Source organism: Falco cherrug, chromosome Z (assembly GCF_023634085.1).
Source record: "Falco cherrug isolate bFalChe1 chromosome Z, bFalChe1.pri, whole genome shotgun sequence".
NCBI lineage: Eukaryota > Metazoa > Chordata > Aves > Falconiformes > Falconidae > Falco > Falco cherrug.
The window spans coordinates 68,081,724-68,225,902 of record NC_073720.1 but is presented as its reverse complement, the minus strand read 5'-3'; the positions used below and the strand labels follow the sequence as shown (position 1 = coordinate 68,225,902).

The 144,179-nt window shown below is 41.1% G+C and overlaps 4 protein-coding genes and 2 long non-coding RNA genes across 6 annotated transcripts; 2 read left to right on the top strand and 4 right to left on the bottom strand.

Moving 5' to 3' along the window:
* Window positions 1–27,064: 27,064 nt before the first annotated feature.
* Window positions 27,065–35,479, bottom strand: TMED7 (transmembrane p24 trafficking protein 7). The gene is made up of 3 exons (XM_055699388.1): window positions 35,143–35,479; window positions 32,188–32,433; window positions 27,065–29,968 (listed from the first exon to the last, which is right to left on the bottom strand). Exons 1-3 carry the CDS (start codon window positions 35,320–35,322, stop codon window positions 29,732–29,734), a joined length of 663 nt encoding a protein of 220 aa, XP_055555363.1. The 5' UTR covers window positions 35,323–35,479; the 3' UTR covers window positions 27,065–29,731.
* Window positions 35,480–35,707: 228 nt separating this feature from the next.
* Window positions 35,708–57,385, top strand: LOC114017122 (uncharacterized). The gene is made up of 2 exons (XR_008730287.1): window positions 35,708–35,925; window positions 54,181–57,385. It is a non-coding gene; the product is annotated as an uncharacterized LOC114017122 (long non-coding RNA).
* On the bottom strand, window positions 37,282–53,195 carry LOC129734744 (uncharacterized). The gene is made up of 3 exons (XR_008730288.1): window positions 46,525–53,195; window positions 42,154–42,207; window positions 37,282–40,185 (listed from the first exon to the last, which is right to left on the bottom strand). It is a non-coding gene; the product is annotated as an uncharacterized LOC129734744 (long non-coding RNA).
* A 13,525-nt stretch (window positions 57,386–70,910) lies between the features above and the next one.
* Window positions 70,911–81,461, bottom strand: CDO1 (cysteine dioxygenase type 1). The gene is made up of 5 exons (XM_055699416.1): window positions 81,183–81,461; window positions 78,761–78,838; window positions 76,593–76,750; window positions 73,925–74,094; window positions 70,911–71,730 (listed from the first exon to the last, which is right to left on the bottom strand). The coding sequence occupies exons 1-5, from the start codon at window positions 81,377–81,379 to the stop codon at window positions 71,701–71,703; spliced, it is 633 nt and encodes a 210-aa protein (XP_055555391.1). The 5' UTR covers window positions 81,380–81,461; the 3' UTR covers window positions 70,911–71,700.
* A 9,351-nt stretch (window positions 81,462–90,812) lies between these two features.
* Window positions 90,813–95,166, bottom strand: ATG12 (autophagy related 12). Its single transcript, XM_055699415.1, has 4 exons — window positions 94,695–95,166; window positions 94,381–94,517; window positions 92,318–92,380; window positions 90,813–91,949 (listed from the first exon to the last, which is right to left on the bottom strand). Exons 1-4 carry the CDS (start codon window positions 95,161–95,163, stop codon window positions 91,890–91,892), a joined length of 729 nt encoding a protein of 242 aa, XP_055555390.1. The 5' UTR covers window positions 95,164–95,166; the 3' UTR covers window positions 90,813–91,889.
* Window positions 95,100–130,320, top strand: AP3S1 (adaptor related protein complex 3 subunit sigma 1). Its single transcript, XM_055699417.1, has 6 exons — window positions 95,100–95,230; window positions 98,617–98,708; window positions 101,357–101,468; window positions 110,066–110,137; window positions 118,996–119,103; window positions 129,041–130,320. Exons 1-6 carry the CDS (start codon window positions 95,162–95,164, stop codon window positions 129,167–129,169), a joined length of 582 nt encoding a protein of 193 aa, XP_055555392.1. The 5' UTR covers window positions 95,100–95,161; the 3' UTR covers window positions 129,170–130,320.
* Window positions 130,321–144,179: the final 13,859 nt, after the last annotated feature.

The window sequence follows — 144,179 nt, the reverse complement described above, 5'->3', positions numbered from 1 at the left end:
ATAGTAATCAAATTTCTGGTTACTATTAGTAGAAAGAAGGTGTTTTAAAGGACTCTTTCCTATGAAATTTTTTTGTTTCAGTGAGTCAAGTATGATCACTGAATGACTAAAATCAATGACCAGAACACATCCCCAAAGTCCCGATTTTTCACATGAAATTATCTCTCATTAATCTGCAATGATAAAAATTGCAATAATGCAATCCCCTGTTATCTGCACTGGTAAGACTTTATTAGCATTATCTTTTAGGGTTCTGCTACAGGTTCCACTGGTAGACCAGTATATTGGACTGAAATTTGTGTGGGTCTCATGAACACAGAGTTCAGCCCAAAGAGTTAGTCTGAGTTCCAGCCAAAACAAATTACTTTGGAGCAACTCTGAGTTCAGGATACCTGGGGCCACGCGGCTCCCCGACCTGCAGGGTCTGTGGGGACAGTCAGTGTGACACAGCACGTGACGGTGCCCTGCCCTGGAGCTCAGTGCTGGCAGGGGACCAGCATCGCCCCTCAGGTTGTGCAGGGGCTGGACACCAGCAGCACGGGGGATAAAAGGGATATTCTGCTTTGCACCACAGCAGGGACGACCCACAGCAGGGAGTGTTCCTGGGGACACTGAATAAACCCCATGAAGAAAAACACCTTTCTCATAATAAATCAAGATTTTTCTAGTCACCTACATACTATTGCAACTACAGCCCTTGGTAAAGCATTATCAGTGGTAGAGGGGCAGCACTGAGCAGAGCCCACGGGACTTGCCAGGGTGTTGACCTCATGTCAGGAATTCTCTACACAGAAGCAGAACCAGGAGTCCCAGGGCTGCCCTAGCCCTGTCCTGCTGAGTGCTGCATCAGGAGCTTAAAGTGGTGGTGTCCCTTTCTACGAATTTATCATGTTTCCTGTGGCTCATCTAAGCAGGATCCCTCCATGGACACAAAGCCCTCTCCTGCATCTCCCCTACCATGTTCCAGGGTCTTCAGCCTGGGCAAACACACCACAGATGTTGTGGCAGGACCCTCTCCACATTACCCACGATGGTTGGTGAGGATCATCCAACATGCACATGCTTTGAGACTGTCTGTGTGAAATTCCCTGAATGGTAATCTCAGGCTCTAGTAGTCTATTTTAAACACAGTATTTCTTATGAATGGAAAATACAAAGAGGAGGTAAATTCAGAACAGTTTGCACTTTGTACCTGTTCATATGTCTGGCTGGAATTAAGCTAGGAAGGTATGCTGGGATTAGTTCCAGTCTGTGAAAATACCTTGCATTGTCTTACATTTTTCCTTTGGCAATCATCTTGCTGGTCTTTTTCCAACCCCACACAGTGTAGACCAAGCCAGACAGCAGACCACAGAAGGCAGAAAGTAATGGCTGACGATTTTTTCCTCATCTCTTGTCATCTTTACACCTAGACATGGATAAACAGGAGTATTCACAAGTGGGCATACTCTTCTGTTCTGAAAGAAACACGTGCTTCTGCAGAATCTTTTCTTTCTTTTTCCCCCCCTTCCTTCCCAGAAGAAGAATAATTAGAAAATCCAGGTCCCGACTTGGGTGTTATAACATAACAGATGTGCTCTTTTCTTCTACATTTTCCCAGATGACTCCTTGAGGACTTTTTGTTCTCATGTAGCCACCAACGTTGACTTGAAGAGTTAAGTGCTGTGAATCAACCACATAATGAGAAAAAATTAGCATTTAGAGGCATTTGGGAAACCCTGTTTTTAACTGGTATACATCACGAGGTTATGTTCACTGACTTAAGGAAATGTTACAGAGTATTTCATTCCGAGCACTCAACAGAGAATTAACTTCTATTTTATATTTGCAGTACGATTGGTTACACATGCTCTTACAGCTCCTGCCTAATGTGTGGACATTTGAGGGTGAGATTCTGCTTGAATGTTATTCTGAGTAGTATCCTAACAAAACAGCATCTCTCAAACAACAGATAAACTTTGTGAGGGAATTCACGTTTGCTGTTGCTGGATTGAAAACAGCATCCCTTTTGAGGAATACAGAGCCAGCACTGTGTTGACAGACTGCCCAGGAGGCACCTCCTCCTCCTCTTGCCTCCCTCAGAAATGAGCTAAGTCCAGTGCCAGGGACCACAGCCAGGGCAGTCCTGGCTGGCTGGAGCACTGTTACCTGTGGCTGGATACAGCAATGGAAAATCCATCCTCAAGATCCTAGAACCAGTCTTTGAGATCCTGGGCTTTGGCTAATGGGACTAACATTTGTTAAAAATAAAACAAAGGCCTAGTTGCAAACTACAAGTAGATGGAGGGAAACCTCTGAGAACCTGAGCTATTACATGGTGTGATCCTGGCTGCACCTGCGTGTCACGTTCAATCCAGGAGAGCTGTGTACTTTTGAGGAAAACAGAAAAGGCTTTTGTGATTCTCTTAGCTACCCTGTTCTGGTGGTGCTGAAAGGGGCAGATGAAGAGCAGCCTGCCCTTCCCGCATCAACAGTTATGACACAGCTGTTTCAAAAACATTAGACATCCCCTCAGACTGCCATCAGATGACTGCTGATAGTACCTCTTGTTCCTTAGCATTCCCCCTTCTTTTCCATCATGGCAAACTTTTAAGCTGTCTATGTGAAGGTGCTTTACTTTGTACTGCCCTTCTTCTGATCTCCCATTCCAAAATATTCCCAGCCTTGAAAAAACAGTAAGAAGGAAAAACCCAGCTGACATGCAAAGACAGTCAAACTGTTCTTTTATCAATGTTTCTGGTTCAGTAGAAGAAGAGTGGCTCTCTACCCTGTTCAACAACAGACTTGTGAGCCTCAGCCCAAAAAGTGTGGTTGTGTTGTAAACACAGCTTCTCTACAGATGGGAAAACAAAACAGGATGGGCACGCTGAGAAGACACTCACAGACATAAATGAAAGAGGGATTCAAGCCTCTGTGAGCTGCTGTCTGCTGCTTGGCAGAAGACCTGGGAAGGCCAAGCGTGTTTCCTGGCTTGCATTGCAGAGGAAATGAGCTACTTCATTACAAATGTTAAGAGAAGGTAAAAAGGAAAAAAGGAGGCTAATACACAGAGGACAAACCCACAGGGGACCTATTTTCTGTCAGGGCAGGGCTCATAGTATTTGGAAAGTGATTTATCTGGCTTAGCAAATTCAGAAGGGCACTGCAGATCAAAGGCTTCAGCCTTGTGTTCAAGGTAAAAACTGCCAAAATATCGTGAAGCACTGAAATATGCTTCCTAAAGCATGTTGGTAAGCAACATCTTGTGTCTTTGTTGTTCAGAGATCATAGGTGCCTTCAGGTATCTCCCTTAGCATCTGCCAGTTGGTGCCACTCACGCTGCACGCAGGAGCCTGCAGAGGAAGCTGGTCCTGATTTGCACCACGGAGACAAGAGCACTGGGCCTATCGGTACGGACAGTGGCAAGGCCACAGCCACCCTCACTTTTATTGCGTGCCTTGCCCGAGCAGCTGTCTATACACCCTGTGTGCCCCTCACGCCCTGCTGCAGCATGCCGCCTCCTCCCAGACTAGCGGCCAACTCCATAGCACGGCGCGACACCGGCAGGGAAGGGCACAGCCGGGAACGGTCACGGGAAGACGATGCCCGCCTTCCCCGCCGCCTCGCGGGAGCCACCGATCTGTCCCCGCCACCGGGGCCAAGACGACCCACGGTCCGGCACCGCGGGCGCGGTCGGGCGGTACCACGGGCTGCGCCGCCAGCGAGCCGGGGCGAGGGGAAGGGGTTCGCGCCCCCGGGGACCCCGACCCAGACACCCCCGAGGTGCCGGCCTCGCACGGCGCCGCCGAGAGACCCCCCTGCCCGGGGCCGGGTCCCGCCCGCCGCACCACGGCGGGGCAGGGGCAGCGCGGCACCTCCCGGTGGAGGAAGGGCCCCGCCGCGAACGCACCGCACTTACCGCGGCGCTGCCTCCGAGCGCGCCGCTCGCCCCCGCCGGCCCCCGCCGCCCCCCCGCCGCAGCTCCCGCACCCCAGCGCGCCTCGGCTGGCGGAGAGGCGGGGAGGGCAGGAAGGCAGCCGCGTCGCCCCGGCTCCCGCTGCCTCAGCGCCCCCGGCGCCGCGCCGGGCTCCCGCCGCCGGCCCGAGCCCTGCCCCCGGACGCGGTGCCGCACAGGCGGGCCAGGCCGGAGGCGCCGCCGGCCGAGGGCTTCCACCCTCCCCTCGCCGCCCGCCCCGGCCCTCCGCATCTCCGGGGCCGCACGGGCAGCGCCCGCGGCGCCCCCGCGGACCGGCCCGGCTCACCCCGCGGTGCGGCGCGGCAGCCCCGCTACGGGCGGCGGTCTCCATGCGGGCGGGCGGAGAGCGCCCGCCAGCCGGGCATCGTGGTCCGCCCTCCCTCCTCGGCGCGGCGGAGAGGGGCGGGGGCCCGGGACGCCCTCCCTTGTCCTTGTCCTTGTCCTTGTCCTTGTCCTCCTTCTTCTTGCTCGCCCCCTCCCGCCCCCTCGCCGCCCTAGCGATGCCCGGAGGGTGGCCAGCGCGGCAGCGCCTCCATCGCCCGCCTCTCCGCCTCTGCCTCCCCGGGCGCCGTACCCGGCTTCTAGCCCCCCGCCACAGCTGCGGAGTGGAGGGAGGGGACAGGGGCCGGCCGGGGAGGGGCGGGCGGAGGGACGGGGAGGGAAGGTGTCACCTCCGGCACGGCCGCAGCTGACCCCGCCCGGCCCGGCGCTGCCGCGATCCCGGCCGGCCCCGGAGCCCTCCTTCGTGCTGAAGCCACCGGTCCCCAGGGCTTTCCCCTCTGCCAGACGCCGCGGGGCGAGGAGCAACACGCCCCCCCAACCCCGGAGAGGTTTCTACCTGTCATTCGGCAGCTGCCGAGCGGGGGCTGGACGCGGCCCGGCAGCTCCCCCCTGCTCCTCCTCCCCCGCCCCCCGCCCCGCAGAGCACGCAGCCCCAGTGGCTTCCCCCGGCACCGCCGCGGGCTGAACTGCACGCCTTCCCCCGGAAAGGGAGGGAGGAGGAGACTGAAAGCAGGCAGCCAGGCGAACACACGGAGGGGTGAGATCCGGGCTACCTGTGACAGCATCGGTGCCCCTAAACCCCAGGGATGCTCTGGCTTACAGAACCCTCGCAGCCCTGAGCACAGCGCGTGCCGATGGCAGCAGGGTGGGACCCTGCTTAATGCCCCATCATATCCTATCTGGACTAATTTGCACTGCCGCAGCTGGGAAGATTCCCATCCATATGTTTTCCCCTGCCAAACAACTGTTTTGCCGTTCTCGTCACCTTTGGTCTCCTCAGTTGTGCAGATGGAGATGGCAAAGAGTGCGTAAACACTAATGTGACAGCATATGTGTTTGTCAGTTGGTGAGGTGTGCCTTGGACATGTGCCTTAGCACACAGACTGTTCTAAGCAGCAGGCTGCTTGGGTGCAAGTCTTAGATTATCGCTACTACAGACTTTGAAAAATACCAGTGAACATTGAAATGACAGTAAAAGCTACTTGAAGTGTGGGAAGGTAAAAGTAACCCAACCGATATGTTTAGTCCAATTGCCTGTTTTGCCATCAGCTTCACATGCCTTCATCTAAATACTTTGTGACTCCAGCCCAGTGTGCCTGTAACCTATCTAACCACAAGGGCAATCAGGTTCATGAATTGCAAGGTAGAAGACAAGCTCAAGATCCATTAAGGAAAAAAAAAAAAAAAAGAGGATGAAGCTGGGCTTCTTCACATCTTGGGGTACCCCTAACCTCCAAGGTAGAGCATAAGGTTGGAAAGGTGGGGGTACAGGGACTACATTGTGTTTTATTTTGAAAGACAGATGGTCATACAAGCCCTTTTTCTAAAAGGACATTCCAGGTAAGCTCTTTTAGTTTGAGGTGGGAACATCCTGGATCCTGGTGGGAAATCCTCCTGTGAAGCTAGCCCTCACTCAAAGCTAGTAGCCAAGAGTTACTAGAGCCAGTAGCAAAGAACTGGAAGCACCTCAGATAGTGTAGCTGTAAAATCAGTTGCAGAACCCCCATCACCAGCAGGCCCTAATACTTTGGGATAAGCTAAGAGGACTTCTCATAATGTCTGTAGTCTGTAGTAGTCTATAATGCCTAGCAGGACTGGGAGAGCTTTGAATCACATGGGTTACTTTATGTTTTGATCTCTGGGGGCTGGAAGCAGAATACCTGATGCAGTTTGCAGTAACTGCACGAGGACCTGGCACAAGTAACAGTTTCTTGTGTAGAGAGCCCTCATTTAGTGAACATACCTATTTTGTGATGATTTGCACCTGAGGAATACACATAGTGTTTGAACACTGTTGACCTGCAGTGCTGCCCAAAACTGAACAGTCCCAATTCAGTTACTAAGGAGCACGCAGGCAGGCAGACAGGTACGTAGTGCAGGCTGGACGATTCCCCCGTTATAAGGCAGCTTGAAGTAAGAACGGTGTGCGAAGCGGAGCTATTCGTGCTGGCCTCTGGAGGAAAGAAATCTTTAGCTCTGTGATGCATGTAGCACTGGAAGTTGGCAGAGGGACAATTCTTTCCCTCGTGCATAAAAATGCCTCCAAGACCTCAATACAGCTCTGCTACCTTAGATTGCTGGTATCCATTCTTTATCAGCTGTTCGAACAAAACCAGAAATAATAATAAAAAAAGGCCTCTATATCCTTTGCTTAGAAATGTCTGCAACCTCTTCAGCTAAACTGGAATTTCCACTGCTCCTCAGTATGGACCATTTGAAACGTTTTCCTTACTTCCTCTCTGAAAACATAATACGCTTTGGCATGAAGCTGGTCATGCTTTTCAGGATAAGCCTCTCTCACTCTGTTTCTCAAGTAGTAAGTACTTGCTGGCATGGTTTGAAATGTAGGGCTTGCTTCTAAGCCAATAGTTTTGCCTGAGCTGGTTCCTAAAAGTATATCTGAAGAAGATGTAAACTTTAAAATGCTTTGACAGAACTCCTCCCATCCAGCCTCATGGTCAGCTCCTCAGGGATGACGTGCAGGACATGTGAGCCCAGGACCACTTTCTGGGGCTGGCCCACGGCTGCACTTTGGTCAGATGGACATTCAAACCCTTCCTCATATTCTGGTTTGTGTGTAAGGAAGATACTCTAAACAGGCAAGCAAAGAGCCTTGATGGATTCCAGAAGGGCCCATAGCATTGCTGATGCTCCATCAGAGCACTGACTGCACGGAGCAGCACAGCTCCTCTGAGACCTTCTGGAAGGACAGGATGTTGTTTGCTTTTAGCTCTTTTCCTAGCTAATACAGCTAATATCTCTGTATTATACAAACTCTCTATTAAAGTGTTGAAGGAAAAAAAAGTAATCTGTGTATGCTGAGGAACCTTAAGATAGAATGGAAATGCTTATGGCACTGCAAAACAGAATTCCTAGAATCAGAAGACTTTATACCGTAGCAAGGATATATGGAAGAGAAGCTACAAAATAGATGAAGAAGCTCTAGCATGAAACACTTCCCAGCTAGCTACATACCTACTAAGGGTCAGATCTGAGAAGGAAACATTTATTTTTTTATTAGAAGCATGAGGGAAAAGTAATTGACAATGCTAGGTGTTTAAAGGCCCTCCCCAGACTCTTCCCCTTGAACATTCAACATCATTTCTCCAAAGAAAATAAATTCTCCTATCAAATCCCTTTCATCAGCCCACTTGGTGGAAAGCTACCTTCTCAATCATACCCTACTCCACTCTTTGGTTTTCAAAACTCTCTCCCCAAAATAACCTCCTCACAACTCATTATCCTCTCTGGAGGGCTCCCAGGAGGGCTCAGTGATCTTCCCCCCATCGTTTCATTGTTTACCTCAGCTGGAAGAAAAGCAATTATCCCTGGCTGGGCCAAGCCCAGTGGTTCTTCCTGGGACAGTTGTTTTGTGATGGGTTGTGTCTGCAAACACTACAGGGCTTCCTGACTGTGAGATAATCTCAGCTTAGAAAAGGCAGTGGCGGGTATTCGAAGAAGAGATGTGAGACTAAATTGTATGATCCCCAAGCAAAAACAGAGTCTCATTATTAATACAACTGTTCCGTAAGGATAATGCCTTGCAGTTGAAAGGCAGGCAAGAAGTGTAGATGTTGTTTTCATGTGGTATTTGTTTGTTGTTGTCCAATTACAGGTAGAAAACTATTTGTCTTGGCTCTTTCATACATGTCATCACCCTTATGGCAGAACTGCCTTTCTGTTGTCAGTTGGGTGTTTCTGATTTGCTGCAGAGACATTGTCTTACACTTTTTCTGCCTTCATAATTAGATTGTAGCCACAGGCTAGATTAAATAGGGACAGGTTTTGAATGTTTGGCACCTAGACTTGACCCAGCAAACTATCTGAAAATAGGCACCACATAACATTTCTGAGTTGTTCTGAATTAGAGTTAACATGCTATAGTCGAACAAAAATTTCATGCCTTTAATGATACTAAGAATATGCTTCTTCCACTCAGTGTTGATTAGTTTACTCAGGAAGGAAGGTAATGACATGAATGTGACCATTTCCATTCTTCTGTATTTATTAAAGCAAAGATTTTTAGAAGCAGTTGGAGGTTTTGTTTGCAGACCATGATGCAGTGTAAAGGGACCATTTTCTTTATATTTTAATTAAAGAATAAAACACCAGCCTCTGGAAAAGCAGGCCTTTTGCAATGAAAAGACTGATATCATGAATGACTTCTGAGAAAGGTGATCTGACCATGCTAACAATACTAGAGCTGGAATCGCAAGCTGTTTATACCACATTCTTTGCTTTGCTCTGCAGTTCACATTAAGTCCATTTTTATTGACTGCACAATTTGTCAATCAGAAAATGGGATCATTCTATAGTTCCAGACCAGACAAACAGCTCCCTTGTAAATGCATTTATAAAGTACCTTTATATGCAAATACTTATTTCTGCAGACAATCAACAAGAAAATGCCACAGTACTTTAGCAGCTGCCAAGCAGATTGGAAGAGTAGGAGAGAAGATGCTAAGACTGAGAGCAAGGCAGGAATACTCACTTTCAGAGCTGTTTATCTTCCTCTGCTATGTCCCATTGTAAGAGAATATTAAATCTAACTCTATGAGCAGCAAGGATCTCAGATTCACAGTAGAATTGAGGATACTACTGAGCCAAGCTGGGTCTGTAGTGCATTGTCAACCCAGCATAAGTAATTTTAGGATTGCACATGGCAACACAGAAGCTAATGAGTCCTTCCTTCCTTGCTGTGTGAAGGTACCTAGCAACTTAATAGGAGGTAGGAAAAGTGATAAATTACACTGTGGTTTCGAGGGCTGCAGAAGAAGAATGAGGTGACGGGTTGCTTCTGGGTCAGAGTTGGGGCTGAGCATGTATGGGTACAGAATAATAACCATACCATATACTGCCCAATTTCAACGAACATGGCTGACATAATTGCATCTCCTATTGCCATGTTTCAGCGATCCTACTCACGGGTTGCAGTCTATATAAATATACTGTCATGGCTTAACCCCAGCCGGCAACCATGCACCATGCAGCCGCTTGGTCACTCCCCCCCACCTGAAGGGATGGGGAGAAGAATCAGAAAGGAATGTAAAACTCAAGGGTTGAGATAAGAACAGTTTAATAGGTAAAGCAAAAGCTGCACACACAAGCAAAGCAAAGCAAGGAATCCATTCACCACTCCCATGGACAGGCAGGTGTTCGGCCATCCCCAGGGAAGCCGGGCTCCGTCACGTGTAACAGTTACTTGGGAAGACAAATGCCATAATGCTGGATGCCCCCCCCCCTTCCTTCTTCTTCCCCCAGTTTATATACTCAGCATGGCGTCATACGGTAGGGAATAGCTCTTTGGCTAGTTCAGGTCACCTCTCCTGGCTGTGTCCCTTCCCCATGTCCCATGCCCCTCCAACTCTCTTGCTGGCAGGCCCCAAGGAACTGAAAAGTCCTTGATTTAGTATAAACATCACCCAGCAACATCTAAAAACATCAGTGTCCTGTCAACATTGTTTTCACACCAAATCCAAAACACAGCACTGCACCAGCTACTAAGAAGAAAATCAGCTCTATCCCAGCTGAAACAGGACAGCTACAAAAGATCACCACAGGTATAGGTCATACAGTCATAGATCTATTCCTGGCTGGATAACTCCACTGCATGGTTTTCCCCGCTCTAACACTGACCTTGCATTGTTCAAGTTGATATCTCATTATCACTTTGTCATCACCACTGCCAAAGGAGAGGAGCTGGATGACTTTAGCAATTCATCTTTTATCCCCACCCAAAGAGAAGGAAGAAAAATGCATACCTCTTGGGGTTTATTCTCTCACTAGTCTAGAGTTGTGCAATATTCTCCAAGAGCAGGAATAAAGTGGTGAGTCATGAACGTGTCTTAACTGAAGGGATATGGGAGAGAAAACTTAGGGGAGAAGAAGAGGGTGTCATTCCATCATTTCAGGGATCATCTAAGTAGGCAAACATCTATGAAGGTTTGGAGGTAGCAGACAGTGGTGTTAGAAGTATAGGTGGAGTAGAGGGAAAGAAACCTTTTCTATGAAAGGATGTGCAAAGTGCAGCGTTCAGCAGAGTCCTGCAGTAAAATCTTGTATGTTTGCAGCTGAGAGTGTAAGACTATGTTGACAGAGGTATCTGTTTGTGGATAGTTGTGTTAAAAGCTGCAGGCATGAAAGTTCAAAGAGAAGAATGAAGAGTCTTCAGTGCTTCCAATCTCTTCAAATATTTATGGCGCTGTTGTCTCAAAAGTTGCAAAAGCTCCAGTAACAGACATTGTGTACCTACCTGAGGAAGCATTACATAGGTCCTTTTACAGAGGATTTGGATTGTGACTGTACCTGGTATTTGCTGGTGAGATGAGCATCATAATAAGCCATAACTAACTAAACAACTAGATAGCTTATTAATTTAATTTACAACTACTATCACTTTCTCAATCTCAGAACCCATCGTAAAGCAGAAGCAGCTAAACATTTGCCCTAGGAATCGAGCCTTACCAGAACTTTTCCATTGATTATGCTTCAGAGAAAGGCCCAGAAACTGAAGACATATCTCTCTGGGATTGTTTGAACCAGTATTTGGTAACCTTCTCAAACCTGTAATATGAAGTCCCTATTTTTGTTGATACAGCTGTAACTGGGGTTTATGTTTTCTATGCTTCCCTTTGCTTTCACACTAAAGCATACTCAATTTTTCATTAGTTTTCCTGGTTTTCATCTTTTTTGTGCACTGCACATTAGCAAGACATCTAAAACACTTAGCGCTCATGTCTTTTTCCATTTCCCATTGATCTATCTATGACCACACATATTTAGTGTTATTATCAAGGTGCAGAAATGCAGTAGCCTCTGACTTTTTGCATGCTTTTTCTAACCTTTGGCATTGTTTGCTAAGGAGTATTTGTAGATTGGTGATCAGTTAGGTATCCTGGACTACCAATCTGTTAATGTGTACACTCTTTGTTTCTCTCTTAGTATGTTACAACTAACTATTTTTGGAGATGAGACAGAGACGTCATAGAGAAAATTTCTGGTGCCCTCATTTTAATGAATAAACCTGTGTGGCATCCCTGTCACTATAGTGGAAAAGAGATACTGAACTTATATTTGAGTATTAGAGGTGTATTATTTGAATGATACTGTAGTGGATTTGCATGACAAAGTTTTAGTAATGGGGGGGACTACAGGCGTGGCTTCTGTGAGAAGGTGCCAGAATCTTCACCCATATGGAGCCAACGCCAGCTGGCTCCAAGACGGACCCAGCGCTGGCCAAAGCCGAACCCATCAGCAACAGTAGTAGTACCTTTGTGATAGCATATTAAGAAGGGGGAAAAAAAAATTAAAATCTGCACCAGTGGGAGAGAGGGGTGAGACTATGTGAAAGCAACAACTCTGCAGACACAGAGATCCTGCAGAAGGATAGGAGGAGGTACTCCAGGCACTGGAGCAGAGATTCCCCTGCAGCCCATGGAGGTCCACGATGAAGCAGATCCCCACCTGCAGCCTGTGGATGACCCCATGCTGGAGCAAGTGGATGCCCAAAGAAGGCTCTGACCCATGGGAAGCCCATGCTGAAGCAGGTTTGCTGGCAGGACTTGTGGACATGTGGGGCACCCACGCTGGAGCAGTCTGTTCCTGAAGGACTGCACCCCGTGGGAGGGACCCATGCTGGAGCAGTGTGTGAAGAACTGAAGCCTGTGGGAAGGACTCATGCTGGAGAAGTTCATGGAGAACTGACTCCCATGGCTGGAGCAGGGGAAGAGCATGAGGAGGAACAAGTGGCAGAAACAACATGTGATGAACTGACCGTAACCCCCATGGCCTGTCCCCTTTGCTACTCAGGAGGAGGAGGTAGAGAAATTAGGCATTAAGTTAAACCCGGGGGGGGGGGGGGAAGTGTTTTTTCTGATTTGAATGGTCATAAATTCAACTAATTTTCCCAAGTCCAGTCTGTTTTGCCTGTGACAGTAATTGCTGAGTGATCTCCCTGTCCTTGTCTTGACCCATGAGCCTTTCATTATATATTCTCTCCCCTGTCTGGGTGAGGAGGGGAGTGATAGAGCAGCTTTGGTGAGCACCTGGCATTCAGCCAGGGTCAAGCCACTACAGATATCCAAAGAAGAGGTTAATTTAGGTTTCAAATTAAAAAAAAAATAATCAAATTTGTAATAAAAAGTAAAATCTGTTATCTGGTCAGTTGCTGACTCTTTTTATCTGCACTGTATCAGCCAGTTGTGTAACAGCATGGAAGTGTTCCCATGGAAGCAACATGTCTGTGTAGCTCAAGCACATGCCCAGAGGTAAGCAAACAGGTACTGCTTTAGTCCATTTTGGATAGGAATAATCCATCCTCATCCTGCTGAAGTCAGTGAATGACATACCCTTAATTTAAAAATTCAAGTAGCAGCAGAAATGCCTGACAAGTTAGTTGGTATGACAAGACACCTAAGCTCACACTACATGCATTTTCAATGAAAAAATAACCCTTTTGCTGAAACTGTGATTACAGCAACGTGTCAATTTTAACCCACACTTCTTTTCCCAGTTCATTTTGTGATCATTTGTCTATTCTGCTTACCTGTCACTTTCCATCTGATAAACAGATTATCAACTTTCCATCTGATAAACAGATTATCAACTATTTTGAAAGGAAAATGCCCATACCATCTGTCTGATCAACATTCAGCACAGCAAGACCCTGTTTGAGCTGGGAGTCCTGCACACATCTAGACAAATACTTGACCTTAAAACCAAGTGAGAAAAGGGCATTATCAATTAAGCCAGGGATTATATGTACATTTTGAATTAAACAGATGTTAACTTCTGGATTCCCTCAAGAGAATTTAAGGCAGGAGAGAGGTAAAGTGCGGAAGAAATCCATCACTGATGTGATTTTTTCTGTGATGAGGTGAAGTGCCTTATAGTACCTCAGTGTTAAGACCAAAGTTCAGCTGCAATCTGATGTCTGTGCTTCATTAGTAATCATCAGGCCAGCTCTAATCATGCGCCAAACTGGGACAACAAAAGTGCTAAACTGAATGGCTTTTGACCAAGAACTATTCCCCAGCTTAATAAGCTGAATTCCTAACCGCAATATGATTAACTATGGCAAACCACTTACACCTATAGGCGTAGGAAGTGCTAATGAGTGCTACACCAATCCAGGTGGTTGACAATGTAAGTCTGGGTGCTGGTGCACCTGAGAGAAGGAAGCTGTTGCTGTTGATGTGACTTTGTACCTTGCCAGTTGAACAGAACACACTCATAATCAACCAATGACTTTGTTGGACTGTTTTCCCCTTAGCTGAACTTGCCCTGGCAAATAATGTGCATACCAGTCCTGTGAAGGCTTGGTCTTTTCTCTGCTCCTGCTCAGTCCCCTGAAGGGTCAAGGTTGGAAAGTATGGTGTGCGGACACAAAACTGCATCCACATCTCTGTGAAGACAGAAGAGAGACAGCCTCTTCCTGGCTGTCAGACCAAGCTGTAAGCTTGGCTTTGCTTCGTCTGCAAGATATGCTCAGCTAGCTAAATCTTGCTTTGTCTTCAAGATTTTGCTTAGCTAGCGAAAAAGTTCTCTGCCTGTAACACACATTTGCTTCTGCAAGAAAGGCATTTTGTGGTCTAACAACAGACTTTGCTTTTAGGACGGGCTATCTGGACAAACCTGGTATTTAAACATCAGATCTGGTAGTCCCTTCTGGCTTGAAGATCTGAAAGTGGGGCAATGTGTTGTCAGTCTCTTTGGCTGCAGAGTCTGATGTGTGCTGTGGTGGAGAGACCAAGAAAGCTTCTGCACAGGCTGACTCCTGTCAGCTGTACTGGCTGCTGCCACAGCCCAGCTAGGGCCTCATCACTAGGGATCTGGGTTTATACTGGCATATGATTCATGCGATAGAACATGCCTTGATACATGTATGTATTCATGACACAGTATCTGCAATTTGAAGTCTGTCATTCATTTCCAAGAACAGCCAAATAGAGGTTTGGGTTGGGAATTTTTGCCCACGTGGTGGGGCTTCAGGGACTTTCAAAGCAGTCCAGAGCAGACCCATAATAGATGTTGGGTCCTCTGAAAAACTACACTGTCATGGTAGAAGATCCCAGCTGTCTGTGTTGGGAAGAGCAGAGTGACAGAAGAGCTATTAAAGCAGAAAGCTGGGTCCCAGCAGCTGGCAAAATCATTACCTCTTTCAGGAACCTCTTGTTTCAGGAAGGTGCCAGCAGCTTGTGTACATACAAAGAGGTGAACCACCAAAGCACTTAGTCCTTATTATTCTGGCTGCTGTCACACCACACATATAGGATGCGACTTCCAGCTTCATTTCACGACAGCATTGCCTTGGCCAAGCCACCTAGTCATCCCTGAGCATGTTTTGGCTGGAAGAAGGCTGTTGTGTTTATAGGTTAAAAGTGGTTTTTATTTCAAGTACACTTAGATGGAAATGATGTATCTCTTTGGCCTCAATTGTGTGACAAAGGGTCACCCGGGGTGCCCTGAGGGCTGGACCAGAGAAGCCAGTGTCTGGTGGGAAGGGGCTTGTGCTGACCCCACATACAGGTTTCTTGGGCCCTACCAGCAAGAGAGCTGGAGGGGCATGGGACATGGGGAAGGGACACAGCCAGGGCAGGTGGCCCAAGCTAGCCAAAGGGATATTCCATGCCATATGACACCATGCTGAGTATATAAACTGGGGGAAGAAGCAGGAAGGGGGGGACATTTGGTGTTATGGCGTTTGTCTTCCTGAGCAACGTTATGTGTGACGGAGCCCTGTTTCCCTGGGGATGGCCGAACACCTGCCTGTCCATGGGAAGTAATGAATGGATTCCTTGCTTTGCTTTGCTTGCATGCATGGCTTTTCCTTTACCTATTAAATTGTTCAAATTGTTCTTACCTCAACCCTTGAGTTTTACATTCCTTTCCAATTCTCCTCCTCATCCCTCCGGGTGAGGGGGAGTGGGCAAGCAGCTGCGTGGTATTTGGTTGCTGGCTGTGACAATCCTCTGTACTTCTGAAGCAGTGCTTTTCAAGGAACTTGTCTTAAAATAAATTGTATTGGAAAACTAAACCTTCCCAAAGCTATTAATCAATGTAATTTGTTCTCTAAGTGCTGTAACAATATCAAATAGTGCAGTCTAGCTGCTGTTACTGAGGTGCACTTGTTTTTGGAAAAGTGAAAGTGTTCCTGTAGTTGAGGGCAGCCTATGTTTTAGTGGTAACATTATAATAACACCTAAAAGCTCCACACAGAACTCATGGCCCTGGTTTGTTCTGATCTGTGTTGCTCTAAGTAGAATGGGAAATAATTTTTCAAGCTTGTGAACACTGCAGAGAGGACAAATATTTTTCCCAGTTCTGAATCAGGTTGTAATTATTGGCCATTTCCATTAAAAAATGTCCTATGTTTTCATTTAGATCAGACTTTAAGTCCAGAAATCCATTCATTTTACACATTTCTCTGCTCTGTTAGATCAAGGTCAGTATGTGAGAATTATTACTCACAAAGGTACTCTTCCACAGCAATCCTGTCATAGATCAGCCTCCTCTTTGATAAGTGAAATAAGTAGATTCCTTTAAGTATCTCACTTTAAGGGATACTTAAGAAAGTATTACTAGAAAGATTTCTAAGAAGAAAATTAACTCTATCCCAGGTGAAACCAGGACAAGGCCCTAAATGCTGTCTGATGTCAATGGTCAAAATCAACCCCAAATTTTCAGCTGGCCCTTTTCTCATTCTGTTGTTTGTTTTTTTCTTTCCAGATGATCAGTTTGCAATAAACCAAAACTAATCCAAATAAATGAAAAATTTAAGGCTGAATTTTAGACCTGATTTGGAAAGAACATTTCAAATTCTTTAGTTGATAAATGCAATGAACATCACATGTCCAGTTGTAATTGCTGCCCTTCTGTTCTTCCCACATTCCTCCCCTGTGATTTGCAGTATTTCTCATTTGTGCCTTCATCTTACAGCAACTCTATGTCTTCTCACCAGGGGTTGTACTTCCCTGCATTTCTGGTACAACAGAAGCACAAGACTAGCATCCTTCAGACACTTGTTTACCCTTGTGTTGGACAGGTAGCCTGAAGGTGGGGCGATGTGGGCTCATCTCTTTCCTGAGCCACTCAGCCAGTAGTTCAGCCTCTGTGCACAGGGCAGCAGTGATAGGGCCACATGGGTATTAGGCGTACTGCAGTAGAACAGTTAAACTTGCCCATACATATTAGACAAAGGCTGGCAGACAAGGAGGAACAGGGCTCAGTGGGCCTGTCCCTGAAGTCAGTTGCGAATCTTCAGTTAGGTTCAGCAGTTCTCTAAGGACCCCAGGACAGACCCTGTAACATGGATACAGGTATGAAACAAAGGTGACAAGTTACCACCCCAAAATAAAATGGGGACATACCTTCTCAGAATGACACCTCCCATGAGTCAACTGAAGAATACCCTGAGGTCTATGCACAGAGCAGGAGTCGTCCCAGCCATGTAGCACCTTACAGCAACACTGCAGTTTATCACTTTCCCACATCACTTGTAACTTTTCAGTTTCTATGTCCACACAAGCTCTGAGAGTTGCCCTGAGGAAACACAATCCGCAGATGAGTCTCTGAAGGCAAAGGTGGAAAGAACAGATCTCTGGCTATCACCTCAATCTCAACCTAACGCACGTAATCAAAACAGACTCTTGCCGTGCCAGGCTTTTAGAAACTCTGGACATGCTCCAGTCACCAAGATAAACACTGCAAAGTGAGGTTCACAGAAATCTGTCCTTGGTTTGGGCCCTTCTCAGTGAAGTGACCAAGGACTGGTGGCTGCAGCTCCAGTGGGGAAGAAGTCTGCGTGTTCCTCTCCTTATCTCAATGAGTGATTGCATACATACTTGTAATGAATGTCAAACACACACTTTCCCACCCTTGTCTCCTGAAAACACCAATTCTGCAAATGGCAGCATAAGCTTTCCTCCAATTTCTCCTGTTAATTGGTTTAATGGATTTTAGATCAAGGAGAAGAGAATGCTCAGCCAGTGCTGTGTTAAATATATGTAGAACTGCTAGTATAAATGCTTAATAACTCTTTGCCTCTTTTAAACAGCTCTGATTATGGACATGATAAGACAGGAATCAAGAACACTCAGGCTATGAAGTGCTTTAAATTAGTCCTTTGTTTTGAATTAGTAAATATCTCAGTTCTGCATTTAGTGAAATAGGGGAACTAGCACAGAGCCCTTCCAAAACCAGATGTGTCTGTCTGTTCCTTTCACTAATATCATTTAAATCCAGTCAGACATTTGCATATCATGTAGCACATGTTTCTCATTCCAGCTTTGCAGATGAGCAGGTTGGGGTATTTCTTTTTGTACAAGGCTTACTTTTGAACGTGTGTCTAGTTCTGAGGTTTGTCATAAAACAGGTATCAATCTTCTGCAAGCCTCAAGTTGAAGTGGAGATTTTACAGTAGGGAAAGTGACTCTTCCAGGAAGAGCCTTGGGGTTGGAGAGCTGTGTAGTTTGCTGAAAAGCATTGCAGAGTTTCATGGTAACACCTGCAGAATACACTGCATATTACATATCCTGAACATATCGGTTAGAAATTAAGTTCTCTTGGATCATTTGGCCTCCCAAGCCCATCTTGATGCTCATTGATGTCAAACTCAGCTTGATTTCACTGACATAGTTACAGTGCTATGGTAGCAATAAGTGACATCACAGGAGGATGCACCTCCAGAACAGACTGGGGTTCTTCTTCTCATGTGCAGCTGTACCACAGGTTTTCAGGCCATTTGCTGCCAGCAGAATATCTCTGGCAGCATTGTTTACCAAATCCCAAAGAAGCAAATGACGTAACAAAACCCAGCTTCTGGTCTGCTGTGGTTGCTAAAGTTGGCAAATACAAATCTGATAAACATACAGAGCAAGCAGAGCTCTTGAATGAAGCACTGCTCTTTTTTCCTCCTTCGCAGAGTCATAATATTGAGGCAGCATCATATTTCAGTAATTGCCAGTGGGAATATCTATAATGAATCCACAGCCACCTGCTCTGTCCTAAGGCATCCCTGGGGTGTGGCACTGTCCTCAGAAAGGTTTTCCACTGCCATCTGCCGTCCTTTAAACAGTGTTTTAGCTTCTACAATAATGGCTTAAGGCTTGTGCTAGATGCTGTGAAACAGTTTGGACCTCTGCGAGTCACCACAGCCTCTGGGTTGCCAGATGCTCCACATCCCTATAGGTGCTGAGCGAAGTGCTGGGAAGCAATCTACTGCATCTCCCCTCTCCCTCTGCTCTGACCTCTGTTAGCCTTCACTCCCACTTCCAAGTGATCTAATCCATGATACCAGCCATGCAGGCCTGGTTGTGCTAAAAGCATAAACAAGAACAAGATTGAGGGTTATTAATTTTCACAAGTGGGGTAGGAGGCACGCGGTGCTGTCCTGGGGTCTGAAAGTTAAGATGGAGTTGAGACAGCCTTGCTCCATAGCCTGACTCAGGTATGGCCTTGAAGTTCCTTCCCCAAGCTCACTGCAGGACTTGAGTCAGAAGGATTTGCCCTGCTCTGGTTCACTGTATTGTCTGTAAAAGGGGAAAGAGAACTGTTCTTGCTTCAAAATCATGTCCAAGAAGCTAATGTCTGCCATGTGAAATTAAATACCCATCCAAATGCACCTGTTCCCTTTTCCCATCTGATACCACCATCTTGGGCATCAAAGTCTGGGCAATTAATAGATTGTGAAGAGTCTGAAGAACACCCACAAGTGGGTTGAAAGTTTATGGGAAACAATAAGAGACCGAGGCAACAAAGGGAACATTGTGGCTGGTATTTACCACAGGCTGCCCAATCATGGCAAGCCTATTGACAAAGCCTTCTTAATCCAGCTACAGAAGGCATCACACTTGCAGGCCCTCATCCTTCTGGGGGACTTGAACCACTCCAACATTTGCTGGAAAAGTTGCACAGTGAGCTGTAGGCAATCCAGGAGACTCCTGGAGAGCACTGAGGATAACTTCTTAAGCCAGGTGATAGACAGCCTTACGAGAAGGGATTTGATACGGGACCTGCTGGTCGCCACCACAAGTGAGCTAATTGGTGACATGAATATTGGAGGCAGCCTGGGCTGCAGCGATCACACTGTTCACAGAGTTCACAGTCCTGAGGGACAGGGGACAGGCAAAAAGCGAAGTCAGGACCCTGAATTTGAGGAAAGCAAACTTCCATTTTTTCAAGGAGTTAGCCAATGCTTCACTAAGGGCAAGTCTTGCCTGACCAACCTAGTGGCCTTTAACAATGGAAGAAAGAGTTCTGAATGTTAATTGTTTGGATTTCTGTAATGCTTTTGACACCATCCCCCACAAAATTCTTCTCTCTAAATTGGAGAGACATGGATTTCCTGGGTAGACTGGTGGATAAGGATTTGGCAGGATGGTTGCATCCAGAGAGTAGTAGTCAGCAACAAAATGTCTGGATGGAGATCAGTGATGAGTACTGTCCCTCAGAGGTCCATACTAGGACCAGTATTGTTTAATATCTTTATCAATGACATAGACAGTAGGATCAAGTACATCCTCGGCAGGTTTGCAGGCAACGCCAAACTGAGTGGTGCAATTGACTAGCCTGACGGATGGGATGCCACCCAGAGGAACCTGGACAAGCTCGAGAAATGGGCCCATATGAACTTGATGAGGTTCAACAAGGCTGAGTGCAAGGTCCTGCACCTGGGTCAGGGCAACCCTCAGTATCACTACAGGCTGGGGAATGAAGGGATTGAGAGCAGCCCTGTCAAGAAGGACTTTGGGAATACTGGTGGATCAAAAACTGAACATGAACCAACAAAGTGCACTCTCAGGCCAGAAAACCACCTGTTTCCTGGGTTGCATCAAAACAAGAGTGACCAGCAGGTCAAGGGAGGTAATTCTGCCCACCTACTCTGCTCTGGTGAGATCCCATCCAAAGTACTACATTCAGCTCTGGAGTCCTCAGCATAGGAAAGACATAGACCTGTTGGAGTCCAGAAGAGGGCACAAAAATGATCAGAGCAATGCAACACTTCTATGAGGAAAGGCTGAGAGAGTTGGCATTGTTCAGCCTGGAGAAGAGAAGGCTCTGGGTAGACATTATTGTGGCATTTCAGTACTAAAGGGGTCTTATGAGAAAGATGGGGACAGACTTTTTAGTAGGGCCTGTAGTGACAGGACATGGAGTAATGGTTTTAAACTGAAAAGAGGGTAGATTTAGACCAGCTATCAAGAAGAAATTCTTTACTCTGAGGCTGGTGAGGCACTGGCACAGGTTGCCCAGAGAAGTTGTGGCTGCCCCCTCCCTGGAAGAGTTCAAGGCCAGGTTGGATGGGGCTTTGAGCAACGTGATCTTGTTGAAGGTGTCCCAGCTAATTGCAAGGGGTTTGGACTAGGTGACTTTTAAAGGCCCCTTCCAACCCAAACTATTCTATGATTCTGTAATTGCATCAGCCTGCAGACTTGCTACATCATGTGAAAACAGTCCTTCATCTAGAAGATCTTTTTGGTGGATCTTGAGATCTGGGGCTTGTCTTTGCTTTGCCCCATCTCTTGGGAGAGTTTGAGACAATGAACATCACCTGCTACAGAGCTTCTTTGCTTTCAACACAGAACGCTTGTGAGGATAGCCCCAAAACTCCCTTCAAAGCAAGCATGGAGGAGCAAATCTGTGTGCAGAGCTGTGTAGGGTCTGATATTTCCAGTACAGTGCCAGTTACCCAAATAGGCAAGTTTTGGGGGTGTGACAGCTCTAAGCCTTTCAGAATTCCCTTGTTTCCACTTCATCTTCTATCACTGACCTTTGTTTCAGATTTGCTAACAGTTTTCCTGCTAGTGTTGCCCGGGAAAGGTTCATTGAGACTTTGGAGTTTGTATTTTATGACAAGCCATTTATTTGCTATTACAAGTGCTGAAGGCACCCTCTGTAGTGGCTGGAGGATGTTCTTTGGGCCCTTCTAGAATAAATGTTTACTTCATGGTGCATCTGCACAAAATGAGATTCAATGATCCACGTAATCCCTGGTTTTGTCTTGCCACATGCTGAGGCGTTCAGTGGAAGTGAAAGGCTGTGTGTGCCGTGAAAAGCGTAGATGCCCTGGAGGGATCAGGGCTCAAAAAGGAGGAAGCACATCCAGATGGCCCAAGTACTAGGCTAGCCCCAGTCTTCTTTGTTATGACTTAAGAACTACTTTTAGTCCAAGCTTATCAGGAATTTGGGCTATATCATTGTACACCATAGGTATCACAGGGATGGAGGGGTTCATCATTATCATTTGAATAAGCAAAAGCTCTTCTGGGCTTTCTTTCTAAACAGCCCAAGTCAGTGAGAGCTGTCAAGTGACAATTTGCATTCATCAAACATGGATCTCCTGATGACAATGCAGTGTTTGCATTGTTGGTTCCTGTGGTGATTTCAGGCTGTTGAAATTCTCACCTTACAGCAAGGCATCCTGATTTCAGCATTTCTGAATCCCTTCCAATGCAGAACCTGGCTCCTGCCACGCATGGGCATTGGTTTTCTTTATGCGTTAGTAAACAAGGTGTGCTACCAATGCATTTATTAGCACTCCCTGCTCTGAATCAGTCATCCTCACCTGCCAGAAACATTGCCTGTATGATTTTCACAACTTCACTATTTCTATTGATTTCTGTAATTAATTGGATGCTTTTATCATGCATTAGTGTTGGGATTTACAAGAAGAAAATTCAGTCCCACAGAGATGAACTGAAGGTAAGTGGCAGCATCTCTGTCTTGGCATTTATAATCTTATTTATTTAGACTTGCAGACATGTGCCATTCATCCCATTTCTGTATCTCGTTGCATTTAATACACTTCTTCCTTCATACTCTTGTCCAAGCAAGTACATCAGTAAAATCACTGCTTCCGAACAAGTGCTCAAAAGCAATCCTATTTTATAGCAGCCCTGCAGGCACACAAGGTCATGAGAAAATGTTATGGAAACAGATATGCCAGGCCCAACCCTCCAAAGTGCTATGGACTTCCAGGACACCCATAAGTGTTTTCCTTCTTTTGACTGTGGTACGTGTTGGACTTCTGGCTACCTACAGACTCAACTTTCAGCTCTTGGGGTTTTGCAGTATAACTAAGGGAAGCTTTTGGGTTTTGATTATTCTTACCTGTGAGTATAGCAAACTGTAGGATGGCGTTTTCCAAAAGGAAATTCTGGCAAGATAAAACTTCATTTTGAGATGTTGTTTCAGATGTCTTGTCATGTGTTTAGTTCCAGTGTACGGTAAATAATACTAGTCTATAACAGAAAGTAAATTCCAGTATTTTGACTGACAAGTCATATACTTTTCAGTAAAAACATTTTTTCCAGTGTTTTTCAAATATCATGACTACATTTTGAAATGCAGGCAATTTCTTTCTAAGGTGGATTTGCAACAGTTCCCCTTGCTGTGCAACTCCACTTAATGAGGTATAACCCACCTTGGCCCAGGGATTTGTACCAGTGATGAAACAAAGCCTCATTTTCTGCCCTGTGAATTTTCAGGGGTTTGCGGCTTTTGTTCTAGAAATAAGCAAGCATGGTGTGGTACTACATGAGGCCTGTAATGTCTTACACACCTTTGAGAGTGAAAGGTACATACAGAATTGGTGGGCAGCTGACCATCTTATGTCAGTTCAAGATGAGCAATGGCACTGACAGCTGACAAGACATGCTGAGTTTCTACCGGTGGCATGAAAGGCTGGTTTGATGTCAGGCAGAGTATTTCACAGGTGACAGCACCTCCTGGTTGCTACCATACTCTATTATTCTTCCATAAAAGGCTACTGGTCTTCCCACTTCCATTCACCCTTTGACAAAAGTTTCTTCTCATTTCCCTTGAGGCAACTTTCATTGAATCCCTCATTACCAGTGTGCCAGTATGCATTAGAGAGAGTGGCTTCTGGTGTGAATCACAGCTGCAATGTGCAGATTGCACTGCAGACCTGCACTAGGGGCAGCAGCCACCAAAGGCCATCTGCACTCCAGGAGAGGGAGCATCTCTTGTCCATGGGGAGCACACTCCTCAAGCCTCCTCTCTCTGTCCTGTTTTCTCTTCCTTCCTTCCCTTTTCCTCCTTCTCTTCTGCCTTTCCTCCTTCTTTCTGAATTCTGTTGAGATCTTCTGTTGGGATTCTTGCTTGACACCAAATAGTACCTTTGAACATCAGAGGAAAAGGCAGTGTCATGCCAAAAAAGCTCTTATCCTTTCCCAAAGCCTTTTCCCTCATGTTTAATTTCTTCCAGAAAGAAAATGCTGCTCCTCATAACAAAAATATAAATATACTTTCTTTTTGGTAATTTATAAAGGATATTATTTGACAGTAAGGAGTGAATAAGATCTGCTGTCCTTGGCATCAGGAAAATCTGTCTACATAAATGTAGGGAAGAACACCCGAGACATGGATAGGAACCAATCACATCCCTAACAAGAAGGTTCTTGTTTAAACCAGGAATACTGCACCAAGTGGAGACCTCTCAGATATGCATCTGATCACTGACCCCTGTCACACATGCTTAGCAGGAGGTTACAATACCCTTCATGTGGGAGCACACCAACTACAAAACATGTGCCTGAACAATGCAGGCTGTTGAAGCAATGGCATCCTGCGGTATCACATCTCATCTGCTGCACTGCAAGCTGGACAGTGTGAATGGTGAGGGATAGAGGCTATGAAAATATTTAGGCAGTCCTGTTCAACAGCCTCTATTGATAGCCAAACACAGAATTGACAGCAGTGAAATCAAGGAATGTGGTGTTTTGTTCGAGATTGTTTTCTATGCTCTGGTAAAATCACAGCATAAGAGGGTGGGAATATGGGTACAGCATACCCCCTGCGTCACTCCCTTTCTGGTTAGCCCACCAGCAAAACAGCCTTTAATGCTAAGAAACATGAAACATGGGTGCACAAGATGGTTAGTTACTTAAGAACACTGTGTTGCACACCAGTGATGCTGACCAGACTGCTTACATATATACGTCCTGGTTCTTGTCAGCAGGTGGGAGAGAAGATGTGAGCAGGTCAAATCAATCTGCTTATAAGTATCTCAAGTAAAACCACCTTATGCTTACCTAAGATCTTGCCCTGGGGTTCGTAACATGGACTTTTTAATACAAATAACGAAACTTTTGAGAGTTGCTACTGTTGGGTAACCAGAGTATTTCCTAAGCTGAGATGGGTCACCGCTTCCCCTCATGTCTCACAACACCTACTCAGTCAAGATTAGTAGCATCCTCAGTATGCATGCACAACTTTGCTTTTTTGGAGCTTGATTCAACCACCACGGAAATCAAGGGGAGGAATGTGAAAGACAAACTTTGCACCTGTCTCATTCAGTGACCATGTTAAAAGCTTCATTTCATCTTACCCCTGGAGGACCGCTCCTCCACTGAGTTGTACAGAAAAAGGAGTGTAATCTGTTTTTAACAAGAAATCAGGTGATGTTGGAAGATTTTGATCACTTCAAGGAACATGTCCATGGTCTTAGTGACAAGTAGAATTAGCACTCATCAGCTGTAAATGCATAAAGACTACCTCAGTGGCTGAGGAAAATAATTCAGTAATGAACACTACTAAGGATTGCTATACTTAGTTTTAAATAATCCTTGATGTTAGATGACGCTATCCCTACTGGTGGATTTCTCTGTTGGTATCAATAGTTACTTCCTGTGAAGAGCCCCATTGGGCAGAAAGCAAAGGTATGAAAATTTTGCACATCAAGAATCATTAGGAGAGACACTTTGATGGCACCTCCAGTAAATCATAGAATGGTGTGGGTTGGAAGGGACCTACGCTCAAGATCACCTAGCTCCAGCCCCCCTGCCATGGGCAGTGACACCTTGCACTAGACCAGGTTGCTCAAAGGCCCATCCAGCCTGGCCTCGAGCACTGCCAGGGATGGGGCACACACAGCTGCTCTGGGCAGCCTGTGCCAGTGCCTCACCACCCTCAGAGTAAAGAATTTCTTCCTGATAGCTGGTCTAAATCTACCCTCTTTCAGTTTAAAATCATTAGTCCTTGCCCTATCACTACAAGCCCTACTAAAAAGTCAATCCCCATCTTTCTCATAACCCCCCTTTAAGTGTTGAAAAGCCACAAGGCCTCCCTGGAGCCTTCTCACCTCCAGGCCAAACAACCCCAACTCTCTCAGTCTGTCTTTGTAGAAGAGGTGCTCCAGCCTCCTGGTCATCTTTGTGGCCCTCCTCTGGACTTGCTCTGACAGGTCCGTGTTCTTCTTATACTGGGAGCCCCAGAGCTGAACACAGTACTCAGTGGGGTCTCACAACACACAGATCCACAGAAAAACCTCTGAAATCAATAGTAACGACTCCAGAGTTGTATCAGGCAATGTAAAATTCCTGATAATATGCAATAAGCTTGCTTGCTCTCCTTTAGAGATGTGGAATATAAACAGCAAAACCCCACACTGCTGAAGAAACTGGATCCGTGTCACATGATGAATTTCACTTACATACGAAGCACAGAACCTGTCCTAGAATAACCTGGTGCAGTACACCAGCTTTCTGCACAGTGATCTGTTACATGGTAACTCCCCGTTGAACCCCAAGGCCAGGCTTTAAAAATTTCTTTCAGTAATTTTTGCCATTGCGCAAGTCATACAAAATCCAGGTTGCAGTGCCTCTGCTGCAGTTATGCCCTCAGGCAGTCTGAGAAACTTTATAGTGGGTTACAGTGGTCCAGAGCACATTTCTACTTCTTCTTTGATAAAAGCCTTCATCATCACCCAGGTCAGCTGATCCACTGACTCATCTCTTCACCTATTTTTTTTTTTTTTTTTTTTTAAGATTATCAGCTTTCGGTGGAAGAGTGCTTCTGACTGCAACTTACCTTGAGCTACTTTCACATCCTGGGTGCCGAGCACCAAAAAAAGCCCCAGAATAACTACTTGACCATAACAATAACCCTGAAAGAGGAGAACCTGCCCATACTTCTAGAAAAAAGCTTTTTTAATCCAAGTACTGTAAAAATTCTTGAAAATTTTTAATGTACAACTGACATACGAGAAACAAACAGCAAGAAAAAGCCATTTTGGAAGATGCCCACACAAAGCCACGATGCCTACTCCATCTGGTTTTTAAAAACTGATACATGTTAAGATTCAGCAAGAAAGTACACCAAATATCTCAAGTCAATCATTTAGTTGCTACATAATACATGAAGTTTACATCTCGTCATTAGACAATGCTAATTGGATGCACTTTTCTAGCTCATCCCATATTAACCTTCTATCGACAGAACTTATCAGAAAAGATGCTGTAGGTCTCAAGTCATTCCAGGCATCTGTAGTCACATACTTGGAATTCCACTCCAACAGGAACAGATTTATGAATATTACTGCCTGCACTGCTAATGTTCTGAGCAAGAGCCAGTAACCACACTATCTTGCTGAAACTTGTGACTTTCCAGTGACCTGAAAGCACAGCTAACTATGAATACCAGTGAACTGATACACTTCCTGATGTAAGCAGCAGAAGTAATGATCAAGTGTCAGATGGCAGATCAACTCTGATGTGTTAAGACACAAGCTGACTATTCCAATCATTATTCAAAGCTTTTTTGAAGAATAATGCTCCCACTCCCACATGCAAACAGAACAACCAGACCACATTCATATATTAATTTTTATTTTCCCATACAATGTTCACAGGGTCTGTTTTTTGTCTTATTCAACCTAAAATTTTTGTCCCCCCAAATGAAACTGACGTTCCAGGACATGAAAAGTTCTGTAAACATAAAACATCTGAGGAATAGCTGAAAATTGGGGTCTTTAGCAATTAAAAACACAGTTATATCCCCTTTAACACAGGACATTTACTTGTGTATTTCATCATTAACCAAACTGTTCTCTTCATACGTTAAAAAGGTGCAGCTTTAACCAAAAGTCACAATGCATTTCTCCAACCACTGCATGTTAGCATGTGTTTTATTATATCCTATTCAGTCACTTATTTTAAAAACTATACACAGCTATGTTTAAACATGTGTATTTGTGCTGTGGTTTTAGTAACACAAAAATAAAGGCATTTTTAATCTACTGCTGCATATTATGCAGGAGGATACCAGAGGACTGGTTTGGATACCTAACTTCAATGCAAATGTCAAGTCCACTAAACCTCTGCAGTGGGAGTAATACCGAGCTGAACAGTTCCCACTTCACATATTCAAACATTACAAAAGAATTAAGAAATGTGTATGTCATGGCCGACTTACCTGTTTTACCCCATTGTTTACCACTTTTGACAGCACACAGAACCACTCAGTGGAAAAGGAACCAATACATTTCAATCTTTAAAACAAATGCTGTTGTTGTGATTAAAGCTACACAAGCGATACTCAAATTCCTGAAGGTAACAGTGGACACTATCAAAATTAAATCATGTTTTCATCCAAAATATGCACCCAAAGTGTACCACTTGCTTCATTATTGTATGCAATGCAGCACAAAATGTATCAGTTTCTGAAACACAAGAATAAAGCATACAGGTACAGTCAAGAATATTGTGTGCAGGCACAGATTTGTATTGTAAGAAAGCACTGGGTTTTTTCTGTTTCCTGACCTTTGTGAGTCTATTTCCAAGAAGCTTGCATCCCAAAATGGGACTGCAGTATGCAAAATTCAGTACAGGATAGAAAAACATTACATGCAGTCCAGAATTTTACACACATTAAGCTTTTAAATACCCCTGTAACCTTTTAAATAATTTTTCAGCTGTTTGAGGTTTTTCCTCAGTTTCCAAAGGAGCAGTCATTTGGTTCACAACATTTTAAAATCAAGTCATCTTAGACCAATTCTTCAAACCGCTCAAGTGTCACCTGTACATGCAAATTTGAATTTTTGCTACAAATAATACAGGCAATTAATAAGGGTTTAGCATTCTTTCTCTGCTTGCTGAGAACCTGTTTAAGAAGCATCTTTTGATTCAGCCAGTAATATATAACAGAGTTTTTCACCTTAGTTTACTTTGTGTGCACTTAAGAATTGGTCAGTCTACTCATTCCCCCAGAGTCATGTGAAGGAGTTTAGCCTTATTTTGACCAGCTCAATTCAAGCTACTTATATGTACAAATATTTACTACCTTACACATCAAAATAAAACAAGACTTTACAGTACATAAGCTACTAAAGACATGAGCAGTGGAAACAATTTAACTATAAGTCTACCAAAAAGATAACCTGAAACACATTTCCCAACCACTAGCAAAAAAAGTGGCAATTAGATGCACAAGGCCATCACGTATCAGTGCACCACACACAGAAAAGTAAAATTTACAGCACTTGTGCAATGCAGTATCAATATCAAATTGGCCTCTTAACAGGAAAAGAATTCAGTAAAAAGCTCTGTATGTGCCTAACACATAATATAACCTCATCCAGTGCTGGTGCTGTGCTGCTTAACAAACCAAGCTACTTCTGGTCTTAAATCCAAAAAGCAGCAGCAACATGTATGAGTACAGAAACTGCAGTTTCAGTGACAAAGTTAGAGGATTTCCTATTTTATTGCATGTTTTTTAAATAATCTTGAAGATTTGGGCTTTTGAATACAGAAAGTGGATTTCCTGAGTAGTCTCAGCTTACAATTTGTTCAGTAAAACAAACATTGTAAAAGAGGAAATGCATTTATTTTAATACAGAAGAATGTGTATTTAAGCAAATATACTAAAGTATAAGATTTAGCAAGGTTGGAAGATGGTGACTTACCAGGCTGGTGAAGAATTTGCACCATGATGTAGTGTCAAGCTTGCAACAATTTTACAAATAAACGAGGGGTACCACTGGATTATTTTTTAACAGCAAGTCAAAACAGTGCATTTCATTGCATTTGCTTTTTTATAATGCAATACATTCATCCTGAAAATTAAAAGCCAAATCAAATTTTCATATATATATATATGTATGCATATATATATATAGTCTCTCATATCAGACACTAGACTGTTGGGTTATTTTAGAAGTGTTATACTGCAGATTGTTAATCTTACTGGTCAATTCAAACTCCGTTTGGATTTCAATCAGTAGAAATACAGAGGCTGGCCACTGCCAGATACTTAATACAGGAATCAGGAAACACGTAAAGTTCCAAAGTATTTTAAAGTATTTCAAATCATGTGTTCCTTTCATAACTTTTTGGGTCTGTTTCGTGATTTTTAAGGGATGAGGGGTAGAGACATTTGAATGTTGCATATACTGAGATCTTTTGTAACTACAATTAACTGGAAAACAGTTATTTCTACAGATGAGTAGCACACAATGACCTGAAGCATTACCACTACTAGTTATGATCCAACACGGGTTGTTGTGGTCCTTTTATCTGAGAAGAAGCTTTTGAGGAGAAATACCTGCCCAATACTAACAACAAGAAGAATGATTGCTTCCCCTATGGACCAGTAGGCCACCCTCGTGTTTAAATCCTCTGCTCTGCTGCGGCCCTGTGCTTCCCTCAAACGGAAGTGAGTCTGATAATCGATCACAGACTTCAAAGCTTCATGAATTGAAACACACGCAGACTCCATCTAGAGAAGCAAACAAATACACAGCACTGAATTAAGAATTCTTCTAGTGCTTTTTCTGCAAGATTTGTGGTTTGGTAGTTAAAATTACTATTCATGTAACTCTGCAAGCTAATGATTAACCCTGTCCATTGTCAGATTGAAATACTGTAAATGTAGTAATATTTAACCTACATTGATCAAACTCTACACACAGGAATGCAACAGACTCTTTAACACACAAGCATGTAAAACTAGGTCTAATAAAAAGCAGCAAGCTTTGAGAACTAAATAAATCTTAAATTCATGTATATTTGGCTTCAAAATTAACATTAGAAACACTTTTGAAATGTCAGTGATCTCTCAGTTGTTAATACCATACATACCAGGAAAACAAGTAGTTGCCTATAATATTAAAATGCACACAGTGTATATTAATTTCTCCTGTGTTTCACAAGTATGACATTCTTCATTGCACAATTCTCACTCAAGTTGTACATCCTAAAATCTGTATTACTGAACTCAACTTGCTCTTTGGGCAAGAGAACCTTCTTAATCATGTATGCAAAAAACAACTGAGAAAGGACAATTCTGTTACCTTTCAGTGTTCCTGAATGCTCCGTAACATAATCATATTACAAATACTTAACAAACTGCCCAAATTCATTGCCACTTTTCATTAAAAAAAAGAGGTAGTATTACCAGTTTTCCAAGCCCTAGACCATTTTTTCACATAAACTTCTTGCGCTTTCAATTTATATTCTGTAAGCAAAAGTCAATACTCCTTACTGTGTTTTGATCACCAAGAGATCAATCACAATTTGTTTTACTATTTTATGGCTTAAAATAACTATTTCCTGAAGATTAAACATCACAAACTATTATGAAAGGAAATGCTTAACACTCTGATAGAACCACTCTCAGTTACTTGTATCTGTGCCTGTCTTTCCAAGTCAATGACTTTCAGGACAGGTGTCTGAAGAAGCCCAAGATATTCTCAACAAAATCCAGGAAGAGGTCTTCCAAACTAGCTTCTGCCATTGGTCTCGCTGATAAATTACAGAGCTCTCCTAGTCTGCACAAGGGATTTAAACACAGAGTCACTCTGGTTTTAGGGATTTACCTTTCACTGTCCTACAAAAGGCTGCCCAAATTTGGTCATGATACAAGAACCTCCCCTTTCCCAAATACCTTCTTTGCATTGCATATGCTACAAACCAGTAATAAACTATTTTTTTCATATATCTTCTCCCACAGGCTGCAAGGCGCTGCAGAGATGCTAGAGCCAGGAATTGCACGTTCTGCATTGTCAAAATCCCTCTGTTGATGCCAAGATAGCAAAAGAAAAACCAGATGTAACAGAACACACAGACTGAACAGACTGAAGTCTAAAGTTAGGAGAAGAGATGGAAAGACCCAGGATCAAGAATCAGAATATGAAATAAAGCAAAGCAGAAGAGTGACAAGAAGAAAGAGCTCTAGCTGAATTCACAGCAAGTCATCTACTCATTACAGTTCTCAGCTACTACAGACTTATATGAGATAAATTCAAGTGAGATTGGCATTTGAGAAGTGGTATTCATACTGTTGTGTCCGGACTAGCAAAATAACAATCATATACAGCATTCTTTAACGGTTGTTTAAAGTGAGGTTTTATGATGGTAAGGACATGAGTGGGAATTAATGAAGCAAGCGTTCCAAAGAAAGTTTTGATGGATTTAGATAGGGTAGAAGTACAAAACTGTAAAATCCTGAGAATATAACAATAATGTTCTGATACTTCACAGTGTCCTACAAAGGACAAAGAGCTAGAAGCCAGCTAAATATGGCTGACACTGTTCATTTGTTTATTTTGCTAGAATTTTCTTCTCCATTTCAAAAATGGCTGTTACATGAGAAGTCAATGTAAGTCTGCCCCCAAAAAGACTACTATTTTAAATATAAAAACAATTCTGAAAGTTTCTCTTAAGTTTGGAAATACAATAATAATAAAAAACATAGTAGCCTAGAGTTTAAGTTACTACACTAATTTTCTCTTAAGCAATTGGTGATTCCTTCTCAGCTCTGTTCTGTGTTCTATAAATCTAATCTTCAGAAAGAAAGCTTCTTTGTAGTAATCCAGATTATTTTAAAAGCTCAAATCCATTGATTTTCAGAAATTATATAGATACATAACGCAGCTGAACTTGAAAAAAAACACTGCCTCCACCAAACAGCCACTGTCAAACACAATAGCATTTTACCTGGGTAAGTGCGGTGACTCTGTTCTCACTAGGAAACAGCGGTGGATCTTCTCCAACCTGGAAATCAAAGTACACAGTTTTGTGTGTGAAAGTAGAGAATTCATTGCTGAAGCAGAACTTGTATGTTCCATTTCTGGATGCAGTAAATGTGAAGCTATCGTATTGTTTCTTCATTTCTTTGTACAATACAATGCCATCGGGATCTTCCAGCCGACAGTCAACATCATAGTGACCTCCAGTGATCACCTGAAAACAAAAACCAAAAAATTGCCTTTTTAAAAAAACAGGTATTTATACATTTCTTCTAAGAAGTATCAATTGTCACACGGCACTGCAAAACCTTTTTCTTTAACTAACGTTTTAAAATGTAATTTGAAAATCTTTCAAAGCGAGTCTGCAAATTTTTTTTTTATGGAAGACACAATGTAATTCAAAATACTTTAGGTTCAGCATATATAATGTCAATTATCTTTTCAAATTGTTTAAGAGAGCAATTTTAGTTTGTTATAAATAATTGTACAACAGCAAAGGCTACAGTAGATGAAACTTGATGGGGCAGTGAAGACATTACTGCAACGAAAACAGTTTGCTGTATCCGTGAGTCCTCCGTGGAACTGATTCAGCTGGCTGAAACTGCTAACAAGGAGTAAAACAGCTCCTTTCTGTATGGCCAGAAGAGCGTAACTACCGTATTAGCTCAAGCTGCTTTAGGCTGCTGGAATGGCGTTAGACCAGTAGAACAGGTATTTCAACCTGGGCTTGTGAACCAGCAATGATGGGGAGGGGGGGTGGGGTGTGTCTTGCCACTGCCTCCCTCCTGCACAGTTAGCCACAGCATTTTTCTCGAAACCTGCCCATCTGGGTAATGCCAACTCGCATAATGGTCTCCAGGGCTTTTTAGGCTTTGATTATTGTTGGTGTACAGCATATTGCTCTGTAGACAAGCTATCCCACCTCAACAGACTCATCGGTAGCTTACATATTCATCACTTGGTGTACCAACGACTCTTACACTAGTAGTTCTACACTTAATCCTTGCTCCAAACTTTTTGATTTTAGGATAAAGCACGCTGAAGGAGGAAAATATTTACATCTAAAGGCATGTCCCTTGTATATGTGTGCAGAAGTCACTGAAATACTTTAGTAGGAGTATCTGCACTTCAGTTCACATAGTATTATTTAAACTCACATCAGTTTAAGTATCAAGTTACTAAAACAACAATGTTAATGGTAAAACTGAAATAACAAGAGATCTGAGCAGTAGCTACTCAGCAAAGAAGAAGTTTTAAAAATAGTCAGGTAGCAAGCAGTATCTTCATAGTTTTTCCAAAAGTGTGATGACAGGATAGAAAGAGGAAAAAAACACTTTGGATTTCTGTATCTCTGGATGTCTCTCCCCAGGTATCTGCATGTAGTTGGGTTTTTCATACAGAAATGCTTACCTTGGAAATAAAAAACAAAAATAAGATTTTTCTATAATGAAACGATGGTTCATTTTTGAAGCATCATACCAAATTTGACAGGGTCGTGCTTTTTACCAATTACACAGAAGTCACTCACATTGTTATATCACACACACTGAAAAGGCCAATTTATATGTACATGGTAAAGATCTGCCACAGTTTTAAAGTGCCCCTAGGATTCCTACCCAGAGCTTGCTTGAGCTTCCTCTCAACTCTTAAGACTTACTGCCAAAAGCACAGAGCATTTCAGTCTACCAGCACTTGGTCACATCCAGACTTTCCTTTTGACAGTGCTACTTCTGTTCTGATTACCAACAAAAGTGACAACAGCAGGCTTATCTGTCCAGCAACCTACAATGATATCCACTTCAAAACAGGCAGGAAAGTACTGCACAGAAAAGGCTTTATGAAAGTAACTGGCAGGGACAAGAAACATTTGGGCAGGGATAAGATATCTAAGAAATAGAACATGCAGGACAGAGTAATAAGGACCAATATTTGGTAGCAACATTCCCCAAAATACTAAAAGCAGGACAGCAACTAGAGGAAAAGTCAGAACAGAAGCACATGGACCCTTCAAAAGACTACAAAGATAACTGAATCCCATTGTCAAGGACGATTTCTCTCTCATGCTGCTGCTGTACAGCCAGTGACTTCACCAGCTGAAGCTGCAGACTGAAAGGTTCCAGCCCTGCTGATACACTCATAGGCACCAAAATTGTCAGAGCTATTTGCTCAATACAGCTGAACAGTGTGCTCTATCTATCATGATGGCTGCATGTTCAAACTGTTAGAAACTGCAAAAGGTAAGAAAAACCGTGCAGCCTCAATACATGCCTGTTAACCACAGTCTTCAGTGTCAGTTTGCCTGCATGTTTTATTTTTAGTGAGACTCCCATCTTACTATATGCCCGGGACTCTTCCTGCATACATACTTCATCACCTTCATAACGTTTGCTAAATAACCCCAACCTGAACCATACTCCGAAATAAGAAGCATTAGCTCCTGAAGTTGTATCGTACTCATTATGCAACTACTTCACAAAAAACACAGAAATTCCTTTCCTGGCACCTTGCTGGCAGCACTTTAGGTGTTCTCCAGGCTGTTCAGACAGGGCACCGCATGACAGCGATCAGGGTAAAAGACGCTGCCGGTTTCCAGGGCCAAATTTATGCCTGTTACTTCCCCCTGAACTAAACGCACGCCTCCCCGCCCCTGCCGCAGCGCACACGACTGCCTGCAGTGTCTCCTCAGCTGAGCTGGAAACCGCGCTGGCTTCGGCGGCTGCTCCGTGCCGGGCGCTTCTCCTAACTACTCGGAGCAGCGCGCAGTAAACGAAGGAATCTGCGAGGCTCCCCCACCCCCACAGGCCCCCCGACCACCGCTCGCCGGCACAGGGCCGAGCCCGGGGCTGGGCCCAGCTCCGCCAGCGCGGCGCGCCCGGGCCCGGGGCGGCGCTTCCCCGTGAGTTCGCCCCGTCCGCCTGACTACCTGGAACTCTAGGGTGCACTTGGTGCCCTGGGCGATCTCCTCGTAGAAGCACTGCTTGGCGTTGTCGGGCAGCTCGAAGGTTATCTCGGAGGCCCGCACGGCGCAGGCCGCCAGCGCGACTAGAAGCCACAGCGGCAGCTGCCGCCACGGCCCCGCGGCCTGGGAGCCCCGCAGCAGCATTGGCCCGGCGCGGAGACAGGCGAGGGGGGGACACGGACCGAGATGGGGGCGGGGGGAGCGGGGTGGGCGGAAGGCGAGGGGATAGACGGCGGCTCGGCGGCGGGCGGCGGTGCCGGGCGGGGAAGGGCGCTGCCACCCGGAAGCACACGCGCTGGGCGGGGCCAGCCCCGGGAGCACTTCCGGGTGAGCGCCCCGCCCGCGGGTGGTTTTGCAGACGTGGTGCGAGGCGCGGAAAGGGGCGGGGCCGGGCCGATGTGGCCGGGCGGGGGCGGTGGCGTGCCGGCAGTGCCTGCGGGCGGGCCCTGCAAGGGGCGGGGCGGGCCCTGCAAGGGGCGGGGCGGGGCCCTGCAAGGGGCGGGGCGGGGCGGGGCGGGGCGGGGCGGGTTGGGTTCCCCGTCCCAGCGAGGCTGCCGGCTCTCTGTCCGCTTAAGGCAATTACCCGGGGGTTAATTATCGCCTGGGTCCTGCGAGGCAAGATCTAGACTCCAGATTCTAGAGCTGCAATGGGGGGCTTTCGCCGCCGAACGCACCTCGCTACTCCGCACCGGGAGCGAACCTGGAGATCTGCCGCACGGGCCGTTAAACGTTCGTTGCTCCAGCGAGGTAAAACCCGGTGAAAGTGCTCGCGCTGAGTGCCGGAGTGACAGCTTCCAGTTCTACACTGCTAACTGCTTGGTTATTTTTACAAATTAAAACAGATTCAAAAGAAGAACAGAGATAACCCCCCTCCCCATCCTCGTTGTAAGCTTTGTGGTAGATCAGGCAGAGCAGGAAGAACGAAGCCCGGGCTCCCCCCTTCCAGGCCGCAGCACGATCGGGCAGCGCCCGGTGCGGCCCCAGCCGGCGGAGCGGCCGCGCTGCCGGGCCTGGCGCCCCCCGCCCCAGGAGCCGGCTCCGAGTTGCCCTGCGGGGGCTGCCGGTGCCATCCGCAGCACCGTGTGGCAAGCCTGGCTGTCTGTTAGAGGGCTGTGGATTGCACAGGACAGAGGTACCCCAAATTCGTGTGTTGAAGGCTCTGACGGATTTGCTGGTGTGGATTAAAGTGAGAGATGACCGATGCTTTACCAAGTATCCCCCTCTGCTGCAGACCTTATCCACCTACAATTAACCCTCAGATCTTTGCTGGTTTCATTTAAACACACTGGGTTTATTTCAGATTGCACTTAAATGCTGGGTGATAGCTGAGATAGCTCAAAAGCAAATGATGCATTGTCACAGCACTCTCCAAACTATCAAGCTGCAACAAGGTCTTTTGCCATCACATACCGACACACTTTTACATGCCAGTCCCTCTGCTGCCTTCTCCTCACCTCACCCAGGGCATGTGTTCTCTCCCTTCTCTCTGCTTCTCCCTTCATTGGCTCTCAACCACTTCACTTAACCAGCCATGCCTGCACCTTATCTACACCTGCCAACCTGACACCCTGAAGCCAGCCCACAGTTGTATATTATCAATGCTAAATAACCCAGCTTCATTCCTCTACAATGTATCTTTGCATAGGAAGCAGCTTCAGCCATTTTACTTACAACGGGTGACTTCAGGCTTGTACAACCTGTATGACTGAAGAGCATTCTCCCTCATGTGGCAAGAAAATGCGTTTCAGGAAGACTCAGTGATTTTTCACAGGAAATGGAGTGATCCTGTATAAGCTTGCAGTTTCCTAGTTCACTCTTTCCTGCTGTTTTCTTAAAGCCTCACTAAATACGTAAAATCAAGCTTACCTAAGAAGTGACAATTCAAAACCTATCACCAAATAACCAAACAACAAAACAGATGGGGAAAGATGCCTGGTAAAACCAAGGCAATACTGCAGAACAGGCAAGAAGGTGTCTGGTGGCACCTGCAGAGTAAGCAAAACACTGAACATGCCCTCATCCCCAAAATAAGTCATCAAGAGCAAATGAGATCACTTCCTATTTGTTTGAATCAAGGACAGAGAGTATAAAGCGTTCACTGAGTAAAGAAGAAAGAAGGCAAATAGCTTGCAAGGGGCTCTTAAGCTTGATCGCCTTGGCCCTGGTAACTGAGGACCACCATGGAGTGCAGCCGTCAGCGCTTAAGTAGCTGATGAACACCAGCTCCACTGTGTTGCGTGCTTGCAGTTCATCTGGGGTAGATGTAAGGACTGATTGTTTTGTATATGTAGCAATAGTGATCGATAGTAATTAAGAACTAATTATTAGTAACACGAACTGCTAATGAACATCTGTTTCCTTTGAAGCTTGAAACTGGCTTGATTTGGGCATTTCCTAAACACCCTAGTTGCAGTGATACCCAATTCCCTAAATGATACACAGAACTATGTATTAATTTGTAACACTAAGGATCTGAGCTTTCCTCTGTTTCAGAGGAACATTAAATGTGCCTTTTTACTTGTTGATTTTATTATAATCTTCCTTCAGTTAACCAGTTAATAGTAACTGGTAATCCTTACAAGGAGTAAAAAAATCAAGTGTTCGGTTTTTCGGGTTGCTGGCACTGCTGTTTACTGCAACCATTCTTCCCAGTTGTCATTACTCTACTTCCATGTGTCACCATTCTGTCTGTGAAATAGCAAAATTTCATGTTGTCTTTATTATCTTACTGCACAAATAATATTGGAATGTTAAACCCAAAATAAATACAGTAAATATATTTTTTAGGGAGTCACCTGAAGATTTTTCCTTTCCTACCAGACAATCTATTCAATTAGGGTCAGACTCAGTTTCAGATGCTCCTCAGTGTAGTCCTTGCATGAGAAAAATCTTTATCATTTTTTCTCTGTTATGACAGAACATCTGCAAGCAGAATTCTGAATTATAACCTTCCCCAACATACATGAATAGCTAGATAATTTTATTAATGTACTTTTTTACCATATGTCAAGTTAGAACACATTTCTCAGTCAAAGACTGAAACAAACAAGGACTCATTTTACTGTTAGGTTGGTTTGACTTCAGGTTTCTAAATTTATGTTGTCACTTCCTGTCTGTGGAAAATTAAAATGGTCAAAAAGCAAGCATTTATTTCATGGGCATTAATTAGAATACACTCTCCTGAAAAATGCTAATGAACCACAGTGGTACAAACAATTCAGTTCTTCAGAAACACACATGGAAGCAGTTGCAGAAAGATGAAGAAACCTGCCAAGTAGAGGAAACTCAGGTGTATTTCTTCTTCTCACCTTTGTAGCTGAGACAAGTTTCAGATCGGTAGTTAGAGACCTCTTGCCTGTATTAGAGGCTGTAGATAGGGATGTAATTTCAGACAGATAAAATAAGATCTCATGGCTGAAATAACATTTCCTGTTATTTGAGTAGTAAAACAGAAAAAAACTGTTCTTCACCTTTACAGTCCTTTAATATGCAGTCCTCAATACTGGAGATTTTGGAAGGTGTTTTCATAAAATTCCTTAGTCTGCGTGGCCCTCATACCTTTCCAGATATCTGGTTGCATTTCCCAGTTTAAAAAATGTACTTTGCCTCACTGTCATTTAATTCTCACTTAAAGTGCATTGCCTAGTATGCTTTATTTTGCTACTCAAACTCACCTAACATGGTAAAGTTTCACCACTTTAAGCCCCGCAGCTTTAAAAATCTTTCCTTTGGGCTTGCTTTGACAGGTTTCACATAAATAACAAACCTTGATATCCAAATATGAATTCCTGCTTAATTGCCAGTATAGTGCCCAATTTTTCATAGATTAAAATTGCTAAAACAAGCCAGTCAGATTATAATACAAATTAATCTTCCTTTTCACTGTGCTTCATAATTGAAGAAGCAGCCTTGAACAACTTTGGCACCTGCAAAACACTCAAAAGGCAGTCAAGTATACTAACTACTGACACAGTTTCATCCCACAGTTTCAGTGTAATTTGTGCAATGTCATGCTGTGGAGGAAAAAATCACCAGACCTTAAAACTGCTTGATTTTATCCTTTCTTTTAAGGTTCAGTGCATTTTCTAACCTCTGTTCTCATGTTTTCAGATCTGCAGTGAACAAGAAATGAGCTTGTTTGTGTCTAAAAGGTAGTGGACTACTGTCTAAGCTCCTGGTTGGTTGCATAAAAACCAAAATATAATCCAGGCAGGGCACCCCAAGAAAATAACATGTTTAAGTAAGTGTTTTAGGTGAAAAAGAAATTTAGCTGCACCCAAAATTAAGCATTTACTCTATTTCCACATGTACAGCTTCACAGAGGAAGAGGTTGAGAGCTGCTGCAGTACAAGGAGTTGGCCATCATGGCATCAGAAGAAGGGAGGTTATTGGGAAAGCTGTGACCCTTCTTACCTGGTGAAATGCCCCAAATGCAGTCCTGCAGAGTCTCAGGTTTTATTAACAAGAAGAATTTGTAAGCCTGTATTCATGAAAATACAGTTCTTCGATTTGAAATTTTCTTTGAAAGATCTATGTGCAATTAAGAAGTTCAAGCGGAGAAGAATTTAAGAATGCATTTCAAAATGTCAGTTTCAGGGTGGGGGCGTCTTTTTTTTTTTTTTTTTAGATAAATTAGTGAAATAAAGGTGATTGCAAATGTTGGGAGAAGCATTCACATTACAGAACTGTACTTCCACCACAACTCCGGAGGTGCCGAAGCGGAGCTGAGCGTGAGCTGGGGACGCCGCTGCCGGGGGCTCCTCCGCGGGCGGGCTGGGAGCGGGGACCCCCGCCGCACGATGCCGTTGCTGCACCGGGGCTGTCCCGGTTGCACGTCCCGAAGCCGAGACCCGTGCACACGCGGGCCTTGTGCTCCTCCTGTAACGCACAAGAGGGAGCTCTTGGTCACAACAACAGCTCTCCTTCGCTTGTCGCATTTTTGTTGAAAGTGCATTCCGTGCATAAGCTTTTCATACTTTTAAATTGGCTCTCTCAATTCGGTGATAACTGGATATCGGGGGGGAAAAAAGAAATTACAATCTCGGCCGTACATAACGTAGGCATAGCTCAACGGAATGGGTTGCAGCACCCAAGGCATATGCGCATTCAGGCATACAGTTCAGCACGCATGTTGCTTCAGGCACCAGGATATATGTGTACCTCCCTGTATATAACATACGAGATCTCCAGCAGCGAGGCTTACAAGCACCCATGTCCTGATCAGGCAGCTGCAAAAGCTACTCCATTGGAAATGAGGAAATGTTCCCCCATGGGAAATGTCAGTGTTCTGACATCCATGGCAAAGGTGGCCTGCGCTCGGCAGCGGGCAAGAATTCACCTCTGATTAACACCCACAGCTCCCAGCCCTCTCCGGGGGCAGATGCCCTCAGCAGCCTTGCTGCACCGCAGGTAACGCTGGGGTGAAGCACTAGGAACTATCCCCATTAATTCAATTTCTTTTGGACTTGGAGGGCTCAAGCTGTGCAATAGACCAGTTCCTCTCTGTTCTCTGGCTGAACCTGGACTTCAGTGGGCTCTGTGAAGGGGAGAGATGGGGAAGGGCTGAAAAAAACCTCGGAAAGACACAGAAAATGAAAGGTTGGCTGCACTGCAGTAGATAAGAACCCCAAACAATGCTCTGGTCAGATGTTAAGTGAAGAATATGAAGAATTAGGTCACCCTTCCCACAGCACTCCTCCCAGTGGCTCACCTTTTGTTTTGTTTTGTTTTTTTTCTTGTGGTTATGGCTGAATGTTGGTAATGCTGTTACACTTACCTAACGAAAGAAATACTTGTTCTTTCATATGTGCATTTTTATCCACTCAGATTTAAGGTACTTATAATATGCTATAGCACACTTAATAAGAGTAGTCTACTCTTTACAACTATACATAGTTAATCTTACAATAAAATATATCATTCTCTCTACAGAAACTGTTTCAATTAAAGCATTTTAAGCAATATTGTGGCTTCATAAGTCATGGACAGGTTTTAAAAGACCTTTATGCAAAATAATTCTATAAATTTTTCTTTTATATACCTAAATGGTTCTTCCACATTCATAGTAATCCCAGCCATTCATGGTCAGGCTGTAGTTATGCACTGAAAAAATGAATATGTTGGTCTGTTACCTCCTGTCATGCTGTAATTATTGCTTATAAGTAGCAGCCAATTGAACAAATAAAGCCTTTAGTATGACTGGCTCTCTAATAAATATGCTACTCTTAATATTTCCCCAAGGGACGCACTACAGAATTTCATACAAGTGAGTAATGAAAACTGTCTGGTACACTATCTGGCTACCCAAGTGTAGTCTGTTGATTCAAAAAACATCTGTCTTAATCTTGGGTAAAAGAACACCAGATACTGAATATTTAAAAGATACCAGATAAGCATTAGTATCTTAAGTATCGACAGTATTCTAAGCCAAAGAGAATTTCCTCATTTCATCTTAGACATAGCCAATACAGCAATGGCGTTGATAATATCTTGGAAAGCAAAATAATCAGGTACACTATGAATCAGCTGGCATTTTGTGGCTTTTCTGATATTCTCTGTGCTTTGTTACATTTAAGATATTTGTTATGTTGGTACATTCAGGTATTCTGTCAGGAAAAAGAAACATCTGAAAAAGCAATATATTGTCAAGGTGTTTAAATATAGGAGTCTCAGCCTAGTTGTAGCAACTTCTACCAGATGAAGTCTAGGCAAAGATTATCCATTAGGTAAATCCAGGGGGAAAAACCCACATGTAGCATTGCTACGTGTAGATAACAAAGAAGAGAGAATCAAATGTGTTGCATCAGGTGGAGTAAGAATGGGAAAAACAGGATTAAGGGGAAAAGCAAGCATCTTAGGTTGGATTGAAAATAACAACAACAAAGCTGCAACCCAGGAGCTAGTAGATGTTCTAAAATTGCTTTGCCATTCTGCAGAACAGGATATAGACATGTGAATGTGCATTTTGGAACTTACAGTTAGATGAAGAAACATGGGAACTTGTTATAGTCCTCATTCTTCTCTTTTTAGCTGCAAAAAGAAGTGAAGGGTCTGTAATGTGCGTATGACACCGAAAGTCATGCTTATACAATTTTTATGTGATTCACCAAAGCATTCCACAAAAATAGCTGGCACATGAAGAGTGACTAGAAATGCTCAGAACCTGGGTGACGGGTGGTGAGAACTTTTAATTGATAGACAGGAGATGTTGTCTACCATTGCCACTAGGAAAATGAGAGAGGGAAGCTCTTTGAACAGTTTTGAACAGAAATTGCTTCACAAACATTGCACTGAAATAAACACATCCAAAAAAATCTTGGTGCTAAGAGTGCCTCAGTTTATTGAGATGTACAAGGACACTGGAGACACTGGCTTCTGGAGATCATGACAAGAAAAGTAGAAGGAGGAGCAGGAAAACCCAGAAAATTATTTGGCTTCTTTCGTGTCCACGGAAAGATGAATAACATGCTGTTTCAGAGTACAGAGCCACCTTGGATTTCACATGATGAAATTGTGGACGTGACAGAAAATAAGCTGTTAAATCACATTCCTTTTCAGAAAGAAAGATCTATGCGCACACATAATTTCTTTCATCCATTTATATAGAAAAAAGGATTAATTAATAGGCAAGACACACAAGAATACAGTATGCCTCCCTGATTTGTTCTGCAACTAGTCTGTATAAAGAAATACAGATATAGAAATCTAAGAATGATCTTATCTGCATCTAAATCCAAAGCCTAATTTGGTGGAGATCTCACAGAATATGCTAGGACAAAACTGATAATGAGGATCCTCTGCCCAGAACACAGTCTTTTAGAAAATGGTTCTCTTTACTAGAAATTGGCTCAGACTAGAAGCCTCTGAAAAAAAGCCTTACCGCAGACGCACAGAGCTTTCTCAGTACAGATTGCTCAAGACTTTGGGCTAGGAGCCTGGAGTCAAAACTGAATAAAAGCTTGTCTGCTTAAGAATAATTTATTCTCAGCAGCTTCTGTTCTATAATGGCAAAGCTCTACCAGCCACATGAGGCACAGCAGGAGGAAGGAGAGAATTCAAGAGAAAGCTTGGCTTTGTACCTACTGCAGCCTTAGTCATCCTTTCTGAACAGAATTCATCTGCCAGCCATTTGCCAGACAAACACCTGTGAGGAAGTACAGAAGCAGCTGGTGTTAGAGGTGATAGTGCAACCAGTGTCTGCTGTGCTCTTTACCAAGTCCTGCTCTTCTGCTAGTTGCAAACAGTAATGCAAGTCCTATTATAAAAGCTAATGCATTGGGATGAATGAAGACATCCAACAGGCAACTGGGGATAAATTTTCTTTGGAAGAAAGAAAGAGTGAGGATGATGCTGTGTTTTCATGGATTGATCATTGTTGTTGCAGTTCTTTACTGTGTCTTAGGCACAGGGAAATAGTAGCAGTGATGGATAATAAAACCTGCTCACTCTATTCCTATTAAGGTTTCTGTTCCAGACTCATAGTTTCTGTTTCAGCATCCTGTAATTTCCCTAGTGCTCATCTCATATGGCCCTTGAAAACATATTTCCAAAGTATTTGCTCAGATAATCTACCTAAACTTGAATTGTTTATTGTTTGTCTTTATAAGGGATATGATAAAGTCCATGGGACCTATCACAATGATGTAAAACAGGTAGCTTATCAGAAGGTTAATAGATAATCAGGGTTTATACCAGTACTGACTATGAAACTAGAGAGACCTTCATGCTTGTATTTTGAATTACCTACCACAAGCTTTGATGGTGGCTGAGACATTCACAGACTTGGAAAGATGACATGCTTGTGCCAGTCTGCAAAATTAAATGTATACACATGGCTGCCTTCAAAAAATCCTTCCAGTGACTTCTATTGGCAGTTTTGTGACATACTTTGTGTCCCAGGATTTCACAGGTTCTTTCAGTGCAAAGAATTAATCTGTTTTTTTAGAGAAAGTGCCAAACAGATAATCTGAAAAACTTGGTCTGGTGTCATGCAGGCATTTTAAAGCAGATAGGGGAGAATTTTAAAGTGGCTATGAGTGGGAAGCAAGACCAAGAATATAAGGGTTTGCTTCAACAGTTAGATTTGCTTATGGGCAGAAGAAAGGTTGAGACACTATTGAAGGTGAGTAAGAGGCTGTAGTAAAAGTCAGTCTGCTAGGACAGGTATTTATTCCACCTTCTTGAGTGCTTGTAGATCTTCTGGGTGCTAGGAACAGCAGTTGTTCATTTTTCAACTTCTTTTTACAACTTATGATACTTTTATGCATTTTCAGTACAAAAATAAGATAGACTGAAAGCTGACTATGGTGTAGAAGTATGTAACAAAGTTGTATATAGAAATAAAAAAAGATTCTGTCTTAATGTTGTAGTATGTTTTTGATTTGCTTAATAACTTGTCAAGGTACAGACATGATTCTGACAAGGGCTTTTTTCTACAGGAGATGAAACACAAAGTGACATGAAGAAACACTGCAGAGAAAATAAAGTATTTCATGGGATTCAAGGACTGAATTAGAAAACCAATTCCATTTTTGAAAGAGCCTGCATTTTAATTCCAGAGGATTTTTAAAATTGTACCAGTTGTTACATTGCGAAATATTGATGGTGATAATACCAAACTCTGTAGAAGGAGGCTGTAATGGAGGTTGCAATGAGTTTATGATTTTTTTTTCCTGAAATTTAGGTGCTTAGAGTATACATTCTGCTCATTTGTCTAAACTAGAATTTATGTCTCTGGGTTGACGTTATTACTAAATAGCGAGGACTTTAAATTGTAGGGCTGCACCTGCAAAAAATATAGTAATCATCAACAGTCTGAAAGTCTGGACACCAGACATGTGACTCTGGTGACAAAGAGAACAGATAGTTTCTTTCATTCACAGATACCTTTTGCATTTGTACATTTTTAATATACTAGAGGTTGCAAAAAGTGGGAGAACATGAGAAAATAAAAATACTCTCTTTCCTTCCTGAAATAGTAGGCATGTTGTGTATTTGCATTCTTGAAGAAACTTTGGGCTTGGATAGGTGGTAAAAATAAAACTGAGGCTATGAGCAATACTTCTCATATCACTAAATGTACAAGTTGGAAATGGAACCTTTATAACATTACTGGGGTTTTTCCCCCAGTATATATGTCCTTTTCCTTTTTAAACATATTGCTACATCTCTGCAGATTATCACTAGTCATTGATTGTTCTTAACTTCTGTGTGTGTCAAAGGACACATATGCATTTCTTCCTTGTATTTGTCTATTAAGAATATTAGACATAACCTATGAGGAAGAGAAATCTGGCATGCCTGTCTTCAAAAAGATTTCTTTATTTTATCAGAGGTACATGGAGTGTAGAGGAAACTCTTCAGTCCTGAATTCATTTATCCAAGAAAATAAAGGTATACAGGCCAGGAGAATAAGCATATTATATTTTCTTTCTCTAGGAATAGGTAATTCTTCTACTGTGAGATTTGCTCTTCCCAGTCCAAAAGGCTCACCTGTTTGAGTGTGGAGATATCCAAAGTTTACCATGGATCAATACATAATGCTCCTAATGCAGCCACCTGATTACCTGTGCACCTGCACGTACAGGTCACCCAACTGAGGGCATCACATTCTGTCCTCTGTTACTTCTACAGCAGGACATGAATGTTACAACTCAGCACATTTCTAAGAGAGCAAAAAGGTGAACCAGCTAACTAGGGAGGGTGTCATTACAGGCAAAGAACTATGCACTGAAGTGATATATTCAGCCAGAGAGTAGCAGTGTCTCAGAAATAAAGGTGTTCTCTATCATATTTTCTTATCTCTATGTTTTCCAGTTGCAGATTTATACGATTAGTCATTTGCCACACTGATTAGAACAGGAAAAGTGTGCAGTTACATAATGGGATATATGTGGTTGCAATTGCTAGATCATTTGCACCTGTGTAAAGGGAATGCAAAATGCAGCCAGTTTATGCTTGCTTTGCAAAACAGAAATACTAATAAAATACTGGGAAATAGATGTAATCAGAAATGGTGAGTTTGGGCAAAAGAGGATTCTGCATTACTCGTTTCTAATTTGATCATAGTCTGAAACTAAGTGGCTGGGAGCAGTGATTTTATAGGCTGGTATGCCTAAAGAAGGTCTCACTCTAAATTTGTGCTATAACATACTAGTATGTATGCTTCTAATGTTCCCCCACCAAAAAGAGGAAGATCCACTGTCTTTAAAATAGTATGATTATTTACTTTAATGGAAAAACACTGAGGGTCACTTGTTCTAAGACTCATCTAAGCAAATCAGTTTCCTCTATGAAGAAATGCTTTTCAAAGGAAGATAGATGTCAAAATGTGAGGTTAACACTTACCTTCCTGAAATTCCTCCATAATTTACCTATGTCATTCAGGTACTCTTCCAACATACCAAGTGTAATGCTCATCTTTCTGAAATGATGCTTTTGGTCCTCTTGATATCATTTTTACAATTGTTGCTCCTTACATAGAAAAGATGTACACAGCTCTCTTCCAAAATTTAAAAAACTTTGTTCCCCCCCAAATTTTTAGACCCATTTAGGCAGCTCCACAGAGATGTTTGATTCAGAAACAGCAATAATGCTGAAAATAGACTGTGAAGGTTATCTAGTACCATATAGTTTGGAAAAATCAGTCAAAAAAACCCAACCAAAAACCAACAAAACCCTGAAAACAGTGATTCAACAAACTGTAGATGAAATCCAAGCTTTAAATGGAGACGGTGGCCAAACTCCCACTGACACACTTAGGCCAGATTTTCTCCTTAAATACTCAGCAGGTAACTTGAGACATAATACCTTTAGGTATTCACTGCAGTAACAAAGCAGTTGTTACAGCATTGCAGGGACAGATCGGAGCACAGCACTGAGGCTCAAGTTGGTTAAGAGCCTTAACTCAAACTTTCATCTTACCTGTTTATCAAACAAAGGATGTACTAGAGCTGTATCTCTGCCAGATAATTAAGGTCAAAGAAAAGGAGTTTGTAGTGCTTTAGATTAGGTTGCTTACCTTCTATTTAAGGAAATAGGCAGGTAATATGTATGTAAAATTAAAGAGCTTTTTTCCTTTCTTCTCATTCCTGCTTCTTGACCTTGTAAGTGAAGAGTACTAAGTTCTTGTGTTCTAGAGCACCAGGCTTGAAAGAAGCAGCAAAGTTTGTAAATTAGCCTAATGTCTGCATTATTTCACTTCAGAAATCAGGATCCTCGCTACTTTGTGAGTCCTGAGCATGAAGAACAAAGGAAATAGTGAATCCACAATGGAGAAGAACAAAAATTTATTTAGAAACATAATCTTTGTTATGATATTTAAAATGGGGGTGGGGGGTGGGGTTGTGGGTGGTGGTGGTGTTTGTTTTACTAGTTGCTGTCTGCCTTCAGCAACAAATCCTCATAATGAAAATTTCAGGAGGGAAGGACTTATCAACGTGGTATCTGTACTTAGGAACTCATGGTGATATCCCTTTTTCTTCTGAGTCATTGTTGAGCCAGCTCCCAAGTTCAATGTTTATGTGTTACACTTTTCAGGGTGGAGTAACAAACATCCTTCCATTCTCATTTAAAACCTCCCTAACAATGAATTTTCTGACCCCATCTGCAGCCATATTGATGCAATATCATCCAACAGCCATTGCCTTCTAGTGCTCCCTGTGTACCTAGTATGTTCACACAGAAACAGCCTTCCAAATTGCTGGTGATCTGGACAATATTTTCCCCAGCTGAAGCTGTCCAATCGTTTTCATTGAAACACTGTGCTTTTGCACACAAAGCATGCATCTATGCTAATCAAGCACCATTTTTTATCAGCAGGGTGTGCACAATCAAGTGTATTTGATTCAAATACAGAAACATAGGCTGGTTTACACAGTCGAAAGATTTGGTCTGGCAACTACAGGTATTAGGTAGAGCTAAAGGAGACTGTAGTGCTTATGGATTCTGATTTATTTTTGGCCTCTAAGGCAGAATGTTATTTCTTTAATTTCTTAATTAAAGAAGAATTTCTTATTATTATTAAAGAAGAATTAAAGAAAAGAATTTCTTCACCGGCACTAACTCAATGCTCTCATTGAGTTCCTGAGAGCAAGAGATGTGTTATTCCTCCTAACAACTTTGCTTCTTCGTATGTTCTTCCCTTGCTAATCTGACACAAACAGGCTTCTAAATTATCATCATGCCACACGTTACTACAAAATGTCATGCATTCCTGGCTGCCTCAAGACAAAACACTAGCTGCAAGATGTAGGAGCTTCAGTGAGACATACTCAGAAAAAGAATCCTGCCCTTGTTCAAGGGCATAAAATTTACTTTCAGATTTCATTAATTTCAGTGGATGGATGAAGGCAAAACAGGTAATTATCAAAAAGGGTACATAGATTTTTACAATATTCCTTTAGGATGTGCCTGCCATCCTAAGAATTGAAAATAGCCAAAATACTGTGTTCTGGCCAAAGAACTGCTACAACAGTAATATGCGATTTTTATGACCATTAACTTGAAACCAGTGCTATAATCTTCAAAATTACCAATCAAACTTTTTCCCTAGTCAGCTATTTGCTGTGACATGAAATGAGGAAATAGTTGCTTGAATGAGATAAACAAGCAACTTGCTATTATTGCAAAAATGAAGTGTGCAACTGCACAAGCAAAATAGTTTTTTACATTCTGGTTTTAGAAGTTACTATTTGTCTTATCATTAAACTCCATGTGACTAGTTCTGTACTCCTGCTTCATCTTACCTTAAAAAACCAAAACAGTTATTCTTGCTGCTCACTTTTTTTTTTTTTTTTAAAGCATTTGCCACATTCCCAGCTGTTACAAGAAATTTGAGTATACAGGTTCATTTACTCAGGTGTTTTGGCTAACAAAGGTCAAGAGGATTGGGTTATAAATATGTAAATCATTAATTGTAGCATGTGTTCCTTTTACTGTGTTGCTAAGAATCACACAGAAGAAGAGAGATTAAATACTTCCCTATAGGCTGCAGTTGTTCTCCCTCCAAGCTAGAGTTAACTCTGTCCTGGTGCCAAGAGGTATCTGCTAAGTTGCATTGGTTCCTTCTACCAGCCACTTGAACATCCACAAATAGTACATAGAGTTTTCTGTGATTGGAATCTTTGCTTTTCCTGGAGAACAGAGCCTAGGTTTCAAGTGCAATAATATCAAGTATTTGAAGGGTGCCAATGAGCCATTTTGTCAGATGCTCTGATGCACATACGTGTTTATAACATCAACTCTAAGCAGACCTGGGAGCTCATAGCATCAGGTGACTGATCCCACCCAGAGCACTTAACAGGTGAATAATGCCCTGAGTTCTGTGGGAACATTTCTGAGCTTGAAGTCTGTGATTTATTAGTTGCATAGTGGTGTCTGTCTGAGTACAGGGTAAATAAAAGCCTATGTCCCAAAAATATGCTTGCAAGTTATGGGTCAAACCTACCACTGTTCCAATGTGCTACCCTCTAAGGGTAGATGTTAGTTCAGGGGTAAAGACTAGGGATCTAGGGCAAATCCTAGCTGATGCAGCCTGTGACTTTTCAAATTGTGGTGGTTAGTCACTGAGTGCATTTGTACAGTGTTAACAAGGGTCAGGCTCGGGATATTGCTGACAGGGCCACATTGCACTTAACATGCTCCATTTCTGAGTAGAAATTTGGACATATTTTGGGGCTCTAAGAAAGGGCATGCTGTCCCACTCCAAACACGTCTGTGGAGCTCAGACTGAGACGGCCTCTCAGTAGGGATTTGGGGGTTGTGGTGTGGCTGACTGGCAATCTGGACCAAAGAGCAGCCTCGAACTGCAATGAACTGATACCGCAGATGTATCCAGCGCATGCAACACTTGATGTATATGCTTCCCATTGCAGAAGAAGGACTTCCATCAACAGCTACCACTTAAGAGGAAAGTTCTAGTACGCAAGATGCTTTCTCACCAGCAGCAAGATTAAAGCTGAAGAAAAACCTTGGAAAAGCAAGCAATGAAAGCTTATAAAAAAGGCAAAAATTGCAAAGTACCTAGCTTTGAACAAGGACATGTAAGAGCCAGTAGTGAGAACCATGCTAATGTTTTGGCATCCAAATGCAACTAGCAACCTTTGACTTTATGCCAGTTCAGCACTGGGTGTGAAACTCTTGGCAGTTTGCCCACACTTCACAGCATTTTTAGGTCTGGAGACACAAGGAGAGAGCAGAGAGAGAGAGCTGAGACCCGAGTATTCAGATGATTTTATAAGTCTTGTTTCTGCTTCTCTTTTCTACTTATAAGAAACTATTCATGACTTTTGGGACTACAAAGGATCTAACTTGAAAGGATCAGGTTAGGGAAACAAATCACATCCCCCATTTCTTTAAAAGTGGTCTTTAGATGTATTGAACTATATTTTGTGCTCCCTTTACACAAAAAATATTTTTTGTCAAGGGAAATTATTATCAGATGTGATTTTCAAGAAGTGAGCTGTCTTTCCAACTTGAAACACCAAACTTCCTTATTAAGAGAGAAGATTTTTGTAACATCTTCCAACCTCCCAGAAATATTAGACTGCCTAGATTATCTGGAAACAAATGGCCACAGCTCCTAAAAAATATAAGAATGTTTATGTAATTATTTAGTTTGTGTTTGCACAACAAATATACTACATCATGATGCTTTAACCTGATGCTTCAACTGAAGTAATTTTAGATTCAGTGGTTGCTTTTCCAATTCAGTCCGATAATTTTAATTGTACTTGCAGATGTGACTTTACCTAATTCAGATTAAAATATTATATATGTAGATATAATGTATGGTATAAAATCAGAAGTTCTCTCACTAATCAAATAACTCTGTTTCTAAAATTGTAAGTTAATAGGAGCAAAAGTATCTTTGAAATTCTGATAGTTACAGATTTTGCTCAAAGGTCTTCTGCCCATCTGCTGTTTAAGGCAGCAGTCCTCTCACTCAGAACTGTGCATGGAAGGAGAGGGAGTGCAGGCTGTGCTTCCCAGCATTGCTGCTGCAGACCTTTGCAGCAGCAAGCCCTGTCAGGCAGAGGGGGTGATCTAGAAGCAGCAAGGTTAGCAGAGGCAAACGCAGCTAACCTCAGGTCACCGGCATGTGAAAGGATTCCACTGGCCCTTTCCTTCTTTGCTTGTAACACCATACAGCTATGTATACTGATTTCAGTGCCTGTAGTACCAATTTTTATTGCCATCATCTTCCCCTTATAGGCAGAACAACCCACACATTTGCTGCTTTGGTTTTTCCAACATCACTTTGGGAGCTTCAGTGCCAGGCATGACTGTGCTACTTCAAAGCAGGGATCCTGTAGGAAGGGATTATGGCAACTCTTGCAGGCATTACTGAGGGCATAGTGTATCCCACAGTCTGCCAATACACATGCCTGTTTTTTCCCACACTGTCTTGGAGCGGGATGCAGAGCAGCAGGTACATTCATTTCTCCACACTGGCAAATCCCATATACCCTGTTTTGTACTATTCACACTGTTTTGTTCTCCTGCATGCCCTGAATAGAATTAACAAATAGAGTTTTTCCTTTAAGCTCCGGTGAACTTCACTAAGATACTCAGAAACTGCGTCAGAAGTTTTATGTAGTCTTTCTCACTGGTGTTTCTCTTGGCACCATTATTTCTTGTCTTAATAGAGGCACTGACATTTTGTCAGTGACAGTTCTTGTTCTGTATCACCATCAGAGTGTGTGACACATTAACTTCCAAGCAACCCAGAGGTTTTATTTGCTGTCACAGATCTCTTTAAATATTGACCTCTTTAAACATTAAACATTACAGACAAACACCCCAGATTTGACGATGCAGAGATTGCAAAATAAATTACTGTTTAAACCATGGAATGTGCAACATGACAATTCAGAGCAGCTGTCAGGGCCACCCCCAGCTACCCTCTGGAAAGTGCTCTCACCAGCTGCGATACTGGTGCTAACAGTGGTTTCAGACTTATTTCAGGAAACGTTACCATCAAATAAGCATACTGGTGAATTGCTTTAATGACTCCAAATCAATCTCTTATTGTCTGTCCTCTGGTTTGTGGAGTTATTACTTTGAGAATAATGAAGTGTCACTGGTCATCTGGGCACACCTAAAATGAAAGTATATGACTCAAGAGTTTTAAAACTTCAGTAGTGAGGCTTATATCTCAGCAATTTGTTCTCCAGGTAAAAAATTATTGGTCAGATCTTTGGCTGTTGAAATCACTTTGGCACTTGTGTCTGTATTGCCTTAGGGAGCTTGTTGCCCAGGTCCAGTTTCAAGTTCTTTGAGTCGAACACCTTGCCTGAAGAAGGGAGCGCAGGTTCTAAGCCATTACCATCCCCTGCCTGAGTTTTCCTGCTGGATCTGCCTCCTTTTCACTACACTTGAAAAATAAGAAACAGCTGTTTCTCTGGCAAAGCTCAGAAGAGTGTAAACAGTGCCGTAGTTACATGCTATACACCAGATATGTTTTACTTCAGCTCAGAAATAATCCTTTTGCAAGCAAGCCTACCTCTAATCCAGCAGGAAGACTTTTGACAAGGGCAGAACTCACAAGACCGTACCACGACTGTGCACTTTTTGCAGGACGTACAACTGATGACCTATCTTCAGGACAGAGCGATAAACCCTGTTCCTACATTGCATTTTAGGTGAGGCCAAGAGTGCAACTTGGAAGCAAACCTCCTGATTTTTCCCACATACCACACTGCAAAGGGGTCCTGAAGCGTATTATCTGGATTACCTGCAGATAACACTAACCCAGAAGATGCGCTCTGGAGTCCTGCAATCATTAATGAGTTTTCCATTCACAGGTCAGAACCAACCTGAAGTAAAACCTACTGAAATTAATATATTGTGGAATACCCAATCCTCAGCACAAATCGTTTTACTCTACAGATCCACTCCTACTGTGTTACCCTACTTGTCAATATATGCATAGCTCAAATGATCTTCTGATATTCAGTTACCATCCATCAGGTTTTCAACTGGAGTATCACTTTTGGAAGAGACTGACTAGTTCATAAATAAACAACCACCAGCCAAAGCAAAACAAAAGAAATTGTCTCTGGTTCAAAAGAGAAATGTCATTTCTCTCTAATTCTTCTGCTACTGCAAAGAATGCACGGGAAACGCTAATAGCCAGGGCTTACAGCCACGGGCAGGATTAAGGCTCAGATGATTTAGGTCACTGTTACTTCATTAACTTCAGTGGACAAAACAACTACACATCCCAGATGAAGATCCAGACAAAAAGTATCTTGCAATACGCACAGACTGCAGATTCAAAACTCAGGGATAGATTTTAATAACTACAATAAGGATACTATGCCAGGACAAATAACAAGGGCCATGCAGCTATTTTCTGCTCTTCATTCCAAACCTCTAGTTTTACTACGTTAGCAAGGATCAGCTAGAAGAATCCCTGGTGCCAAGGTAAGAGCCATGGGAAAATGACAGCTCCATCCTACACAGCTCCACAGAACACAAGCCAAACCCCTACAGTTTAGGCTTTCTTTTGGGTGGTAGATGTTTCTGTATGTATCCCTCCACCCATCCACACATATATATTCTCAGCCCAGGCAGTATTTAGAAATTATCTCTGCCTCAGAAGTGTACGTTTGTTTCTTCCTGTTTGAGCAACCTTGCACTGATTTGTTTTAAATTAATAACATGGATTACACCTCATCATTTTAAGGAGGTTTATCCCAGCCTGCATTCTAGCTAGTGGTATTCCCCTCAGCAGAAGCTGCAGGCTAGTTCTCCACCTAAAGGTTCACATTTGTATCTTAAATTTCCAGATCCTATTTCTGAATTAAGATTGATATGCTAAAAAAGAATCAATCTGGAAGAATCTCTTTCTGTTTGAAGAAAAGATTCCCTCTTGGCACCAGGAGTTACAGAGACGCCTTCCCCATTCATTATTTTTCAAAGATACTGGGGTTCAGCCTTCTCCTGCATTTCCAGTGCTGCTAGGTCTTGGTATTTCAGAGAACTTTTTTCTTTTCCCAGTGATCAAAGAACTGCAGGTCTTCCTACTAAGTGCACCTGGAGGTAAGTAAAATGATTACTATAAGGGGTGTGTTCTTGAATGTACATAAACTGGAATTTTACTGGGGCTAGTTGAATTTTAAAATCTAAGCAGAAGGTTACAGTCAGCTGAACTGACCTTAAAAGACCTACAGATAAAAAGACACAGGTTAATTCAGCTGTAAATCTGTGCAGAATGGCATAGCAACAGGATGACTGTCCGAAGGAGAACTGTTGATCTAACTTTAGGTAGCTGCTGAAAATTATTTTCCTGAAAACATAACAATTCTAGAATAGACTTATGCCCTTCCAAAGGGGCTTAAATAGTATGCAAAAGACGCCAGATAACTAAGAAGAAAACCCCCCAAATCGTTGTATATGAGCATGAAGCAGTATATCCTGTAAAAAACCACAACTTTCCCACAAACGCAGGGCCTAGGACACAAAGTCTTGGGTTTAATTTTCATGAGAGAATTTGGATTCCCAGCCACCTCTAAGCAGACTGACACCAGTGGTGTGGCTCTTGAGTCTGCCAGATGTCAGATGTGGTACTAACAATTGTCCTGCCATCACTGATGTAAGTTAAAATCCAAGACAAGTTACAATGAAAGCAGCAAGATATACTGGCAGCTTTAGCCAATGTGCCCTTTAATTGAAACAAATCTGAATATTCAGTTTTTCAAGTGCGATTGTGCAGCTCAAGATAACTACTCCACTTCTGTCCCAATGCTCTTTAGTTAGTCAGTACCTGCAACGTTTTCTGCAATACACGTCATTGAGACCATCTTATACAAGTGACAAAAAAACATACATGCGCAAAATACATTCTTTGTGTATGCAAGGCTCTTCTTTTCACACTGTCTCTTAAAAAACCTGCTTCTCTTCTCTTCCCTCCATCATGGCTATCTGCACGTCGTGCTAAGAAAGACATTGCTGCAGGAATAACAGGCCCAGTGGAGCCACACATGGAGGATAAACAAAACATCTCAGAAGCTGGCCAGCAGTTCAGCATTTTGTTTTTCTTTCTTTCAACCTACAGATACCATCCCTGTATTTAAAGTCAGGGATACGCTTACATGACTTAATTGAATTGGGACATCACACAGAAAAATACTTTATGTAAGCCTGACTTACCTACTGCTTTCTGCTGGTGCTACTGACGAGTCAGGCTGAGCCTGTGACAACAAGAACAATCGGCATTTAAAAAAGGAAACAACACAAACTCAGATCCTGATTCTTCCAGGTAAGGAAATCACTCACCTTGGGGATTTATTTGGCTGAAGTTACCGTGTATCAGATCTGACTGAAGTCTTGCTAATGCCTTTAGAAGGGAAACTCGCTCAAGATCAATACAATGTCAACTGCAAATGATTCATGAGGTGAATAAAAATGCACCCAACCAACTCACACAGCTAGAAACACTTTTCTAAGGCACACAGCTGCACTGTTGAGCTGCCTGATGGTCAAATCTCAGAACACAAGCTTTCCTCCACCTGACAAAGAGCATTCAATTTTAAAGAGTTTATATGGCCAGCTTTCTAGCTGCAAAAGGCTGTTGAAACATTTCAGTTTTGTTTTTCACACACTGTCAAAAGATTTTTTGTTTTGGCTTGTGTGCTTTCAAAGGCATAACAGAAATATTTACAAAGGCACTATTCATGCCAGAATTTAACTGTTGATTGACAACTCTTCTTCTGTGAGCTGGTAAAAGCTTGATGAATTGTAGCTTTGGCTGGAAAGAGCCAACAGTGAAACTGAACACCTCTTCCTCAATCCCAAATATCTGCAAATCTAAAGGTCCTTTTGTTGAAAGAGTACTGACTTTCAGAAAGCCAGGCAAAGAAGGAAAATAATTATTTTTTCAGTCCTTTCCTTGTTCTTATTGCTACAGAGTCCAACTCTGACACCTGAACTCAGAGCAGATATTCCCATCATCCCCATCAGCATGCCATGTGACAAGAGGCTCTTATCTTCTGTCAGGTGTTTTGTTTCCTCCCACATCAGTTCAATGAAAGGACAAAGCCAAAAATGCTGCCTGATCTTATGTTTAAAATATCTATGTTAGAAAAAAAAAAGAAAAGTTGAAGAAAAAGACCTTGTTAAGTGATGAGACTTTGTTTTCTGTACGTCACTGGAAACTGCCTTTTCAAGGCATGAGTTAACTGAAGAAGCAGACGTGTGTTATTTGGTTCACATCTTTCAGGAAAAAGTGATTTCAATATTTTTAAGCAGTATTTAAACAGAATTGTCTACTAAAAGAAATTCAGCAAAGTTTCCATAAAACAGCTGTCACTTTTAACTTATTCTGATATTTTGAGCTTTCATTTTTAAATCTCCCCTTTTAACACGCTCAGTTGGACTTTGTCTTTCAAATACAACGAGACAACTTGGCATTTGCATGGGCCAAGATGCTTAGAAGGGTTTTCATTTCAAAGGTGGACTTTCTGAATTCTCAGACAACAAGTGAGACAGAATCAATGCTAATACTCTGTAGTATAAGAATATACCTGGAATAAGGCATCTACATTAGCATTAGCATTTGAATTGTCTTGCTGGTGTGAGAATTATTTATATAATTTAATATTTCAGAATATTCTGACACATCAAACGATGTGAAATAATTGAATCAATGGAAATATCAATGATTACATGTAAAAAGACAGAAATACAGTAAGAAGGGGAGAAAATCAGCAAAAAGAGAATAGAAAGCTATTCAGAAATGCACATTTCCCGTGCAGCATTTTGACAAAATTTTGAGTGAGATTTTGTTCTCTGGCTGTCCAGTACTTTCACCACACTCATAAGTGTGTGAACTCTGAAAGAGAGACACCTTTGTCTCAAGAATGTTCACCTGTTCAGGTGTTCCTCCATTATCTGACACAGAACACTTTCTTGCTGCTCACTACTTTTAAAAGAGCAGATGACTGTGGCAGTCAGGCAGAGAAGCCTTATGTCAGCTTTTCACATGGTCTGTCCTATCAAAGGACATGCTTCCTCCCATTACTTTAGTAAAGCTGCTCATGTCATCAGCTTTTCAACAGTCAGCATGTCTAGGGATCTCTTTGCAACCCAGCCATCAAGCTTTCATTTGCAACTGCTATTTTATATATTTCTGTCAGCCTTTTATCATGACCTTAAGATCACATTTCTCCAATTATTGATTTCCCTTTTGAAAAAAAAAAAAGAATGATCATTTTCAGACATCTTATGGACAAGATTTTGGGAATGCAATGGTAGAAGAGAACTTTAAGCAGACAGAATAGATTGAAATAGCAATTTGTCTTCCACTTTTAAACTTTTTCTTACATAAACTTAAGCCATCAAATCTTATAAAGGAGAACTATTTTAAAAGCTTTCAGAGGAAAATCAGGAAAATGATACTGACAAAATAAAATCCTTGCCTGAAGCTATGCAGCCATCATTTTGGTAGGGTCTGTGTACATAAAGTACCCCAAGACTTAAAAAAACCAAACCAAAACAAAAAAAGTAAAAATCCACAAAACTTCTTCAGAATTCAGAAATTCAGAAATGAAATTCTTTGCTAGTATATAAAAGGAAGTCTCTTCCAGCCCTACCTCCTTAAAATGATAATTACCTTACAATCCTTTATTTATAATTCATACACATCTAAGTCTTGTGCATACACATCTAAATACCTAGATACATGCATTAGCATTCTTTCAAAATCAGTTTTCCATAACCGTTTCTGAAATTCAGCCTATTCCAAAACCTGACCCCCAGGTTGCTGCAGGAAAGGAATATTTTAACATCAGAAGCACCCTGCCAAATTTAGCACAAGAAAAAATTCATAGTAAACTGCACAAAATGCCTTCAGAAATGCATACTTGTTTTATCAGCATAATGTGGGGTCTGTCACAAGCATCAAAGTATTTTAAATAGACCTATTCTGTGGTGCTTTCACCCCAGCAGTAGCTATGGTCAGGTGAGCAAGGCTGCCTTAGAACTTAATCTAAACCCTCATTGCTTCTTTTTGTCCTTTTCCCCATGCCTATCCCAGTTCTGCTTCTAGAACTACCTAGAAGTTTGATCCAGTTTATCCTTCTGGACAGCTTTTTTTCACCTGCACTATGAGAGACAGAGATACACTACACGTAGATATAAACCATCCGTTGACCTGAACTACTTTGAGTTGTCATGTGTACTTATGCTCTGCCAGGCACAGTGGTAAATATTTCCCTAAGGAGCAAAACGAAGTGGAAGAATACTCCAGTGCCTTGTCCAGGAGCAGTGAGTGGAGTCCCTCAGGACACCACAACCTCTGGGTGCTCAAAGCTACCATATATAATAATTCTTATTTCTCTGACTAAGATTTTTGTCTCAGAAACTTCGTAGTAATTCTTCCTTTCCCAAAAAACTTTTTGTATTTTTATCTTCAGACATCGTAAGCTTCTGGTGCAGGACATTTCTTGCTGCATCTTTGACTGGAAACAGAATGAGAAAACTCTGTCTCACCTTCCATTTTTGTGTACCCTGTTGGAATGACACTAAAAGAAATGCTAAAAATATTTGGCCAGTTCAGTTGAAGCCATTCAAACTAATATTACTTTTGGCTGTTTTCAGTTTTTATTATTGTGCAAGATGGTAATTTAAAATATGTTATTGCTAAATTAGTTTAACAGTTCATGTATAAACATGACTAGTTACCATCTAAACAGCTAAAACATCATTTTTCACAAGGTGCCTGGTTAGGGGAATTTCCAATAAGGACTGACGTAATACTTCTGCTTGTGAAACAGACGGGCAGGGTCACCTGTGTCATCCCTGGGCTGCACTGGAAAGATATGTCTTTGTGTCAACGGAGTGGTGTGACCTGTACTCATCATTGATGCAAAACAAAAGTACTGGCAAGTTTGGAGAACTACAGTTGGCAAAGTCAGAAGTTAGCTTTGTGACTTGGGGAAGATGATGGGAAGAGACACCTCATTTTAAACAAGCAAAAGAAAAGAAAAACAAGTTTAAAATAAACAACATTTTTTATGTATCCTCTGCATCTAGAGAAAAGCAAAAGCTAACATATTCTGACTGAAGGCCAAATGCTGAGCCTTGGCTGCAGGTGCTTGGCTCTCATTGTAATCAGCAGGAATTCTATGTGAGTATATCGAAGGTCAGAACTGAAACCTGTTTGAGCTCAGATCAATATAACCACGTGATTTCACCAGGTCTGCCTAAGTGTAATAAAGTAGAACTTAAGTCATCATATCACTGAATAATGCATTTTGTGTTTAAGTAAAGATACACAACTTTATTTAAATAAACATCAGCCCAAGGAAATGAAAGTTGGTGTGAACTGAATTAATGCTTTGCTATACAAAATGTGAAAAGCCCAGCTGTTTATCAGAGTGTAGCTTAATTACTCTGCGTGCAAGACATCAAATCTGAAGGAATAAAAGATGTGCTAAGAAACCAGATGTTAAAGCTACAGAAGAAGCAACAGATGGGTGCTTAAGTCAAGCATATCACCTCAACTACAGTGCAAGCAATCTTTATCCTGAAGTGCTGATGAGGACTGCACTCTTTCAGTTGGATCCAAGAGAAAAGTACACAAACTGTTCTTCAGTCCTTCTGCCACTGAAGAGAGGAGTATTCTCCCTTTCAAGACTTCAACTGTCTTGAATTAGCTTTGCATTGTCTGCTTCATCTGTGCCAGCTGCCATGGCATCAGACTACAATGAGTCTTCTCCTTCCAGAACACCAGTTTCCATTCCACCCACTGTCTTGGCTGTCCCTTGGAAAGCTGACTGTATGAAGTGCAGGCTCTGACACACAGCACGTGTTAAACCCTCAGGCTGTCTGCTCTTAGCATTGCCAGGTGTGAAGTACAGGGCAGTTCTAACCCCGTTCCAGCAGAAGCCATGCACCTACTGTAGCTCTGGTAACACTTTTTGTGCATCTCATGAAGGCAGCCAGGCACCAATTGCTGTGTAAATTTAGTCCTTGAATAAATAATTCTTATTTCCTTGTTTGTAAACAGGCATCTGTACATACAGCTATAGATACAGTTTAGAGTTGGTTAACTGTATACACATAGATACAGTTGGTTGAGTTTAACCACCTGTCCTAAACTGGCACATCTCTCATTGTAATTATTTCTATTTAAAAAAAACTTTTGGCAAAGATTCTTCCTCATTCATTTGGGATGTACTATTCAATTTACAATCGTAGAACAGGAAAAATTACCCCTCAGAACCCTCCTGCTTTGCTTTTCTGTGAATATTCAGTTTAGCAGAGTTTATATATTTAGAAAGTTGAAAATCAGCCCAGCCAAGAGAAGTATAAAATGTTAAATAAATCTAAAGTGTTTGCATGTTATGAAACAGGTTTTAAGTTTCTGTCTTCTCAAGTGAAAGTGGAGATCGTGTATTATGGTGTGACATAATATGTACACTATTTTAAGTGGTATTATGATTTAAAATATTTTACTACTCAAGGAGAAGCACTCAAATCTTAAACAAGCCAGGCTTAGAGTAAGAGCCAGATGTAGTTGTAATGTGATGTCTTCCAGATGCTACTGTGCAACATACCAGCAGAGCATTTCCTGTTGGCTGCTAGGATTTATGTTGCATTTAACCTTGACCTGTTCTGGTAATTTAGGGCATGGTTCCACTGGTCACAGTCATGTGATGATACATCATCAACATGGCACAGCAATGAAGATGTCTACCAGGGCTCCCCCAGAAGGTACTGAGCACTTCGTGCTGACAGCAAATCTGGCTCTTTAATTCTCTCTTCTTGCTTCCTTTAGCCATATACAAACTTTGACAGTTTGGTCTTAGGCATTGAAAGGACTCCCAAGGAAATATCTTGCAGATTATGGTGACTTTCCATTCTGAAAAAATTATTTCTTTGCCATTTCAACATTCTCCTCCTTCTGTGCCCTAATAATAACCTCAGCATCCTACCTATTTGACTTAAAGCAAGAAGCCTTAATGATAGCAAATATGGGGTCCCTAAGGAAAGAGAAACCTCTAATGCACAGAGGTCTGTTAGCCTCGATGTAACCACCACTGACGAGAAGGGAGAGAGGCAAGACAGAGAATCCTGTCAATTTGGTACATTTATTTAGCAGGTTAAAGCCCTAAGATAAGATACAATTTGAAGGTGTCTGAAAATAATACGGTAGAAGAGTAGAAGAATAATCTATACATCTTCCACGCTAGATATGTTGCTTTGCCTATCCATTTAAACTATCCACTCTGTTTTGCCAGAGCTTCTCCACATAATTATGTTCCCTCTTCTGGCTGTAGACAATGGTGCATACAAAACAAGATGAAGACAGTGGGGGAAAGAAACTAGGGTATAAAGTCAGGAAGAAAAAGGAGGCAAAACAAGATGGAAAGAGGAGAAAAGGAGGAAATAAAAATGGATTGTGAGCTAATACTACATTCCTACAGAACCAAGATAGTGAACAATAAGGTACAAATCACTTCAAGACTGCTCTTTAAAATGCCTGGGTTATTTTCACTGCTTTTACTGCTATGAGATATTACTGGTCCGCATCCAGCAAAGACACCCTCCTAACCTGAGAAAACATTCAGCCACACTGAAAGATACAGCTGCACAGTGTTCTTGGTGAGTAGTAACTTACTGAAGTAATGCAAAAAGTGGGGGAAAAAAAGTGTCTAATCGGAACTTTAGGGGAAAAAAATGTGTCTGTGGAAAAAGGTAATTTCCAAGTTGAAAACTAACCAGGATGGAGGCTTGAAATAGTGGAAAACAGAAAACAAATTCCAATGAGATGAGCTAACGTGCTCTGCAATGAAAAGTAGTTAGAAACTAAAGAAAACAAGGGGTTTGGAGCCAGAACATGACAAAAACCACCACAGTCTCACATCCCAGTTAGCCCACACACTTCTGGTGCTAGGGACCTCTTGGAAGAACAGTCTGTCTCCTGTTTGATTGAGGAGATTTCACTGGAATTTATAAATGACAGCTGCCTCTGCTGAAGGGGACCTAACAGGTACTGCACTGGTGCTTCCCTGTCCAAACCCACAACCACAAAACCTCACCATCAGATCATTAGGATAGGGAGAGATCAACACCACTGAATCCAGTTCTAGCTCTGTGGGAGTGAACAGTAAAACTCCAGATTTACTACAAAAGCACTTGTCTGGAAAGGTTTTCTGAACTTAACCATTGTCTTATTTTGCAAGTTTCCTGTAAATCACATGTTATTGCCTTCTTCTGTTTTTTGGGGGGAGTAGGTTGGGGGTGGTGGGGTGTGTGTGACTGGTATTACTCTTCTATAAAAGAACCCCAGCTCCATCAGAAACCTTCCTGTAAACCAGAAGATTGCCATCTTAGACATAACTTAGACATACATTTCTTCTGAGTTGAAATTCTGTGTGCGCTCATTGTCTCCAGGCACAGAAAGGCTGTATGTGTTTGAAATTTGTCCACCCTTCCTAATTGTGCTAGCTGGTCTAATGATCAGAAGGTAATGATCTCTGGGGTCTCTGGAAGATAATAGGTCTCTGGGGCATTATTCTTACTAATTTATGAATTATAAAAATTAGTTACAAGGCCCATCTTATCTCAAAGACCCCCCATCATGATCATCTGTAAGTTGGTTACCTTCCTTGTGGCTCATTGGGAAATGCAGTGCCAAAGGATGAGTACATGGAAACTACTGACAAATCTGGAAAAGCTAGTGGTAACCTGAGAAGCTACCTGAGGAATAACCTGAAGGAACTTGAGAAGGCAGCTAGCCTGTGAGGTCCTGTGTCTACACACCGGTAGCTAGTAAGAAATCTGTGCTTAGGAGAAATGCCAACAGAGCTGCAGCATCCCAAAAGTATTTAAGAGCCCAGTGCATACCCCAGAACAGTGGTCCAGTGAGTGTGCTGCAGCAGATCTCTATTAATAAGCAAAAAAGAACAAACCTGATATACCCATGATTCATTCAAATGAGATGGCAACGCTGGCTCCTATAACCCATGATGTCCCCACCCTTGTAGACAAGGCCATGTACTTTGGCCCCTAATAGGAACTTCATGTACTTACTAAACAAAAATCTCTTCTCAGCATTATTAATGTTTGGTATAAGCTATTTGCATCACAATAACATGGGTAGTAATAACATTGAGAAATCAGCACTGCTTTTAACTGCTAAGTCATTGCCCTTTCACCAATCAATAATTCCAGATATTTTCCAAGGGAACATTTTCCCCAGAGTCCTCAAGTAAATCTTACATGGGGAGATCTTACGTGATCTTAGGAAGAAGAGACTGTGAATTGATTGAAGACTTCTATAAAAAATTCATTTGAGATCTGGTTTGTGTAGGCAACTCTGGTCTCAGAATCTCATGATTACTGCCACTAGGACTGCTTGGTCCAAGTTCTTTATCTTCCCTTCTTTGCTGCATGATTCCTCAGGCATGGCTATTTAAATTCTGTTTATTTGAACATGGAATCAGTTCCATGAACCCAGAGTGTGGGGTACTATGCAGGTACATCTGTGTGCTAACTTAACGTGCTGCTGCTTTTCACTAGTGCCATGAGAAAGAGCAAGCTGAAACTGCTTCAGGCCACTGTATTTCTTTAACAACAAGGTTAGATCATCCATGTAGAGAGTTAAAGCAACTGCCAGCAGTTCCAAGTTGTCATGTCAGTGAGTAGACTTAGTACAACACCAAAATGTCTTCTTTCTTCCCATCCTAAATCTGAAGGAAGTAGCTGACAGTTGAAGTGGTTGCTGCTTCACTGTTCATTGAATGTGACCTGACTGCCATGTTTTCCACCTTGCACCAAGGACAGCCAAAAGTATGTTTAGCTCCTCATGAACTTGGGATTTACCGCTCCAAATCTAGCAAATCTGGCACACAATTTCAGAGTGTCTTAATATGAAAAGATGCAGGCTGTCGTGGCTCAGAAGCAGCTTCAGCCTGCTATGAGGCTCCAGCCTTTGGAAAATGGATGGGCAGGGAGATAGCTGAGGTAGCAACTGCTTGGCCTGTCCATTTTAAATCACTGGTGTGTCTTGGTCCTCTTTGTTCCCCACTGAACCGTACAGATGTCTTCACGCAGTTAACCCCAGGGAGCTTGAGCCTATGGCAAACCCTGAACTTTGGAATCTATCTGTCATACAGTATAGCTGGCTTTCAACAGAGGTTGCAAGCCCAAGCTAGCGGTACTGTGGGCATGCAGTCATTTGCAATCGCTTGGGTTTTTTTTAAGTGACAGGGAGATATCCCTTACAGCTATTAAAATAATAGAGAGAAGCAACTGTTTCAAAGAAATTACTTTGAACTGAGGTAAGCATTTAACTTTGTAGTGACTCTGTGACTCACTCATTCACTTGGGATCCTCTTACTAGCTGCTCTGCAGATGGAAATAAGGGAATTCCAAAGGCAAGTCAATATTTGGGTATTGTTTTGTTTAGAACTAACTGGTTTCCAAAACCCCACCTTTATTTTAGTACGAGTCTATGGAAACAATTTTCCGCTTGTTTTGAATCATTTTCCGTTCTGTGGAAAAGACCTGCACAAGTGTTTGGGAATTTCTGATTATGAAAGATGCTTTTATGGAATGTTATGATGGTGTCTTCAGAGTCAAAGACTACAACAAAATACCTAGTGTTATTTCCTTTGGGAGTGGGCTTTCCCTGCAAATGAGCATTTGGTATTTCTAGGTCTTAGTTCAACCTTTCAGTCTTACAATAGAAGTGCAGGGTAACTCAATTATAGATGCTCTATATGAACAATTAATGGCCCTATATTTTAGCTCTCCACAGAAGATCATATGTTTTTAGGTAGCAACAGAAATACAGACTACCCAATTGTATTGGGAACTAGCAACAGGTTTGAAATACTTTTGTAGAGCTATCTGCCCTGTCTAACAGAAGGTCACCAATTTCACTGTGCCTAAATTCCCTTGTTATTAAAGAATTTAATGCTATTGACCTGCCATAGGCTTGATACCACAGGAATAAATATTTTTAGGATCTCAGATGCTGCAGCAGTTGAGGCTATACAAGTTACTTAGGCATAATTTATGTCATTTTGTGTATGAGAGTCTAGTTCTCTAATACCTGTAACACACTTCCACAATTCTTGGAGGAATGGCACTAGTGCTATCACATTGCATGTAACAAGGCAACAATAATTTACTTTCTTGTACGTTATGCATTTCATTTTCATTGAGAACCTGGAGTACTTTTCCTGCCTGGTTTAAGAAAAGTTTACAACTGGAATATTACACTGCTCTGCAAAATGTCCTAACCACTGCGCTAACAAAAATTCTAAGTTTGAGGAGTCTTCAGGTGACTTTAGCTGTTTTTTCAAGTGCTTTGTGCCAAGAAAGCAGGGGCCAGAATTCAAACCATACATCTTAACCCGAGGGGTTTATTTTTCCAAGATATCAGAACCCCAAAGTAGGTACAACAGATGAAAGGACCTCCTTAATCTGAGTTTAAGTTGCAATGAAGCAATGAAGCAATGAAGTGCAAAAGCAGAGGTGTGATATTTCTTTTAACTGATGCAACGATGTAGGAAGAGACTCTTCTGCTCACACTTGCCTTTTGTCCAGAGACTAATTCTGAATACTCCTGGCCAACATGAAGCACTAGATGTTAAAGCTTTTCTCAAGCAGTGCCTTTTCACTCATAAGTGACCCTGTTCAGGGAGGGCCACCATCTGAAGTCTCACGTAATAAACGTAACCAGAATTAAGCACGCAGTCCTAGTAAAGGCTTAAAATAAGAACCATTGTTTCAACCAATGTAAAACATTGTAAAAGTCAGTTGACAACAGCATCAATATTCCAACCTATAAAGATCTAGCCCAAAAAGGTGATAAGGCTTCCTCCAGCCACTGAGTTTAAACAGGACTATTTTGCACACTTTGTTTGAAGTAAGCTTTCATAAATGCTATTTTCTTCCCTAAGAATATGTTCAGTAAATACTCGCATACCAGCAATCCCAGGCCCATTCAGAGCCCTAGCTGTAACAGAGGAATACCTATATGCCACAGGTCTGAGTGCCTCCCAGTAGGCTATTCAATGTTCCAGTGAAAGGTTCAGACCATGGCTTCTATAACAGTATGTAACCAGACCTCAAATGAACTTGGTCTTTGCAGTAGCAACAGACCTTCAGCATTTACAGAGTAGTTCTCTAATCTCTAGAGCTATTTCTGCTCCTCAGGATTGACTGTCCTTATGCTTAGGGCATGCACTTCTCAGGGCACATCCTCTAAGTGAGAGATCAACAGGATGTCTCTGCATCTAGCGCCAAGCACTTACACAGCTGTTTTGCAATCCTCTTCAGGGCAAAACTTTGTACCTGCCTGCAGATAGAAACAAGGGAAGAAACATTTTTCAGCATGCTTATTTGATCAGAGTGCTCACTGTAAACATGTCATACGTTGCAGAGGCATCTTTTTCAGCGAGGGAGAGAAGAGGAAGTTCATTTTTCTGGCTACTGCTCTCATGGGTTCCTAAGTCTGTGACTTACAAACAAAATACAACCCTTTGCATTCATGGTGTGATTTGAAAGGCACTCAAAAAGATACTGAGTGTCTAAAAGAAGAGAACAGTATGTAGCTGTCTTTTGGAGCAGAAGTTTTGCTTTCTGGTCAGGGAACATGTTTTTGCTCATGGTAGATTTGCAATTCATGTGGATCTCATGGAAACCAGCCAGATCAGAATAGCATGTGCCACACAATCCTCTTATGTTGTTTCTCTAATTATTATGAATTAAGGAAGCAGGCTAATGAAGTTTCATGCCCTAAGAAATACATTAATTCACATTTTATCATCATGTTTTAAAACGTTCTTCACCACTGCTGGCCATAGGTCAGCCAGTTAGCTAAACTAAACCTGGGAGAGCACAGGGTCCTGAAAGACTATAAATCTAAAACCAAGAGCAGAATGGGCATGAAAAATAAACCAGGGCATGAGCCATTGAACAAATATACACTTTATCTTTGTAGTTCATAAAAGGATTTTTTTTTGCCTGCTGGGAAGTGAAGTGCAAATAGAGTTGCTGTTAACATTACGTGTTCCTCTGAACCTACAATGGGACAGGAAGGAAGCACACCTCAGCTATCAAGAAGTCAGGCTTTAAGAGAAAATAATGTACTCATCTGCCTGTACCAAAGGTTTTTAGTGAATTTTAGAGTAAAAGTGAAGAGGAAACAGGTCTGGAAAAGACATAAGATGTTTCATTATTGATCAAAAAAGCCCAGACATTTCTTGTGTAGCATGCAGGAATGATCGATTAGGTTAGAAGAGTTTGTCTATTCCTATTTTGGGGGCCATTCAACCCTGAAGATATACAGTGTAATGTACCCACTGGATTCAAAGATTCAAAATCTAATTATTGAATAAGGCTTCGTATGAGATACAAGTGTCAAAACTAGTCTTGAAGGCCTGCACAATTAGTCCATGGTGGGTTTGCTTCCTTTACCAGCCAGAAAGGCTGGGGCTACTGTCTATCCCCAGAACACAAGATGCTCTGACATTTAAGGACAGCAATATCTTTCACAAGCTACACCAGCAAGAGCAGAATATATGGTATTGTTCAAAATTACTGAGCTTCATGTTGTTCTGCTTGTCTCTGCAAACCAAGTCACTGTAGGCAGGTCACCTCTTTTAACCTTGGGAAGGCTATATTCTTGCAACACAGCTTTCTCTTAGCCATGATAGGAGTGTGAAAAAATAACCGTAAGGATTAGCTAGTGAATAGCACATCTTGTATCTTTGTGGTCTTGGGAAAAAATCTTTGTAGTGGAAGCAGGGTTACATATAGGGTGGATTTTGATTCTGCTGTGTTCCTCTATACATCAACAACAGAAGAAGATGAATAATGCTCAAACATTACTAAGTGTCACGCAGCATTAAGGAACAAATTGAACTAGTTTGGCTCTGCTAAGATTTTGTAATGAGTTAGACAAAAAGTAACTCTAGGCTCAATTACCCACAAGAACATTAAGAAATTGTGTTTACACAGCAAGAAACCCTGTCTGAGCCACAATTCCTGTTCGTGCCTCCAGAGCTCCCACATCTCAGCATGGGGAGAAAAAGAGCTACTCACCTGCTGGCTAGACATAGGTGAAAACCCTCAGAACATGTCCTGAGTTTCTGTGCATCTAGTCCTCATCAGCCACAGACAGACAGATGTGGATAGCATTTCCATTCCCAGAGAAGTCCCTGTTGTTAGCTTTTCCCTTGCATATGGCATATGCTTTCCCAGCAACTGTTCGCTACAAAGCCTTCCCACGTAAAACGTGTCTTTGATAAAAAACTTCTCTTCTCACAAAATTTCTGGTAATGACTCTCCAAAACAAAACCAAAACCACTAAACTCTTGCAATTTGCTCAATACATGTAAATATTGCACTTCACTCCACTCCTGGCATTAGTTTGCCTCCCGGTGTCTTTCTGTTGAAGCTTCTTCACTGAAATCTTAGTGAATGCACCGAGTCATAGTTAGTCTGAGTTCCTCCTGGTGTTGACAGCCTGAATGATTTATTAGTATTAATGGTTTAGGCAGTATCTCTTACCACTTAAAGACCTTAGCTGTAATGCAAGCAAGTGTTAAACTCTTCAATTTACAGTGGCACTGCTCAATAGCACCTTCCCAGAGGAAAGGATATGAAGCACAAAACATGTTCATTGCCACTGAAAGCTAACTGTCACCCACAGCATATTTCTACCTCACCAGCTGGCCAGTTAGCAGTACTCCAAAGCTCAAGTACTCTTATATGTTAGGTTTAGCCTGTTCAGCCATGATAATGTGCAAATACCATTTTGTTTTCACTGGTTTCTATGTTTTAAACCAGCACAGGTTTTATGAACATATTTGTGTAAGTGAAAAAGTGACTCTATTTCTTGTTATAGTGCTTGGTATTTATTAAATATTCTTTCAGTGGGTATTAGCTATAGGCTTGTGCTGTACAGAGCATAAGACACACAGCTAGTGCTTGGGAAGGAGCAAATGTAGCAGTTGTGGTATGTGTTCTAAGGACTCTGGACCCAATTCATAATTTGTCTTGAGGATTCCTGTATTTGTGGCCTTTTTGTTGTATATGCTACCCCCTTACGTTTCTGGTATGGTGGACGTAAGTACCTGGTAAGTACCTTGTTCTGAAACACTGGAATTCCTGTATTATTCTATGCAATGTATGATACCATGTTTGCTGTGGCTAAACAGTGTTTGGGAAACCTATTTTCTGCTGTATTTGCTCTGCATCACTTGCTAGGCACGTCATGTGCGTGGCTAACTGGAGTACTGCCTGAGTTTCTATACCAATGGATCTGGGTACAGCTAGCTGCTGTCATCACTGCTGTGCTTCTTGGCTGTCTCTCCAATCTTTCCAGTTCCCATGACCTGACAACCTGTCATCTACAAGCTATTGGGTTTGTTCGTTAATTTTACCTGGTAAGCAAAAGTGTGATGAATATGCAACATTTGAAGTTAGTTAAGTAAAACTGCTCATTTCCTGTGAGAAGGGGGAGGAGGGAAAGAGGCAACAGATGCAAGCAGAAATACAAGACATTTTGTTTAAACATGAGGCTTCTTTGCTGTGAGAGTGGTCAAACACTGGAAGAATTTGCCCAGTGTCTGTGGTGCCTCCATCCTTGGAGATAAGCAAAATCTACCTGGATGTAGTCCTGAGCTACCTGCTGTAGGTGACTCTGCATGACTGGGCAGCTGGACTGCCATCCTTAGCTCCTCTTTGGTCCTGTGATACTCTCACCACAACTTGAGCCATGCCAAATTAAGATGCTCAAGCCCAGCATCTAGCTTGACAAGATTTTTCAGGAATTGGTTCATAGTTAATGAGAAAGAGACATACTAAACACTGGGGTATACTGGACCCCAAGAAAAGCACAAGGGATTCTTTATGCCTGCAGTTTCATTGTTCCTAATGCTTCTTCCAGTTTTGGGCTACACACTCGCTTGACCCCTCCTTGGCACAGCCTCTAGGCCCACCTCATGCAGACAGTCCCCACTTAACTGCTGATGCTTATCCCTGTACTTTTGCCTTTAGGCCTGCTTTATCTTTTCATTTTTCTTCTCCTTCCATGCCCCTTTCCCTGCTCCCCACCGCCCCCCCCCAAAAAAAAAAAAAAAAAAAAAAAAGAAAAGAAATATTTGCAAAGCACCCACTGCTTTTGCACTGCCTTTCAAGGAGTAATTGCAGCCCAAGGGCACAGGTTCACTTAAGAACTGCTACACTTCTCAAACATTTTTTGAAAATTTGACACAGCCTCCTTGCAAACAGGATCTCATTAAGTATTTTCTGGGCTTGTCAACACCGGGAGAAGTATGTGACTCATCTAAAAAGGATACTGTTAAAACAAACTGCTGCCTGTCACCTAGGAGAGTAGAAGACTTGCTACACGTAATCTGCTGGGTCTTATGTTACTAGCTGCATTAAATGAATGGGATAAGCTTAGCGCGGCAGCTTTGCAGATTTTGTTATGTTTAATTAGAAGTAACTTTTCTCAAGATGGTTCTTTCCTTGTAACTAAATCTGGAGGATAAAACTAAGCATCAGCGAACTCGATGGCAGAACTCCCACCAACTTAATTGGGATCAGGATTCTTCGCATGTTTCAAATACTTTCAACCTTTTAAAGCCTTTTCTAATAGTGTATTGCTTGGAAAAGACTTAGATGTTCATGAGGAATGTGCATTTTGGTAAAGTGTGATGAATATTTCAGTCACCAGCAGAAAAAGGCTGAAAACTTTGAAATCTGTGCACAAATCCAGTTTTATTTCAGTTACGTTCTTCAGTAGCTATACAGAATACTTTGGAAACTGGACATTAGCTGAATTAAGTATGATTAGTCATATTAAAAACCCAAATCTCTGCCCAATCAGTTTTTAAAATCATTGTGCATGAAGCATTTCACTGCTCCTATGTTAAACAAGATTTGACAAATTAAATTGTAAAAAACAAAAAGTAAAAAAAAAGCACAAAACTATCAAAATGGCCTAGAGCATTAAAACCTAAAAGACTTAATTAGAAAAAAAAAAAAAAAAAAAAAAAAAAAAAAAAAAAAGAAGCCCCTAAAAGACTTAATTGGAAAAAAGAAGAAGTTAGTTGTATCTTTATGTACTACCTATAGGTACAAGTGACTGGAAGCTGAGAAGTTTATATAGTTATTAATTACATTGAAAGCATACATACACATAGGCCTATTAAGTAGTGTCAAATGATGTTTAAAAACCCTATTTCTGATATTCGCAGTGTGGTATCAGAAGTGGAATTAAAAGGAGGCTAGAATCAGAAAACAAACTACTTAATTCTGACAGGAGCCTAAGAAAGGCATCTAACCTCTGAAGTAGTTTATGGCACTGGTTAGCTTAGTGTCCCATAATCGGCATTCACTCAGGGGAACTGTGGGTGGCCTGGAAGCTGCCCTAGTGTACTCCTATGTACAAGGTATAGAAACATAGTTGGCTGTTGGCCTTAGCCATGCACGTCTTCCGTCCCTGGTTAAACATTCAGCAGGTCTTACACAAACACATGCTGGTGCTTCTCAGTTGTTCTCCTGCGGCACTGCTGTTGCCTACAAGGAAAGAGAAGAGGTTGCCGTTTTAAAGAAAGGGACAGTCACCACCTGCTTCATGTTCTCAGCATGGACTTTTATTCCTCGAGTAGCTCAGCACCTTACAAAACTTAGTGCGTTTATTCTCAGTACTCCTTGCCAGGGTTTGATAGAGGGCACGGTGCACCTGACAAAATAACCCTGTCCACTAGCTCTGTGTGACCACGGACAAGCCTGCAGCAGAAGGGACAACTGAGGAGTACTTCCTCTTTCAGCCCATCTTCTCTCCCCAGTACTCTGCTTTACTTCGTTTTGACAGAAATGCTTGAAAGTCCAGCTTGGAAGACAGGTTGCAAAAAGAAACCACTTCTCCCAGCAAAATTCTTGGCAGCAGGAACTGATGACACCCAAGACAAAATTGGTTTTCTTACATCAGTATTCTCATAGTTTGTACCTGAACTGTGTAAATAGTTATTTTGAGTAACTTGGAAGTCCTTGGATATACTACATACTGTTTTACTTATTAGGCCTACTTAACATTATGTATTTACTGGAGAGTTAGTTAATCTAGGCTTAATCATGGCCAGAAGCCACTAGGGATTCAGCTGTGTGTTTTACCTGCAGAAAAAATTAAGAAAAAGAGCTTTGAATGAGCATTGAATGAGCTTTAGCTAGGCAGATCTCCTCACTCACAAAAGATACACAAGTATACTTTACATTACTCTTTTGGTATTTTTAACTTATAGCTTTCTTTCTTCCTACATCCTTTTGAGATCTGGCAAGCAAAAGAAAGATTGATTATCCAGCATGCTTTCCAGAAATCCTCACTAAGACCAGGAGGTTTTTGTGGTGTGAAGTCATTTCAGGCAGCTGGATGGCCCAGGCTTGCTACCACTTTCCCCCTTAGTGGAATTCCATTTACAGGAAATCATGAAAGAGACCCAATGATTGCAATTTACCTCTCTCCTGTAAGCCAGATCCTGTTTCCCACAAAAGGTAGAAACACTGCCAGATGGTTACAGATCAAGAGTAGGAAAACAGTCCACGCTAAAACATTTAGCCTCACTTGTTATCTTACATACTTCATATTCAATAAACACTTAAAACAAAAAGAAAGCAAGCAAACGCTGAACTCTTGTGCAAATTTTTTTCAACATTTTTCCATGTTAATTTTCCTTTAAAAGCTGAACTATAAATTTGAGTTCCCTTTCTCAAGGGCCTTTCAAATCTGGGAAGGTCAAAGTTTGTGTTTCAGCTGTTTGGTAAAGTTGTAATCATGTAATATGACAAGCTTCAAAGAAATAATTTACATGGTACTTGTTGATTATATAAAACTTTAACTAGGTCTTACTAAGGGCTCACTCCAGGAAACCCCTAAGCACTGAATTTCTGGCTTCAGTGAAAGGTGAAAGTGTTCTGTATCTAACAAAACCAAAGTCTTTGAACCTCTGTGGCTGAACATCAAGAATCTGTCTTTTCTCCCTGTATAAGTAGTTATGCTTCCCAATGCATGGACGAGTGCTAAAAGGAATCCTGTTAAAGTCTCCCAGATGTCCTAGCTTGGTTCCCCAAAGCTGATCTTAAGATTTTTTTCCTATTCAAATAAAATCTCATGCCATTGCTCAAGAATGCAGGCATCAGCCAACCAGCCTACTCTCACTCTCGGAGTAAGTCTTTCTGTGTCAAAGTTTTCATTTAAATAATTAAATTTATTGAAAAATTCTTTACAGTAAGCTAGAAGATTTAAAACAACTGACCTGAAACGTGGTGCTTTTGGGCAGAACAGTTTAGGCAGGAAACGTTTTACACATGGCTGAAGTTGGCCAAAACAATGTAGCTGCTTCACAGTTTTCCATTGACTAGGTTGCATTCACCATCATTTGCTGCCTGAACACACCTAGCTAGTAGCAAAATTTTCTTTAATCCTCCTCTCTACTCGGAACTGATCTCCTACTGATGAAGGGTAGGCAAGCTACAAAGCAAGGAACTCCATGCAAGGGAAGTGTGAATTGACAGCTCAAGCAGTATTTGGAAACAGGTTTGATGCTGGTCCTAGACAGGGATGACCTGGGGGAGGCAGGGCTGCTGGACCATGCACCCGTCCCAGGGCACTGGTGCTCTGCCCAGAACAGGCAAGAGGGCAGCACCTTGTACCTGTCCCCGCAGGGGCTCAGAGCCTGGGGCCAGGAGGGGAAGCGTGCCATCTTGTACTTACACAGAGAGTCCTTTCTCCAAACTGGCTGTAGAAGGTCATCTTGACTTTGTGCTTGTGTCCAGTCCGCTGATCAAAGGTGTTACAGCTGTCGAAGGGTGGGCTGTACAAATGCAGGCTAACAGCAGATTCTGTGTGGCTTATGTTCTCCACACGGTGCAGGCCAATGGAGTCTACACCACCAAGGGCATGAAATGAGAGGTTGCATTAGCGGGAAGATTTAATGATATTTCAGATGCCTGGAAAAATGCTTTCTAAACTAAAACTCATGAGCAAGGCGGTTAGGCACACCCGCACTGTTACGGGCAACAAGGAACCTGATACAAGGAATGTGACTGCTGATCTCTAGCACAGATTCCTACATACACTAGAAATTCAAAATATGTTATTGCCTTCCACACTTCATGTAACTTCTGGATTATCTGCCACAGGATGAAGGACAATATAAATCCAAAGAAACTTAAGGAAGCCTCTGCTGTCAGTAATTTTCTAGCCATCATTCCCAAGAGATTTCAAGGTTATTTACTTTCCTAGGAGATGCTGTTGTAATTGATGCTCCAGAAGCAGGAAGATTTCTGTTTCTAAAAATTAGAAAGATATTTTTCAGGGAAAAAGTTTCTGTATTGCTAATTCTTAGCCCAGTACACAAGGATATCAGTCACATTAAGTGTCAGCTATGTGTATTTGGGCCATGGACTTACAGACAGAGGTGTAGTTGTCTTCAACTGCAGGCATCCGTCTCCTAATTAATCCTTCCAGTTTATTAGTTTGGAGAACAGGCTTTTCATTTGTCTGCTCGTTTGACTAAGGTGACAAATTAGCAGTGACTGGCATACTTCCAACCTCAACTGAACACTAAGCATAACTGAACATGTAATAAAACAAAGCACTGTCTGTTGTGTGGTTACCAATGAAGTAACGGCATTTTCTGTGGTGATACAGAAATCAAACTCTTATGTGAAAACGTAAGGTATGAAGAATCTAATCCTCAAAACAAACCATTTCCATTCTACACTAAACTGGAGTTTTTGAGTTACTTAAGAGACCTTGAATTTAAATTTATGACCCTGCTGTAAAAACAACTCAGGCCTTTGTACTTGAATAAATATATTATATAATACGTAGGCCTGTATTGTGCAACGTAGGCACGATACCCTCAGAATGATTACACTCTTAACCCTGATACATTTGAAGTGTAAGCCCTAAGCATTGTTAACATAGTTTACCTAGTTGGAGGACATAGGGGAAAACAGTCTTAAATCTGTGCTCATCTAAGGGGAGACTCAAATAAACAGTGTTTATTTAAAAATAAAGTACAAGAGCAACCAAGAAGCATGCAATAGAAAGATGAAAGTCATTCACTATTGAAATAGGGCAATCACACTGTCAGTGTTTTCCTTCTACTTGTTTTATCTGTTTCTTTTAAACAAAAACATCTGTTATGAAACATGGCAGAGATCCAAACTGCCTCACAGAACTGGATACCAAATTCATTTAAGACAATCAAGGAAGCTTCGGACCAGATGCATGCAGGGTGCAATTGCTTGCATCGGAAAGGATCGCATAGGTAGGAAAACCTGACAGAGTCTGCTCCCATGCCAGGGACATGGACTCTCATCAGCAGACATGCCAAGCTCCTTCTTGCACTTCCTGTCATATGAATTTTTTGTTTTTACTTGATGTGGTGTACCTTCAACAGAGAGCTGCAGAGCACTAGTTTTCCTTCCCCAATGCCCTTGCCCTGGCTTCATCCATAACCCAACATGAGGCTCCCTCCAACTGGGGAGCTCCCCAGCTCAGCCTCACAAGGTGTGTGCTCCAGTTTTTAACTCATCACACGAAAGGCAGATGGCCCCCTTCTTTGATGCTTTGCCTTTGTTCTGCTGAACTCATTGCTGTTCACCATGATGTGCAGCGTCTTTCAAAGCATCAGAATACGTTACACCCAGCTGGCCACTCCAGGATGGCCTCCAGTCTAGCACAAGGTGGTGACAGTTACAGATACATGTCATGGCATGGATTTAGGTACCTAGAGAGCCTTACTGGTGGAGACTTAGATGTCTCACAGCATCTATGGAGTTAGACAAGTTTTTTGTAGATTGGGTAGACCTGAGCATCTCAATTCCACTGACACTGCACTTCAGCATGACAGTCTTTTGCTGATGTGGACATGTAGCACTGAGGGTTGGGGCCTCTGCTCCTAGCCGGTCAATTTATTCCATAGACAGCTTTTACATTTTTGACCTAGGTCTTCCATGACTAACCAAAATGATTGTTTCTCTGAAAAAAAAATAATCAAGGTGAGTAAGCTATCTAGACTTTGATTCTCTTGTTTCTCACAAAATACTATTCAAGGTCTATGTTTACAAGCAATTTCAGATAGTCATTAGGGACACGATGCTGAAGGCTGCTTGGTCTAGAGGACATACCCGGCATATTTAAGCATCTAGCAATTGCTGCAATGTCTTAAGGGTGAGTTAAAAGGACTTTTGTATGCTTGTTTGTTTCACTGAATCTAAATACAGATTTATGCACAATCTAGAGAGCCACGTTCTTTAGCTGTGTGTATAGCCATTACTGTTAAAGGTAGGAGACTAGAAAGGCCATGAACTCTTCTGTAAGGAGTAAGACTTATGGATGGGTAGTTGCCAAAACAAGTTTAATAGCTTACCATTAATGTAGGCACATTGATTTTCCCTCAAAACTCGTTCTGATTTCTTAGTCATTTCACCATTCCCCTTTTTCTCAGGCCACTCGAACAGAGTCTCCTTTAGATTTCCCTGGAGGATCTTCATAAAGCAGTGTGAGTCAGTGTGATCATGGATGCTGCTATATATGTAAAAAGAATAACCAAACTCAGTCCGATATACATGTTAACTTCAGTACAGCAAACAGGACAGGTGGCATAGCATATTGTACCTGGACATAGCCACAGAATGAAATGGTATTGCACATGGGTCATGCACAAAAGTCTGTGGAAAAAAACGTTCACAGTGACAAAGGTATGCCTACTTAAAACTGCTACTTTAGAAATGTATTGAGATGAGTTCACATACAGCAGGACTTGGAGAAGAGTCAGATATTGATCAGCCTATGACTTTGCCACAGAGGAATACAAAGGTAGTCTAGAGGAGGACAGAAAAATTCTTCATAATGCAAAAACTCTCGTGGGCTAAGAAACAAAATTACAGCTTCCACAGTGACCCCAGGCAGAGGCTGATAGAAACTTGCAAGTATACCTGATATTTGCAGATCCTCCATGCTCACTCTGGAAACATGGGAGAAATGAGTTACTTCTGCATAATTTCTGCGGTCTCTTTACTGCTGTGGTGCACTGACATTTGTTGAAGAAAAAATGCCATACCTCTCAGTCTGACAGTACTAAGTACAACCAGCTACAGTAAACTGTTAACTTCACTAGTTTGGCAACACATGGACAAAACAGCAGGATCTGGTATGAATTGTCTGCTTGCTTTATCTGTCTCCTTCCTCCAAAGTACATTTTAATTGCTACATTTGGAGACATGTGGGCTAGATATGCAGCTTAGTTTTGGTTTTGGTTTGTTTTAAGTAGAGAACTAACTGTTTTAGAAGCCAATGGGATTAGGACAAAGGGAGAGCTCTCCACACATTGGAGGCAAGGGAGTAGGAGGAATATGACCCCCCCTGGAAATACAGTGCTAATGAGTTTCAATCAAAAACATGGTACTTGTGTGTTACTGTTTTCAGTATTTCAGTAAACAAATGCCAGGGTTTCTTACAAACTGAGATGCCAAGAGCCCAGAGCTTGCTTCAGGCACAGAACAGTTCACAAATGCCACGTTGTCACGCTCCTTCCACAAGCCACGAGAACAATCTGATCCTCCTCATGTAGGAAGCAAAAACAACTTGTGGTCTCAGTCTAGCTCTAGCAAATGCTCATCCAACTCAAACACAGTTTGACATAAATTACAGGCTTTGTGGGAATAGCCTGGAAGGCGCAGAGGTGGTGGGCTCACTTCTTATATCCTTCAGAGGATAACGTCACAGCATCCCCTAGAGACTATTGTAAGTGTTCAATTGCACATTCAATTGAAACAAACAAAACCCCACTTCAACATCTCCTTAGGTTTTCTATTTAAATGAAATAATAATTATTCAAAACCTGCAAGTTTTGTTATTCCATATTTTGTTTTAGCCAACATTTTGTAAAAGACTCTCCAAAGGATAGATCCTGCCCTCACTTTTGTGGGGACTACACAACCCAGTGTTCTGTCTGTGTACAGAATTCAGGAGGTAACATCAGCTGTGAGGTCTGTTTTGAGGGAAGAGATAGGATGCATGAACCTAAAGAAAGACAAGTACTGCTGGGAAGGGGCTCCCTCCTCAGCCTGCAGTCCTAACCCAAACCTAACTATTCTCATCTTGTCACAGAGGCGGGATTTAAACACCATGAGAGAACAAAGACTATTTAAATGGCACCAAGTCCTGCTTCTGCAACACATGTTGCAGGGGTCTGCTATACGGGTCAGGCTGAACAGGGTCTTGTCAGCCTGTCCTGCCCACAGGACTCACTGTATCTCTAGGATTAAAAACCTCCTCTGACAGAAGGGAAGCTTAGATTTGGTAGAAAAACAGCATTTTTAAAAGAGTGCTCTAAAAATGTCCATGAGGTACAAACTTGCAAAAGATAAAGCAAATATTCAGGACTGCTATACCAACAGGAGTTCTGCACTGTTTAGTTTCCAGATACTTTCTGATAGCTCACATAAGGCTGATTATTTTTCTCTTTATGTGTGACAGTGAAAGATACAGTCGCTTTATAGCTGCTTAATAAAACCATAGCCCTTGGATACAAACCTGCCATGCCCTTCACCCCAGCACAAGATCATCAAGTTGAACTTTCCATTTCCATTGTCCACAAGATTTCTTGTATACCTGAAATACAAAGTGTTTTCTTTATACTGTACTGATATGCCTATAAAAGACAAAATTATACAAACATGTTTAAGAAGGAAGCTTGCGACATACAAAAATTATTTTTCTTCTTTTTCTTGAAAGCCAAGTTTTACTTGGGGGACAAAAAAAAAATGTATTTTCAACTTTTTTTGTAAGAGTTATTTTTCTGGGGAAAAAAATTGGATATATTTAATATTTTATAATAATTGCTTTTGAATTATATAGCCTATCAGAGTTTGGAACTGTGAGTCTGAGACCAGAATGGTACACAGGATCAAATCAAAATAGTTGTTGAATGAAATCACTTCAGCAGCTGGCTTATAATTAGAAACAGAGGACTGCAATGAAACAAGAAAAATACATGGTTACATTCTTCTGCAGCTCCTTTTCAGATAGTGTTGGCTTTTCTTCTATTACACAGCACTCATTTGTACAAAGCCAAAGAAACAAAGACTTAAGATGTCAGGCTTTCCATACACGGTCCTCCTCCTCTGTTCCTGAAAGTTCTGTGTCTTGTACTGCAGCATTCGTGTGAGGATAAACCACCTGTGCAGTAATTTCTGTCAGCATCTACTTCTAAACAAAGTTTATCAGAGCAAAATTTCTTAAAAAGATCTTTTCACATGCTAACTTATAGCTGGCACAGAATAAACTTGCTTCTAAAGGCTTTATATCAATATGAATGTTCTAGACTGTGATTTGTTCTCAGGGCTGGAAATAATAGCTCTAATAGCAACATCTTACATTTGTTTCCTGGCACACTCCTGCAAGCATTCCCTGAGCTGCTGATCAAGTCGTTCTATTGAAAAGGTCACTAGAGTGGACTGTGATTTTGCTCTATACGTTTCTTTCCGTGGTGGGGCTCTTCTGATGCGGGGCTGGTGCTTCTAGCTGTTACAGTGCAAGTAACGCAGTGGGACCTTTCCATTTCATTTTAGCTGTAGTCATGACTATTCGCACTTTACTTGGCTAAGTAAAGCAAACACTTACGCCAGTGACAGGATGCCTCACTGGTGCCTAAGAGATGCAAGCAGGGACACACAGAAGGTGCACTGATGTCGACTGAATGTTTTTTAATTAGTTTCCCCATAAGACCACTACTCTGTTTTAGTCAAGATAGGATGCTCATAATAAATAACTTTCAAAGCATCTATATACTGTCTCTCACTGCATTCAAAATTTGTGCGTACATTACGTAGACATATTTTTCCTATGATGACAGAACTTAAGCAATCAATGCTGGCATTTGACTGAACATTTCAATGGCTGTTATTTCTGTACAGCAGGTCTGGCTGGCCAAAAAAAGCTCACCAAAAAAAACAAACCAACGAAAAAGGCTGCCATGCATACTTCCAATGTTAGCACATTTTGTTTTTCCAATTCTTAGTTTCCTATGTTCTGTTACTAATTTTGTGATTTGCTCTGAAAGGGGGGAATAGCCAACGTTAGGTGAAAGGAGGCTAAAAAAAGTCAAGCTGGAATGATGCTTTCATGATAGCAAGGTTAAAAGGAAAACTCCTGGGGTTGGAATTTTTTCTTTGCTCGTTGTTTTAAAGGACGTGCTCAAATAAAATGCATTTATATTGAAATTGAAGGCACGGAAGCCAGAAATGACAGGAATAAATGAGTTGTTAGCGAAGCAGGAGCGACTAAAAGGTATTTTCCTTCCTCCCGGCAAACAGCAAAAAGCCTCGCCCGGCACAACGCCGGGGGAGGAAGGGACCGAAGCGTGGCGGGCAGGCGGCTCCCGACGTGCCGGCGAGGCCGGGCACACCCGCACCAGCCCCGCCGCAGGTTCGCTCCCGCCCGGCACGCCGCGCAGCCCGGCGGAGCGGCTGCTGCTGCCGGCCGCCCTCCCTGGGCGCCCCCGCCACACACGCGTTAAAACGCCGTCCCGGCTGCTGCAGCGCGTCCTGGCCCCTCCGCCGGTTACTCGGGCGGGCCGCAGCGGCGCCCGCCCCGGCGCCCTCCCGGCCGCGCTGCGCGGGGCCGGCCCGAGGGACCGCAGCCGCGGGCAGCGCCGGAGCCCAGCGCGGGGCCGCCGCCCGCCCGTGCCCGCCGGTGCCGCCATTGGCCGCCACCGCCCCGCCTGCTCCCCGCCCCCGCCCGGCCCCGCCGCGGGGCACCGCGGTGTCGCCCCGCGGGCCTTTGCCCTTCGGCTCCCTCGGGGCGCCGCCGGAGGGGCTGCCGGCCGGGGCGGCACGGGGGGGCGTCCGCCCGGCGGTTCCCCCGCTCCCGGTCAGCAGCTCTGCCCCGCCGCCGGCCCCGCTCGCACGGCTGCGGGGCGCAGCGCAGGGGGTCCCCGCTCCGGCTTGCTCGGTACCTGTACTGGTCGAATTTGGCGTACTGCAGCCACTCCTCGGGGTTGCTCTCGTACGACTCCATCAGCGCCTGCACTTCCTCCACGCTGACTTTGTCCTCCGCGAATATCCGATGGAGAATGCGGACCAGCTCCTCCAGGCTCCGCGCCTTCCACGTCTCCGTCTGAGCCGGCTGCTCCGTCATCGCCGGCTGCTCCATCGCCGCCAGCCGCTGCCCCCGGCCGGCCCCCGCCGCCTCCCTTTATGCGCCGGGAGGCACGGCGGGAGCCTACCACCGCCCCGGCGGGCGGAGGGGCCGGGCGGCCGCGGCGGGCGGGCCCGCGGCCAGCCGTGCCCGTCCCCGGGAGCGGGGCCACCGACCCCGGCGGGCGGGGGCAGCGGGGCCGGCTGCGAGGGCGCGCCTCGCACCGCCCGCCCCTGCCAGCCCCGCCGGCGAGCCGCCGCGCTGCGGGGCGGGTCTGGCTCCGGCGCCTCGGGCTGGCAGCCGGCGTTCGGCTCTCCGGTACCCCCGGCGGAGCGAGCACGAGGGGAGCAGCGGCCGCCGCTGCCGGGCGGGAAGCGCCTCTCCCGGCAGCAGTCTCCGCGCAGCTCTCCCCCTCCCTGCCAGGCCTGTGTGCGCATCTCCATCCCCTTCGGACGAGGTCTGCGGCTGTCTCCCTGTCGTCGTGTGCTCGCAGGTGTTACTTTGAGCCTGGCCTTACGAAAACACATCTAGAAGCTCTATTTAAAAGCGACACAGAACACATGGTGTCAAAGGTCACAGAAAATTGCTGCTGGAAGCTGCATTAGGACAGGCTGCCTGTTGAAAGTGATGTTCCTTGAAAACCGTGCTCTCCGGAGTGGCACTTAGGGCTGCTGTGACCATTACTGCTCTGCATGACACCTGGAAATGGAACAAATGGAACAAAGAACAAAACAGGCCAGGCTAAGACGACAGACCATCCTTGCACTCCTGTTTATCAAACCTATATACTGGCTGCAGAGCAAGCAGATGCCATGCCAGCCATCTTCACTTCCAGTTCATCTGTTAACAGGATGGCTATTAGTCATGAATTCTGGCAAATTCACTATATGTCATAGAACTGTGCTTTCAAAAAAACCATACTTTTCTTTCTGAAAAAGAAGTCCAGCTATTTAGGCCTGCCTGATGATTGTGGGGCTGGAAGAAACCAGATCAGAGGTGTGGTCTGCTGTAGCTCTGGAGCTTGATGGTGCTCACAGTACCAGCAGCTTGTGGTTTCCCTTGGAGATGGTGACACTGAGGGTTTTCTACTGTGCCTTCTTTTCCCTCCTCCTGACCTGTGCATCAAGTGGGTGTGAGGAAAAAACCACACTATTGATATGGTAGCTGCAGCTCAAGAGGCTGGATAAATGTCTGGCTCCACTGCAGTCAGGAATACGTTCCCATAAATTTAAGTGGGGCTGGGATCTAGTGCATTGGAATGAAATACAAACAAAGTTACTGAATACATACACTGTCAGGCATCAGTCCAGAACCTCTGCTGGCACTCAGAAAGCAGACTCGGTCTTATCACTCCTTTTTTTACAAGTTGTGTTTGTGTGAAAGAACTGTGATGATTTCAAGCAGGCTTTTTAAGATGTGAAAGGACCCAAAACAATCCCAAATCTCTGAAACACAACCAGGATACCCCAGCACTGATATCAACAGCCATTGTGTGGTTAAAGAAGAAAACATCAGTCTTCCTGGGAGAACCGCAGGTAATGAGCAAACACATCACCTCCCTTGGTAACTTGATCAAACTCATGGGTAACAATGAGCACCTTATTCCTTAATGAAATTTTCCTCAAGTCCTTTTTAGATATTGGTTGGTGTCAATAGATTGTATAGGCAAGTAATGCTTTTCTTCAGAACTTGCTTGCGTATCCCATATGGGCATGATTAAAACTGCTGCAGGTTGCACTAGAGTTAGAATTAGTGTGAAACACCTTATGCCATTTATTTCAAAGGCAGAATTCACATTACTTTAGAGGTTGTCAGAAACACTGGCCAAAGGAATAAAATATCCTGCAAGAGCAAGTTGTTGTAACCATCACCAAAATGGGTTCTGAAACAAACCACGAGAGAAGCTTTCAAACATTTTTTTGTTTTATTCCAGTAGTCCCAGAATCTGATTTAAATTCTTCCCCAGGAGTTACAGTATCTCTCTGCTTATCTGTACACCTATGTGCTTGGTAAGGTTCTGGTATTTAAATCCAGAAAAATCTGAATTATGCTTCTGCTGTTAATCCAGAAACTTCAGAACATGGACTCTTTGCCACAATTTGATGGGATCATAAGTGATGTCTTTAAATACTGCTAGCAAAAGCAAAAGGACATTTTATACTTTCTTCTCTTACAACTAAGGAATCAGGCTGGATCTACCTATTGCAGTTTTAAACTGATGTTGTTCATTACAGATCACCTATATTGCTGTACCAAATTGTCAAAGTTTTTTCCTTGATTACCAAAGATTTTAATTTCTCTAGTAGAAATAGAAAATCTTACACTTCCGTTTGCTCCTATTCAAAAGCATTTACACAGTTTTTAATTTTGAATCGTTCAACATTACTTGCTGATCCTGAAAACTTATGGAGGAGTTGATTATCTGATTACATGAAAATCGCTAGGAAGGGTACTTACGACTCTTGAGCTTGTGTTTTTGCTAATACTCTATTGACAGAAATGGCACAAAGGTCTGAGCACATATAGTAGTTAACACACTCTAGCCTCAGACACTGAGGGTATCCATCACTGAAAATTTTAAAAAAGTAAAAGACAGCATTGTAATCCAAATTAGTTGTGGAATACCTAGGAATTGTCACATTCTCAGTTGTGTTTCTTACAAAGGAGCGTACAACATTTCACACATTTATTTTTTATTTCTGAAAATCATGTATTTATGCCATTGTAGAAATTATCTCTTGCACATATTTCTCAACTTTCCTGCTATTACAGAACAATATTCAGTCTGTAGGAAGCTTTTTTCCAGTAAGTATAAGGGATGTTGTAACTTTCAATTTTGTAGCAAAAAGTAAGTGAAGTTGAGGCAAATGACACATGGATTCACATCCAGGTGTCTTACAATGCAGGGTGCAACACAGCAGCTGGTGTTCAGCTCCTCAGGAGCTGGACTGCACACTGGTAATGGTATCATGGAGAGTCACACATCAATGAGGTTGAAACCCACAGAAACAATTTTTGATCAGAACCCTGCTGTACCAACATGCATCACATACTGGATCTCTCACCCTTTGGGTCTTTGGGTACTACCAGTTCTCTCAGTCCTTGGCTTTTCATGATCAGCAGGTACTTAGTAATATATTCCTCATCAAATAATTCCGCAAGGATTAATTTTCTAATTCCTGTAATCAGGGTCTCGTAACCTGTTTTTCTGACAAATGAGCTGTTGAGCTTTGCTTAATGATGGCATACCATGGTGTTTCTTGGAGGAGGTATGTAATGACATTCAGTTCTCCTGAATGTGTGATGCTATGGTATCCATTGGATGACACATGAGTACTTCATACTCGTATGTTCAAATACTGCAGTCCCTGAAGTGGATATATATTCTTTGGTCTACAGGGAGAGCAAGCATTTAGCTTCAGGAAAGAAGCATAAATGTCTAAAGACTCTTCCTATATTTCACATTATGTAACCCTTGTGAAAAGCAGAGAACCTCAGGGGGTTCACACAGAAACTGAATCACTCTTGCATTCTTCATGACACGACTTCATTGACAGGCAGAGAATAGACGAACAAACCATTCTTGCTCATACCCTGAGAGTTAAAACCTTGTCTTGGAAAATGGGAGTTTGGCCTTTAACTGCAGAAGCTTTGCCTTACAAATGCCCAACCACTGAACTATTATCCAAAAGACAGGCGTAAGCACTTCAAACAATCATTGGATGATATATAACTCCAAGAGATTTGCCAGCTGAAGTGCCCAAGCACATACAGGCTCCTCATCTCCTGCTGGGGTGCAGCTCACAGGGTCTTCCTCCTGACTTACTGAGCAAAACCTTCAATTAAGATTGATGGAATTAATGAATTCCAGTGTTAAGACACTTTGCACCATTTGGTGCATTCAGTGTATTTGGCCTGCATATGTAGCTTGGGACTGAAGACTTTATGATGCATCTTGTCATTCCAAACAAAAATTGTGAGCAAGTCAAAAGTTGGATCCAAGGTGTCTGAATCCTCAGTGTTGTGGCAAACAACACCATTCTGTGTCTCTGGGGTCTGTTAGCCTGGACAGATAACAGCACTTCAACCCAATAATAAGCACTACCATCTCGTTCTCCAAAGACTGTAACTTTCACACCTTTACCAATGGTATTAAGTCTCTGCTTATCCAAGTTTCTTTACATTTGTAGAGAGGTTTTTTTCAAGAGAAAATCTGGATCTGCAGCTGTAGTGCAAGTTTTGGGGCTACATGACTCAATGGCAATACCCCTCTGAGGAGGCTTAAAAAACCCTTGTCACAGATCATAATACAGGTAAAAAATTAATAACCTGTGGCAAGGTAATCCACCTTACTGAAACACAACATTGCGTTGCATAGTCCCAAAGCATTTCAAAAGGGTTGCTGCCTTTTCGTTTAACCTTTGTATGATTTAGGGACTGCATCCTGCATCTGAAAACCTGGTGCCTCAGCCTACGATGCCTAGATTTGCATCCCTTTTATTTCACATGCAGGTCTTTGAAATCTTGAACGGATACCAATTCCATAGAAGAGGCTTTTCAGGTTGTAATCAGGAGGAAATGTACGTGTTTGTTACACTCAGTTTGCCATTTAGAAGCAATGCACCATCTAAAGCAGCAGTTCCCAAACTCTGATCTGGAATACCATGCTAAATGATTATGGAGTCCTACCTCCAAGTTGGATGACTCCTGGGACTGTGGAATGGCATGGCAGCTGTTCCTCAGCCAGATAACATGGAAAGCAAGCCTGATCCCTCAGTACACAACAGATTTTGCATGAGAACCTGCTGCTTGCAGCAATTCACAAAAAATTGCCTGAGAACAAATCATATCAAATAGATCACACAGTGAAACTTCATTAGACAAAACGCAGTGAGTGAAACAAGGGTACCACATATTAAGTCCTGCCATACACTGAAAACACTAACAACTACTAAACAGCACGTGTACTGTTGAATGAAAAAGTAAACCACACTGAAGACCTGTGAGGCATTAAACCACATAGCACAAAAAGGACTCTTGGAAGAAATCGGTTCCATCCGCTTTTGGTGGAAGGTTACTAAACAATGCAAGTGTTATAAGTAAAATATTGGCATTTCTCTCTGAGAAAAACACATTAAAGTAAGTTTCCATTTCTTTCAGTTTGTGGTATTTATATAAGAAAGCTAAAATGCTGGCTAGTCTTCTCTGCACGGACAGTATTTACTGTGTAGTTTTCTGTTTGGAACCCTTCTCTTCTTTGAGGTTTACTGTTTCAGAACTGAAGAACTCATGTTTTTTTAGTTCCCGAGATTGCTCAGGTTATTAGTTCTGGTACCAAACTGGGGTTGAGGGAAAGACATTTTTGCCTGCTTTAATATCATATACTTATTTTTGCAATTGGACAATGTAACTCAAACGTCTTCTTTCTCTTTATGCTTAAGCCCTCCATGCAATTATTTTTTAACATTATATTCACTCAGTCCAGTTGGTATGTATTTTTCTCTCTTTCTCAATAATTGTCATGTGGAATTGTTTCATGAGAAGATAGAGAGCAATGACACTGAGACTCCTATACTTTTCCCTAAATCTTACTAAAGTTCATAATCTACTTCTAACAAGGAAAGGTAAGAGTGAATCAAGACATACAAGAAGTACTTTCTCACCATCTAGAATCTGCATCTGTAAAAAAACCCTGCAGAATCTAGCTGCTTGCAGGCATTTAGAGCAAGCATATACGTGATGATTACATGGAGAGAAAGCCAGAGAACCATTTAGAAAAAGTTCTGAGATTGCTCCTGAAGTTCAAAGAGGGACAATGTTTTTTTTTTACCCAATTCTTCTCAATGTACATACAAGGGATCAAATCTCACCTGAAACTGGAGCAGTGTATCTACTAACAAATATCCCAAGGACTGCCCCTGGCACAGAGGCCAGCTTGCAAAGAACAGTTTGCATCCACATTATCTACCTTTTAACCTCCAGAACAGGCTGGTCACATCCAGAGTGCCCACCAGAAATGGTACCTTGCCAACTCCTCAATTGTGCACAGGCCAAAATCTGGGCCAGAAACTGCTGCACCAACCAACTGTACAGATGACTGAATTAAAGTGCCTGAGAAAATTTCCTGCTACTACTGAGTCTAGTGACAGATGTAGTTGACTGGCTTAATATTAAGCTTTTAACATACTTATTTTGGTCTCTCTTTAGTCAATAATGTGATTCTATCAACCTTTCTTAACCATCTATTATAGGATGAAACAACTTCTAAATGACTTTGTGTCTCTCTAGACATTTTGGCATCAAGTCAAAAGTTTTGACTAAAAGACAGTGAGATGCACCTGTGTCATAGCATTATGGGTACTGAAGCAAGTGCAAAGCAGGGGCAAGAAAAATATGTAGAATTTTATCATGTTTAGGGATATATTGGATATACTTGGGAGTATATTAAGTATGATGCTGCTGAAGTGCGGTCTGCAAATAAGAGTAAACGCCTTTAACATGCCTGCTTGTCAAATGCTTTTCTTCTCTTGATGATCCAATACAAAACAAGGCTGAAAACACTTTCTGTTTTTTAAATGCATGTGGAATTCTATACATGCTTGCGATAGATTCAATCATGACAAGCCCAGAGTTAAACATATTTCCCCCCCTTTTTTGGCCCTTCTCCAAGAATGAAGATGTAGTATGATAATGCCTTAAGCAACCTTTGTACAACATCCCTGAAGAGAAATTAAGACTTCAGGATAGTCAATAGCATAAGTCAAAATCTTGTGCAACTAAACGCAGAATTTTATCTGCAAGATGAGCATGAACAACAGCACTGGATAAACAGAAGCTGCTTTATAGCTGAGATGGAGTTTGCAGAATGGATGTGTGAATTTCCACCAGCTCACCCTGAATTTACTGTAGATAGTACACTCCAGATTATGTTGTGGGGGTAATTAACACAGACACATGGTCTGTTAATACCTTAGCAGTAGTTCTTCAAGACTTAAAAGTAAAGACAACATTTGCTCAATACGCACATAAGTTACATGACTATGTATTTTATCCTTTCACTCTCAAGTTAATGTTAGTTTCACTTAGTTCCTTCATGTTTTTAAGACTAGTTCAAGCTACAAATTAAAAAATTATAATTAATGCGAGTCTCTGAACTATTATCTGAATAATAATTAATATAAATAATGCTTTCCAGCTTAGAGGGTTTGAGCTTCATGATTGTTACCTTGGAGACAGGGTAATTTAATTTTGCATAGCACTATTTTTTAGTATCAGGACATTGTGAAGTACCAAGTCTTGCACAAAACCAGTACAATAATTTTCCTTTCCAATTATTTCTAAGTCTTTAAAATTTGGTTTATTTACTGAATTTTTCCAGTTTGCCTAGTCTGTTAATTCAGTTACATAAAAGCAAGTGAATTAAATTATATTACAAATATTGGTAGCTCAGTACTGTAGCATCTTTGGGTGGAATACAATGCTCCAAGCAAATCTGCACTTTTTTTTGTTTTGTTCTGGTCTTTTACAGCTCTCATGGACTTGCCCAAAAGGTCAGCCCTCACTTTCATATCCTTTTTCCTCCTACTGTAGCACCTGAAGTCACTTAAACTATACAGCCAATACTTTTTCTCAAGGTACTGAACAGGGAACATACTTCACGTTCTACTTCAGCTTCTGATATTTCCAATTTACTCAAATTATTCTTTGTAAAAGATAAGTGCATATATTTTAAAGTATTCCAGGATCATTATGATTTTAGATGCTATAACTGTCACTTTTTAAAATATGAGTTTCCATGTCTTTTGCAACCTTTGTCTTTTGGAAATTCTACAAGCAACTACAAGCTGCTAATCATTTATTTGTTCACCCAGTATATTATCTACTTGACATGTTTGCAGTCTAGCCTGTTATTTACAAATACGCACAAGGCAAAGTTTCTGCCACTTAAAACAGTCATACCCTGACTCCTGGCAGAGAGAGTCCATGGTCGTTAAGGAGTTAAGAGATAAACAAGCATTGACTACTCCCTGATGTGAGAAGGTAGAAAACTACAGGTAAAGGTGGCAAAAAGGAGGACTCTGCAAAGAAGGCACAGAAGCTACACTGGCAATTTAGTAGAACTGGAACCGGCAGTCATTAAAAGGAAAGGAACAAATAAAGGCAGCCACTTACAGCATTCGGGAAAGGGAAAGCAAGAGCTAGATCAGGTGAGTCATCACTATATATACACTAGGGGCTGAGGAATAATTGGGGCTGGAGAGAAGAGTTAAGAGCAGAAAAATCCTGGAGCAAACAGAAATAAACAAGTATTGTTCAAGGAACAAGCTGAATCTTAAATAAATGAATAATTAAGATCTGCATGAGTAAGTTACCCAAGTTCAAAAAAAGATCAATAATAGAAATTCAGACAGACCATTACTGGGGGCTTTACGTTATTGGACTATTACCTCTGAAGGGATCAAGCAAACATTTTTTTTGTTCAACTTGATAAAAATTACCTATAGATTCAACATGAAAGACAACCTTCTACCATTAGCTGGCAAGATACAATGACCTACAGTTCTCCTTCACCTCAAGATCCTAGTGGGGTTTTATTTGTTGTTGTTTTTTTTTTTTTTAAAGAACAACATAACCCCCCCAAAAAAAACACCAAAACACCCCCACACACGCAAACCAACCTTCTTGCATCACTTCTGAAGAGCACATTTGCAGTGTATCAGTAGTTTCATTTGTTGAGATCAAATGAGGTAAAAGGCACCAACAGAACATTCTTTAAAGAGAGCCAGACTGGTAGCTTATCTTAGGTAAACACACTGCCACGCAGGAGAACAAACTACTTATGTTTGTGAGGCGGACAAGTGGACATATTACGAAAAAGATTAAAAAAAACATCCAGGAAAAACAAGACAAACGCCTTTGTCCTCGTGTGCCCCCTAGCGGCTGTGCCAGGTTACGCGGGCCCCACGGTAACCGGGCCGGCGACCTCCTCGAGCAGGCCGGATCTGAGCGCTTACCTCTGCAACAGTTCCCTTCAACAGATAATGGTTCATGGGATCAGGGCTCTGAGCAGGCAAAAGTACGGCTTATTTGACGAGTTTAAGTTTACAGCCAATTCTGACTTCTTAGCTTAAACCAATGAATCCAGGTTTTCCAGTTAAGAAGTGACAAAATGTATCAAGCTGTCCAGGTAGGGGGCATTCAGTGCATGTGCCTGTGTTACTGTGCCATACAGGCAGGCTGCATGCAAACTGCAGCAACAACAGCAGATTAAGCTGAGTATTAGTTCTCCAGAAATCCTCTAAGGGTGGACACAAGTTGCAGAGACCACGCAAGAGCTACTCACACATGGAAGAGCAACCAACTGCTCAAGACTATCACACAAGCATGCTTCTAGAATTACATCAGGGACCAAAACTGTCATCCAGCATAAGAACATTCTGCAAGCAAATGACTAATGTTTGATTTAGTCAGCTTAAACAAACATAACAGATTGTACAGCAGGCATTTAAAATAAACTCACAAAAAACCACCCCCACCCCCCCAAGCCCTCCAACAAAAGCAAAGGTCAGCACCATAGTCCAGATACCAAGTCCTCCCAGGATGAGAAAAGAAAAATTCTCATTATGTTATTTATGATTTATCAAAAGGATATAAATGCATTCTACTTTGTTGATGGAACATGCAGCTGGTGAACCTGGAAAATAACAAGGGCCAAAAGGAGAACAGATACCAGTAGCTTTTTAGCACCTCATGTCCACTTCTTCATTAGCTGAAGATGCAATGAGTAGTTGCATCATTCAACTAATGATGCTAGTTATTACAAGAGAAACACTTTGTCAGCTGCTAGCTCAACCTTCAACGAATCACTACACAGCTTGGGCGGGAGGAAAGTATTTCTGAGGCCTACCATTATGGTGAACCGTTTAAATGAGGTACCTAAACTACTGACATGATGAAGGCACAGGGTGGTATATAATCTAATTACTTCAATACCTACATATTAACTATGAGGAAAAAAATGAAAATACTGCCTTGCAATGACATGAGATGGTGCATATTCAAGATGAAGACTTCACAAATAATAGAACGCACATAACAGATGTACAGCATGTCAGAAGTTAAATGAATCCCAGGCTACATGTACAATAAATGTCCCCTTTAAAAGGTAACTGTTATCTTCAGTACAGCATACAGAGTGACAGGACCGTCCAGTCAGTCCTCCAGACAACTGTGAAAGAGTTTCCCTTCAGATACAGCAACCGAGAACTCAGCAGCAAGACAGCTGGCTCACTCTGTAGATGGCAGATGAAGATTTTTTCTGCATCTCAGATGTACATCAGAAAAAAGCTACATGATCGGATAGCATAGGTAACTCTTCTTTTATGGTATTCATCTGCGTAATTTTTATAAATGTACATAAGCAGAAATACAAAATTCCTTCTTTCTGTGTGTTTACAGATTGAGTTTAAGTTATTCCCTTCTCCATTTTTGAAGACAACACCTAAACAACTGTACGGCTTGTCATTCATCCCCATGCCTGAGTTTTGCAGTAATGCAGTACAAGCTTGCCATCACTTCCAAAACACTGCAAGAAAAAAAGAAGCCAAAAACAGAGCCATTAGATTATTCATCAGCTTGCACATACATGAAGCGAAACAAACAAGCCCCCCACCAGGTAATTGTCATGGAATACTGCAAGTGATAACAAAGCTCTTAATCATAATGGGAGACATGACAACATGCTGCCTGTGAAGGAATGCATTTCCAGAGACTGCATGCAGTCATGTCCCTTCAGATCATACTCATACAGATCTGTGAATATCAACTACATTACATTCAATCCAAGATATTACCAGCATAGCTAGGGGCAGTAACAGATTTCAAGTGTTTTCAGAAGTGTACTAACAAATTCTGCTAAGCACATTTGGAAAGGATATGTAAAATGAAAGTCACCTCATAGAGGGTCCCAACTTCTTGGTCTGGAGATGGAGCAAAAGACTGGTTTACATAGATGAACTGCAACAAAAGAAAACAGAAGGACATCTCCCATAAATCTTGTAGACTGCAAAGAATAAACATTCTGCAGGCTCAGGTGAGTAAATCTGTCCTCTGTTCACCATTTATTTTATTATCTTTACGGTCCACACAAAAATACCACAGATTAGTATTTTCACTTCAGTGTGGAGGGACAACATGACTTCCAGGAGACACCTCAGACCGGCTAACCAGACCAAGCCAAAGCAAGCATGCCGACTTCCTTCTCCTGCAAGTTCACCCACTAGTCTTCCATACAGAAGCACGAAGTGAACTCACTGGTTCAGTTCTTGCTCTTATTTTTAGTACCCAAACCATTCCCACTACTCCAAATTTGCTCAATTAGAACAGAAGTCATAGAAATCAGAATTATTTTGTTCTTTTTAAAGTCAGCCTTCTCACCTCCTCCTCCAATTGTGTATATATATATACAGTACTTAGTCCATAATGTTAAAGAGGGCCTTCGGATCTGCAGTACGAGATGGCAATTATAGCAGGGTATCGTGCTATTTCCAAAGAAGAGTTAAAAAATTCTTGGGGCTTTGTTCCTGAACACTAACCCCAGCCGACAACTATAAGTACTATGCAGCTGCCCACTGAACCCTCCCCTACCCCCGAAAGATGGGGAGGAGAACTGGAAAAAATGTAAAACTTAAGGGTTGAGATAAGAACAGTTTAATAATTGCAACAGAATAAAAACAATATTAAGAACAATTGTAATGAAAAGGAGAAAGAAGAAAAGAGGAATGAAATCCAAAGGGAAGGAGAGGAAAGAAACCCTAAGTGATGCACAACACAATTGCTCACCACCCGCTGACTGACTCCCAGCCAGTCCCCCAGCAGTGATCCGCAAGCACTGGCCAACCCCGCCTAGTTTATATACCGACCATGATGTCCTATGGCATGGAATATCCCTTTGGCTAGGTCTGGTCAGCTGTCCTGACTGCGTCCCCTTCCAGCCCTCTCACTGGCAGGGCCTGAGGAACTGAAAAGTCCTTGACTTACTATAGACATTACCCAGCAACAACTAAAACCATCAGTATGTTATCAGCGTTATTCTCACACCACATCCAAAATACAACACTGCACCAGCTACTAATAAAATTAACTCTAAACCAGGACACTGAAGTATAGCCTATAGCTTCACCACACTGGAAGATTCCATGCTCCTGGTTTTTGGTGGGTTTTTTTTAAGACAATGAGATGGCAGTTAATGAATTAAATTGTTGAGAACACCCACAACTAGTAAATAACTGAACTATTACTGTTCTTTGATGTGTTAAGCTTTTGGAAAAAGAAACACTTCATGATTTCCAATGGATGTTAATAGCTCACTGCTAATCGCAAAATCAGTACAATCATATTTCTGAATCTGTTTCAGCTCTTCCAGTGTTATCCGAAGGCCACTTGGGCTTCACAGGGAGAAACACATAACCAATACTAGTAACACACTACCAAACTGTGCACATTTCCAAGCTACTAATTTTAAAAGAGAAATCAGTCCTATTAACAGTAATTAAAATTGTTTGAGAAGTTCTAAAGGAAACAGACACCAATATTCTGAAAGCCAACCCCAAACACTTTACACTTTTCCCCCAAATACTCCTCCTGTGTACTTGACTTCTAGCTACACTGTGCGTATGAACCTTCCACTGAAATGCATTGCCGCACAACATGCGCACAGCTCCGCATGCCCACATCAGGGAAGAAGAAATGGAGACAGTGCAAGAAGCCCACTGGAGCACATCCAAACCCTACGGTCCAGCTCATCTCAACCTCACACCGTGAAGTTTACTTTGAACAGTTTTACTGCAGCCCCTACCGCAGGTTTCCTGCCCAAAGCCACACGGTGTGGGTTCCAGCGGTGCCCCTGCGGGGTGTGCCCGCCCAGACCCCGGCGGTGCGGAGCCCCCTGCCGCGGCTGGCTCCTGGCCTCCCCGCGACGTGCAGTGAGCGCCGAGCGGCCAGGCGCCTGCCCCTACCAGCTGCTCGGAGGTCATCAGCTTGAGGAACTTCTTGATGAAGTCAACGAGGCCCTGGATGGTGCGGGTCCGCTCCACGGCCCACTTCTTGGTCTTCATGATAGGCGTGTCGCCCACGGCCTTCAGCAAGATGTCAACTGCGGGGGAGGGGCGTGCGTTAAAGACACGGGCCGTGGAACCGCCCGCCGCCTCCTCATTGGCCGAAACCAACTGCTCCCACCATCGATTGGCCAGAGCACCCGCCCGTCACCGCACAAGCCCGCCCGCCCGCCCGCCCGCCCGCCCGCTTCGACGGTAACCTGGCACCCCATTACTTTTCTTCTTCGTGTCGCCGGCGGGCTCCTCGGTGCCCGGCGAGCCGGCCGGAGGCGGGGCCGGGTTAGCAGCCGCCGCTGCGGATCCGCCTTCCGGGGTCTCCTCCCCGCGCTCGCTTCGGCCCTCGCTCTGAGGCGAGGCAAGTGACTTCTTCTCCGCTTCCGCCATGCTGCTCCGCGGGCGGCGGAACTGACGCCACACGCGCCCGCTCCTAAAGGTGCTTTGTCCCTTGCGGGCCACCGCCTTCCGGTCAGTTGACAGGGAAGGGCGTGCGGCCAGAGCAGTTGCACCGCTAACGGCTGAGGATCGCCGGCGCCGTGTTGCGCGCGACCCGCTGCCGCCGCCCGGAGAGCGGCGGGGAAGGGCGGGAAGGAGAAGCAGGCGCGGGAGGGGCGCGGGCGCAGCGCAGCGAGCACGGCGGCCGCCGCCGCCCCCCGCTGCCGCCGCCCCCCACCGCCGCCCCACCATGATCAAAGCCATCCTCATCTTCAACAACCACGGCAAGCCGCGGCTGTCCAAGTTCTACCAGCGCTATGTACGGGCCGGCGGGGGCCGCGCGGGGCTGGCTGCCGGGGCGGAGGGCGGGGAAGGGGGGGGCGGCCGGCCGCCATCCTGAGGTGACGGACGCTTCCGCTGTACAGCCCGCGGGTTTCCTTAGGAGCGGCCGTGCCGGGGGGCGGCCGCGGGGGTGGTACGCGGGGCCCCGCCGGCCCGATCCGGCCCCCGCGCCCGCGGCAGGCCCGGCCGCCCGCGGCTCTGCGCTTAGGGCAGCGGCGTGGGCCCAGGGCGCGGGGAGGGAGATGGGAGGTGCTGAGACCTTGGGAGAACCGTCCGTAAGGAAAATGGGATTTCCAGGAAGGCTGTTTCCCCAGCCAGTGTTATTTTCATTGGAAATTGCCTTTTAGCAGTACAGAAGGCGAAGGAAGGGCAGCGGCAAACTCGACTCTGAGCTTGTTTGTGCAAGCGCTACTCCAAACTCCGCCACGATTTTTAGCCTGACTTTCGGCGTCTGCGTGTCTCCATGCTGTGGCAGAGGTGCTGAAGTTGGGGAAGAAGAGGTTGAATGAGCAGATCCTTTTCTTTGGAAACTTTCAGAGCACTGTCAAAACACAGTTGACATGAAAAATAAATTTAATTAAATGGAAAAGTGCATAGGAGAAGACAAGTGGCAGAGCAGCTCTGAAAGTGCAGCACATGCACTTGATCTGAATGAAAGTGTGGCCACAGGGAATTAAGAACCAATGTGGAAACAATTGATTTAATTCAAGGATAGGAGATTTTAAAGTAATGTTTTGATCATGCACTGTATTTCCTAGCAAAGAGGCTAAGCTCTGCTTGGGCTTACTGTGGGCATTAAACAAGAAAACTAGTGATGCTTTCTGGAATTACATAAAGAAAATACTCTTTATTTCAGTAGTGCTATTACTTACTTGGATTTGTCATCACTTACTTGCAATTCTGACTGTTACCGAAGTCATATTTAACTTTGTTGTTGGAAGGGATGTATTATAATTCTACCTCTCAGAGCAGAAGTGGTAACTGTGACACTCCAGTTTGCACTGTCAGGCTTTTAATCAAGAGTGTAACTGATATGGGTCACTCCTACAGGTGACTGAATTTGATCCCTTCTCCTTAGAAAGGCAGTATTTGAAAATTCTAACGTGTTTGTGAATGCATTTTCTTCTCAGTTTTGGGCTATCATGCAGATGTCTTTTGTTTACTATTTCTAATTTAAAAATTGAAATGGAATCTTCTCACCTGCACATATTGATAAGTATTCCCCTTGTGGGAATCCCCACTTGGTCTTGGTAACTTCTATTGCAGAGCTACAGTAACTTACTAAAGAAGTTTCCATTTTATTTTCTTTTTTTCCTGTCATTGTGGAGGTAACAATTAAGTAGGTAAATGAAAGACTTTGGAAATGTATACAAAACTTGCATTAATGTGAAATGATTAACTTCCATTTTGATTTTCCATTCAAATGTAATTAAATTCTTGTGTCTTCCCTTACTGTTGTGTAATCAAAGTCCTGGGAAGGAGAAGAAGCAGGGGAAGGAGAGGAGTGAATGGCAGGAGAAAGCCAGATTTTTCCTGTCAACTTGATTCTGCTCTGCTACTTTCATAACTGGAATAGAACAAATCCTCCGTGCTTAAAGTAGGGTAATATGTCTGTATAAACAAAACACCTTGGAATTTGGAAAACATGAATAGCAAAAGAAACTAAGGAATTGCGTGATTAGGTGATTTCCCTAAAGCTTTGTGGTGCACAGAAACAGGTGCAATTGTCTTGGATATCTTTGCATGTGTGACTTCAGTAAGACAGGTTTATTTATAGATTTTGTGAGACTTGTACGTACTTGAGTATCAATTGAACCAGTACTGGAGGTGAATCTCAGGGTTTTTTTCTCAAGTAGAAGCATCTCCTGCTTTCTACAGAGATGAATTTTGCCAGGTCTTTGAAAGAGATAACTTGTTTGCTTCATGATACCAAAACTTATAAAATGTGTGTAACTTTTTTCCCTGATATATATGAGAATGAAAAGAGTTTCTGCTGCATAAAATGAAGTTAATAATATTTTACAATCACATTTGCAAATTGTAATTTGCAAAATAAATACTTCATGGCAATTCAATAGGAAGACAGATGTGCCATGGTTTTATGTTTCAGAATGGAAGCCTGTGGCTGTAATTTCCAAGTCAAAAATAAGTTTCTGAACAACTTGGTGAATAAGGACAGATTCTGAAAACAGAAGTTGTTTAAAACAGTCAATATCTTGGTTTCTTAAGGGAAGAAGACACATTGTCTTTTGCCTGCCACGCTAGAGAACATGGGGGAAGTAACTGAGAAAACTGCAATGGAGTAAAGCAGGCATAGTTTAAAGAATGCACACACCATAGAAGTAGAGGAGTCTGCACTTTCTTGTTCTGTGTTTTATGGAGCAATTTAATTCTGCTGGAGCTTTTTGCTGATGTCTTTTTAGATTCTAGAGCTTGTTTGCAAAATAACACATGAATTTAAGGTGGTGAATGCAAACCACACCATTGCCAGGCTTTGTATGCTTAGCAGTCGTGCAGGGTACTGCACTGTTCTAGCTGAAATAATTTTTATGATACATGCACCAGTTTTGCTTAGAAGATTTTGTTCATATAATGGTTTTAAATGATGACTTACATGCTTGGGCAGGGATGGGGGCTATCTGTGCTTGATAACTTTAGGGTTCTGTAAAACAAATGCAGGATTTCAGGAACTGTCTAAATTTTTTTTTTTACTATGGAAATACAGACTTGTTAAAAATGAGTCCACTTTTACAGAAGTGTAGCAAAAGCAAGTTTGCAGGAATGATGGAGTCACAATAGGGACTGCTGAAGAGTCAAGCAAATTCAGACTTGGAAGTGATGTTTCTGGTCTGCTAGCCAAGGAGTTAATGGCTTAGGAGAGTCTGTTGCTCATGATGTCATTGTGTTGTAAGCTATTTCTGAAAGAGTTATGTATTCTGGGATTTTTAGCTTCCCCATGACCTTCAAGGTTTTGAAACTGTTATCCCCCTTGTTCATGGGTGAAAGTAGTTTCAAAGCAAGTTCATAGTTGTTCAGGCTATGATGGAGATACAAAAAATTCAGAGTGCTTGGGAAGCCTTCCTTGAAGAAACTATTTTTAGATTCTTCAGGGCTTTTCAGAAGTTTATTAAAAACACTTTTTCACCATTGTTTCTCCATAATGTATTCTTCTGCAGTTAATGTTGTAAAAATTTTTTTGTTAAAATGACAAAACCGATATGCAGCTTGTTAATTGGCAGAGTTGAGGCTTCAGAAGTAGATAGTTTGAGGGTGCTGATACAGCTAATGAAATAGAACATAAAGTGTGTGTTATTATTTTTTAATCCCTTTTAGCTTGATAGCTAAATATGTTTTCTTTCATAGAGTGAAGATACGCAGCAACAAATTATCAGAGAAACTTTCCATTTAGTATCGAAACGTGATGAAAACGTCTGTAATTTCCTGGAAGGAGGGTTGTAAGTATCAAGTTTGAAATAAATGACCAATACTTATTGGCTAGCAAATATTACTGCTGATTATAATATAACTTTTAATGTAAATGCTATGTCACCTGAGATATTTTAATACACAAAGAATGGTATTGTGGTGCACCAGGTATACATATTCTTTACTAGCTGAAGTATACATGTATATATGTATCCAAATGAGTTAGGCAATAAAACTAGTGTGTTTCTAGTGCTGTAACTGACACAGTGGCATATCTAGTGCTATAATTGTTTCAGGCTTAAGATGGGGAAGGAACAAGGAGATGATACCTAACCAGTTTCCCTATACTCAAGCTAAAGATTTCTGATCTCAATTGAAGAGGCATTGGCATTTGCCATACTAATTGCGAAAATTAAAATATTTTGTAGCTGGTGCTTTGGCTTGAGCTCCTAAAATTTGAGCGAATAGCCTCTCATAGTAGGATTCCTCAGCCTTTTTATCAGGGTTCAGGCTTTCTATATAAACTAAAAAGGAACAAAAAAATAGGTTTTGAATGTGCTAATTAATGCAGTGCCAACCAAGATTTTTTATTAATGTGGGTGGAACAACCTATGAGAAAAGCTAGAGTTAGATCTTCTGTCTCTAGAAGACACACACAAAATACCCTTTCTTGAATCATCTTGGTTGTTTTTTTCATAGAATCATAGAATTTTTTAGGTTGGAAAAGACCTTTAAGAACATTGAGTCCAACCGTTAGCTTAACAATGCCAAGACCGCCACTATACTGTGCCCCTAAGCACCACATCTACACAACTTTTAAATACCTCTAGGGATTCTGATGTGGTCTTGCTTTAGTTGAAGAGAAGGAATTCTGAAATGGAAAAGAGGTTTAGAGGTATTAGTCGTCAAGAATAGTTACAAAGCCACCTTCTAGGAAAAAGTGTCACAACTGATGGAGTAAGCTCATGATCTCCATTCTAAACATAGAGGTTGTCATAGCCTGTTAAATACTGTAATTGTGGAAATTTCTGATTACTGAAAGTTACTATGCTAATGGCTAAATTTTCTGTGTGCAGAGTCAGTTAAAATGCTTAGCTGTACCATGTCAGCTGTGATGTCTTTTTCCTGATAAAGATGATTCCTGATTTTCTTTAATTTTTTTTTTAATTAAAATTATTCTCTTCCAACTACCCAACTGGTGATTCTGTCATTAGGTTCTTGGAGATTATTTCAAGCTGGAAACATGCTGGCTTGAATTCTGTAAGTGAAAGACAGAAGCTATTTGGAGCCTTTTAAAAAAAGTCACAGCTGTGCAACAAAAAGAAACTAAGACAAAGGGGACAATTCTAGCTTTCCTCCTACTGCTCAATTCTGGAGTTACTATTTCAACGTTTGGGTTTTTTTCAGGACAGGGATCACTTTATACTTTGCAGTTTACCCAAAAGCCTCAACAGTTTATATATAGTAACTAAATTTATATATACTAACTCTGTGTACTGAAGTATTTGAAAAATGTGGGTAAATAAAGCACAAAATAGGAAATGTTAATTGCTACTTCTTTCCACTTTCACATTTGTTTATAATATTTTTTTCTTCTTAATATGCAATATTTTGCAATATTTTGAACTTCTTAAACATAGTTCCTGCTCTTCAGGAAGAAGGGGTTCCCTCTCCCCAAGCATTAATGCAAAGCAGTGTGCTTAAGCAAAAGTGACTTAAAAGATTTCTTGTTCTTCCTATTTAGGTACATATTCTCTCCCTATGATAAAGGCAGAAACTAAAGGGATTAATTATGATATACCAAACAGGTGATACACCAAACAAATTCAGTTCTGGTACAGAATTGAGGGAGAATTATATGTTCATAGCTATATAGATTGAGGCTACAAATATTTTTGTTTCTATTTGAGCAGGCCTCCTACTGCTCAAAGCAAATGTTGGTGATCTCAAAAACATCTTATGATTTATATACTTTCTTTGGGAAGGGTACAGTAGAATAGTGGAAGGAAATGCCCGTTCAGACCTATTTTTGTTTAGTAGTTTGATGATTAATGAGTCCATAAAAATTTAATTGCTTCTGTGACTTTAACACTGCATCACAATCCACTGGTTGTAGTACAGTCTTATTTCTCAAGGTGCCAACCATTTTGTAGCACAAGAGTGTTAACATGTTCTTGGTTATTAAGCAGATTGTAAACCCAATTTAAGGCTTTTTCTGTAATTCAAATGCCAGTCTGAATAGTTTTCTTTTTCTGTTGATGCTTCCCTGAGAAGGGCAGGAAAGGGTTCAGAGGCATATGCTCTGTTGATCTGTAAAGCAGACTAATCTCTCTACAGTGTCCACTAGTGTGTAATGGAAACACATTTAATACCCATTTTTTGATAGAACTGCGTAATCTGTTTGAATTGATTTGAATAAAAAAGTGCATATGTTGTTTTATTATTATCCATATTAATAACAGTAACTGTGCTTTTGTGGTAAATGTAGCTTGGGCTGTCTTCGTACTTAGTATTCTTCCATTGTAATTACATCACAAACTGAAAGTTGTGATATAGTTGGATTTGGGATCTGCAGCCAGCCATTAACAATAGGTTTCCTTTAACTGAAATAACTGTGAGGATTTGCCCAGCTTATCCTGAGATGCTAACTAAGCTTTCCTGTTTTCTTCCTGTTTAGATTAATAGGTGGATCTGATAACAAACTAATTTACCGACACTATGCCACCTTGTATTTTGTCTTCTGTGTGGATTCTTCAGAAAGTGAGCTTGGCATTTTAGACCTCATACAAGTAAGGTTTTTTTGCTGCTTTGTTTTTTAACAAGTGGAATTTTACTTTTAATACTTTAGAACTTCAATATTTAGCTTTGTCTTTTTCTGTACTGTTTGGAAGTGAAGAGGGCTTTCATACTGTGAACACACCCGAATTTTTTGCAGTTTTCTGGATGTCTTTGAAAAAGGTGTAAGGAAGCAATTTAAAACCTACTGAACAATCAGCAGCTATTTTTTGCTGCGACTTTCAAGGCCTTGTTTTGCTTGCAGGTGAAAATCGTACTGTTCAAACATTTGCTAGACAAGTTTAGATTGTGAGACCCTTGATACATAAAGGTGTTTATGTCTCACTCACTCATTGTAAGTATATAATAGGTTAACACATCCAGAACCTCTTTGCATGAAACTTCCCTTGTGGCATATGAGCTTTTGGTCAGATATACCTTAGAAAATGAGTGCAAATGCTGCTTTAGACACGTGTTCTGCCTTGGGGGTGTGGGGAGAGGTGAGAAAGAAAGCTGGTATAGGTTCTTCCTGGATCTCAAGAAAGGCTTGGCAACAAAATGGCTTTATGACGTAACTGTTTAATAAAACAGAGTAAGATGAATGCAGACAGTAAATCTTATACCCCTTCAGGTGCTGGGCATCCCATGTTCATGCAGCATACAGTGGAGCCCAGGTAATTTTCCCATGGTGTGCTGTGCAGAGCAGATCCTGTCCCTGGCGAGAAGCTGTCCCTTTTTTGGACCTTTGAGCTGGTACATGATTTCATCAGAAGAAAGCAACTCTATTCCTAGAGGATGTTCTCATGAGAACTTGTTGCTGCAGTTAGGGGTACCGGGCAAGGCCGTGTAGGTGACGTAAGCACCAGTACTAAGTTGGAGCTGCCAGCAGGCTCCTGTGTTACAGTGTGCTGGCTGAGTTTACCGTGCAGCCAGAGAATTTGTGCTACACAGCACAGGCCTGTGCCTGCTCGGGTTGAGTGGTATTAAACATGCAACAGTTTCTTGGTCAGGATCAATATATTCCACTCCTTGATCCACCTACAGTTCACCTTTCCCAAAGACATTATAAATTACAGATTACATTAGTAAGGGACAGGCTTCTCAAGCGCAGTAGAGCAGACATGGCCTGTTCAAGATTACTAACTCCTTGAATACTTGTCTTCTGCAAGGCTCCCAATACAGTATGTATGATTTACACTGTTAAATGATCGGTATCATCTCAGCAACAAAACCCATGTCTGGTGATATGATCACTCTTATGTCAAGAGAACTGTTGACTACACCAGTGATTTTTCAACTTAAAATTTGCACATAAACAATTATAGTGATGCATGTTAGTGTAGTCAGATGTGGCAAAAAATACATTCACACCATGAAGTGATGCATGTCATTACATAAAATGGGTCTTGGAAGCTTGCACATCAAGAGAATTGATTTATTCCATAAGTAAAATCTGCAATACGCTGAGATGTGGGCCTGTATCTATTGATTATTCACTGCAGAAAGCACGGTGAGCCTTGAAGGTCTCACAGTTCCATGCAGACCTTTATTGGAGCTGTATAGCTTCTCATAGTCACCTATTAGCATTCAGAACAGAGGGCTTTTCTGAACAGTAGATCCAAATTGTCTTTCTGAGGGTAGCAGGGAATGAAGCTGGTTTTTGAGATCCTTATATCATCTTTGGTTATAGAAACATTCTGCAATACCTGAACAGTACAACTTACTGAGTGAGATACACAGTGGCCTTACATGTCATTAACAGTTTGTTGTACAGAGTTGTTTAGTTGCTTGTTGCATAATGTGTCTTCTTGCTTGGAAGTGCTAAAATAGTTATGAACTGAGAAAAGAAACAATATTTCATATGACTCAGGGGTGTTTTTCAAATAAACTGGATATTAAAAATATCTTATGTTTAATAAGGATAAGAAAGACTACCTAGGTCAATCAGTCTGCCCTGTTATGTTTTGCAGGGCCACTATGCAAGTTCAACTAACTTTTTATTTATTATGGTTTATTAAAAATGTTGTATCAGTACCTCCCCATCATTTCCAGTTGCACAGTGTAACCTGAATTGTACTTTAAGGTGTTGAAGCAAATCACTCGAGCTTATTACTACCTATATTTGTATAGCCTTCAAGCTTTCTGAAGTAGGGAGATCTTAAACTTTACTCTAAACTGTGTTGCTTCTTGTGCCAGAAGTGCTCAGATGGATTTCAGTCTCTCTGTCTTTACATTTCACATCCTCTGCATTATGCTGCAGTGTTTGATTACTTGCCAGTATAATTACTTGAAGGAAGCATAAAAAATAGAACTCCTGTTTCTATTTTTCCTGACCCATACAATTTTGTTCATAAATACAGTCTCACCACAGTCCCTGCAGATGTTCAGTTTTCACATTTCTCATGATCATTACTTCAACCATTTGATTTTAAGGTATACAAAGATTAATGAAACATATTTTTTTTCTAGTCTGGCTCACAAGAAGGATCTGTTTAATCCTCTTAGCAATAACAATCAGAATTAAATGTATCTTACACTGGAAAAGTACCCTCAAAGTTTGTTATTGCATCTGAATGCTATGTGCAATGCAGACTGGCAGTATATACACCAAAAAGAGCTTTGTTTTTTGTAGAGAAGTGTTGAACCATTTTCATACATCTTTGTGTACTGTAGTTCAGGGACAGCACAGGTAAGAGTAAGCCATCTGTGGTTTGTTATGAATCATACATAGGCTGAATTGTTTGAATAAGTAGTTAGGTAGAGGGCCAGTTTATGATTTCATGAAAATGAGCTGGTGAAATGAACCTAGAACTCAGTCTAGCACTTTAATCTCTTATAAACTGAATGAATCTATAGTGGATTAGATTACATATGGCAGTCTGCAGTTCTTTTCAGCATGAAGTTTTTGTTGTAATAGTTAAGATACTTCTGTGAAGGTCACTTGTATCACCATTGGGTCAGAGCTGTTTCACAGGGGGGTTTTTGGCTCAGCCTTAGTGAATACATTGTATGTATGTATTCATAGACTCTGCCTCAGATTTTATACTGTGTTCAAACTATATGTGTTTGAACACCTCAGGCAAATTCATACTGTAAATTTTTGTTCAGTTTCTTTTTTTTTAAATACAAAAGCAAGGTTCTGTTTATTGGTTTTGATTAATTGGATGGGAGATAGATCAGTATCTGTGCTAGGTAGGTTTTCCAGTCTTTTGGATTCAGTGTAAATTATGTCATGAGTTGTAGCTATTTCAGACGCTTTAGCCTGTGAAGTGTAAGGTTATAGCGCATGGAAATAAAGTACATAACAAGATATAACTAGCTGTAGACTGCCATGAGGAAAAAGTTGAGTGACAGTTATGATGGTACCTATGTTATGGACGTAAAAGCCTATGTCACCTTTAAGCATTTTCGAGAATTTTAGCCCATTGCTGTACTTCCAAGACATGTTGATGCAGTAAGCAGTTAAATCAGTGAGATCAGTCTTCCATGAAAAGTTGTATATAGCCATGCAAGATAATGTTCAGTAAGATGCATGGGGGAAACGCAGTGCAGTTCACAAATGATATTTTTCTCAGTTCTTAAAGATAAATCATCCTGACCAGAGATGCTTTTATGGAATTAAATAAAAAAAGGAGAGACGTACAACTAGGATACATGTTTTGGCAGACAAATCCATTAACTAGTTCTCAGTTAACACTATGAGTTTATTTTAGAGTTTGGTGGAAAGTAAAGGGCAGGAATTAATTAAAAGTAAAAAAAACCATGTTGACCTTAAAAGTCTTGTTAGTAATGTGTTTGTCTATTGATAGGTCTGCTTCAAAGACCACACTTCTGTTTTGACTAATCAGCAGGACTTGTACAGTCTTTTGCTTACACTGTAAGCTTGGCATTCTCTGAATAATCTATGAATAGTTTTTTTTAAAAAAAAAGTTTTTGAAAGAAAACTGGGATGTCAGTGTAAGTGTGGACAAATGCAGCAGCTGCTCCAAGGATTTCCCAATTAGAAATGCTGTGAAAGCTTGGTAGTTGATTTCATGTGCTTGCAACGATATGTGAATGATGACTTACTAAAGGCCACTCTTAGAGCAGAACAGAAACTAGTCTTGCGTATGGAAAACTGGTTGCACATTCAGACTGTTATGTTTTAAATGAGTCTGAAGTAGCATTTGAACAGTCAAAAGCAGTGAAGGACAGGGCTTTCCACGGGCTGATTGAATGAATTCTATCTTAAGATTTACCATTGCTATTTAGCCTAGGAAGAAGGATGGGATATTCTTTATATGAGTTACACCTATTGATTTTACTTAATTTTGGTACCTGCTTTTGTTAGTATTTGACATTATCTAGTATCAGATGCATTTAATTGATTTGGTGTTCTGATTTTTCTGCTAGCCTTGTTGTCTTCCCAATATTAATGTATATTTGATTCCTGTGTTTTGTTGTTTACCTAATGAAAAAATGAATCCTTCATGGTAGATGTAGTGCTTTACTTTTTGTCATATTGCTGAGTATAGGAAGCACCTGGCTTATATATAACCAATAACAATTTGTTATTTTGATTCATATACTTTAGTCTCCAGGTGTGTATCTGGCTTTAATATTAAAGTATATTTACTACAAAAGAAAGGTGTGGGTTTTCCTTTTGGGTTGGTTTTTTGTTTGTTTGTTTTCTTTTCTGGTTGCCTTGCATAGAGATAGATGTACATGGGTTTTTCTTCGAACTGTAAAAGATTATGATTTCAAAAGTGAAGCACAAGGGGGAGCTAGTAATTCGTTGTGCATGCATAGTTATTTTACTGTTACTTAAGTCGCTTATTTATGTTTCTTTTCCAGTAATATCACTAGGTGCATCTGAAGTCATTACTGAAGTACTTAAATTCTAGCAATGTTGCCATGGTGTGGAATTCATTTGACTCTCAGCTACAATGATGATGAAAGTGGCTTTAATTTTATTTACTATAACAATTGTTTGAAAGTGTCTTAAAATAGGTCAAGGAACATTACTGTAAAAACCTAGTTTACCTTGTAGACTAATGCTTTTAAAGACCAGTTATTTGTAATAGATGTATACCTTATAAGTGCTGGCATTACTGTGAGTGAACTCTCCATTGTGAATGGAAGATTGAGGAAGTTTCCAAAGTTTCCACCAGAAGTCCTTAGCCAGTTAGAAATTTCTTTGAAGAGTACTTTGTGCCATGTGATTTCTCTTAGATTAGAAAATGTTTGATGTGGATTACTGGTCATGCATTGCAAGCAGAAGTCTGTGAGTTCATTCAATGTGTGGTGTTGTTGCAATGTAACATGTAAAGGTTTCAAAGTAACCGTTGTAACTATGAATCAAACCTTATAGGAGAAGCCCTAGTTAGTGGACAAAGGTCACAAAAGTAAGACTACGTGGTGTTGATGTGTGGGCATACGTACTACTACTAAACACACACACCTGTGGGGGATTTTTGGAGGGTTTTCGTGTTGCATTTGTTTTCAGCATGTTCCTTTGTTTTTTCAAGGAACTAAATAGATGTCAAAACCAGAGTATGCAAGTTCATGTGCAAACTTGGTGATGTATATGAGGAATATTTTATTTTCTTTCAAAAACAGTGTCAAACTGTTATCTCTTTTAATTAATATATTTGGATAAAAATTACATTTACACTTTTATTTCCAATCTTCTTCCTGCAGCTAATACCAAGCAGCACTGTCTTTGTAACCTCATTCTCCTAAGGTACAAGGAAAGTAAGAGAACATCTCTGGTCATTTGTCTTGCTGCATTATATTTGTGACCTGTGTAGTTTCTTCTGCTTAACATAGACTTTTTTTGCTTGCTTGCATACCTTCTTCGTAGAAGACTTACTATCACAACAAATTAACAACAACCTTTAAGACAAAAAAAAAAAGATCTGCTTCACTTAGCTTCAGTATAATTTAACAGAAGCATATCCAGTTAACTGTTGTCAGTGAACCTTACTGTCTTGAGTCTGCCTGTGAAAATGCTCTACATTCCTTCTTTAAGTTATGAATTGGTATTTTGATATTAAAGAAGAATCCTTGTTCTAAATGCATGGAACATAAGTTAGATGTAGTTTGACGTTAAAATGGAGATTGATAATAGTAGTAATAGCAACAGCAGAGTATGATCATCTTCTCTTTTATAATGTAAGCAGGATCTGAGACCAGGGATTGAGATGTGAAAGTAATCTTTCTTGATATGCAAGGTAGACAACTGGAAATGGCTCACATCAAGTAGACATGTTTTACTGGGTCTGTAGACAAATACCTAACTATAGAAGCAGGCTTTTTACCCACAAAGAGTTGTGGTGAATGGAGTTAAACTCGGTGGCTGGTCACAAGTGGTGTTTCCCAGGGCTCAGTACTGGAGCCAGTTCTGTTTATGATGAACTGGACGAGGGGATCGAGTGCACCCTCAGTCAGTTTGCAGATGACACCAAGCTGGGGGGAGTGTTGACCTGCCTGAGGGCAGGAGGCTCTGCAGAGGGACCTGGGCAGGCTGGAGCGATGGGCCCAGGCCAGTTGTGTGAGGTTCAGCAGGGCTCAGTGCCGGGTCCTGCCCTTGGGTCACACCAGCCCCACGCAGCGCTACAGGCTGGGGCAGAGCGGCTGGAAAGGGCCTGGTGGGAAAGGGCCTGGGGGTGCTGGGTGACGGCCGGCTGGGCAGGAGCCAGCAGTGTGCCCAGGGGGCCCAGGCGGCCAGCAGCACCCTGGCTGGTGTCCCCAGCAGTGTGGCCAGCAGGACCAGGGCAGTGACCGTCCCCCTGCACTGGGCACTGCTGAGGCCGCCCCTCGAACCCTGTGTTCAGGTCTGGGCCCCTCTCTGCAAGAGGGACGTAGAGGGGCTGCAGCGTGTCCAGAGACGGGCAGCGGGGCTGGGAAGGGGCTGGGGCACAGGTCTTGTGGGGAGCCGCTGAGGGAACTGGGGGTGTTTAGTCTGGAGGCTCAGGGGGGACCTTGCTGCTCTCTACAGCTGCCTGACAGGAGGCTGTGGGCGGGTGGGGGTTGGTCTCTTCTCCCAGATAACAAGCAACAGGAGAAGAGCAAACAGCTTTCAAGTTGCGCCAGGGGAGGTTTAGATTAGAGATTAGGAAAGCTTCCTTCACTGAAAGTGTGGTGAAGCACTGGAACAGGCTGCCCAGGGAGGTGGTTGAGTCACCACCCCTGGACGTGTTTAAAAGATGTGTAGATGTGTGGTTTAGAGATGGACTTGGCAGTTTTAGGTTAATGGTTGGATTCAGTGATCTTAAAGGCCTTTCTAACCTAAAGTATTTCATGATTAACAAACCATGTTGAAAGGAGAGAGAATAAAAATCAGATGTTTAACTCCTTCCATATTGCTGCTTCAGGGTTTCAGTTTAGAGTTGCAAACCCCCCCAAAATACATTTAGTGATTAATAAATAGTATCAATGCATATTGTGACAAAATGGCCTTAAACCATCTAAAACTAAGATTAAAATATCACATAAATTGCAGCCTATTTACTGGTCATTAATAAATGATCTGTAAATTCTTACAGAAAATCTTCTTAATTTTGAGGATCCGAAGCTCTCAAACTCAAGTATATGTTTAACTTGGAGGTCATGACACACCTCATCTAAGTCAGTAGGTGTTCTCTGTTGCATAAAGGAACTTGTGCTTATACTTCCCTAGGACTGGAATCTTTTGTCAGCACTCACCACAAGCACATGGTGATTTGCATTTGGGAGCATTAGGAGTGTAAGTACAGTCATCTTTTCATTGTCTGGCCTAATTGGGGCCTGGGATGCTCTTGATGTGCCAAAAGTGGCTAACATGAGTACCAAGGAATCTGTTACAGAAGCACCCAGAGCGGGGTAATGTGCAGTCCATATCTGGCAGAGATCAGTGGCTGGACTTCAGCAGGTGCTATGGTTTTTTTCTGCTTTGTGCACTCACATTCTAGATTCAGGGAGAGGTTATTTGACTGGGTACAAACTGCTGGACTTCTCTAAATTTATGTGGTGTTATGCCTGATAGGATCAGCAGGTGTGACATTAAGACAGCTACCTTTTTCCTTGGTCCATCGTGGATTCAGGAGGTCTAAATCAGGTGAAAGCTGCTGTACTGTTGCTGGAAGTTGTAATGCTGACACTTGCATGATGCTGACAGTTTGTTTGCATTACACATGTGCCTATGTGTGGCAAAGTTAACAGTAGTCTGGATGACCAGGAGATGCCTGCAGTATAGTAATGGTTAAAAATAATAATAATACTGAAAAAAAACCCTAGCTGATTGTTGCTTAATAATTGGGCTCTAATGAAATGGAAAGGAACACTGAATCACAGCTGAGAAAATTGAAGCATATATGATATTGCTGTTTTTTCAAGATGTAACTATTATTTAAAACTGTGACTTTTAGCAGAGTTATAACATAAACTGACTTGTGCTTAATGGTTTTGCCCTCTACAGATAACATACTGTTGACATAACAATGTTAACTACATAATTTCTATAGATGCTTTTAATGCCTTAAAATCTGCCCAGTGTTTACTTTCTGTATTTGCTTTTGTTAAACCTCACACCTGATGGAGCTATTGAGTTTCTGTTAAAGCTTGACCTCAGGCTTTTTTTTTCTCTTTTCAGGTATTTGTGGAAACATTAGACAAATGCTTTGAAAATGTCTGTGAACTGGATTTAATTTTCCATGTAGACAAGGTACTGTGGTGAGCTGTCATAATACTTCTTGTCAAGTAAAATGTTAGGTTCAAATGGCACTTGATATTAAACTCTGCAGTGATTCTTTTATTGTCAGTGAAATCTAGACAATTTCTACCAACATACTGTTTTTAAGACTTAAAAGCTGCTATGGTGGAACATGTATTTCTGAGGAAAAATAAAATAATGCAAGAGCTCTTTGTAGTGTTACTGCATATATAATTGTCAGATTGGAGACATCTGAATATTCCCAGAGTAGGACTTAGTTTCAAGAAATAATTTGTTCTGTTTTGTTTATGGTTAGGTGTTATATTACTCAACTGAAGTTACGGGGTTTTTCCAATTATGGCTGGCAGTTGCCTTTCAAATGCTATGATTGTGTAATTTAAATACTGTGTGGATCTTTTTCTTCTAAATCAGAAACAGACATCACATCTTTTTTCAAACATTTAGAAACAATCTTGTTTGAATATTCCCAGCTATCAGGAACAAGTATTTTGTTTATTAACCCAGTTTTCAGAAATGCTATTACTGTAGTAACGTTTCATTTAAAAGGATATACCTAAAATGCTAAGAATTGACTATACAGAATTTATTTCTTCAGTTGCGTTTTGTGCCTACTCTTGCTTTCTGTGCAGTCACCTTTCCCCATCTGTGAACATCTTTTCGCATCAACAGCAAAAGACACAAAAACAAAATAAGACAAAAAACACTAAAGTGAAGTAAAAATAGCAACAAATATCCATTTGGATAATTGGATAAATAACCATTTGAAACTGGCTGAGTTTGTTTCAAAATTGGGAAGTTATTTTGGAAAAAACACCTGTACCTTGACCAGGCAGTGAAATGCAAATTACCTTGAGTAGGTATTTTGAACTGATACTGTGCTCATGAAAAGCCATTACGATTTCTAGCCTGGCTGGAACATGTTAGCTTTTTCTAAAATGGCAGGTTAAAATACAAAAGAATTTATGAGTTGTTTAGATATTGGCTTCTGAGCTTAAAGAACCCAAATACTGCCATCATTTTGTGGTAAGAAGTTTGATCTTTACCTTTAGCTGTGGAATACTTCAGCTGCTACGCAGTCCAAGCTGTTGCTCTGTAGCATGTTTCATTCAGTAGCATTCCTTAACATAAGTAGTCTTTTACACTTTATAGGAGAAACATCTTTCCAATAAATTGTAGAGAACTTACATGCTTCAGAATGTTGAATTTTTTGAAGAATATTTTATTTTGTATCAGATATAGATGATATTTTCTTCTTGAAAACTATTTGTCAAGTGGAAGCTAAGATTTAAGTGTTTTATTTGATTTACCAAGAAACTGCATGAGAATCCCATTAAATCTTGAAGCTATGATTTTCAAACTCTGAGGAAAATGTGAACCCTAAATACTAATTAAATATTTCAGAAAATGTAACCCATTTCCAAAATATAAGGTCAGCAAAACCTTGAGTGAAAAAAAATTTTAGCATGGTGCTAACCACTGCAGTAATTTTTAACTTGAGTGTAAGTCAGCAAAAGAATACAAAACAGAAACCTGAACTTACACAGTAGCGCAAGGTTACTACCAGCAGTACTGTAGCATTAGTTGTGCAGTTATGACTAATCTCATGCCATCTCCATTCTGCTTTTTTTTTTCTTCCAGTGTAATTGGTTTGTAAGGCTTACTTTATACCACAACATAGGATGAAAACATTTGATTCAGTACAGTTTAAGTTCATTAGTATTCTTGTAGATCTGTAAGAAAAAAACCCAGGAAGATGTATCTGTGAGAATGAAACTGCAGCATTAAATTCTCTCTAAACTGCTGGGAAGTTCACTGTCAAGCAGCAAAATTAACTGAGTCTTCTGAGTTATAACACAATGACTTTCTCTTGTCAGATATTCGTGGCCTGGCTTGTTAATAAATTTCAAGTGTGCAACAGGGAAAACCAGCAACTGCTGCTGGATGTTTTGTCTAAACAGAGTCTTAGTTATAGTGGATACTTACATGTGGGATGTGTCTGGAGCAAAACATTTCAAATATTTGCATTTTGAGCGGCCTGGTGTTGAGAAGAGTGAGGATGTGACTAATCGATTTGGATGAGAGTTGATCTGTGTCTTCAGTTCTTGATGTAGTTGTGGAAGGTAACTTTATTTCAACCCTCTTGCTAGAATGGCCTAAAAAACAAGAAAGACCTTTCTTGTAAAAAAATTATGTAGCATTTAAGAGAGTTAAAACTGTGTAATCTCAACAGCTGTTGCCTCTTCAGTAGCATTTTATGTGGCATTTCTATAAGGAAACATTTACCTTCATCAGGCAGCCATCATTATACAGGACCCAGTGATGGCTTATAGTAACCTGGAGCCAAGAGAGATGCTTATTCAAGAAGACTATTGGTATAGTACTAGAAATTGATTTGGAGAGAGGTATATAGGTGGGAATTAAATAGTGTTTTTTGTGTGCTGTAGCAGGGTGCTGGGAAGTGTAATTTGTACAGGAGAGAACTGAGCATTTTTACAGATGAGCTGTATTAAAAACAAACTTGCTATAGCTGGAGCAAAACGTTTGAAGAGAAGGAGCTTTATTTCAGTCCTGTACTGATTCCTACACTGAGTCCAGGGGTGTAACACTTTCTGATGGAAAAGATGTCACGGAAAGCTACTGTAAACATCTTTTACAACTAAAATATTAGAATATGTTCAGTTAGGGATGTAAGGAAATACTTCTATTTTTCCACAAGATTTTGGCACGTAGTGAAATATCTCTGGGAGTATCATGATCTCTTCCAAGAGCTTATCTGACCAGAACAGTGAACCCTCCAGAATCAGATTGCAGCTTAAAGACAAGAAAACATATTTGCCAGATTTTCCTGGGAGAGTTTTTTCTTGATGCATTCCTTCTTCACATTTATGAAAGCACACATTCTTGCTTTTAGACAGCTCATGGAACAGAAGTAGAACTCTTGATTTTTGTAAAAGCACCTCAGAATTCTTACTACAATGGAAATTTCAGATTTTGAAAAGGTGATGGTCTCAACAGTCTGATCTCTTTTAGAATATAAATGTAAGAGGTGTACTCCATGTGTCTTCAGTTTTTCTTAGACACTATTTTGAATACACTGTTGAAGTGTATTTTGCACTTCATTGCCACTTAATGCTTTTTAATTCAGAAATTTTTTTGTTTATTTAGGAAAATAATTAGTGATTTTTTTAGTTAGAAAAAGTAGAGAAAATAAAATGTTTTTGATAAGTTAATATGTATTTGTAATGAAAAATAAAAAATAGTATTAAAAATGTGTGTCTTGCTACTGCTTATGTCTGGGCAAACTTGCTAGTACTGTTTTATTCTTATAGTGTATTTAAGAGAAGGGAGTAAATCGATTACAATGTTTACATAATAATATTAGTCATAGTTGTGATTTCCTTTCATTACAGATTAGTGAGTAAAATTAATTGTATTGTTATTTGGAAAATCGTCCCTTTAGAAGAAAAATGAGGCAAGACAAAAAAATGGTTAGCTACTGTGTCAGTTCATGCTTTATAAAGATTTCTAAATACTGCTTGTTAGACTTCCATATTACATACTAAAAGCAGGGAAAAAAAATAGTTAAGCACGATCCAAGGTTGGAACAGTTTGCATGGAAGAAGTTGTTAAATATTCAAGATACTAGAGGCAGGGAAGTAAGAAGTGTATTGAAAAAGTGTTAAAGGGTCCGAAGGAAATAACAACTCTTGTTTCTCAGGAATAGAGAGCAGCAGGATATTAGATGACATTTCAGGAAGTACATTTGAAATAAATAAAATGCGTTTTTCGTGATTGATAATTAAATTACAGAATGTCCAATTTTATCATAGATACCAAGAATATTATAAATAGGTTAAAAAGTAATAAGATGTGTTAACCAAAGGAAAATCTGGCAGGGGTTATAAAATACAATAATATAGCAAGAGACAGCAAATAAACTGTGTTTCAGGAGTCCTTAAAATGGGGATATTTGGAAACAGACAGTTTATGTCAGGATAGATCATACTCTAAAGATTTCTTGCATAATTTTTTTGAGTGTCAACTGGTGAATTTTTGAAACCAGATAATGAACTAGGTGGATTTTGCTTTCTGATTTAATAAAGCCTTTTAAGCATGCGTGAGTGTAACTATGCTACACTTGAGAAGTAGTAAGTGTTAGTATGCTCCTGACCAGTTTTATAATCTCATAATCTGTTTTTTTATGAGGTTGGCTGATGCAAGACCATTGTATCTAGAAATGCAATGAATTGGTCTTTCCTAATTTCAAATATATATACACACACGTGTTTTTTTTTTAATTTCCTATTCATATATATATACACAGACATTTTTAGTACAATTAATATTGCTGACATATGCATTACACTTACATAGTCTCTAATTCTTTCTGTATAGCTTTTCCTGAAAATTTGGATTTCCTGCCTATAATGGATAGAGCAAGGTTCTGCTCTGAAGCATTTGTTTTTACCAGTGAAACTTTCTCCACATCATGAAGTACCACGTTTTTACCATAAAATTCTAAGAGAATTCTATTATAGACCTAGGGAGGTGCCTGGTACAAGGCGTTGCTCCCAGCAGGGTCAGCCATGGGGGTCAGACCGGGCTGCTCAGGGAGGGAGGGAGCCTGCACAGCCCCTGGGCAGCCTGTGCTACCACCTTGCCTGCCTGTCCTCCTGGAGAAGTGAGTCTTAGTCTCTCCTGTCCCTTGCCTTTCTGCCATGCCCTGCTGAGAAGGTCCCACTCACTGACAGTCCCTTGTAGGCACTGGTGGCTGCTGTTAGGTACCCCAGGCGCCACCTTGTCCAAGCTGATCCAACCCTGCTGCTCCAACCTCTCTGCGCAGGACAAACGCACTAGTCCCAACAATTTTAGTGGCTCTCTGCTGGACTCACTCCATTTATTGATGTCTTCCGTCCACTTGTAGGCCCTAGACTGGACACAGTGTTGTTCTAGATGTAGTCTAATAATACATTATATATTTACCATGTCAGTAGCCCTCTAGAGGAAAAAATTACATCTGTTATGAGTAGTGTTGACAGGACTGTAAATGCTTACCTTTACCTATTGTGGAGGGAAATAGTGCCTAAAACTGGCATAATTTCATTACATTTCTTTTTAAGGGCACCTTGCAATCTATTTCAGAGAAGCCAGAGCACTTGTGAAAACTTAATCAAATGCTCAATCTCTTATTTTGTTATAGGTTTCGTATAGAGTTCAGCCTGTTATTTTAGAGCTTCAGCTCTCAGTGTTTCAGAGTATCATGTGTATCATCGCATCATGAGTGATGCCTCAGTTTATCAGTAAGCTGTTTTAGAAAGAGATTACCTGAGAAAAGCGGTGTCTTGGTTTAACCCTGGCCGGTAATTAAGTACCACGCAGCTGCTTGCTCACTCTTTCACCCTGAGGGATGGGGAGGAGAGTTGAAAGGAATGTAAAACTTAAGGGTTGAGATAAGAACAATTTAATAATTGGAATAGAATAAAAATGAAAGAACAATAATAACGATGATAACAGTTACAATGAAAAGTGGAAGGGAGAGAATAAAAAACAGAGGGAAAAGAGGAAAGGAACATGCGGTGCTCAATGCACCTGCTCACAACTGGCCAACCAGTCCCTGAGCAGCGACCTGCCCGTCCCATCCCAGCCAACCCACCAGGTATGGTATCCATACCAGGCATGCTGTCCCATGATATGGAATACCTCTTTGGCTAGTTCGGGTTGGCTGACCTGGCGGTGTCCCCTCCCAGTTCCTTGTGCTCCTCCAGCCTTTTTGTTGGCAAGGCCCAACGAGCTGGAAAGTCTCACATCAAAGCCAAAACACAGCACTGCACTAGCTCCTGAGAAGATAATTAAGTCCATCCCAGCTGAAACCAGGACAAGAAGTCTCTTTTTTTTTTGTTGTTCGTAAAAACATAACTCATTATTTTTTGTTTTATTTTAAAACAAATTAATAACCTGTAAAGATCAAGATTGCTCTTCTTCATTCTTTTGTTCTGTCCTACTAGACTTCCACAGCCTGTTCCATGAAGTTCTCTGCTCAGCAAGTCGGACTAATCAGGAACGTATGGAGGTGTCACTTCTTGCCACTTCAGTCAGAAATACATGTGAATTATTCCTGTGCTTTAAATGAAAGGGCCAAGTTCTATACTAAAGTTTTCAAGAATGTTAAGTGGAAATTGAATTAAATTCCTTTGCTTCTCCAGGATGTAGGCTGGAATTTAGACTCTTATGACTTCTCAGTGCAGTTTCAGGTATCCTCCACAAATTAAAACATATTCTTCAACAATGGAAATATTTTTTTGACTTTGAAGTGAATAGTTTCTGAATTTTGGGGCTACCAGTTCAGGCTAAAGTTAAGCTGGAATTTCTTCCTTGACATCACCAGCTCTGCCAAAAAGAGCAAAATGAGAAATACTCCTCTAAAATCTGGACATGATGACTGTGGTTGCTGTTTTGGAGCCAGGTGCATTTATGCATTGCATAAAATTCAAATCTATTAATCTGCAGCAGCAAGTGATGGTGTTTGCATTGTTACACTGCATTTTTATTGAAAGATGGAAAAGAACCATGTCATAGTAAATTCTCAGATTAGATAAGACTAGCCAGAAAATTTTCCACTTCTGTAGGGAGAAATGAACTGTTTGTTAGTCCTGTAAGTCTGTATAATGCCCATTCAGAAACCAGAAAAATCCCAAAATTTCATAGCATGTGAAAAATACTTCTTTAGTAAATTATTGATAAAATATAACCAAAATCATCAGATAAATTTATGTATTGTTATAAATAAATGTATTATGAAGATCTTTGTAGGTTTTATGTTTTGTTTTTGGTGGCCATGCATATTGTATTAGCTAGTCTTCCTATATTCTGAGGAGAATGCCACATGGCTTACAAGTTGTGGAGTAGTCAAGAAAGCTTGCTAAACGTGTGCGGAAGCTTAAAAACATCACTGATCTTGGAATGGAGTGTGATTGTGACTGAAGCTGCAAATCTGTCTACTTCTACTCCCTAAGGAATTATCAAATCTAATACTGTGTTGATTAATAAACTGTGATTCTATAACATCTTTAGACAGGCCTCTTTAAAGTTGCATACTTTATAACCATCGCCAGTGGCAGAGATTTGTTGTCCTCTAAGTGCTGTTAGTGGTTGTTGTTAACCTTCTAGTTAAGGAAAAATAAAAAACCATTTTTGTGTCTCTTAATTTTTTTATAGTAGCTTCCATATTAAAATATTTGATATTTTCTTTTTGATACTAACAACACTTTAAGTTAACTTCTTACATCATCAGCTTATATTATCAAGTCTTCTGTATGAGTAAAATTGAGAACTGCCTGGAAAATCAATATTTTTCATGTGATTCTTCACCAATTTGTGACCAAATGCAAATGTAAATTTTTATTTTATTTTATTTTAGTATTTCAGGTAGCCTATACACTGTATTTGCTAACTCCTATTTGTGTACAGCTATAAGCTGTTTCCTTATGCTATGAACAAGTAGCAGTAAATAGTGGTGATGTCTTTCAGTGTATTTGGATTGTCAGTGTGGAGTAAATTAATGTTAGATTACCATGTCTTTAGCTTTTAGCTGATTGTGATGTTAAAAGCTTTTAAATCCACTTAGTAACAAATCAGGAGAATTATTGGCACCACTTTGAAATTATGCTTTTTACCTTGGTATGTTATGAGGGACATATATATGCCAGGAATAAGAATGGCTCACTAAGGATTGTTGGTCTTTCTCATAAGTATTTGATTCTTAAAGCTATATTGAGCAGCAGTAGGCAGAGAGGAAGAGCTATTTTCAGCCTCTAAACACATTCATTGTAAGTTTCTACAGAAATATACTAATGATTTCTCAGGGGAACAAGTCTTCAATCTCATTTTTGAGATGGCACAGAATTGAGAAGTGTAGTGGGTTTTGATATATTACCTGCAACTTGCCTTTGGCATTGTTTGATTCAGGCATTTATTTCTATCCTTGATCGACAGAGAAATTGTAGTAATATCCAAAATAGTAGCACAATTTTGCTTTGAAGTCTCAGATTGTGCAATGTGTTTATATCAGAAAAGTAATAAAATGTTCTTTCAGAATTATAATGGGATTAAAATATTATACATTACATATAAACTCTGGATTTTTCCTAGAAAGTATGTGGAAGCATGCTTTTTTTAAAAAGTCTTTAGTGCAAATACAGACTCCGAAGCAGAGATCCATGAATGTGAGCTTGCATCCCCAGATCAAGGTGGCAGGGAAGAGGGATATTTAGACACACCCATTTCATTAATGTCTGCAGCTGGCTTATGTAGTCTTTCAGTTAGTCCTAGCTGTCAGTCTAGTCTCGGATGCTGAAGACTCCCTGTTTATCGTAAAAAGTACATACTCAAGTATGGGTCAGCTCAGGCATGTTAATTCTACTTCTGAGCCTAGTCTTTGTACCCATGGCGGGTGAGCATCACTGCTTCTCTCTTCCTTCATAGGTGTAGCCCAAAGTAGTTTTTACACATATATTTGTGAGCAGTTTGTTTTATCTTGTAGAACCTGCTCCTGAGAGGTATTACCGCTATTGATACTAACTAGAATTCTTGTTCCAGTCCTTGGATAGAAAGCAGGTACTTAAATAAAGATGAATGTGAAAGTTTCTTCTAGCATTGATAAGTGAAGAAGATACTGGAGAAATGAACGTCAAGTTACAAGCTTTGTTCCCAAATGGGTTTAAATAAATTGCTGACATTAATTAAGTCACTTACAGAAAGCAGGCGTTCCTGTATGGAGGAATCTATATATCATCTGTCAAGGTGCATGTAGGACACTTTACATTTAAAAAATTTCTTTTGGTCTCTTTTAGGTCCATAATATATTGGCTGAAATGGTCATGGGTGGAATGGTTTTGGAGACCAACATGAATGAAATTGTCACTCAGATAGATGCTCAAAATAAACTGGAGAAATCTGAGGTAAGAGTGACATGCTGTGTAGTTTCTAAACTAAAACATAGTTGTAGTACATGCATGCTACATGATATTGTTTGTCCTTCAGTAGCATACTATATACAACTGCTTGTTTATAATGCGAAAAATTGACAATTATTGTCAGCTTAGGATGTCGTACCTTTCATCATAAGTAATAATCGCTTAGAGTTGCTGCTGATTAGTTTTTGCAATTTGTATCTAATAGCACTGTGCACTGTTGCTATTGAGATACTTCCGCAGTTTAAGCTTCTCTTGCAGAAGGCATGTTATTTGTAGTGTATTTATTATGCTGGACTACTGACTATAACACTTAAATGAAATCAGATCTAAACCAAAGGGTGTATACAAAGACGACATATATCTGTCTGCAAGCATGTTTCTGGCAGCTAAAATAAAACAGCAGCATATTTAGTGTCTAATACTGCAACACAAAGTAATAAACTGATCTGGAATGGACTAGCTAAAATTTAAAGCCTAGTTTTAGTAATTTCAAGTAAAAAAGAATTCTGCCATTTTGATAATCTGAACATTTGGTCTTCAGTTGAGTAGATTCAAGTGAGAAAGTGATATTCTGTATATGCCCGTAACAATCTGGGTGAGGGATACTCACCTAAGTTGTGGGAGTCCTTTTTGAATTCAACAATCGTTGAATCTGTGTTTAGGAAAGAAACTTAGACTAAAAAGGATTTTAGAACTGCTTTAGCTATCACACAGAATATTACGGTTCCTTTAACATAACCACATGTCTTGTAAGCCAGAATACTACTAGCACATCTTAGCTAAGTCTGTGATTGATTCTTACTGATGAGAGTATTTCCATAGAAGAATGCATCATCTGATTTTTGAAGCATAATACTCAAATTTCGAAACAAACCTTTGCTTGAATTGGAGACTTTCTCTAAAGTTGAAGTTGGCTGAGTGGATTGAAATATTGCAGGTGGCATAAAGATGAAGTAAATTGACATTTTTAGGAGAAGACCAAGAGAACTTCCTAGTCTTCACTTAAGTGCAACAGAGAGAAATGAATGCTTCAGGTTTTTTGTGGTACAATGTATACTGTTCTCCTAATTCTGCACCACCTCAAGTCTTTTAATGCATTTAATTGTCTGTTTTGCACAACTTCCAAACTGTATCCAAGAACAGGACAACACTGTATGAAAAACAGGAAGAAGCTAGATATGATAAGATACAGTGCCTAGCAATGTACATCCAGAAGGACAGTATTGTAGATAATGTAGGTGTCCAAAATGTTAATTTTAACATTTTTCTCAAACCCAGAATGAGCCATTGATCACAAAGATTAATATTTGGAATTATTCTCATAATTTTTTACTATATTTGAACAACTTCTGTATATATATGTTCTTCTTTATTTGATGGAAAATAACATAGTCTCCCAAAAGCTGAACCTACTGAACAACTATTTTCTACCCTGTATTATGTGCATATCAGTTTTACCTGAAAGCTTTTACTTAAGGTATTTATTCTTAGTTGTGTGAATTCTGTTACCAAATCAACTGTAGACCAGTCTCTGACTAGTCAACTGAAACTCATCGATTCAGTGCAGCCTGTTGCAATACTTGCTGTGTTCCATTATTCATCAGTAAGTCATTCTTTTAACATGCTCTTGGTATAAAAATAGGTGGTAGAAGATATAAAAAAACAAGTAGAGCGCAGACCATATGCAAGGCAAATAGGAACCTGTTCCTTTACGTTCAGCAATGAATTATAGAAGGTAAAGAAGTAGCAGTGGTAAAACACTTGGTGACTGGGATGGAGTAGAACATTTCAGTCTGCTCACCACAAATGAATTTTTTTTGTTTTTGTTAGCTCAGTGACTGTTTCTTTTCAAATTTAACAGTTACTGTAATGCTGAGATACTTCAGAATACCTGGTAACTACCTCCTCAATTCATTAATCATTTGTTTCATTTATAGTCACAGAAATTTCCTGATTGCTATTTCTTTTATCCTTTTGTCTTTTTGATCAAGTTCGTAAATTTTTCAACATGTCTTTCCTAAACATGTATTTTCAAGATACAAGCAAATCCAGTACATGTAAATCAAATCAGTAACAACTTGATATTTTTGAATGCTGGTCAGTAAGAAATCAAAACTAGTGGATCTTATTAGTTTTCTTTAATTTAAAAGAAAATTATATTTTAAATTTAGAAATTACTATTGATATAGTCTGTAGTTCATAGGACTGCCGCCTATGCCACAGCAATCTAGCTTTAGTCTGTTTGGCTTGTTAGACCTCTCACAATTCTTGCGTTCATAAAGTAGCTGCTTTAAGTTTAAATTGCCTTTTTTATAGTTGAAATGATGAAGCTAATAAAGTTGTAACTGAGCTACGTTTTCAGAAGTGTTTTAAATTTTGTATTGTGTCCACCTGGCTTCCCTTAATATAAAAATTTAGCCTTTTGACATCAGGTATTTGTTTAGTGATGTGTTAGGTTTCTAAACAGGCTTTCAGTTAGAGTTTAGTGAAGAACATTGAATGCATTTATTAAATACACAAATATTTGAGCAAACTTAACAACTCAAAGAATCTGTTAATCTCTGTTTAAAGCATTAATTATTTAAACCACTATGAGGGAGTCCCTAGCTTTGATTTCTGATTCAGCTTTTACATTGCTTGGATGGGCTACACAGGAAATTCTATTTCTACCCTGAGAAATGTTGTCATAAATGCATTTCCCTACCTTTTAGTTTAGTGTTTATCTGCAAATGGATTTCTGGTCAATCCTTCTAAAGAAAAAGATCATTGTGATTAAGGGAGGGAATTTTTGGGAGAGGGGTCATTGGGATTTTATCTGAAGCCTGTGGAAGTATTGTAGGTAAACCTGGGCTACCTCTGCTCTATTTGGAGTGTTCAACTGCGTGTGATTTAGACTTTTAAGTTGGACCTCATTTTTCCGAACCTCCTGATCTTTTCTAGCTCTTTCCATTCTTCTCTCTTACAGACCTTTATCTTTCAGTCTCCCAGACAGGACAGGTAGACAAAGGTATTGCTGACTTTTAGAAAAAATGTACTTTTAACAAAAAGGGAAAGCAAAATGATGTCAAAGGCAATAAATTATGTAGGCCAGACTCAAAAATTATGTGTAAAAATACCCATACTAGTCCTTGTAGCCTACTTTTTGTGCTAGTTTCTTCTTGTAGTTCCCTCATCTTTTTATTGGCTATAGTGTATTTTACTAGCTTTCCATTGACGTCATATTTTTTATTTTATTTCTCTTCCAGCATTTTATAACTTAACTTTTCTTTGTATCATTGTTTAAGAAACAAAGGAATATGAACTTCTATGAATATTACAAAAAACCCTGCAAAACTAATCTGAATAAAAACTGAACACACAGATAACAAAATACGATGTGATGACATAATAGAAATAGCTTCCTTATTGGGAAAATTTTGTACCTGGTAATCTAAAATAGGTAATATGAACTCCTTTGCTTCAGTATTTAGTATTTCCAAATGAAGACAAAAAACCTTTACTTGCTTGCAAAGAGAAGCTTCAGAGTAAGCATCAGGTGAACAAAACATAGGGGAAAAAAAAACACCCCAACATGCAAACCAACAAACTCAAATAGTTTTATACATACAGAATAAAATTACCAGTGCAATTTGTAAAGGTTATGTAGAAATACCAAAGTTGATCTTTCAACCATAAGTATATCAAGCATAAAATGAAATGAGAAGGGCTTTCAGTATGTACTTAACTTCAGATGTACATTTGCTGCCCTTGCAATCTGAATCCCTGGATTTTGCTTTAAGATATCTTGGTAACTGCAATCACTGAACATGAGTATTAACAAGGAACTGGAAAAGGATGAGGAAAATGTATATTTGAAGTTCAGTTTATGGTCATTGTCCCCTGTCATTTGCTGTTTGATACATTTAGTTCAGCTCAACAGTTTGAATGTCCATCAGTGTTAATTGCAGTACTCAAAATTCATTTCCACTCATTTTAAGTATCTGTGTATTCAAACCATAGGTATTTTAAGTAGCTGGAACCTTAAGCAGATGAAGTTTATTTAATTTATAAATAGCTTGCTCTTTTTGCATTATCTTTCTAGGATAATGTAATACCTGTAATATTTAACAAATATAATTCTGTAATTGGATTTAGTAGCACAAAGCTATAAAGTATTCGCTAAGAATATTTTTGGGTAGTATGAAACATTTTACCTAAATTTGAATTATGCTATAGCACATGAAGAAAATTAAGCAGATGACCTTCCTCTGCCTAATATCTCAACACTTGTAACATAATCTGTATTTCATTTGAACAGTAGGAAACTTAATTTCTGATTTGGTTTGGTTTTTTGGTTTGTTGGGTTTTTTTTATTTGTGCAAAGCTACTTTTCTTTTTCTCTGTTCTGCTTACACATACTCTGTTTTTATTTTTGGGTCTGGCAATGAAAAATAAACAAACAAATAATGAATCATTCCCATCCATTACTCTCTTTGTGATTCAAGTGCTTAAAATCTCTAAGAGTATGTCTTAAGTCTTATCTGTTTGGCCTCATTTTGATATACTTGCAGACTTCATTTTGTTTTTTCTCTAATTATGTTCATTTCTTTAACTTCATAAGCAGGGGACATGATCATTCCTTTATATTATGTATTGCATCCTTTCATGATTTCATAACCCTGCTGCTTTGAAGTCATACTTGTTCTGGAAAGAAGCATTGGTATGAAACACCAGCAGCAGAGAGGTCCTAGTACCTCCAAAATATCTGCAAAAGGGTGGCTTATTTTGCAAAGTGTTAGCCTTCATTATTTTGTTTTCCAGTAGGCTGTATATTTTTATATGCTTATTTTAGTGATCGCTAGCTCGGTGTAAAGTTGTTTGGTGTGGTGGATTGAATCTTTTTTTTTTTTTTTTCTTTCCTATTTGTATCTGCATATTAAATACGTGCACAATACTTCTCCAGATGATTTGGATTTCTTTCTAAAGAGTAAAACATTGCTGGGATCACTTTCATGTGAAGTTACCAGTGGGGCATTCTGAGAAAGGATGATGATAAGAAAATTGATTCCTATAGTGATAAATAATGACCTAAGTAAATGAACAATAGGTCATATTTCTCACTTGATAGATTAGGACCAGTAGAATAGAAGTTCTGTTATTAAATATGTCTATTTCAGTCTTTTAAATAGCATTATTGTTTTGCATATGTGGCATTGCTCTTTCACTCTAAAAGTATATGAACATGTTTACAAGCATTTTTTGTAGTAACTGCTACAGCATTTCAATATTAAAGCACAACTTTCAGTAATGAATGAAATTGAGAATACAAAGCAGCTGTGGCAAAAATGTGGTGTATTGGCTTGTTGTAATACCAGCTGTATGCAATTCGTACTGTATTTCTGAAATTTCATTAGTATGTCTTCAGAAGTTTCATTTTCACTTGTTTAAGTCATTTGCTTGCTGTGACGAGACAGTTCCATCATTCACTGCATGTTTAAAGCTTGCTACGTGTTTTGGGTTTTTTTCCAAGTGAAACAGTTTTTTCTTTGCACCTCACCAACTTACCTGCTGAATTACTTGATAGAAAAGGCAGTTGAAACTTGTCCAGCTTAATGTTACAATGATGGCTCTTTTAATCAGGTACCTCTATAAAACTCCTTAAAAGCACAGTGGTCTGGAAGTACTTCTTGTAGTACCTTTATGTTTCTAAATACAGTTTTCACTTTCTGTAGAAGAAAAGATAAATAAATGGAAGGACTACATACTAGTTCACTGTTTCACCTGCTAAAAAGGAATGCTAAAGCATTCAGATAGAATAGCATTTGAAATAATGTATTAGTTACCCAGTTTGGGAGTTTAAATATTTTTCAGTCATTTTATCCATCAGACATCTTTTGTGAACTGTTTGCTCTCCCTTAGAAATACTGTATTGTCTGTATTGTGCTTGATAGGGTTGACATTAATTGTGATAAATGGCATTCTATTATGCATAATATGTATACATTGAATTATAAGCCCACTTAATATAGAGAATTACAGGAGAAGATAATGTAATAGTTTGAAAATCTCTACTCCAGCATATGATAGTGGAAGACAATCTTGCTGGCAAAAAAAAGAGGTAATCTGAAATTCGTAGTGCTTTTGTCAGGGATCTTTGCTGATCCTGATCCAGAATGGTCCTCGTGAAATGAGACTGTTGGAAGTCATGACTGTATAGGGGGGGTGGAAGGGCAATGGTCATGTCAATTGTGGTATTTGAAATAATTCTCAATTGTGTCTCCATTGAATCCTATGCCATTGGGGCGGGAGGCAGGGACTGTAAGTCTGTGTAAAGAGGATAGCTGCAGGTAGGTAAAAATAATGACCAGTTATACTAAAACTTTTATTTGTCCATTAAGAATAATTAACTTTCATTAATTTAGGGTAAGGAATCTCCATCCTAGTCACCTAGAAGGCATCTCTCTTTTGAATTACCAGCCATGCCTGTTTGTGTGGACCATGTCCGTCACTTCCAATATTTTTCTGGTTTCTCATTGTTTCAGTTACAAATTGTATAATTCATTGCTTTTGTTACTACTTTATTAGTATTTTCATCTTCTCTATGGAAAACAGTTTACATTGCCCCACTTTTGGTTTTGCGTAAAGAATTTTTCTCCAGTTACTGAATATAGAATTTAAAAGAACAAAATAAAAAGGAAATGCATTTTTTGTTTTATGTGATAAAACTTCACTGGTACTTACCTCTTGATTTCAAATTCTCAAATATAAAAAGGACAGTGTTGAGCACCTTCCTATTTTCTATACCGTTTTTTTAATAAATAGCAAGAAGTGGCAGTGTCTAACGCTGCTCCTTTAAGATACTGCAGATCCAGGGATGCAGATTTTGGATACTTGCATTTCTGAATACTTTTAGTGTTAGGTCCAGGTTTTCCCCTTCATGAAGGTATTGCAATTGAAACAGCCTCTGAAGTGAATGACCTGATAGATTCGGTGATGTTAAGGGAAACCAAGGAAAAAGAGGCTTTGAAAATGCTTTTTTGTACCTTTTTAGTTTTACTTAATCTGTACTTCTGAGAACTGGTAATTTGGATTATGTCAGGCCAAAGTGAGAGCAAATTAATTGATTGCATTAGAGATTTGAGATTTTTCCAAGCTTTCTCCTCTACCCCCACATGCCTTTCCCAACTTTGGCATGTCTCATATATGAGTGTTTGGCAGGGGCGTTGTTACAACAAATGACTTCATGGCTTTCTGGTTCTAGTTCCTGGTACTGGGAATCCTCCTGTGGCTAACATCTTCATACATGATATAAAAAGCTTAGTTCAAAATCAGAAACTTTATTTAGTTTTATTTTTGACTAATGGTTATGGTTTTGAAGGGAGGAGAACAGTAGGTAGGATTTTAAGGGGAAATCCTACATTGACTTGACCTTACATTTATAAGAGAGTAGTAAAAGGGAGAAAGCATTTTTTGGACAGCCTTCAGAAAGTAAGAGTTGTTATTTGAGACGTATATGAGGTGTCTGGATCCTTTTCTGCGGTAGTGCAAGGTGGACACCATGGAAGTCAGGTGTACTACTCAGTGATTACACCTTGTAGTTGCAAAGAGTTTCAGTGGAGAGCAAGGATCTGAAAAGACTATAGTTTGGGCAGTAGTCACCTATCAGCATTGTTTAATAATCAAATATGACACAAACTTTTCCAGAAGTTCTTATTTTGTTTTGCTGTATTTCTTGCTCAGAATTCTTTTATCTGGAAATGCACTGGTTTCTTCAGTCTTTGACACTCATAATGTCCTTCCATTTCTACAGGTTTAGACTTTTGTTTAACCAGTTCTTAGCATGGTACTTTGTTTCTTGTGGATTCTTCCTTTTTACTGGGCCTGCAAGATGCCACACTCGAAAACCACAGTAGTTCTGAAAATCACTTCATGGTTTTTATTCTTTTTGAGTATTTTTAATCCTGCTTTTAAAACATCAAAATAAAAGTTGATTTTTGTACATATTCAATAGAATTTGGAATATTAATGTCTTTTTCTGCAAATAAGAGCTTTTTTAAAATCTTCCAAGCCTTTTATTTTTTTCCCCAGCAAGAACACAAATTATTTGTGCGGTTTTGTGGCAAGCCTGAAGTAAAACCACACAGCTAATTCTAAATACACATAGAGAATCTCAGCTTTTAGGAGAAACATCTCCATACTTAAAATGAATTGTACCTTTTCTATGCAGCATCAAATACAGTAACAACTTAATTATTAGTATTTTTTTGATAGTCCTTAAAATAACGTTTTGAAGAGGTGTTCTTCAGAAGCAATAGGGAAGGATGGTGTTCTGTATGTCTTCAGACCTCTGAGCTGTCTATCACCTTTATTAGCATTTCAGTAATACACCCTAGTGTGTAAACTTGGCAGTTGATTTACCTAAAAGGAAGAACTGAATGGAAGTCAGTAATGAACTTACCTCTGTATGGTAAAACTTAATGTATTCATACAGAAAGGCTCTGGCTTTAAATGAAGGGAAACTACACACGGTAGAGGACTTTAATACAGAATAAGTACGTCAATGTTTGATTTGGCATAACCACATTATTATGTAACGTTCCAGTGTGCCCTGGGGGATGCAGATATGCGGGACATCAGATTACTCCTCTTGGTCTATAGAAATGATCTCTCTGCGTGGTCTTTTATCACCAGCAAATGCAAGGTGTTTATCCTTTTATTTTAGGCTAAGCCACCTTGAAATGACTTATATATAAATAAAAATATATATGTATTCATTTAGATAAGCAATATAGTTCAACTGACATTTAGTAGCTTGTTACTTCGAGGTTACGTATTCTGAACCTGCAACCAGTGTTGGTCAACTGTGAACTGTATGTATTTTTAGAATAGGTAAGAGACAAACACAGCACATTGGACTTTAAATACCTCAAGATTGTCTGTTCTGTGATGTACACATTATGCACGCTTGGATAAGCCTGCTGTTCCTCCCTGCATACTTGTCCATCAAGTTGACATTGTTACCAACATCTCAGAATGAAGAACTTATCGAGACCAATGTGATGTAGATAAGCAGACACTTCTTTATTGATGGCCAGGTGCGTGAGTGAGTCCTCTCACGATCAACGCACACCAAGCTTCAAAATCAGACACCATATATAGAACTTATTCATACATATTCATTAAATATTCATGCATAATCATAATATTTCCCAAAAATCATTAACATACCCTTCTCCCAAATCTGATTCTGCACAGTAAAGGTTAGAAAAGTCTAGAGATGTGTCTGGGGTACAATTTGGGTAGGTGGTATATGAGCCGGTGGTCGCGATCTCCCCCTGCCGGAATTACCTTTTACTAAAGTTCACGATTTCTTGGCAGGTAACTCTTAAGTTGTTCCTGTCGACTCTCCCCAGTTCCCTTTAATTCTACATTCTGACATTTCAATGCATTCTCCCAGGCTACCTGTAAATACTGTATCCAGCTATCTTCGGTCATCTTGAGTCTTAAGTCTATTTTCTAAGTTCTCATCATTCCTACTAGGTGATTCTGACCTATTCTTTTGGCCTTGGTACAGGGCTGTATAGAGGATTTCATAGCAGCTTTTGTTGTGCAGCTACTAGTTTCATTAAAATATATTTCTTATTCCTCTATATTTCTATTAAAATTATTTATTAAAATAAAATAAAGTTAATTCATTCCAACTTATTAGCAGATCTGTAACAACATTACATGTTTTACCATATAAAAAGGAATGTGTGAACTGTTTTCTCTATCTGGTTTATATTTCCAAATAACCCATTTCATTCCAAACACAATTACCATCTGGTCTTTCTAATTGTGTAACCATGGAAATACTTGAAAAGTTACTGTCTGTGTATATTCCTAGTGAGTCTTCTTGTGACCAGCTTTGTCTGACTTGAATTTTCCCTCACTTTATACACAGGCTGGTTTAGCAGGAGCTCCAGCCCGGGCTGTTTCAGCTGTAAAGAATATGAATCTGCCAGAGATCCCAAGAAATATTAATATTGGTGACATCAGTATAAAAGTGCCAAACCTGCCCTCTTTTAAATAACATGGCTACTCCAGGTAAAACAAAGGAAGAAATGTAATAACAGATTTACTGCATAATTGTTTACTGAATGAACAACATGTCTAACTTTTACTATTTGAATAAAACAAGGTACTGTATAGACATAATTTGAAACATCAGTGTGTGGAATTGAATGTTGCTTTTGTCTTATTTGTGAAATTAAAGGAAATGGATGGTCCCCACGTGATTTCTGAATTACATTCCTATGCCCTTGTAAGGCATATCACTGTGTCTGGGCTGCTGCAGTATTTTGGGACAGTATTTAAGATGTCTTTGTATAACCTATAATGCTGAGGTTTTTTGTATATTCACTAAGGTCTATAATTAGTGCATTCCTTAACTACTACTGCTGCTTGTCATGGTTATCTAAGATATTGTTGCATGAAATCATTGAACTCTAGTTTTCTTTAAATAAAATCATAACCAACTGGACTTCTAAATACCTGTTTGTCTGAAACCTATTCTTCCAATAAATCATGTTATTTCCTATTCATGGAACAAATTGACTATGTATATAAATACTCTTGTAGCAAGCATTAATGTTGTAGTTTAATCTCTGAAGGAATTACACAGAGGTATTGTGTTGAACATACGGGCTCTACATTTCTCACAAAAGCTGTTCATTATTATTCTGAAGGAGAAACTGCATTTACTGAAGATCTGATGACTTCTGTTTACATACAGCTATTGAGAAGATACTCGCACAATCTGATAGACTTTCCTTAATGGTCTGACTTTGTTTTGGGAAAACAGATTGCTCTGTGTGTTGTGAGAAGTACAGAATGGGTTGAGTAGATTGCACAGCTCAGAATTGTAAATGTGAGTGTATCAAGTAATGTGATAAAGAAAGGCACTCTGGAAGAATAAATGAGGAGGAGACTTTAGCAGGGCCTCTGTGCCTCATGACATTTGTGATCCTCTGCTTTGAGAATTACATTTATGAGATACTTAGTATTGTCAAGACCTCAGAAAATCCAAGTGCTATCACCTCTGTGTAAGATGTTCAGCTCTTAAACTCTTCTGTGATTTAAAAAAAAATAAAGGGGGTAGCGATTGATTTTTATAATTATATTCTTAAACTCTGTGTGATGTACAAGTCTATTTAAATGATTAATAAAAATATCATTGGGATATTTAAGAATTCCTGTAAAGTTTTCTTCTCCAAAAAAGTGTGCTATTAATATTGTGTATGAAAATACAATAACATTATGTCAAGGACAACACATTTCAGGACTAGTCTGAGAAGTCCTGTGTTACTTCAGAAATTTGGATTTGATATAAATAGAACATTCTTTTCCTTTTGAGTTGAATGTTGAGACATACCCCATAGGATAAACTTGGAATCACATCACATTCTCTGATCCACAATAACATCATTGATGCCTTTTGAGAGCATTTGAGATAGAAAAAGAGAAATTACTTTTGAAGTAGAAAATCTGATACAGTCCAAGAAATTTTAATATATTTCTTAAGGGGGCCGGGGGGAGGAGGGGAAGGGAGGAAAGTTCATTTACATTGTTTGTGTTACATTTAGTAATCATCAAGTAACACTGTTTTATAAATGCTTTTACAAGCAGAATTTACTCTCTTCATACCTCTTGAAAAGTTTGATTATTTATGCTTCTGAATTAACTTTCTTAGTTTGAAGCTTCAAGAAATTTCAGGTGGGGTTTAAGTAGAAAATTACCACTTTTTCATTTCCACTGAAGAAATTGAGAGAATGAAACATGCAGCATTTTTTTCCCCCATGAAGTATTTAGTATTCCCAGGTTAGACAGCTTAGCTAGTACAACTCTGGATCTGTTATAATTTTACGTGCTTTTGCCAACTTTTGTTTTTCTGCTTAACGTGTAGAACACGTGACATTCAAAGTAAAGATGTTGAAGATTTTCCATATTGTTCCCCTGTGCAGATTTAGTGCTTCTGCCAAAGGAAGTTTTGAAACACTTGGTACTCCTGACGTGCGGAATTAGACTCTATAACTCGAAAGTTATAAAGTAGGTATGTTTATTGCGCGCAGATGCACGGGGGATCGCTCCTCCACAAGCGTGCATGCCCGAAGTGACCAACCATCTCACATTTAGACAATGAAACAAATGAATATTCAATTAACGCCTATACATATTCGTCACCTAAACCCGCTTCCTCTCGCTTCCTATGTTAATTAGCTTATCAGTCCTTTGCCTGGAATGTGGTGGTCTTGCAGGTTTGTAGGTGATTCATGTCCTTGTGACCATCCGATCTTCTCCAGCAAGGAGACTTAGCACTCTCTTCCTCTAGAGAACATGGGAATGTCTCTCATCCTGTTCTCATCCTTTTTATAAATAGCCCCTTTGTTAGAGGAAGAAGGGCAGGGGTCTCCTCAAAGCTGTGTGGCTATGTGACCAGACACCACACCCATGACCAGTCACCATACCCACATTCCTGGGCAGACATATACAATCACAATCGATGTCCATTGTCCCCATTTCACACTATTTCTCCATATCAGTCCCCCCTTTTCTATCAAACTAAGTAAATTCTTTTACTTAAGCAGTCTTCCTAATGATATAAAGCATCATACGTAAGTGTTACCCTTTTAAACATTGTCCAAACCCACAAATGTAACATAATGGTTAGTATTAAGGAAATTCCTAAACTGATCAAGAAGATCACAATGGGGTGTACCATAGCGTTAAGAATTCCTGTTGCAGAAGGTGACCAGCCAAAGAGAGTATTCCACCAATTATGGTTTCCATCAGGAAATCATTTACATATTCATTACAATTCTGGGAATTCATTTACATGTTTTGCTCCTGCGCAATGTCCTTGAGGAGTGGTCGTCTGGGGGTCTTCAGGATGAAGATCAGGAGTCTTCCTCCAGTGAACCTTTTTTACCTTCTTGTTTCTGCGCAGACTCTGTTCCTCAATATACTAATGAGCGTGATTCAAATCCCTTGTTTAGGTAGTTATATACACAACAGAAACTTAGGACCAGATGGCCCTTATAAAGATAACGAATCCAAGGACCTTGCTTCTAGTACATCTGTGGTGCTGACGCTAAGGGTCTTGGTGTATTCATCATGTTGACAATAAGGGTCCTTGAACACCTCCCAACTTTGGATAATTACATATAAGCACATCATTTTCTAAAAAAGTAGCATACCATTCATCACTCATTGTACGTAGCTCATTATTCAATCCCCCCTGTTCTAAAAACTATCATTGTGCTCTCTGATCATTGTTCGACAGCATCAAACAGAACACTGAAGTAATAAGGAGTATGTAATTGCCAATCTATTCCCAATACTGTACTCACTTGTTGTACTATTTTGGCACAAAAGTGTGAGTCTCTATTGGAAGAAATTGTTGCTGGAACCACAAAGCTTTCATTTAACAATCCCTTCAATCACAATCACAATCGATGTCCATTGTCCCCGTTTCACAATATTTCTCCACATCAATAGGAGGCACCTGACCAACCTTATTCCTTGTACTTCGTTGTCAATGCGGAGTTTCATCTGCACATCCCATAACAAGTCACTGTCATGGCAAAACACACAGATTTACATTAGTAGAACTACTACAGAGTGCATTTTATTTCAGTTTTTCTGTCGATATCCCCCACAGCCCTGCTGACCCAGGGATATTGTTTTTATGTGAACTGGGCAAGCCTCCCCCTTATCATTTTTACTGTAACAGGTAAAGCATTTTTCACCTTTCCTGGAATTTATTTTCAGATACACCTGGTTACAAATTTCTTTTACTTCAGGGAGGTCCTCTTTTCCTCTTTTCTGCTGAATTAAAGATAAGCTCAATATTTCAATTCCTTGATCATTTTTAACTTTTTTCATTTCTCCTTCTTTAAACGTCTAGATGTTCTAATAAATCTCATCCCAACAAAGATTTTGGTGAATTTGGCATTCTTATTTGTTTTCTTAGTTTGTACTTTAAAGGTTTCAGGATGTTTTCCTGGTGGCCAGCAGCTCCCACAACTGTAAAATTATTTTTTTATTTTTTTTTTTTACTGAAGTGTGACAAATAAGTTGGTTTTGTATTCACTAAAATTCCACCTCATACCCATTGCCTGCCCTAGAGGGGCCGTTACCGGTCCTGTTGTACTGCAAATGCTGCAGCAATTGGGGTGACATTGTCGGGTCCTTCTGCTCAATTGTCAGCAACAGCAACCCCCTCCTCCTCACCAGCAGAAGGGTTCGGGGCAGGAGATGCTCTTCCTGCTCTGCAGGTTACACAAGCCTGCCTCTGCAGCAGCACTTCTGTTTTAACTCTTTCTTACCCTGAATGTAAATATGCTCCTTGCTGCTTTAAGTCTGTGTTCTTACATATTCGCAGGCAAATAGCAAACATCCTGCCATGCATCCCAGCATGACTCAGTCGCACCTTCGAGGGGGTACGGGGGTTTGTACAAACTCACCCACAAGGTCTTTGATTCTCCACCGCCCAACCCCCCCTCCCCCGCCCCGCCTCAGGTTTTACATACATTAGTACAAGTTCTTATCTTACAACGTGTTTCATTCTGGTTGCTCCACAGAAGGAACCGCAACCTGAGCTTTTTAACACAAAAATTTCAACAAGAACGTCTTTCTAGTTTAGGTCTCAGGTTTTTTCCTGTCCTTTTCTAGAGCCATAATCAAAGATCAGGTGATGTTAATCCCGCACTCTTTCTAGTGCTAGTACCATAGGATCCCGAGGGGGTACTAATCCACAGTCCTTTTGCCACTCAGGTTTGTCCTGGAGGACGAAGAACATGTCTGCATATGATACTTCGTCCCATTTTCCTTCTCTTCTCAGAAACAACATTAATTGCAGGAGAGTTATAATCTAACGTTCCTCCCTCCTGAGGCCATTTCGCATCACTCCCCAATTTATACAAAGGCCACCACTGATTACAATATTTAATCAATTTCCTTCTATTTTCGGTGCCACCCTGTCCTACGATGTCCCTCCAATTTTTTAATATACAGCCCAAGGGCGATTTTTCACAGGGCTTACTCCTTCCATTTCCTATTTCGCAGTTTTAATTACTTTGTTTTTCTCCGGCCGCCTTAGCCACCCAAGGTCGGAAACGCGGATGGAGCTCCTTACTCGTTTTGCACTCAAACGCCTGTCTCAAGCACTCTTGCACTCACACTTAGGCAAAATAATTAAGCTATACACGGAAAATCAAAATGCGCATCTCAATCACACCATTCACACTCTCGGGGCAGCCCTCAGTCACACAAGCAGTATGTTATACGGTACCGTGCACTTACGTACAACCTATAGGAACACTGACAGTTCACAAAGTATGCATTTCAATGAACAATTGCCAAAAACCAAACAATAAACAAAAACCCCAAATTTTTCCTGGTCTTAAGCAGAGTGTTAAGTTTTCGGCTATTTGCCTAGAATTACCAGAATATTTTTTTTTCAACATACATTTCATAACTCCAAGTTTTGAACATGTAACAAGACAACACATAGAACAAGACACAGAGCGCTATTTCAGTTGTTACATGCTAGGAATTCCCCAAATCTTAAGACAACCTAAAGGAAGTTTTTAGCTTCCCAAATCTTTATGAATTATATAAGATTTTGTTACTCCCACGTTTTCCCTTTTTTTTTTCTTTTTTTTTTTTCCTACGCAAAAGTTTCCCTTTTACTTTTGCTGTGAGGTCCCTCTTGTTCCTGTGAGATTCCGCCTTATTCCGTCCCGCCCCCCGCTTTCCGTCGCGAGGCCTCCGGGCTTTTAGGAATGGCAGTCACCTCGGGTTTGCTCGATCTGCCCTCAAGATCGCTAGCGGCCACCCCTCGGTCAGCAAACCCCCTCCCAAGGTACCTTTCCTCCTGGGGACTACGCTGCGCGCCGGACGTCTCCGTGCGTCTCACCAGCCGCCCCGTTACTAAACATACCGTTTTACCCGTGGATCCAGGGGTTTCTCTCCTGCTCCCGGGGGAACAGCTGAGAAGAGGAGGCTCCTCCGAGGAGATCTCCCGGGGCGCGCCTAGGAGCGTCCGCTCCGCAGCTGGTCCCTCGGCCGAGCAGAAATCCTCCTGCCTGGCTCGCCGAAATGACGGCGGAATTAGACTCTATAACTCGAAAGTTATAAAGTAGGTATGTTTATTGCGCGCAGATGCACGGGGGATCGCTCCTCCACAAGCGTGCATGCCCGAAGTGACCAACCATCTCACATTTAGACAATGAAACAAATGACTATTCAATGAACGCCTATACATATTCTACATATTCGTCACCTAAACCCGCTTCCTCTCGCTTCCTATGTTAATTAGCTTATCAGTCCTTTGCCTGGAATGTGGTGGTCTTGCAGGTTTGTAGGTGATTCATGTCCTTGTGACCATCCGATCTTCTCCAGCAAGGAGACTTAGCACTCTCTTCCTCTAGAGAACATGGGAATGTCTCTCATCCTGTTCTCATCCTTTTTATAAATAGCCCCTTTGTTAGAGGAAGAAGGGCAGGGGTCTCCTCAGAGCTGTGTGGCTATGTGACCAGACACCGCACCCATGACCAGTCACCATACCCACATTCCTGGGCAGACATATACAATCACAATCGATGTCCATTGTCCCTATTTCACACTATTTCTCCATATCACTCTGACCTCCAGAAAGTTCTTCTGGCTATTTATGAACGAGCTCACAATTTCAGAAATTCTCCAAAGTCTTCTATTTTTGTCTCACTTTTTCTTCTCTGGTTCATTTTCAGATTCATATGATATGGAGAAATAATGTGAAATGGGGATAATGGACATGGATTGTGATTGTATGTGTCTGCTTAAGGAATGTGGGTATGGTGACTAGTCATGGGTGCGGTGACAACTACAGTTTTGAGGAGACGCCTGCCCCTCTTCCTCTAACAAAGGGGAGACGGGGAGACGGGGAGACGCCTGCCCCTCTTCCTCTAACAAAGGGGAGACGCCTGCCCTTCTTCCTCTAACAAAGGGGCTATTTAAAAGAGAATAAGAAAAGATGAGAGACATTCAAATGCTATCTAGAGGGAGGGAGTGCTAAGTCTCCTTGCTGGAAAAGATTGGGTGGTCACAATCACCTGAAGAAGATCGGATGGTCACAAGAACATGAATCACCTACAAACCTGCAAGACCAAATTAACATACGAAGCGGGGTTTAGGTAACGAATATGTATAGGCGTTAATTGAATATTCATTTGTTCATTGTATAAATGTGAGATGGTTCCTCACTTCGGGCATGCACGCTTGTGGAGGAGCGATCCCCCGTGCATCTGCGCGCAATAAATATACCTACTTTATAACTTTCGAGTTATAGAGTCTAATTCCGCACGTCAATAAGCTTATGTAGTTAAAATATTTTTCATTCCTCACAGAAGAGTTTGAATCAAACTCTTCTCCAAATCCTTAGAGAAAATGTGTCTGAGATGCATTTTGACATTAAATGTATTTCAGATTAATTTCTCACCTCGTATCACCAATACCCAGGGTTTCATTCATTTTAGTGAACTAGATCTTAACTCTTAACAATTACATTATTTATCTTAAAGCTCCTTTTTTTTTTAGCTTTGCGTTTTGCTTTACTATTGTTTCTACTACCTTTCTTCTACCTGACAACATGGCTTCTGCTGGAAATTACTCTTCTCTGGACAGCTCTTCCACAGATACCAGACTTTTCAAGAACTTTCTCTGTGACTGGCCAGCAAATATTTAATGCAAGGCTGTGGCTAACAGCCAGAGCTTCATTACTCAGAAAATCCTTGAATGGGAAGAAATGCTTAGTCAGATTTTCACAGTAAAATTGCACTTCTTTGAAAAAAAAATTCTCTCTCACACACAGAAAAGCTACTGTGGAGAAAGGCTGAGTGGTAGTGTTCTTTTTCTTAAAAGAAAACAGATGGTGTGACAATGTGGGCTTCCTCAGGGTAGCTAAACCTATTTGCCACCCCTTTGCCAGAGGCATGTCTTTAGTTTGCCGGGGGAGATACTATGCTTTTAGCACGTCATTTGACACTGCCAGACCTTAAACTAAAACCAGAGGAAGATGGGATACTTGATTGATAGAAATGATGGAAATGGTATTCTCACTCTTGACTTTTTAGGGCTTGCCTTGTGTAGCAGATATTCAGGGGTTTTCCACAATGGTGATCTGCTGTGTTCGTCACCCCCATGAGAATACTGAGCCTTTTGAATTCTTTCTCCTGTTTCACCAGTGTCCTTTTAACTACTGCTTAGGATTTCAAATGGAAATAAGCTGTAGGATTAAGCTCTTGATTATAAATGTAGATTTTTTTAATGCTTTTGTAACAGTAAAACCCCCCCAACCTTTCACATATATATAGGGTGGGTGGGTGTAAATAGATGTATATATATAACATCGGTCCTTTGCACTAGCTGCTGTTAAAAAGGAGTCATCCTTCAGCTGCAAGAAGCCAGGTAACTCACTTGCAGTACTCCACTTTCATAGGGCCTGCTTTTTAAGTGATGTTTATTAGGGTGCCAGCATGTGTAAATGAATCACTGAAAGCCATTTCCTAACTTTGGGCATTTCTTAGAACTGCAAATGAAACATTATTAAACAATAGCTGAGCCTAAGTATCTGAGACACCACCTGGTGTTTTTTTCCTACATTAGGCTTTCTTTCCTATTCAGTTTAGTTTCTCTGCTAGTGAAATTCTCTAGGGATAAACCTTTTCATGTGATGATAGCAATTTAACTGTAGCAAGTGTTATCTGTAATACTTTTTGATAGTCGATAAATCATGCACAGAGATAATTTTAAGGAGACTGTGTAACATTAATAATACAAGTTAGTAATTCAGCCTTCAGGATGTCCTAACTAATCTATTTTTCCTGCATTTCCCCACACATCCTCTTACTCTTGTCGGAAAGTAAGTCCCTGTGTCACAGGTGGTTATTTGTCTCTCTGTTCCACAAGATAAGTATTTTCCACATTTGTTTTTATTCAGGGATGCGGGGTGAAATGCCCTCAGAAAGCAAGCTTCAGGCTTGGGTGCAGTAGTTCTTCAGATTGCTTTCTCCAGACTGACTGTCTCTCTTACGAATTATGCCTTTCAAATTCAGAGACATTTATTGTGAAATTTAGTAATGGGGAGAAGATCACATCTGAGAGCAACAGCTAGTTCTGGCAAGTAATTTTTTTTGTCTCTGACAAGACAAACTTTTCTGGGGCACAGACTCCCTCTCAAGTATTGACAGGAGAGGTGTTGGAAACATTTTCCTTTCAGAAGCCAGACTTTGTCTGAAGGCCCACGTGGAGCAGATAGGTGATTTTCTTCCTTCTTGCAAGATGGATTCTTCTAAACAAATGGAGAAAGGGCAGAAAAAAAATAGGCTTGAAACAGAGCAGTTAGTTTTCCCACTGGGGCAGGGGCAATGAGTACTGCTTTAAAACTTTTTTTTTTTATTTTCTTGCTAAAGGGAAGTATCTCATGCTAGAATCAGCTGAGAATGTTGTCTGCAGCATTGACAGCACAGACAGTACAGGTACTGTGTAAACACACTCCCCTCTCCTCCCTCAACAGCGAAGCACAGTTTTGAATATATTTTGGGAAAAGGGAATATTTTACTTTACAAGTATATACAGAATTACTACTCTTAAACAGATGTTGCTGCTCTGATTTTTTTCTACTTGACAGGAATAGGTGGTGGAAAGTGTCACTTGTTGCAACGGAGAAACAGGTTCAAGCCAGAAATTCACATTGATGCTGCCTTCCTGTGAACACATTTGACCTTTTCTTTCTAGTAGCACATTCCAATAAATGCTAAAAATAGTCATGAATTTTACATAGACCTATGCTGACAACCAAATGTGAACTTGCTAATGTTTTCAGGGTTACCTCATAAAGCTCCTTGGTACTGAATTATAGCATATGCAGGGCATAAAATACTGAAGGCACTGGAAAATTAAAATGTCACAAATCAAATAATCTGTTTATAACTGTTAAAGAATAACAAAGCCTAAGTTTTGCACAGGATACATTTCTCAGCTTCTGCACAGAGCACTAATTTTACTGGGAACAAGGAGAGCAGCCGAGTACTGCCAAAACTGACTAGAAGTGAACTGTTAATTTTACACACACAAAAATCTTTTGTTATTTACTTTTCTAATTATAATAAATTGTAAGTCTTCATTTAAGGAATGGTCTGTCCTTGCAATTTTTGGTGTTCAGAATTTACCCTGAAACACTCAGTGAGCTCAGGTGATGTTATCACCTCCATTGCATGGGTGGAAACACTGCAATGTCAGCTTAGCATGACATGCAGATTTCTTGTCTGAGCAAGTTTTGACCTTCTGGTGCATTAGGAGTGCTGTGATGGTGTGGTCTGACCAGGGAGGAAACAGAGGCTGAGACGTCCCCTCTTTGTGCAGACTGAATATACCTGTGGCTGGAGGCATTTGAGGTGATCGGTCATCCATCCCACGAGGCAGAGTGACAGGCACATGTGTCATATTCCACTGCTTTCCTGCCCAGTTTGGCTCTTCTGAAACTCAGCAGCACACACAGGCTCCAGGTGCCCCTTTCTGGACTGGCCCTGCTGTCCAGCCAGCCAACAGGACTGTACCAGGAGCGAAGTAAATCACCCTCAGGATATTCTCTGAACAGGTCTATAAACACACCACCAGAGCAGAGTTAAAAGCAGGCCTATAATGATGGCTGTGGGCTGCTTGGATGAATGAGTGTATGGTCTCCCTGTTTTGATTTGGTTTTCACAGTCCAATCTGTGGACACTTTTCTGGTACAATTTTCAGCACTCAGCCAGCAGAGCTGCTGTGGGACACAAGTTGAATTTCACAGCTTCAGATGTGGTACCTGCATGACCCATGCATATGGTAGGATACCTGCATGGTCAGTACTCCATGTGTGCATCTAAGAAACTTCTGCCTTTACTGTAGCCGTGGCAAATGGCACCCAACTTTTCTCCACCAAAGGCCCACAAGTTTGACCAAGCAGTCTGCAGAAGTGGATAGAAAGAAGCAAAACTGGAATGGAGTCTGCATTCAGAATAGTCTTTACAATCTTTTGTGCTGATGTGTGTCAGGACAGCAAAGATCTTTCATGATTCAAACAACCATCCTGTTCCTAAGTGAGGTGCTGGTTTATGTCAGAAATTATTTGGGTCACCCGAGGGCAGAACTCATGGCTTTGTTCCTGCCTGAGACACCCTGGCATCTTGTGTATCATAGACTAGCCTGCCTGCATTCTCTATACAAAATCTGCTTCACCAGGGAGGGCTGGCTGGCCGTCATTCTTTTGTGTCTTTTCAGGATAGGTATCATCGCAGATGCCTCCAGCAAAGTCCAGCAGGGCATATCCTGTCTGCCATCCCTCTGCAAGATGTTGTGCACTCATTCAAGATGTGATTGCTCTAGAAATACATAGGATATGTTGCTGCAGAGAAATATGTTGATACAGGCATCTGCATGCTGGCTTAGGTTTCCCCCTCTTGCTTAAAACCCAAGGACAGACAAATGTTGGTTAGGGACAAGCCTTTATATATAGACCTGCGTGCTGGAGTCATGGTGCAGGCAAAGGAGAGAGAAAGTTAATATGAGAGCCTTTTGCCAGAGGGTAACATGAGTTTTTAGTGTAGGACTTGGTTGTCTGAGGAAGCCTCATGAGGTGTTACAGTTCTCCTAGGTGGTATAAGGCTACAAAAAAGTCCTGAAGTGCAGCTCTCCAGAGAGAGGTATTATTGCTGAGATGATCTTCAGGAAAAAAACAAGAGCAGGTGTGAACAGCCAGAGCATTTTATGATTTGGAGTCACCCAGGAAATCTGTAGCAGGGTAAGAAATAGTGCTTGTCCTTTTCCTCCTAGTGTCAGTGCAACAGGTTGCGAAAGCTTAAATATGTGAGCCCTCTTGCCCCTGCGAATTTCAGTTCCTAGGAATCTGTTATAGCCCATTTAAGTAGTTAAATGCCACTACATTATCTTTTTAGTTGAAGTTAGATTGCAGTTTACTAAAATACTCATATCCAAGCATTGTGGGTTAGCACAACACAAATTACAGCTGTTCTGGCTGTGTCTCCTACCAGCTTCTTCTGCACTCCCAGTCTGTTCACTGATGGGGCAGCATAAGAAAAAAACCTAACACTGTGTAAGCACTGCTCCGCAACAGCTGAAACATGGGTGTGCTGTCAACACTGGTTTGGTCACAAATCTGAAACAGCACTGTATGAACTACTGTGAAGAAAATTAGCTGTCCCAGCCGAAACCAAAAAAATAGTAAGCCAGGCAGTAGGATGTGGGAAGAGAAGGTCGTAGGGTAGTAAATTAACAGGACTTTGCATCAGGCGTGAAGTTGTTATTTTAAATTCATTATTTTATAAGTATGTATGATGAAGGGCTTCCTGCTAAATCTCATTTAGGTTTCCCATGAGGGAAGTATTCAGGAGGCTTGAGTGAAAAGAAATCAGTAGTTTGCAGAGCAGCTTGAAAAGAATGCTGCCTGAAAGGAAAGCCAGAAGGAAAACAAAGATAAGGAACGCTGCTGCTGTTAAAGCAGAAGGAGCTAAACAGGTTATTTTATAACCTAGGGATAAAAGTGTGACAGAGTTGTGAAATAATTAATTAGGTTAACTGATATATATATATATATGAAAATGGGCAAGCCTTTGCAAAAACAGGTCTTTTTCAGGTAAAGACAGGCAGAAAGGTTTAAACTGCTCCTAAAATATATGTGTTTTTTCTGACATTTGCTGGTTGGTCTAATTTTACTTTTCATGTAAAGTTGGCATGAGTGATTGTTGTGGTTTAACCCCAGCCAGCAACCACGCACCATGCAGCCACTCGCTCACTCCCCCCGACCCAGAGGGATGGGGAGGAGAATCAGAAAGGAATGTAAAATTCAAGGGTTGAGGTAAGAACAATTTAACAGGTAAAGCAAAAGCCGTGCACACAAGCAAAGCAGAGCAAGGAATCCATTCACCACTCCCCATGGGCAGGTGCTCAGCCATCCCCAGGGAAGCCGGGCTCCATCACACATAATGGTTACTCGGTAAGACAAACGCCATAACGCCATAATGCCCCCCCCCCGCCCCCCCTTCCTTCTTCTTCCCCAGTTTATATACTCAGCATGACATCCCATGGTATGGAATATTCCTTTGGCTAGCTTGGGCCGCCTGCCCTGGCTGTGTCCCCTCCCCATTTTCCGTGCCCCCCCAGCCCTCTCGCTGGCAGGGCCCAAGGAACTAAAAAGTCCTTGATTTAGTATAAACATCACCCAGCAACATCTAAAAACATCCGTGTGCTGTCAACATTGTTCTCAGATCAGAACCAAAACACAGCACTGTACTACTAAGAAGAAAATTAACTCTATCCCAGCCGAAACCAGGACAGTGATGATGCAGCAACAGAGAAAGACGCAAGAAGGAAGCAAATGGATTTGAATATGAGAAGAAACTTGCTGGTTCTTAGAGCTGCATTGTATTAAAAGTGTTTGCAGAAATAAGAAATTATTTATACCATTTTTGTGCATTTTCTGATGCAAAACAGGTAATGGGGCCACTGGTGGGGTGAATATTCAAGGTGTGTAGTGGAAACAGATGAGTTCCCTAGCCTCCCCTTTCCCCTGGCCCTCCTCCTAGCAGCATTACCTATTAAGTAAATGACAAGCTGAAAGGAGAGGAGGGTTGGATTCCTTCAGTGTGTAGGCTGATTTCAGTGCCAAGAGTCTGAGATTCCCTAGTCATATTTCCTTTTAAGAAAATTTCTCTCCTGTCCACCAAAAGAATGAACAATATTCCCAAGTCAGTAAGTTTGCTTGGTATCTAGACTTTTAAGTTTTTAGATAATATTTAGAGTTCCAAGAAACAAAATATAAAAGGATATAAGCAATGCAAAGTCTCTTGATTGACAACAAGAGTGAAAATAACAGGTTGTTTCATTCTTTAGAGGTCTATTTAGCAATTAAACTGTTAACTTGTTCCTCTCCAAGTTTAACTGTAGCAACATATAACATCTACTTGCTGATGTGCACTGTGGCCATCATGCCTGTTCTTATGAGAACACACTGTGGAATTTCAAATGCCTAGTCATTCCTGCTGGCCTTTCTCATCATATTTTAGCAATGAAATTTAGCATTTCAAATATGTTGGGAAGATTGCGCCATCTGAAAGGGCTAGTATCACCAACTGAGGTGAGAAGGGTTATAAGTTGAGTTTTCAAAGTGAAGGCACACACATACTTCCTCCCGGGCTGATCCTGTGGATTGTATCTGTTGGCTGGAGATGGCACCAAGCCTGGATTCATTAGAAGGGCTAAGGAAACTGCAGCCTGCGACAAGCCCTGTGATGCACAGCATGTATGTGTGTGTCTGCTTCTTGTGTTTCAGTCATGCAATTGCCTTTCCTTCCCTTTTCTTTCCAGTTTGAATGAGAACTGTGTGCACTCTGCCCCATGATGCCAAGACCCCTGCAAGCGCTGAGGATGTGCCACTGTGGCTTCAGGCTGCAGACCCACCCTGTGGTGGATGGCAAAAGCAGAGCTGTGTCTGGACAGCACTGGGGAGGCTGAACGTGGGATGTTTCAAGTTAGGGAGAGCAGTAAAGAGATTTCATTGCCAGAAGACATGCTGCCAGTGGCTTTTCGCTTACGTAGTCTTTTTATTACTTTTAAACGTTGTGCCGAAGGTTTGGGAGTTCCAGTAACTGATGACCAAAGACACACTTGTTTAGCACACAGTTTCAGCACAGGGCCAGTGCAAATAGAATATGATTTTATGTTGTCCCCAAGTTAATTATTACACCGTACATTGCCTTAACAAAATTGCTCTCTTTTCTCCTCTCTAGACTTTCTGGATTTCGGTATTAAAAAAAAATGTAGGTTTTTTTCTCCCTCAGAGTTTTCATAGAGGTGTTACTGTTCTTTGTAATGATTTAGCAGGTGAGAATTTTGGGGAGGCAGTTCAAGTGGAGCATTGTCTTATAGGTGATCTGATGGACACCTAGGCTTCACAGCTTTGTGTTCAGGCAGATCCTCTAACCCACTGGCTCAGAGCACACATG

Excerpts from the sequence above, each read along its gene's own strand:
- CDO1 (XM_055699416.1), bottom strand. The coding sequence starts at position 81,379 with ATGGAGCAGCCGGCGATGACGGAGCAGCCGGCTCAGACGGAGACGTGG. Across the intron at positions 78,839-81,182 it reads GCCAAATTCGACCAGTACAG|GTATACAAGAAATCTTGTGG; the intron begins GTACCGAGCAAG and ends TTTGTATTTCAG. Across the intron at positions 71,731-73,924 it reads TTGGAGAAAGGACTCTCTGT|GCAACAGCAGTGCCGCAGGA; the intron begins GTAAGTACAAGA and ends CTTTCCTTGTAG.
- AP3S1 (XM_055699417.1), top strand. The coding sequence starts at position 95,162 with ATGATCAAAGCCATCCTCATCTTCAACAACCACGGCAAGCCGCGGCTG. Across the intron at positions 95,231-98,616 it reads CCAAGTTCTACCAGCGCTAT|AGTGAAGATACGCAGCAACA; the intron begins GTACGGGCCGGC and ends TTTCTTTCATAG. Across the intron at positions 110,138-118,995 it reads TAATTTTCCATGTAGACAAG|GTCCATAATATATTGGCTGA; the intron begins GTACTGTGGTGA and ends GGTCTCTTTTAG.
- TMED7 (XM_055699388.1), bottom strand. The coding sequence starts at position 35,322 with ATGCTGCTGCGGGGCTCCCAGGCCGCGGGGCCGTGGCGGCAGCTGCCG. Across the intron at positions 32,434-35,142 it reads AGTGCACCCTAGAGTTCCAG|GTGATCACTGGAGGTCACTA; the intron begins GTAGTCAGGCGG and ends TTTTGTTTTCAG. Across the intron at positions 29,969-32,187 it reads GAGTCACCGCACTTACCCAG|ATGGAGTCTGCGTGTGTTTC; the intron begins GTAAAATGCTAT and ends TTGCTTCTCTAG.
- ATG12 (XM_055699415.1), bottom strand. The coding sequence starts at position 95,163 with ATGGTGGGGCGGCGGTGGGGGGCGGCGGCAGCGGGGGGCGGCGGCGGC. Across the intron at positions 92,381-94,380 it reads TGATGACCTCCGAGCAGCTG|TTCATCTATGTAAACCAGTC; the intron begins GTAGGGGCAGGC and ends CTTTTGTTGCAG. Across the intron at positions 91,950-92,317 it reads AAGTTGGGACCCTCTATGAG|TGTTTTGGAAGTGATGGCAA; the intron begins GTGACTTTCATT and ends TTTTTCTTGCAG.